This window comes from Pseudorca crassidens, chromosome 15 (genome assembly GCF_039906515.1).
Source record: "Pseudorca crassidens isolate mPseCra1 chromosome 15, mPseCra1.hap1, whole genome shotgun sequence".
Classification (NCBI taxonomy): Eukaryota; Metazoa; Chordata; class Mammalia; order Artiodactyla; family Delphinidae; genus Pseudorca; species Pseudorca crassidens.
In genome coordinates, this window is record NC_090310.1 from 20,164,063 (window position 1) to 20,292,109 (window position 128,047).

Here is a 128,047-nt window from a genome sequence, read left to right on the forward strand (position 1 = left end):
TAAGAATCCGCCTGCCAATGCAGGGGACACGAGTTTGAGCCCTGGTCCGGGAAGATCCCACATGCCACAGGGCAACTAAGCCCATGCGCCACAACTACTGAGCCTGCACTCTAGAACCTGCAAGCCACAACTACTGAGCCCACATGCAACAATGACTGAAGCCTGGGCACATACAGCCCATGCTCTGCAACAAGAGAAGCCACCACAATGAGAAGCCCGTGCACCGCAACGAAGAGTAGTCCCCTCTCGTGGCAACTAGAGAAAGCCCACTCACAGCAACAAAGATCCAATGCAGCCAAAAATAAATAAATAAGAAATCAACTCCAAAAAAAAAAAAAAAAGATGGAGAATCACTCTGGCTGTTATGAGTAGACTTAACTAGGGCAAAGTGGAAGCTGGGAGACTACTGCAAAAATTCAGGCAGAAGACAATGGTGAATCAGTGTGCCACAAGTGGAAGTGGTGAGAAGGGGTCAAATTTGGGTCCTATTTCGAAAGAAGAGTCCACAATATTTGCTTATGTATTGGATGTAAAGTGTGAGAGAAAGAGAGGAGTCAAGGATAATTCCAAGGATTTGGTAGTAAACAACAGGAGGCCACCATTAGCCGAGATTGTGAATGGAGGGAAAAGAGTACAGATCAACGGGAGAAAATTTTAAAGTCCTTGAGCTGCTGGTTATACATCCTAGTAAAGATGTTAAGTAGTTAACTGGGTATGGGAGTTTGGATTTCAAAATAGAAGTTGGGACAAGTGTTATATACTTGCTATCCTGTGTTTTTATTTTCATTCATCTCAAAGTATTTTCTAATTTCCTCTGCGATTTATTTGACCTATTGATTGTTTTGAGTGTGTTGTTTAACTTCCACATATTTGTTAATTTTCCAGTTTTCTTCTCTTATTGATTTCTAGTTTCATTCCATGGCAGTCAGAAAGGATACTTTGCACAATTTCAATATTTTTAAATTTACTGAGACTTCTTTTGTGGACTAAGGTTCCCTGTGCATTTGAGAAGAAGGTGTATTCTGCTGTTGTTGGGTAGAGCGTTCTATATATGCCTGTTTGATCTAGTTGGTTTACAGTGTCTTTCAAGTCGTCTATTTCCTTATTCATCTTCTGTCTAGATGTTCTATCCAATATTGAAAGTGAGATATTGAAGTCTCAAATTATTATAGAACTGTCTATTTCTTCCTTCAAGTCTGTCAACGTTTGCTTCATATATTTGGGAGCTCTGTTGTTTGGTGCATATGCATTTATCATTCTTATATTTCCTTGAGGAATTGACAGGACTATACATGTGGGAATTATCAGTGTATAGATGGTATTAAAACTATGAAACTGGATAAGATCATCTGTGATGTGAATGAAGGAAGGAGAGGAGAAGGCCCAGGGCTAATCACTGGGGATCCTCCAACATTTAGAACTTGGGAAGAGAAAAAGAATTGGTAAAGGAGATTGAGAAGGAGTGGCGAGTGAAGTAGAAGGAAAATCAGGAGTGTGGTTTTCCAGCTAAGTGAAGAGCATGAGTCTGGTAATAAGGGTCAGTATAATATGCATAAACTGGAGTTCCTGGTTCAAATGTGGATAGTCATAGGTAAACTTGGGGATTGCGTGTATGGAGTGCTTTTCAAAATGAGGACTGAAAACACCCATCTCCCCTTTTGCTTACTAATGCCAGGCTGGGTGCTACAGGGCAGTGTAGGGTCTTGGCTGCATCAAGGGTTGGCACACTTCTTCTGTAAAGGGCTTGATAGTAAATATTTTAGGCTTTGTGTATCCTTCAGTCTCTGTCACAACTACACAATTCTGCTGGTGTAGTGCAAAAGCAGCCGTAGACAATGCTTAAACAAATGGACATGTTTGTGTTCCAATAAAACTACCTATGGACACTAAAATTTGAAATTCATTTCATTTCCTTGCATCAAAAAATATTATTCCTTTTTTTTCAATGATCTCAAAATGTATAATCTACTCTTAGCTGTGGCTCATACCAAAAGAGGCAACAGGCTGGGTTTAGCCCACAGGCCATTGTTTGCTAATCTGCTCTAGATTTTAACTTCTGCGTTCTTTACAGACTGTGCTCAGTAAAAGACTGATATGCTCCCTCTTCAGAGTTCTCCAGGAAAACTAGAATTTTGCATGAAGACTGAAACAAACCAGAACTGAGTGGGGGCATACTGTCTGGAGTGCCTCAAAACCTAATGGATGCTAATGGAAACATTGGCTTCAACCCAAGAGTACAAAGCCATTGTTCTCAGAGACCTTCAGGACAATTTTGTTCCTTTGGGGAGGAACTCTCAGAATGAAAGCCAAACTCATTTGCGGGGAAGAAGGCTGAAGAATCAAGTTTGGGACACTTCCCTGGTGGTGCAGTGGTTGAGAATCCGCCTGCCAATGCAGGGGACATGGGTTCGAGCCCTGGTCCGGGAAGATCCCACATGCTGCAGAACAACTAAGCCCATGCACCACAACTACTGAGCCTGCGTGCCACAGCTACTGAAGCCCGCGTGCCTAGAGCCCGTGCTCTGCAATAAGAGAAGCCACCGCAATGAGAAGCACGTGCACTGCAACAAATAGTAGCCCCTGCTCGCCACAAGTAGAGAAAGCCCGCACGCAGCAACAAAGACCCAACGCAGCCAAAAATAATTAATGAAATTTAAAAAAAAAAGGAATCAGGTTTGCAAAAAGTCATGAAGTAGTCCAGTTCTGGACAGCTGTCCAGAACTTAGCAGAAGCCGTCACAAGAACAGTGCAAAAATGACTGGTTGACCCAGGAATCCCTCTCCTAGGTACATAGAAGAGAAATGAAAATATATGTTCACCCCACACCTAAAGGTGGAAACAACTGATGAATAAATAAAATATGGTATATCCACACAATGGAATATTATTCAGCAATAAAAAGAAATGAAGTACCCAATACATGCTACAGCACGGATGAACCTTGCAAACATTATGCTAAGTGAAAGACGCCAGACACAAAAGACCACGTGTTATATGATTCCATTTGTATGAAATGTTCAAAACAGGCAAATCCATAGAGACAGAAGCAGATTTGTTGTTGTCTGGGGATGGGGTGTGGGTGTCCAGGGGACCTGGAGAGTGACTGATAAAGGGCACAGGGCTTCTTGTTGGGATGGCGAAAAGTTCTAAAACTGATTGTGGTGGTGGTTGCACCACTCTGTGGATACACTAGAAACCATTGAATGGTACGCTCCACATGGATGAATTAAATGATATGTGAATTACACCTCAACAAAGCTGTCTTTTTATGAGAATGTCCTTTCCCTCTGCCTCTTAGGCTGAGAAAGGACTCAAGGGGCAGGCTAAGTCCTTTGCAAGTGATAATATAAAAGAATCTTTGTCTAGCGTGTGACAGTGTATCTCTCTCTCTCTGTCTCCCTCTCTCATACACACACCGCCTATCTTCCTCTCTGTCTTTCCGCATCCACGAAGGGAGAACCACAGCGTCTCCTCTGGATCCCCTGTGCAGGTCCCCTTCCCCTGCCAGTGTACCCAACCCCCAGCTGCCAGGAGTATTGGCTGGTAACTCATCATGAAGCGCCCCCTTTCTGGAAACTGCCCTCGGTCAAAAATGAGCCGCCCTTGATGAGAGATTACACACACATACACACACACACTCCAGGACCGAGCTCGGCCAGTGGCACACAGAGCAGCCCCTTTGCCCCCAGGTGGGATTTGCTCTGTGGTGAATTTGTGCTCCAGAGCTTCTCTGTGGGATCAGAAAGAAGCTGGCCTTCAGCTGAGATCACATTCTTGCCTCCACTTGTATTCTCTGCCCTACCCCACTTCCCTCACGCTCAATAAATCAGTTGAACAAGAGTCCCCGTCTCTGGTTCTGCTTCTAGGAACCTGGCCTAACGCAGAGCCTTACAGAACAGAGAAGTGAGATTGAGCAGGGAGGGGGGACCAGGAGGGAATGGAAGACGAAGGAGAGGGTGGGTGATGTCTTGTCCTCACTGGATCCCGTGGTTGTAGGCAGACTCAGGAAGCAGTGTCCCCGGTGGCTGGGGAGTTTCGTGCACCTCTGAGCTCAGGTTGTGTCGGGCCCAGCAGTGAAGTGTGGCCCAGAGTCCAGGCTGAGGCCATTCGCCCCATCTCTCCACTGAACCCCACACTCTTCGGGCACCCCGAGAGCTGGAGGCATCTTGGGACAATACCCAAGGCTTGGTCGCTGGTATTCCTGCATGACAGTGAGGCTTCTCCTGAAAGCTCCCATCTCCCATTCCTCAACCCCAGAGGTAACTACTGTGGCCCCTCTTTCATGTGACTCTTCCCGAGATGTTTACGCACACACAGGGAAAGATACATGGAAAACAGGCGTTCCTCCTAACAGAAAGGGCTCTGTTCCAGAAGCCTCCCTCAACAGACTTCACCATACATCTCATTGGCCAAGGTTTCATCACATGCGCCTACAAAACAACAACAAAAAATAAAAACACCAGCAAAGCAAATGGGCAAGTCTGGCTGCACATTAGAACAACGTGGTATGTTTTTTTTTTAATTATTTTTTTAATTTACTTTTGGCTGTGTTGGGTCTTCGTTTCTGTGTGAGGACTTTCTCTAGTTGCGGCGAGCGGGGGCCTCTCTTCATCACGGTGCGCGGGCCTCTCACTGTCGCGGCCTCTCTTGTTGCGGAGCACAGGCTCCAGACGCGCAGGCTCAGTAGTTGTGGCTCACGGGCCCAGTTGCTCCACGGCATGTGGGGTCCTCCCAGACCAGGGCTCGAACCCGTGTCCCCTGCATTGGCAGGCAGATTCTCAACCACTGCGCCACCAGGGAAGCCCCACGTGGTATTTTTTTAAATGCCAGATGCTGGGGACCCAACCTCAGGCCATTAAATCAGAAGCTGAGTCAAAGGACCCACAGCCAGTGACAAATGTCAACAAAACTAAAAACTGGGACTGGGTCATCTCCTGCCCAAAAAGAAGAAAAGGTGAGGGAAAGAGACAGAGCAGAAGAAAGGGACAAAATGGGTGAGAAAAGTGAGGAATGAGAGGCTGGGAGAGAAGTCGCAGCAAATGTGTCCCCATGGTCTGGTGGACTTAAACGACAGTTCTCCCCAGGAAACTGCTCCACCAATTTATTCAGTTGAGAAATATCTACTGAGCAGGCATGTGCTGGATGAGGGGGTTAGAGCTGGGAACAAAATAGACACAGTCCCGGCCGTGCGCTTTTTTCACTTAATATTATACGGCTTATGTTCAGCCACATTGTTTAGTCCCTGTAAGTTATTGTTTTGACCGCTAACATTCATAGCCTGACTTTGCCAAAGTTTATCTATCCGCTCTCCCATTGACGGGCCTCCAGATTTCAGTTCTTATAAACAATGCTGGTGCAAACATCCTTGTGCATGTTTCCAGTTTATACTTGCAGGAGTTTTTCTTGGTGAAGAAGTTTTTCTTGGTGAAATTGCTGTGTCACAGAATATGTGAATATCCAACTTGAGGAGATAAAATCAAACTCTTTTCCAAAGTGTTGGAGATGATTCTACACTTCCGCCAGCATTGTCTAAGCATCTTAGACATTTATAATTCAAATGCTCAGGACTTGTTGAAAGGAAATGAAATGCTTAAAGAAAGGGAGTTTTAGTGTCAGGATTCGAGGAATCTCATGGGAACCTAGAGTGGGAAGTTCAGCTCCCCAACAACCTGTTTTTTTTTCTCTCTGGGGCAAATCACCTCCCGTCTCTGCTTTTCTCCTACTGTGTATCCTCACTTCCCTCTGCAGGTCAGCATCCTCTGAAAGGCTCCTAGTGTCTGTCTCCTTCATAATTTAGACCTGTCCTTGACTTTGGGTTCCATGGCATCAGCTCTGGCCCAAATCCTACAGTAGATCACAGTTCCAATGCTCCCAAACATTCCCGTCATTAATTCAGATTTTAAGCCTTAACTGGGGTCAGGTATCCATACCTGGTCCACTCAGCTGTGGCCTAAGAGTCTTGGTCACGTCGAGGCAAACATGACTCCCTAGGTCCACTCCTTTTGCAGATACTGTGAGGCAATTCCAAGGAAAGAATGACACGTGAGACCTGTGCCCCAAAAGCATTTTCCACATTTACCTTTGCTCTCCCTAAACCACAAGGTGTGATGCCAAATACACATTGCCAGTTAGTCTCACACAAATACACTAGTAATTCCTCTCTCAGCAGCAGAAGCCATGAGACAAAGAATTTAGCATACTGTCTCATCAGACCATGTAATATTTACATGCTGAGAATTAAGGGAAACAGACTCTCTTAACCAGGACAATAGACCACGCTTAGGCAGCAAATCCAGTTCCTAGGTCAACACGTAATTCAAAAAGCAAGAACAGGCAAAATTACCATGAACCTTAGTATACATGGGTTTTTTGCCTATGACCTTGTATGATACAACTAGTTGAATGCTATATGTCCTATGATGGGATAAGGAATAAAGAGTGCTATACACCCTCTGATGGATAATCTTCCTCATCTCATGACAACACCACTTAAATTATTCTTTTCCCTCTTCTCTGGGTATATAATTGGATTCAAATAAGTTAAGTAAACACACATTTGATGCAACTCCAGTGAATCAGAATCTCAACACTTACAAGCATCTCCATGCTCATGGAAAGCTCAGGAAAACCACAAATCTAGGCACTTGGCATGTTTCATGCCTTGCGATGTTAGGTAATAATGTTATGAAACCATCACAATCAGCAAGACAATTAAAAACTAAGCATCCAGTTCAACTAGAGTCTCATGAAGATACATGCAAATTAAAACTAACCTGAGATACCATTTTTCATTTTTGAGATTGGAAAAAAATCCAAAAGTTGGATAAACACTGTTGGTGAAACTATAGGGAAATAGGCACAGTCCTCCACCGCAGGTGGGTGTGTTGATTGGCATAACCTCTGTGAAGGTCATGCAGGCGCTATCTATCAAAGTTATAAATTGTACGCTCCTGGCCCAGCAATCCAACATCTAAAAATTCACCCTACAAATACATTTGCACACTTGTAAAATGGGGTGTACACAAGGTTATTTGATGTAGCATTGTTTTTCCCAGCAAAAACAAACAAACAAACAAACCTGTAAACCACCCAAGTATCCATCAGGTAATAAATCACAGAATCATGAAACACAATGAAACTGTGGGAAAAAAAAAAAAAAAAACAACTTCCAACAAGCAGATAGAGAGAGATTGCCAAGATAGATCAAGTTAAAAAAGCGAGCTGCAGAACAGTGTGTATCACTGTGAATAAACATGCTATCTTTTCTGTAAAAAGCTGGGAGAATACAAATATATATATGCACATATTTATTCATATTTGCATAAGTAAATCTTGAAGACACCTAAGAAACTAATCAAAGTGATGACTTGGAAGGTGGGAGGACACAGTGCAATTTAGGTTGAAGGGTGCTAGCAGTTGAAGGGGGACTTTTAACTTTACCTTTTTATGTGGTTAGAATGTATTCCCTGTTCAAAAATTTAATTTAAAAAATTGTTTTAATTCAATGTAAAAGGGGGAAAAAATCTAGCATCCAGAACATGAAGACAAACCTCTACAATCTGAGAACAAAATATTTCATACCAGGAAATAAACAAAATTTTTTTTTTAAGAAGATGTTGGGGGTAGGAGTTTATTAATTAATTTATTTATTTCTGCTGTGTTGGGTCTTCGTTTCTGTGTGAGGGCTTTCTCTAGCGGTGGCAAGCGGGGGGCCACTCTTCATCGCGGTGCGCGGGCCTCTCACTATCGCGGCCTCTCTTGCTGCGGAGCACAGGCTCCAGACGCACAGGCTCAGTAGTTGTGGCTCACGGGCCTAGTTGTTCCGCGGCATGTGGGATCCTCCCAGACCAGGGCTCGAACCCGTGTCCCCTGCATTAGCAGACAGATTCTCAACCACTGCGCCACCAGGGAAGCCCCAAAATATTATTTTAAAAGTGTATTTCATCCTTAATTATCTTGAAACAAAATAATTATGCTGTGTGAAAGAGGCCAGACTCCCCCCAAAAAAGTAAATGCTGTTTAATGCCATTTATACTAAACTCCACAAACTGCAAACTAATCTATAGTGACAGAAAGCAGATCAGGGGGTCAGGGAGCAGGGAGGATGGGAAGGAGGATGGGACGCGAGGTAATTCTGGGGTATGATAGCTCTGTTTGCTATCTTGATTGGTGACGATTTCATGGGTGTATACAGAGGTCAAAACTTATAAAATTGTGTGCTTTTAATATGTGCAGTTTATAATCAATTACACCTTAACAAAGCGTTTTTAAAAGTTGTTTTCACCAGTTTTCTCCATTTCTAATTTCAACTTTGTTATATTTTATAGTACATACTTCTATAAGGACAGGAATTACGACTATAATTTATCAGTTATTTTACCCTTATTTGAGGGCTCATATTCAAAAACTTTCTCATTGACATGCACACACTGTATTTAAAATGGATAACCAACAAGGACCTGCTGTATATCACAGGGAACTCTGCTCAATATTTTGTAACAACTTAAATAAGAGAAGAATTTGAAAAAGAATAGATACATGTATATGTATAACTGAATCACTTTGCTGTACACCTGAAACTAACACAACATTGTTAATCAGCTATACTGCAATATAAAATAAAAAGTTAAAAAATGTTTTCTCATTTAGAGAGGTGTATGATCACAGATGCATGGGAACGACTGGCTGAAGCCAAAGTCAAACCCAACTACCGCAGCAAAGCCCACACTTTTAATCACTACACTCTACTGCCCCCTGCTGTACGTAGGTTTTGTAGCCACCCTTAACCTCCTCTAGACTAGTTCCCACGATTTTAACGATGAGGAAGGATGAATCCAGGGGCAAAAGATTTTTATCAAAGAGCTACCTAGTATAAAATAGATAACTAATGAGAACCTACTGTTTAGTACAGGGACCCCTACTCAATGATCTATGGTGACCTAAATGGGAAGGAAATCTAAAAAACAGTGGCTATATGTATACGTATGGCTGATTCACTTTGCTGTACAGCAGAAACAACACTGTAAAGTAACTATACTCCAATAAAAATTTAAAACAAAATGTATCTAGAGCCAAAATTTTCTAAACCACACACACACACACACTTACACATATACATACACATACACACCACACACATATCCATGCATACACACACACACACACACACACACACATGCACGCACACACACACACAGCAGGAAGCAGCCCCAGGTCTCTCTACCACACCAGCCTCAAGGGAGATGAAAGAGGAACCGTACAAAGCCATGAATGAGAAGAAACAAAAGTGAAATAATCTGGTCAAAGTCCGAACTTCAAAACCCTTCCACCGGGAGGACAGGGGTGGAGAGGGTTCTTGGGCTCCACTCGAGGCCAGCCACCTTCCTCCTTTCTCAGGGTAACTCAAAGACTTAAAACCAAGCCTCTTGTCAGGCAAGGGGGCAAGAAAAGGTAACTATAAAAATCATTCTTGGGCTTCCCTAGTGGCGCAGTGGTTGAGAGTCTGCCTGCTGATGCAGGGGACACGGGTTCGTGCCCCAGTCAAGGAAGATCCCACCTGCCGCGGAGCGGCTGGGCCCGTGAGCCATGGCCGCTGAGCCTGCGCATCCGGGGCCTGTGCTCCGCAACGGGAGAGGCCACACAGTGAGATGCCCGCGTACCGCAAAAAAAAAAAATCATTCTTACAGGTGGATGCAAGAGAGGACCGGGGTGAGGGGGGAAGAAATAGGTGAGGGAGATTAAGAGATACAAAATTCCAGTTGCAAAATAAATGAGTCCTGGGTATGGAATGTACAGTGTGGGGAATATAGTCAATAACTATGTAATACCCTTGTATGGTGGCCTGGCACACCTCAGACTCTCAGTATCTTTACCATTGTCGTTGTTGTTCTCTATCTTTCCCTTCTCATTCCTCCCAGTCCCTGTCTTGATGGGCTGGAAGGATTCATTCAGGTCGGTTGTTTTCCTTTTCAGGAGCTGGCTTGGATCATGATGGTCCATCAGCACCTCCACAATCAGGTTATTTATTTCAACGAGCATCTCACCCGTCTCACTTTTCCAAAATTCTAGAAGTCAATAGGATCCAGAAGGATATCTCAGGACCAGCATTACACCCCAAAATTTAGAAAATACAAGCAAATATTAGAACCAGAAGTGACTACAGCAGCAGCTTAAAATCAAATCATTGACTCTTTCTTAAAGTAGCATTTGCCAACCCCACAGCAAGATCCCTGATCCGAACATCTCAACTCATGTTGCTATGACCAACCAAAGGGAAAGTGTGCAGGCAAAGAAGATAGAAGGAAGAAGAGAGAGGAAAAGCTTTCTTGTTTTCTTAGCTTTGCCAAGATGCCAATTGTCCTAATTTCCCCACCCCTGATCTTCAAATTCCTGGGAGAAATCCCTCATCAAGTGGTTAATCCCCTCTTATTCTGGAGGTGAGGTGGAGAGATAAATCTACTATCTGTGGGGTGTATCTCCTCTCTGAGCAAGTGACATCTTACACACTTAGACCAGTGGTTCTCGAACCCTAGTGTGCCTCAAAATCATCTGGAGGGTTTGCTAGAACACAAGTTGCTGGGCCTCACCCACAGAATTTCTGACACAATAGGTCTGGGGCCAAGGCCAAGAATTTGTCATTCTAACACGTTTCCAGATTCTGCACTATAAACGAGTCCCAGGAGAGAAATCGAAACTCCACTCATTCTTCAGTGATGTGAGCGATTTCTTGGCTGAATCAGATAATACATTCCAAATAGGAAGAAGACTATTTCCTTGATTTCTTTTATGCCATTCACAGACACAGAACGCTTTCAAACAATATGCACTATGTACCTTTTCTTTCTCACTTTCTTAAGTCTAGGCAATCAACAGAACAATAAATCAAGTCTGGTTTGTAGCGTCGGCTTATTTCCATGGTGTAAATACTCCTGCTGTGGCTGATTACAAGTTGCTAAAGTGATGTCGCTGAGCATGGAGTTGGGATGCTTCGAGGCTGGTAGCAACCATGTGTGGTAGTTCCACCATACAGATACCGTAGATGTAGATGATCTCAAGGGCAGAGAGAACAGGAAGACAATTAAGAAGTGATGAGTCTTGAGTATTTATTACGTTTGTCTTAAATAAAATATAGTTCATTGTAAATTTATATCACTTAATTTTTTTTTACAATGGTTGTGATTAACTGACAGCTCTCAAAATTCCAGAAAATGTAACAGTCGGCTCTCATGAACTGACTCCAGCACATCAATGAAATACACACAAAGAAGTATGCAACCAGCACCCGTAAGAAGCAAAAACACAACATGACCAGATCCCGAGACGACTCCCTCGTGCGTCCTCCCTGGCCTCCTTCCCTCAGAACCCTCGGTGGATAACCTACACCCCGACTTCCAACAGCTGAACCGGTTTGCCTGCATAGTAGATTACACCTATGGAATAGTAAGCCTGCAGTTTGAAGTATTACCACTAGAGGCCTCTCGTGAGGCACAGACAGAACGCTCCTCCTACAGGACTTGGAATGCTGCTCCCATACCCAGTCTAGGGCGCTTACCCACCTCTCTCCGTCTAGGGGGCGGTTGGTTACTCACAACCCAGGGTGGGAGGAAATAGAGAAATAACTGAGCGCTAAATCTGAGCGTGGGTGAGTCCCCGGAGGAGTTGTGGAGCCACAAGTTTCCCGGGGGAGATGTAGGGACCAAGCTCTGGCACGGGAGTCCCAACTGGGGCTTTAGCCTGAAACCCTAATGGAGTCTGCCAGGGAGCCAGCGGGCAAATGAACAACGAGGATTGCTTCTGCCTGGGTCATCACAGGCCCATATGCCTTGGTGGCTCCTTTATCTAGACCAGGTGAATCCACAGAAAAACACGTCGAGAGAAGGACAAGGGAAAGGAAGTATAAGAGAGTTAAGTTCGGAGACTCAGGGACAAAGCTGGGTTTGAATCACTGCCTCTTCACTCACTAGCTTTGTGAACTTGGGCAAATTTTACTTAACCTCTCTGAAACTTAGTTTGCTCACCTGTAGAATGAGAACAAAACCTTCCTTGCTAGTTAGTTGATAGAGTAGGTAAGATCCTATATGTGAAGCAAGGAGAGGGTCATATATTTTTTCAAAAGTAGTATTTTCATCATCAAGATGAAAAGGAGACTCCTATTTTGTTTGTGAAGGCATTCTAGTGCTGAGTTATGTACAGAACTGACAAAGTGTGGAAACATGGGGATTAAAATGGCTCTGCGTAATATATAAACAGCTATTTCATTTGGGCAAGGACTTACATGCACATTAATGCATACACACACCGCACATATATACATCTGCTTTTATGTAAATGGGGTAGATACATAGTGATATTCTTCAAGCAGCTTTAATTTTTTTATTTTTTGCTGGTTTTACCCCTTTCTTAGCATAACATACCATCTCTAGCATACCACAAATCCTTGTTAACAAACTAATATATTGCATTCTGTATTTTTATCCATATTCATATAAAATAACTTACATATATACATACACATGGTTTTACAAAAATAATCGGTTCCTATAATGATCTTTCTGCATCTTGCTATTCTTAAAAAGCTTTCTGAGTTAATAAATACACTCTATTGTTTTTAGTGGCTGCATAATACTCCAGAGTACAAATGTTCTGTAACTAGGTCAGCTGTACTTCAGTTGAAGGCTACTTGCTTTGTTTCTACTGGTTTGTACTAAGAACAATGTTCCAATAAGCACTCTTATATCTCTACCATTATAAACTTTTAAAAATATATTCAAAAAATAATTTTATATAAAGATCTTTTATTTTTACGGGAAAGATCCTGAGAATGGGTTTTTCAGGTCAAAGGGATTATGCAATTTTTATTTTAAACAAATGTTTCCAGATTGCATCCAAAAAAGTCTGTAACAATTTACATTTCTGCCAACCCCATATGAGAGTATGCTCTTCCCCAAATCCCTGGCAGCAGTGGGCTTTGCCTTCTTATTTTTGTTTGTTTGAGGATTTTCTTTTTATCATGGACATTTTCAAACATCTTGAAACCAAACACAATAGTATAATGAGCCCCCAAATACTCACAGCTCAGCTTCAGCAATTACCAACATTCTGTCATTACCGTGGACTTCTTTTTAATTTTTGCAAATTTATGGACATAAAGCAATATACTTGTTACTTTTTAAAAATCTTGTTTTTGCATTTCTCTGACTGCTAGTGTTTTTGAGCACATTTTCACACATTTGGAGTTCATCTTATGTAAGAGCCTATTCATAGCCTTTGTATATTTTTTGGTTGTTTGTCTTTTTCTTGTCAATTTATAGGAGCAGTTTGTTATTATACATGTTAGTCTTTATATTCTGTGTTGCCAATACTTCTGATGTTTGTTTATGGTATATTTTGCCCTTCTAAGTTTTTAAAATTTTTTATATATTTTAAGTATACATTTTTTTTCTTTTTTCTTTTACAGCTTCTATATTTTCTGTATCACAAAAGAAACTACCCACCACCACCACCAAATGTAAGCTGGTACAACCACTCTGGAAAGTTGTTTGGCAAAATCTACAGAAGATGAACATATATATATCCTATGACCTAGAAGTTCTGCTCCTAAGTATGCACGCAGCAGAAATGCATAGATATGTTCACCAAAAGACATGTGCAAGAATATTCATAGCACTCCATCATATCCAAAAACTGGTAGGGGAAAAAAATCCTAATTCCCATCAACACTAGGATGGATAAATTGTGGTATATTCATACAATGTAATACAGCAATGAGAGTGAACTACAACTACACTTGATGACATGGACAATCTCACAAAAATATTATTGAAAAAGAAACCAGACACAGAAGAGAATATATGGTCTGATTCTATTTATATAAATATCAAAAATAAGCAAAATTAGTTTATGGTGTTAGAAGTCAGGGTAGAGGTTGCTCTTAGAATGGGGTATAAGGGACCTTGTGGGGTTGCTGGTCATATTCTGTTTCTTGATCTATGTACAGGTTAAACAAATGTGTTCACTCTATGACCTATGATTAGTTCACTTTTCTGTATGATATATTTCAATAGAAAGTTGACAAGATCCACTTGAAAATCTGCAAACAGATGTTTATAGCAGCTTTATTCATAATTGCCAAGACTTGGAAGCAACTTGTCCTTCACCGGGTGAATGGACAAATAAACTGTGGTACATGTAGACAAAGGAATGTTATCCAGCACTAAAAAGAAATAACCTATCAAACCATGAGAAGACTTAAGGAGACTTAAACGCATATTACTAAGTGAAAAAGGTCATTATGAAAAGGCTACATACTGTATGATTCCAACTACATGACATTCTGGAAAAGGCAAAACTACGGCGACAGTAAAAAGATCAGTGGTTACCAGAGATTGAAGGGGAGAGAGGGATGAACAGGCAGAGCACAGAGCCTTTTTAGGGCAATGAGAATACAGTGGTGTATTACACTATAACGATGTATACCTGTCACTGTACATTTGTCCAAGAGAATGTACAACCCAAGCGTGAACCCTAAACTGTGGACTTTGGGTGATAGTGATGTGTCAACGTAGGTTCATCACTTGTAACAAAGTCACCATTCTAGTGGGGGATGTAAATAATGGAGCCAGCTCTGCAATTTTAAGGGCAAGAAGTATATGGGAGATCTCTGGACCTTCCATTCAATTTTGCTATGAACCTAAAACTGCTCTAAAAAATAAAATCTATTTTTAAAAAAAGAGTGAGAAAGATTTACTTTCTTCCTGATGGATAATTATGCCATGGCATTTATTGAATTTTCCAATGAATTAAAATACTATCTTTATTATTTATTAAATTCTCAAATGTGTGGATATACATTTCTGGATTCTCTATTTGATCCCACTGACATATTTTTCTATTTGTCAACTCCTGTGCTGAAATTATATTGATATTGTAGTTTTTACAGTATGTGCTTATACCCTGAAAGACAAACCCCCTTCTCATTATTCTTAATTTTCACACTTTTCTTGGCTATTCTCAGGCATTATTCTTATATATGATCTTTATTTTAGCCAAATATTTTTTCCATACATTTATTTATTTATGGCTGCGTTGGGTCTTCGTTGCTGCGCGTGGGCTTTCTCTAGTTGCAACGATCGGGGGCTACTCTTCGTTGCGGTGCACGGGCTTCTCATTATGGTGGCTTCTCTTGCTGCGCAGCACGGGCTCTAGGCACGTGGACTTCAGTAATTGTAGCACGCAGGCTTCACTAGTTGTAGCTCACAGGATCTAGGCACATGGGCTTCAGTAGTAGTGGCACGTGGTCTCTAGAGTGTAGGCTCAGTAGTTGCAACGCACGGGCTTATTTGCTCCATGGCATGTGGGATCTTCCTGGACCAGGGCTCGAACCAGTGTCCCCTGCATTGGCAGGCAGATTCTTAACAGCTGCACCACCAGGGAAGTCCCAATTTTAACCAAGTTTTAAAGACCGAGGAGTAGATTTAGTATTACAGCAATAATAGAATTTCATTATACTTACAATTTAATGTAGAGAGAATTAATATTTCAATCACATTAAGTGTTCCCACATAGTCATATATTTTTATTTGTTCACATTTTGTTTTACAGCCTTCATAAGACTTTATAGTTTTCATATAGGTCCTGTGCCTTTCTAGTTAAATTTATTCCTAAGGACTTTCTTTTTATTGCTATCTATCATGATTGGAATATTTTTCCCATTACCATTTCTGTTTTTCACATTCTTTTGCTAGAATGGAGAAACGTTATTGGTTTATGTATGTGTCCAGAAGCAGAGCACAAACCGAGGTGTGGCGAATAAATGTAACTTTTTATCTTTATAACTCAATTTAACTTTTTATTTTAAGCTCCCTTGTGCCAGGTGGAAGAAATTCATTCCCATCTGGCTTCTCCCAGCTTTTCTCCAGGGTGGGTTTAAATTCCATAGAGTTTACATAGTGCCAGGAAGCAAGACGGCACTGAGTCCTTGTCATGATCTGTCCCAGCCGCCATCCCCTGAGATGCCCATGGTCTCATTGTGTCCTATCTCTTGTCCTTACTGGTCTCTACTGCATTGTCCCTTTTTCTTTTTGTAGAGCCTTTCCCTCTCTCTCTCTCTCTCTCTCCCTCTCCCTCTCCCTCTCTCCCTCTCCCTCTCCCTCTCTTTCTGCTTCCTCATCCCTTCTCTGAGGCAATAAATTCAGAGCAGCCTCACTCAAATAGGAGAAGGGCTGTCAGGGGAAAAAGAAGCTCTGGAAGGGAAAACATTGTTAATATTTCAACATAGTACCCACCAGACGTATAGGCGCAGGAAAAAAACAACACTGGGGGAAATACGACAGAATGTTAACAGAGATGCTGTGTTTCCAAGAGGTGGAACAATGAATGAGTGTTCCTTTCTTATTTATATATATTTTTTGAATTTTGCAAAGTTTCTAAAATGGGTATTACTTATATCATCACACACACACAAATTATCTAAACCAGTTCACTTGTAGTTTGTAGTCTATGCAAATCAAATTTATCGCATGAGAAATTCCTGTGAATCCAAGCATAATTAACAAACACAATGCACATTCTGAAACAAGTGTACAGTGCACAAAATATAAAGCCTAAAGAAGGGCTCATCCACATGTTCAGTAGCTTGGGTTGGTCTCTAGAGTGGCAAGCAACCACTTTGGTTTGAAGTTAGGTTTGACGGTATTGGATGAGCTAAGCATGAAGGAGTAACCAAGTGAACCAAAGACTTCATGATGTACATATTTCTAAAAGAGGTTTCTGCGCCATGAGGGAGTCGGGCTTTCCAAGGCTATAGCTGATGACAATGTGGTTAGAGGATGCCTTAGGTTTGGCAGGTTCTTGTAAACAGAGCCTGAGACAGGGATTCTTGCTCAAGTGACATGTTGGGAAGAACTCTTTAAGAGAAGGGGGGTGAGGGAAGCAGGATGGGGCAGGGGGAAGAGCCAAGGAAGGAGGGGTCTCAGCTGGAGACCGGCTTCAGCCTCATCTCACGGGGACCTCTCGAGCACAAACTGCACCACAGAGTTCGTCCCACCTTGAGGCAAAAGGGCCCGTGTCCGTCAGTCATGGGCAGGGGGCACTGGGCTGCTCCAGTGGCCAAGGGCAATTCTGTAGAGAAGTAGGCACCCGTGAGCCCCTAGCACTCCCCCCTGCCCAGCAGCTGGGGAATGCAGATGCCAGTCACGCAAGATTGACTTGGGGTTACTTGGGCAAGCCTGGGTGACCATGAGCTGATTACAGTGTGGGTCAGGGTCAGCGTGCAGGAGCAGGTGACACTGAAGACACCAGAGATGACAGCAGAATTGGGGGTGGGGATGAAAGCTATGGGCCAGCCAGCAAAGTCTTCATTGACTGTGGGCGGTGTGACCAGAGGGCCAAAGATGACAGAGAGAAGGAGGGGGAGATGGTGGCAGAGCCAGGCTGCACGACCCTCAAATCAGCAGGGGTTTTTACACAAAGAAGGAGAAATGAATGAGTCAAACCTTGAAAACCAGCTGGACCCCTGCAGGCCCTCCCTGAACCAAGTCTGCCTGCAGCTAGGACTGTAACGGCCATAGCCAGGCAGCCTTTCATGTGTGCGTTTGATATCTAATGCTTAGGAATCTGCAAGTTCTATGAAAACAGAGACTTTATCTCTCCTGCTTCCCAGCCTGGGGTAATAGATAAATACCTACTGAATGAATAACTGAACCAACCAATTAATCTGTCGTTTATCATTTCTCAATGGAGGCCACTGGCATAGTAACAAAGAGCGCAAGCTCTGAGGTCAGACATCTGAATCTTAATCCCAGTTCTGAGCCCCAGCTGTTACATGGGAAATGCTGTGAAGATTAAATGAGTTAATGATGGATGTAAAGCACTTGGTACAATACTTGGCAGGTGGTACATTCTCCATAAGGGCCGCCGTTGGTAAAATCCCTTTTCCAGGAAACCTCAGAGCCATCCCTTGCGGGGTGACCGAGGGATGCAGGTGTGAGTGCGATGGGAAGGGCGGGGGAAAGAGCAGAATTACGGGCTGTGGTTGCACCCCGGCCCCTGCGCGCCCAACTGGCCCAGCCCGGGGCGGAGTCTCTTCCTGCCGGGCGGGAGCCGTGCGGTCCCCTGGTGGCCCCGGGGACCAGGACAGCTGTGTGGACGCCGTCTATGCGGGCTATGGCGAGCGCGGCCCGGGGATCCGGCCCTTGGTCCCCGTTCCTGCTGCAGCTCGCGGCGCTGCTCGGGACGCTCGAGCCACAGGTGAGAAGCGGGCGGACACGGAGCCTCCAAGGTCGGGGCTGGGGGCGCAGACGGCTGGGGCGCGGCGGGAGCACAGGGGGCTCCTCTCCCTCCCCCTGGTCCGGGTCGCCTCAAGTCGGCCCCTGGCCTGAGAAAAATTCCTAGCTTTGGGGAGTTGCCGGTTGCCCCACGAGCTGGAGAGACTTGCCCGCGCGGAAGAGCGCAGGTAGACCCAACACCCCGCGCGTCCTGCAGCATGGGGGTGGGGGTGGAGGGAGGGGACCCTCGCTTTCCTGCCAGGCGTCCTAAAACTTCTGGAACCCCGGCTTCCTTGGAACTCAGGATCCACTTGAAGGTCCTCTGTCGAGAAATGCGCCCATACACCCAGCTTTACAGACAAATTCAGGCGGATCACAACGCTCCCGCCTTACCCGTGACTGGACCCCTGATTCACAACCTCTGGGATAAATAAGCCGAGGTATGGGTATCTGGTGCAGCCCTGCCAAGAGCGGAAAAATCCAGTCTTACAGAAATGCAGTGAGAAGGCAAAGCCAGGGCTAGAACCCACGTGTCCAGCCTGGAGCCCCCAGAGCAGTTACTGGGATCATAGAGGCAACTGCTCATGCCACCCCGTGCCCACTTCCAGCTCAGGACCCAGCTGATGGTTGCCAAGTAAGAATGTGAGCACAGTGTGGCCAGATCGGGTGTTTCCAGAAAAAATGAGAAAAAAAAACTAGAAATGAGAAAAATGAGAAATCTTGATTTTTTTTAAGTGAAATCTTTCCAATTTTTAAAAACTTGGTAGCTAATTATAAATGAAATTTTAAAAACGATGATGGTCAAACGAAACTCAACAGTGGGCAATCAGTCCGCAGCTTCTTCTCCAGATCACTCTCCCTCCTGCCACGCTGCAGATGACAAAACAGGCCCGGAGAAGAGAGGACCCGAAGGTAGTTTCCTGACTCTACTCCGAAACCATTGGCTTGGCCCCAAGCCTGAGGGTCCTGGAGCAGGATGTGGCCTTTGCAGGGGTGCGGCTAGGCCACCCGGATGTTAGGGTTCCTGCTAGGAGCTCAGCCCCACCCTGTTTGCTCAAGGAAGGGCTGGAGCAGGTGAGTTAGCCCAGCAGGGGCCAGACGCAGGGCAGCACCAGCCCTCCCTCCCTTGGCCACCCCCCCACTTGGTCCAGGGGGCCTGCTGGAGCCTGGCACCAAAAGCAGCTGGGCCGGTTTGGGGAGACGGAATGGGTTGGGGGAGGCAAAGGAGAAAGGGACCGGGCACTGGAACCAGAGAGATGGTGGTTCAAGTCCCAGTTCTGCCATTTATCTGTGTGGCTGGAGGCTAATTACCTAACCTTCCTGAGCCTTAGTCTCCTTCACCTGTGCAATGGTGAGAATAATAGCACCAATCTCTTAGGGAGGCTGTGAGGGTCACTGAAGTCCTTTTGTAAAGGAGCCAGGCCCCCCGGCTCCCACCATAACCCCTCTCTAGGGTCGTGGAGGTCAGTGGGAGGAGCCAGCAGCTTCCCCAGTCCTCCTTCCTTCTTTCTCTGTTTCCCTCTAGGGGAAGGGGAGTCACAGCCAGCCCTGCCTGGAGCAAGCACTAGGGCGGTCCCAGGCCTCTCAGAAGAGGTGACTTTGTTTCCACTGCAGGTTCAGACCTTCACGCCAGAGAACCTCCTGTTCGTGTCCACCCTGGATGGAAGTCTCCACGCACTGATCAAGCAGACAGGGGACTTGAAGTGGACGCTGAAAGACGGTAAGCAAGGGCAGTCACTCCTCCCTCCTTGGATCTCGCGTTGGGGGGAGGTCACCTTGGCGTGGACGATGAGAACATGAGGTCTAGAATCCAAGAAGCAGGTGTCCGCAGGCAGCTTTACTACTTACCAGCTGTGTGACTTTGGGAAAGTCATTTCACCTCTCTGAGCCTCAATGTCCTCACCTGTAAAAGGGGGCCAAGGGTAACAACCCTACCTCACAGAGTTCTTGGGAGGATTACATTACACTCGTGACAAATGCTTGGCTTGGTGTCTGGCACCCAGTAAGCACCAATGTGAGGTATGCCTTTCAACAGGGAGTCTACTCATGCCCCTGTCCCTGTCCCTACAGATCCCATCATCCAGGGGCCCATGTACGTCACAGAGTAAGTGGACCCCAAGGAGTGGGCAACTGAGAGATGGGGAAGCCATAGTTGCCTGGAGGGGCGGGTGGGCTGGAAGTAAGGGAGAAGATTTGGGTCTGGAGCTCTGTGGTGCCTCCTTTGAGGGTGGGCCCCTACTGGCAGGGAAGTTGGAGGGGAGGAGCCCTCTTGGAACCAGGGGGCGTGCACCCAACCTTCTCCCGTTCCTCTCTGCCCCACAGGACAGCCTTTCTCTCAGACCCAGCTGATGGCAGCCTGTACATCTTGGGGACGCAAAAACAACAGGGATTAATGGTGTGTTTCCTACAGTGCTTGGGATGGGTGAGGGTCAGGGCTTCTGTTAGCCAGAGCACTGAAAGGGTGCAGGGCTGTATGGTCAGAATCCAAGTGTCCTGCAGAGGGTGAAGTCTGAGAGCACTGGGGGAAGGCTGTCTGGAGGGGTCTGTTGAAAGGGGGTGGTAGTGTGACTCTGGCTGTGTCTGCAGAGCAGGCTGACCGGATGACTGTCAGGCCTCTGAGGGCGTCACGGGGCATTCTCCAGGGGACTCTGAGGGTTTTAAGGGGAAACCTATGTATCAGTTAGCTTGTGCTAAATAACAAATTGCCCCCAAACTCAAACTTAAAATACAAACCATTTATTTAACTCATCATTTTGTGAGATGACAGTTTAGGCTGGACTCAGCTGGGTGGCCTTGACTGAGTTTGCCCAAGCATCTGTGGTCCGCTTCCGGTCAGCTGGCTCTCTTTCTGAAAACTCGTTGGTAGTTGGCTGGCTTTTGATGGGGGCAACTGGGCCAGGGGTCTCTCATCTTTTAACAGGCAAGCCTGGGCTTGTTCACATGGTATCAACAAGGGAGCCAGAAGCAGCAAGAGAGGGCGAGGCCAGTGCATGAGCATTTTTCAAGCTTTGCTTATACAGTCGTCCCTTGGTATCCACAGGTCAATCGTCCCCCACCACCAAAATCCAAGGATGCTCAAGTCCCTTATTTAGAATGGCACAGTATTTGCATATAACCTACACGCATCCTCCCATATACTTTATTTTTTTTCACATTTATTTATTTATTTTGGCTGTGCCTGGTCTTAGTTGTGGCATGCGGGATCTTTATTTAGTTGCAGCATGTGGGATCTTTTAGCTGCGGCATGCATGCGGGATCTAGTTCCCCGACCAGGGATCGAACCTGGGCCCCCTGTACTGGCAACGCGGAGTCTCACCCACTGGACCACCAGGGAAGTCCCCCTCCCATATACGTTAAATCATCTCTAGATTACTTATAATATCTAATACAATGTAAATGGTATGTAAATAGTTGGCAGGTGTGCGGCAAATACAAGTTTTGCTCTTTGAAACTTTCTGGAACTTTTTTTCCCAAATATTTTCTATCTGCATTTGACTGAATCTGTGGGTTCGGAGCCAGCGGATAGGGAGGGCCGACGGTACCGCATTCGCTAAAGTCTCATCAGCCAAAGCTGGTCATGTGGCCAAGCGCAGAGTCAGGCAGTGTCAGAATTCTGACTGTGCCATGGGATGCCTACCGGGATGGTCTTACGCATGTGATTTAGGAAACCGAATTGGTAAGAAATGTTAGCACGTGAGCAGGCAAGGTCCCAGCAAGCAGGTGGCACACTACAACAGGAGAGTTTGAGGCGGTTTTATTAACGGGATTCCTTACAAAGGTGTGGGCCGAGGTAGGAAACCGCAGGGCAGGGTGCTGTGTCCTATGGCCCATACCGTGGGGTGCCACTTATCAGCCCTAAGCTCAGAGGAGGGGAAGGATCCAGAGGGGGCTTGAGGAGAGGGCCACCGGGAAGGAGATGAGGCCTTTGAGGGAGGGACACAGCCAGCCCTCGATGACCCTGTGGAGAGGAGACCCAGGAACACTCGCCCTGATTCTGCCCCCTCCCCGTATCCCAGCCCCCGACTGGAAGCCAGAGCACAGGGCGCCCACTGATGGAATCTAAACAAGTATGTCTCCCATGGGGAGGGCCGGGTGGAGAGTGGACCTCCAGTCCCATCCAGCTCTGGGGGTCATCACTGGGTCTTATGGGCAGGTGTGGTTGTGAGTCTCATCACTCTCCGGGCATCTGGGATAAAGTCCAGTCGCCCTGACAAAGCACACCAGGGCCAGCTCACTCGTGCAGTCTCTTCACTCACCTACAGGCACCCATGCGTGCACACACCTGCACACACACCGATCAACTTATTGAATGTGCCAGCTCTGGGGCTTCACCCAGCTTGTCCCCAAGAGTCTGGAACCCTCTTCCATTCTGCCTCTGTTTCCCCAACTCAGTCAGGATGAGCCGCAGCACGCTGCGACAACAGCACACAAAGCTCCGTGGCTCCAGAGAGCTTGCTTCCTGCTTACAGCGTGTGCCCAGCGTTGGTCCCCCGGGGGCTCTGTACACTGTGGTCTACTGGAGACCCAAGCTGTCAGACACTCCGTCGCAACCGAGGCTTCTCAGTCACCAAAGCAGAAAAGGAGAACGAGGTGAAGCACACCCTGGCTCTTGTAGTATCCATGTGGACCTGGTCTCTTCTGCTCCCTCCCTCTGGCTAAAGCAAGTCTCATGGCTGTGCCCACTTTAAGCAGGAAAAGAAATATAATCCACCGGGAGCCCAGAAGAAGAAGCAGAATACTTGTGAGAAGTGCTCCCCTTCCCCTGGCTGTTTCCTACTCATCCCTCAAGTCCCAATGTAACAGCCAAACTCCTTCCCAGTCCGTGATCTTGCCTCCAGCTGACCTCACTTTCGGCCACTCTGCCCCTCTCCATCCCCACTCCTGGTGCACTGGCCTCCTTGCTGTTCCTTAAACATGCCAGTTGGTAGGTGGCCCTGCCGTTGGCCTCAGCATTCTGTCCCTCTGCCCACAGCACTCTCCCTCCACATGACCCTGTGGCTCACTCCTCCCTTGGCTTGGGTACTTACTCCCTAGCTGGGCTATGTGATATAACATCTCAAATCAGTGTCTATCCTAGTTCTCTGAGTTTGTTTTAATAATATTTACCACTACCTGGCATTATGGTTTATGTGTTTTTGTTTGTTTATTATCACACACACACACACACACACACCAGAAATGTAACTCTGTGCAGAAGGGCACTTGGTCAGTCTTGGTTACAACAGAGTCCTAGCACCTGGCTAGTAATAGGTGCTCATTAAACGGTTGTTGAATGAATGAATAAACAACTGAACTTCTTCCATCAGTCCATCTTCAGTCCCCCACATCTGCATCAGGTACTCTCAACTTCATGTGCTCCCCTGTCATGCACTAACCGTACCAACCATAGGTTGTATGGACTTCTTTTGTTGTCCATCCTGACTGAGCCCGCGGGAAGCCCCGACTATCTTTCCCTCAGTACTTGCTTGTGCCTGGGGTGCTGTCTGGCAAGAGCTCTGTATGTGGAGTTTGGGGATCTTTTTCACTTTGATATAATTTCAAATGTAAGGAAAAAATGCAAAGATAGTTCAGAGCAATTGTTTATTCCCTTTACCCAGATGCGTCAATTTTTAACATCTTATCACTTTCACTTTATCATTCTCTCTTAACAGATGGATAATATTACACATGTGTGTATAAAATTTCTTTTTCTGAACTATCTGAGAATGAGTTGCAGACGTTATGCTCCTTTACTCCTAAAGCGTCATTGTGCATTCCTAAAACAAGGATTTTCTCCTACATAGCCTGAGAGTAAATTATCAAAATCAGCAGATTTAACGTTGATACAATAGTGTTATCTAATCCACAATCCATATTAATTTTGTCAAGTTCCTAATGGTGTGCTTTATTGTTTCCAGTCCAGAACCCAAACCAAGATCACCCCTTGCATTTGGTCCTCATGTCTCTTGGGTGGAACAGTTCCCCAGCCTCTCCAAGGTTGTCATGGCCACTGAAGTTTTCAAGTCTCAGCAAGTGTTTTTGAGGTGGTCAGGCCAGCATCATGTGATCAGGTGGCATCTTGGCACTGGGAGTGGGATTTTCTGCAGCTCCTCAAGAGGTTGTGTAGCAGAGTGGTTAAGTGTGAGGGGTCTGGAAACTAACTGGCTATGCTCAAGGCCTGGCTCTGCTACTTAGCAGCTGTGTGATATTAGCCACATTACTTAGCCCCTCTGGGAATGGATATGATAATAATTGTACCTAATGAATAGGTTGTATGTGCTTCTCTGCTATTTCCACTCCCCAGAGACTGCCGTTCACCATCCCTGAGCTGGTTCATGCCTCCCCCTGTCGCAGCTCTGACGGCGTCTTCTATACAGGTAAGCATCTCTCCAGCCTGGAGTCCTGGTCCAGCAGGGACTGGACCTAGGTCAGGACAGGCCAGCTAGGCACAGCACGGAGAGGCTGCACACCCTCTCCAGGCCATCTTGAGAGCGAGCACATTTCCCACCTCCACAGGCCGGAAGCAGGATGCCTGGTTTGTGGTGGACCCTGAATCAGGGAAGACGCAGATGACCCTGACCACAGAGCGACCCTCTACCCCCCGCCTCTACATCGGCCGGACGCGTGAGTCAGGCCCCAGCTGCTCCTCGAGCTCTGGGAAGCCCCCCTTTTGCTCTGCCCAGGCCTGGCAATTGCTATCCACGCTGGGTCCAGGCCAGTCAATCACTCTGTCAGTCAACAAACACTTCCCTGAGCACTGAACAAGGAGCGGGGGACACAGCAGTGAGCAAAACAGACCTAGTTTCTGCTATCCTGATGCTGTTTGAAGACTCTGGCCTCCAGGCTGGGTGCTCGGGAAGCCCCCGCCCCCATGAGATGATGTCCCCTGGATGGGAATAGAGGAGCACCACGTGGGCGCTCCTGGTAACCCTGCTTCTGGGTGTCCCCAGAGTACACGGTCACCATGCATGACCCCAGGGCCCCAGCCCTGCGCTGGAACACCACCTACCGCCGCTACGCAGCAGCCCCCGTGGACGGCTCACCTGGGAAATGTGAGTGCCTCCCTTCTCTGGCTCCACCTTGGAGCAAGGTCCCCAACTCAGGGAACTCTGAGTGGTATCCACGACCAACCCCACCACATTCTGACCCACCTGAACTCCGGAGGGACCCCACGTACTGAATGACACACCCTTGACAGACAGCCCTAAGTGACCCCTCTCGACACCCAGCCTGACCCTCCTGTACCCTGAGCAGCTCTTAACATCCTAATTCCTCTGCACTCCCAATAAGCCCAGCCAGGTCACCCTGGGTGCTCCCCACCTCCTGAGTGACCCCAAACAACCCCTGCACACCCTGAGCAGTCCCCCAAATGTTGAACGACCCCTGACAGATGACCCTAAGTGACCTCCCCCAGACTCACCACCCCCTTGATATTATAACTGTCCTTCCCTATGTTTCCTAAAACTACAAATGTTAGATTTTTAACCTTTGGTAATATGATATTACAAAGAAATTGCTTTTCTTCTGTTATTGTTCAGCTCAGTCATCTTCATATATGCTTAATCCTTCTAGTTACTTGGGTTATTTCATCTTCTTTTTTTGTTTGTTTGTTTCATTTCCCTTGGTATATCAGTGTCTTTGTTACTGGTTCCTAAGAACTCATTTATGACTAAGGATGCTAACCATTTGTCAGGCAATGCAAATGAAACGCCATATTTTATTGCCATCAATTTACTATGGTGTTTTGTATTTTAGTTGTGTATTAAAATATAATCATGTGTTTTTAAAAAAATAATAACTCTCCTTGCCAAATGCCTGAGTGACCCCAAAGGTGCCCCAAGCCACCTCTCAGACCCTGACTCCACCATTCCACGTGAGAACTCATGCAGGCGACCTTGACACATCACAGGTGACACCCAGAGGGCCCCTGGCTGACACCCTTCACCTTCTAAATGACTTCCACGCTACCCACATGTCTCCAGACCTCCCTGACTGACCAGCAGCCAGACCATGACTGACTACCCCACATCCTAAGCGACAAGGACTGGTTCACACACCTGAGTCGCCTTTGGATGACCATGACTGACCCCCTACGTCTTACACAGCTGCCAGCTGACCCTGATCAAAGTGACCCAGTGAACTTCCTATGTCCTGATTACCCTCCAGGTGATCTCACCTGACCTCCACGTACCTGAGTGGCCCTCCTGATGGCCCACCCTCAGAGCAGCTTCCCCACCTCAAGGTGCTCCGAGGTGCCTCAGGTCAGGGCTCCCTGACCACATCTCCTAGCCACCTTTCTTGGCAGACACGAGCTACCTGGCATCCTGTGGGATGGGCCTGCTGCTAACGGTGGACCCAGGAAGCGGGGCGGTGCTGTGGACCCAGGACTTAGGCGTACCTGTGGTGGGCGTCTACACATGGCACCAGGACAGCCTGCGCCAGCTGCCCCATCTCACACTGGCTCGGGACACCCTGCACTTCCTTGCCCTCCGCTGGGGCCACATCCAACTGCCCGCCTCAGGCCCCCAGGACACCGCCACTCACTTCTCTGCCTTAGACACCCAGCTGCTGTAAGTGCCCACGCCTGGGGACTGGGGAGGAGCTTCTGCAAGTGTTGTAGCCCAGGTCCAATGGGCAGGTGTGATGTCCGAGCATGACACGCCGGTGCAGCTGAACCAGGGGTCAAAATATTTCAAGCAGTTTGGTAAATAACCAGTGCCCTGCACCACCCCCCATGTGCTCCCAGGACCCCCTGGTTGGCCCCACTGTTCAGCAACTGATAGGGTAAAGTCTGGCCTAGGAGGGGCCTCCATGTCTCCACCCCAGTGCTACAGCGGGCACCTGTTATGCTTGGTAGGTACTATGTGTTTACTGATTGTTGAAAACTTTAAATATGACCCTTCCTTGCAACACCAAATACATTAGTGTCCCCATCTTGGGGAGCCGGGAGACAGACTGGGAAAATTGCGGATTACCCGTTCTTTCAGTTCATCCCACAAATATTAATTGAGCACTTGCTATGTAGCAATTGCTTGCTAGGCTCTGGGAGTACAGTAATACAGCCAGTGTTCCTACCTACAAAAATCTCAGAGTCTAGTAGGGGAGACAGGTACGTAAAGACGTAATCATAATATGGTATGATAAAGGATGAGATAAGAGAAGTATAGGGTGTCATGGGAATGTATAGGAAGGGCACTGAAATCAAGACTGGGGGCAGAAGGTAATCATAGAAAGCTTCCTAGAGGAAGGGACCTATAAGTTGAAACCTAAAGGATGAAGAGGAAACAAGAGAGAGAGAGAGAGAGAGAGAGATCATGGCAACCAGGGAACAGATTAAGTTAACAAAATAAATAAGGCTGGAGCACGGCTCTGAGCAGAGAATAAGGTCTGAGGCTGTTAAACAGGGATCTTGTAGGATCATTTAAAGGGTTTGGGACAAGGCTAAGGAGAAGCCACTAGAGGGTTTTAGGCAAAGAAGTGATTTGATCGTATTTTCATTTCAGAAAGATAACTGGCTGCAGTGTGAAGAGTATCTTAGAATTGTGGGGAGGAAGTGTTCACAGAATATTGCATTAGTTCAGGCAGGAGATGAAGACACTTTGGACCAGGGCAGAAACGCTAGAGTTGGAAATAAGTGGAGGGTAACAGATATTAAGAGGAAAAACCAGTACGAATTTGGTGATTAGAGCAAGGAGTCAACCATTTTGCTCAGGTTTCTAGAGGCGCATGAGTGCGGTCGTTTTCAAAGGTAGGGAGCACTGGAGGAGGAAGTGGTGGGGGTGAGGAGGAAGTGGGGGAAGAAGGGGGGAGGAAGTGGGGGAAGAAGGGGGAGCTAAGGAATGAGGAGATGAGTTCAGATTTAGAAGATTGAGCTCATGGAAGAGGTCTGGGCTAGAAATAGATTTAGAAACAATGACTACAGAGCTTGTATCAGTTAGCTTTTGCTATATAACAAATCAGCCCCAAAATTTAGAGCTTCAAAACAAACAAACATTCATTATTTTTCAAGATTCTGTGGGTCAGCTGGGTGATTTTCTGGTTTGAGCAGCCAGATGGTGGCTTGGCTGGGCCTGGACAATCTAGAATAGCTTCACTCAGCTCTCTCGTAGTTGGTGGACTATTTAGCCTATGGGATGTCAAATGAGGTCTCTCATGCCCCTGCAGACTAGCCTGGGTTTCCTTCTTTGGTGGTCCCGGGGTTCCAAAGAACCCCATGAGAGGGCAAACGCCAGTGCACAAGCATTTCTCAAGACTGTTTGTGTCACATCTGCTATTGTCTCACTGGCCAAAGCAAGTCACTTGGCCCAGCCCAGAGTCAGTGTGGGCGGGGATAATACAAGGAAACGGGTACTACGGTGACTGAAACTACCCACCACGATCACTCATTCTCCTCCCCCTTCTCCTCTCCCCCACTAGGATGACGCTGTATGTGGGGAAGGATGAAGCTGGCTTCTATGCGTCTAAAGCACTGGTTCACACAGGGGTGGCCCTAGTGGTGAGAAGGTTCTCTGAGGGGCTGGAAGGAGGGGATAGAGGAGAGAAGTCTCCGCCCACCACTCCTGACTCTCCACCTTCTTCCATAGCCTCGTGGACTGACCCTGGCCCCCACGGATGGCCCTACCACAGATGAGGTGACACTCCAAGCCTCAGGAGAGCGAGAGGGCTCACCTAGCACTGCTGTCAGATACCCCTCAGGCAGTACGGCCCTCCCTAGCCAGTGGCTTCTCATTGGTGAGACCCCCTCTACCCAAATTTAGAGTGGATAAAGGACCTGTGAGCTCAGTTTATGAGCTGGAAGGCTGAGATCACCTCCAACCCATTGACATTTTCCCTGCCCCTTAGGACACCATGAGCCACCCCCAGTCCTGCACACGACCATGCTGAGATTCCATCCCACCCCAGGGAGTGGGACTTCTGGGACCAGACCCTCAGGGGGCACCCAGGCCCCAGCTCTCTTCTTGGAGGTCAGTGCTAGAGGGGTAGAGGGCATGGGGGGAGGTGCGGCAGCGGGGGTGCAGCCCTTGGACCTTTTCCTCAGGCTTCTAGGAATAACATTCGGGGTGGGTCAACTGACCTCACAATTTCTCGGAAGGAAAACTTTCATTTGTTGTTATTGCCAGAAGAGTGTTAGAAGTGTTAAAAAGATATTGGCTATCTAAATTGTGAAACATGGGTCACAGTTTTCTTTATTCTTCTTCAGTTTAAAGTTTACAAAATATTTATCAAGTGAGAAAATGAAAATGGAAAAACTATAAAAGCATGTCCTCCTGGGAGAGGACTGGACAAGAGTTGCCAATAGTTCAAGTTTAGAAGGAACAGGCATGACCTGGAGACGTAATTCTCAAATCTGGTTGCTTATCAGAATCACCTAGGAGCCCACTCCACCCGCCCCCCCTGAATTCAGAATCTCTGGAGGTGGATATCTGAATTTTTTGGTGATGCCCCAGGAGATTGCTTGTCCTCAGCTAGATCTGAAAGACCAGTCCACTGGGGCACCATGGTGTTTCAGCAGCATGGAGAGTGCCAGGTTTCCCACCACTCACTCATCACCCCTTCAGCTAAGCCCAGCCCTATACTGGGTCATGAAGAAGGGTTAGGGGTTCCACAGTGGGAGGGGCTGCTAAGAGTGAAAGGTTCTTTGTCCCCAGCTCCTGAGCCTGAGCCGGGAGGAACCTTCGAACCTGGAGCTGCATCCTGAAGAGAAAACCCCAGACCTGCATCCAGGACTGGGACCCCAAGACCTGCTGGCAGCCAGCCTCACTGCTCTCCTCCTGGGAGGATGGATCCTCTTCCTGATGAGGCAGGTAAGCCCATCATCCCTGGCCTCAGGCCCCTCTCATGGTCTTCCTAGGGGGAACTCTGGTTCTCTTCTCCAAGACCACTTGGCAACTTTCTCCCTCACCCAGATCCAATTCTGCCCCCTGCTGTCCTCTTGGCAGCTCCCAGAGCCCTTGATACTGTGCTCTTTATGCCAGTGCTCCAGGGACAGGCCATCTCAGGCACAGCTTCTGGGCCCATCATGGGTCAGGGGCTGGCCAAGGCTGGGCCCTCTTAGGCCCCCATGTTTCAGCAGCAGCAACAGCAGCTGGCAGAGAAGCAGTGGCAGCAGGCCTCCCTGGCACCTGCAGGCCCGTTTCACATCTCACAGGATGCTCAGTCTCAGCCCTCCGGGGCCACCCCACAGAGCCGCAAGAGGTTTCAAAACCCCCCAGAGCAAGACCAGCCACTCGAAGACCCTGAAGGTGAGCTTACATGAACAGGAAAGGACAAAGTCAGGGACAGAAAAGAGAGGGGAAGGTTTAGCTTCAAAGTCGGTGTATTAGAAGCCACTATAGTGGGGTAGCCAGGCCTAAATGAGTTAACAGGAGAGAACGTCAAATAGTGCCTGCTATGTAGTTCAGCCCTCTGAAAATGTTTTCCATCATTTTTACTGTTGTCGTTATGTTCAAGGACCCTGGATGCAGATAGAACTGGGTATAGATCTAACTCTACTAACTGTTAACTTTGATGAATTGCTTAACTCCTCTGAGCTTCAGTTCTCTCATCTGTCAAATGGGAATAATAACACCCACCCCATGACATCACTTCATGATGAGAGGTTACATCACCATTACTATTAAATCAGACTATGTGATGTTATTAATATTTGTGTTAAAATAACATCATATTTGGTAACAATAATAGTAAATCACCTAGGTACCATTTGGTTCCTTTTCTCTTTAGGGCTTTTTATTTTTTAAACGTTTCTCTTCTCTTTTCTCAATTTCATCCTATAAACAAGCCCTTTCAAGCTTCCTCTGGAATCTGTGGGATGCCCCAGGGGAACTTCCACATGCTTTTAGTGGTCAGTCCAGGCTACTTCTCTCCTGTTTCTTTGGCTCCGGGCTGGGCTGGCCTCGGTCCTTTGTGTGAACTGCTGCTGGACCCTCCTGTCACTGCTCAAACCACTGCCTTGGAGCCTTGGAGCCACTCTGCTGTGCCCTTAACTCAGCGTGAAGTCCGCCCCATGCTTGGCGTGCGGCTCCCGTGCTGCTCCCAAAGTTCCCCCTTGCGTTCGCCTCCCTGTGCTGATAGGGAAGCAGCTCTCCTCCTCAGGGCTCAGCTCTTGTAGAAAACCCCCCACTGCCGAGTTGCCTGAGCCCTGAGAGTTGCAGTTCCGATCACTTTACTGGCTCTGGGTGGGTCCAAGTAATACTCACCCCACTGCACCCTGAAACACTCATCTCCTTGGACCTTCTGACTCGAGCCAAGTCTTTCCCCAGATGACCCAGACTCCACTTGTCCCAGGTGGTTCTCGTCAAATGACCTTGCTGTTCCTCCTGCCATCATCGTTCAGGTGTCCCTCACGACCCCGGTCCACGGTCCCAGTCATTGACAGGATGGAATTCCTTCCCCAGACGTCTCAGTCCCCTTGTGAGTCCGCAGATACCGATAATCCTCAGAGGAGGAGAAAAAAAGATGTTGAATCCCAGCCCTGGCTCATCCTTGATATATAAAACACTTAAACTTCTTTACTCACTATAAGAAAATAATCAAAGTGATATCAGTGCTTCAGGACAAGAATCCCAGCTAGAGCTTGGTACCTTTGTTACAAAACTCAGTGGTAACAATCTCTTTATAATACTGGATTCCCTCTGGAATTGAAAAGAAACCTTTCTATTTCTTTCACTTTCTTCGTTTAAAGTTTTCATAAACTTTACTTTGGTGTTTTCATGACCTCTAGGCAAAGCCAGGAAAGGACAGGCTGTTACTAGGCTCTGTGATAAATGCTGTGATGGGGTTGGGGAGGCTACAGGGAGCTATAGGAACACAAAGGAGGGGCATGTAGCTCAGACATGGGGACATGGGAATTGTCCTGAAAGGCAAGTCTAAGCTGTGATCCCAAGGATAAGAAGGAATTACCCAGGTGAACAGGGAGGCGGGGGACAGCAGCAGTCCAGGTGGCACCAGTAGCACAGGCGAAGGTTCAGAGATGAGAGGAAGCAGGGTACACATTCCGGAAGCTGAAAGGAAGGTGGCAATCTCATGCTCATGGGTAGGTCAGGTGGATAAAGTAAACAAGTGAAGCAGCCACATAGGAGAGAGAATAGGGCATGATGGGACTGTGGTAAACTGGAGAACAGGTGCTTGGGCTCAGCCTGCCTTGCTTACTGCTGCAATCTCGACCCAGAGCATGGCTCAGGGAATATCTGTTGAGGCAGTGGCTGACTGGCCACTGCAGGTTCTTAAACAGCCCTTCTCAACTCAATAAATATATATGGAGTGAATATGTGCCGAGCAGGTGTGAGGAACAGGCAGAGTTAATAGGCTGGGACTTGCCCATCCAATAGGCAACAATATGGAGTCCAGTGTATCAAAAATCTTTAGTGCAGGGAGAGTCAAATAAACGAATGTGGCAGATGGCAGAAAAGCTTCAAGAACCACTCTCCAAAAAAGCCCCTGCCACACTGGCACCGTGTGGCAACCTATTCTTATTCTTAGGACCTCTATGTCAGGAACTCTGACTTTGGAAATCTTGCTTCTCCTTTTGGTGCGGGGAGAACAACGTTCCTCGGGACCTTTTTATGGTTCACAAAATCTACAGCGGGGTCCTGTCCCACTCTCATTTAACCTCCACAAATCCATCTACACGTGCCTGGTTGGGTGTCCTCCAGGACCACCGGCTACATGGTACATTCAGCGGCAAGTGGGCGCACTCAAGCCTGAACCAGAGTTAACACTGAGAGCTCACATTTATATGGCGCTTACTGTGTACCGGACACTTTCCTAAATGCTGTGCGTGCATGAACTCGTATGATAGTCACAACATTTCTGTGAGGCGGATACTATCATAACGCTGATTTTATGGAAGAGAAAATGAAAGGTTCACGGCACCCCACCCCAGACTCACAAAGCCAGTAAGGAGCAGCTCAGGAACTCAAAAGCAGGTCAACTCTGGGATGTTGCCTCTGTTTGCATTTTGGCAATACCCATGAAGACAGGTGACCACTTTAATGGTTTCCCAACCCGTGTACAAGAAGCAACACAATACATCACATGTTCTTGAGGTTTTCAGAGGGAATTCTGACTGTACACTGCTTCCCCATCGTGTGACAACTTTTGATTACTTTAGAACTTCTCTCCTGCCTTTGCTGCTTCTCCATTACCATGATATGGAAGGCTGAGCAAATGGTGAATATGTTTGTGCAGACTGAGCCTCCCGGCTCATTATTATTATTGTTTTTTTTTTTTTTTTAAAAACATCTTTATTGGGGTATAATTGCTTTACAAGGGTGTGTTAGTTTCTGCTTTATAACAAAGTGAATCAGTTATACATATACATATGTTCCCATATCTCTTCCCTCTTGCGTCTCCCTCCCTCCCACCCTCCCTATCCCACCCCTCCAGGCTGTCAGAAAGCACCAACCCAATCTCCCTGTGCCATGCGGCTGCTTCCAACTAGCTATCTACCTTACCACGTTTGTTAGTGTGTATATGTCCATGACTCTCTCTCGTCCTGTCACAGCTCACCCTTCCCCCTCCCCATAACCTCAAGTCCGTTCTCTAGGAGGTCTGCGTCTTTATTCCTGCCTTACCCCTAGGTTCTTCATGACATTTTTTTTTTCTTAAATTCCATATATATGTGTTAGCATACGGTATTTGTCTTTTTCTTTCTGACTTACTTCACTCTGTATGACAGACTCTAGGTCTATCCACCTCATTACAAATAGCTCAATTTCGTTTCTTTTTATGGCTGAGTAATATTCCATTGTATATATGTGCCACATCTTCTTTATCCATTCATCCGATGATGGGCATTTAGATGGTTTCCATCTCCGGGCTATTGTAAATAGAGCTGCAATGAACATTTTGGTACATGACTCTTTTTGAATTTCGGTTTTCTCAGGGTATATGCCCAGTAGTGGGATTGCTGGGTCATATGGTAGTTCTATTTGTAGCTTTTTAAGGAACCTCCATACTGTTCTCCATAGTGGCTGAACCAATTCACATTCCCACCAGCAGTGCAAGAGTGTTCCCTTTTCTCCACACCCTCTCCAGCATTTATTGTTTCTAGATTTTTTGATGATGGCCATTCTGACTGGTGTGAGATGATATCTCATTGTAGTTTTGATTTGCATTTCTCTAATGATTAATGATGTTGAGCATTCTTTCATGTGTTTGTTGGCACTCTGTATATCTTCTTTGGAGAAATGTCTATTTAGGTCTTCTGCCCATTTTTGGATTGGGTTGTTTGTTTTCTTGTTATTGAGCTGCATGAGCTGCTTGTAAATTTTAGAGATTAATCCTTTGTCGGTTGCTTCATTTGCAAATATTTTCTCCCATTCTGAGGGTTGTCTTTTGGTCTTGTTTATGGTTTCCTTTGCTGTGCAAAAGCTTTTTAAAAACTTATTTATTTTTAGCTGCATTGGGTCTTCGCTGCTGCGCCCATACTTTCTCTAGTTGCGGCGAGTGGGGGCTACTCTTCGTTGCGGTGCACAGGCTTCGCGGGCTTCTCATTGTGGTGGCCTCCCTTGTTGTGGAGCACGGGCTCTAGGTGCGTGGGCTTCAGTAGTTGTGGCGCACGGCCTTAGTTGCTCCGTGGCATGTGGGATCTTCCCGGACCAGGGCTCGAACCTGTGTCCGCTGCATTGGCAGGCAGATTCTTAATCACTGCGCCACCAGGGAAGCCCTGGCTCATTATTTCTGCATTCAAGGCCAGAAGTCTGGCCTTCATCCCAGCATTGAGGGTGCTCCTGAAACTAGAGTTAGTTTTGAATCTAACCCAGAAAGCACATAGCAAGTCTTCACCTCATGCCAAGGGCATCCAGAGTAGGGAAGGCAGACACATAAGAGACAGGAAACGCAGCAGAACGAAGCAAGTAGGTACAGAAGAGGGGTCGGAAGTGCTCAGGGACCCTCACCTGGAGCCAGCTGATCATGGCTGGTTCAAACAGGCTTTCCCGCAGCTCTGTCCCTGCTTCCTGAGCTGCCGGAGAGACAGGCCCATCTTACTTGTGGGCGATGTGCTTCCAGCAAGGCCCTGGGCCCACACGCCTGAGTGTCCATGGTATACAAATTTCGGTTACTGCTTGCATCTCGTCAGGAGATGAGAGTGACTGTTTAAGCCAATAATCCAGAGCAGTGCTGAGGGACAGCTTAATACTTTTCTCACTGATCCCTGATGCTGATTTTCATTTGCTTTTCCAAGAGCTGATTAGAGAGACTGAAGCTGGCAGCTCTTCCTAAGGAGAGTGTTCTCAGGGCCACGGAGGGGCACACAGCTCTAGGGGCGCCAGATACACTTAGCTGCGAGCATGGGGCCCCTTGGATCTGAGCAAGGTGCAGCCTGGTGCATTGTGAGGGGTCTCTTGCAAGCAACCCAAAAGGAAGAGCAGTAACAGTCCAACCTCATCCTTCTTAACAGGAAACCAAGGCCTTCTGGGGAATCCCTGCTGCCCTAGAACTAACTCTGGGACAGCTCAGCATCCAAACGCCCACTGACCCCGCCCCGCCCTCTTCCAGGACAGTCTTTTCTGCAACAGCATTCACCCTCTTCACGCTTACAGCTGCCAAAACTCACCTTCCTGTTGGAAGCGAATTCCTTAGTTAAAAGGGTTTATAACTGGTGGAGGTGGGCAAAGGAAAGAAACCTGCGCAGAAGATGCCAAAACAGGGAGAAGGATAAAAGAGGACAGTAGAGTGAACCTCTCCCCCACCGTTTCTTCCATTAATCCTCACGATAATATTGTGTAGGATCCTTGACATAGGTCCCACTTTACAGATGAGAGGACCAGGGCACAGCGGTTAAGTCACTCGCCCAAGTTCACACGGATTGAGTGGCAGCACGAGACACTGGACCCAAGCAGTCTGGCACCAGGCGGGGCGTGGAAGGGGGAGGCCGGAGAAGGGCCGAGGTGGGGGAGCTGGGACTGGGCAGGTCTCCCTGAGACCCCCCCCTCTCCCCTCCCCCCAGCCGAGCAGCTCACCGTGGTGGGGAAGATTTCCTTCAATCCCAAGGACGTGCTGGGCCGCGGGGCAGGCGGGACTTTCGTTTTCCGGTGAGCGGCAGCCAGGAGCCAGGCTGGGGATGGCCACTGTCCCTTGGAGAGCCATTCTCTCCGAGAACCCCCGAGGTGGGCACAGTTCCTAACCTTTGCCTTCTTCTGCCCTCTGGACCTCCGCTCGCCACCTACCAGGGGACAGTTCGAGGGGCGGGCCGTGGCGGTCAAGCGGCTCCTCCGTGAGTGCTTCGGCCTGGTCCGGCGGGAGGTGCAGATGCTGCAGGAGTCTGACAGGCACCCCAACGTGCTCCGCTACTTCTGCACCGAGCGGGGACCGCAGTTCCACTACATCGCCCTGGAGCTCTGCCGGGCCTCGCTGCGGGAGGTGAAACCTGTGCTCAGGGATGGGCGGGGGGGGGGGCAGGGTCCTGGGCCGCGGGGTGACCTCTGCCCCTCGCCGCTCCCCAGTACGTGGAACACCCGGAGACGGACCGCTGGGGCCTGGAGCCCGGGATGGCGCTGCAGCAGCTGATGGCGGGCCTGGCCCACCTGCATTCCTTACACATAGGTACCAGCCCCTTCCGCCCTCCATCCAAGCTCCCGACTCCCCCCTCAGCTCTCAACTCTGCTCCGCTCTCACAGTGCACCGGGACCTGAAGCCCGGCAACGTCCTCATTACGGGGCCCGACAGCCAGGGCCGAGGCAGAGTGGTCCTCTCAGACTTTGGCCTCTGCAAGAAGCTGCCCGCTGGCCGCTGCAGCTTCAGCCTCCATTCAGGCGTCCCCGGTACAGAAGGCTGGATGGCGCCCGAGCTCCTGCAGCTCCTGCCCCCAGACAGCCCCGTGAGTCCTCCCGCCGCCCCAGGCCGCAGTAATCATTCCCTGCCCAGTGCCTCTCCTGTCCGGGCCCGCTGTGTGACCTTCAGTCACTCCTCCAAGCCTGTTTCTTCATCTGTAAAGTGGGGATAATTCCTCTCTTCTTACCCAGGGTATGGTTCTTAACCAGGGATGATTTTTGCCACCTTTGGGCAATGTCTGGAGACATTTTTGGATGTCACACTTGGCAGGGGAAGGGAGGCTTGTTACTGCCATCTAATGGGCAGAGGCCAGGGATGCTTGCGAAACATCCTACAACGCACAGGACAGTCCCCCAGGACGAAGAATTATCTGGTCCAAAATGTCAGTAGTACTGAGGTTGAGAAACTCTGAACTAGAAAATAGTTTTCATCTCTACTGTGATGCACAATCACTGGGGAACTTGAAAAAAATTCAGGTGCCCGGGTCCCACACCCAGTAACTGACCCCCAGTGACTGTAATGTGTAGCCAGCGTGGAGAGCCACCCAGATGCGGAGGGTTCGGGGGAGCATCACATGAGCTGATATAACTGGAGCACAGAGCAGTGTCTGACCTCCAGAGACACTTGAGTTGGAGACCCCAGGATTACAGATTTTTGAGTTGGTGTGTAGGGGAAAGTCACAGGCATGGATGAGAGTAACACGCAAGGACAGTCACCAGGCAAAGCCACCCCACCCCTGAAGTTTAGAGAAAGCTAGGATTGGCAACCTGGAGGCCCAAGGACCAAAGCACTGATGTTAGGAGCCTGTGCAGGTTTTGATTTTTTAAATTAGCAGCCAATATTTTAACTTCTGGGAAATTGCACATAAAAGTCTAGATTTCTGGATTCACTTGGAAAATCAAAAGCTCTGCCACCGAGAAAGTCCCCTGGAGGCAACCAGCTGGAGCTAAGTGCCAGTGGCCATGTGTGGACAGGGCCAGCAACAGATCATACAGTCCTCACCGCTGCCTGATCGCCTCATGCGTGCCCAGCTTCACTTGGTTGTGTTGCCCACCAGACTTGGAGGAATGACACTTGGAAACCTAAACTAGAGGCTCAGTAGGGGCAAAGGTTTTGGATGAAAACCGTGGGTCCCTTTCAACAGTGCAGAGGGGAGGGGATCTAGGGCCAAGAGGATGCCTCTTGGGAAGTGTCCTTGTGTCCTAGTCCGAGCCAGATCCCCAGCTGCCATATCAGCCCTGGGGAGAATGTAGCCCGGCAGACCTCCTGGAGCAGAGACTTCCTCCTTATGCTTGTCCCTCTGGCCCCCAGACCAGCGCAGTGGACATATTCTCTGCAGGCTGCGTGTTCTACTATGTGCTTTCCAGTGGCAGCCACCCCTTCGGAGAGAGTCTTTATCGCCAGGCAAACATCCTTGCAGGCTCTCCCTGCCTGGCTCACCTGGAGGAAGAGGCCCACGGTGAGGGGGACCTGGGCTGGCAGAGGAGGGAGGAAGCAGGGCAGAGCCTGCGCGGGCCTGAAGCCGTCCCTCCCTCTTGCCCCTACAGACAAGGTCGTTGCCTGGAACCTGGTGGAGGCCATGCTGAGCCCCCTGCCACAGGCTCGTCCCTCTGCTCACCAGGTGCTGGCCCACCCCTTCTTTTGGAGCAGAGCCAAGCAGCTCCAGTTCTTCCAGGTCAGGAGGAAATCTGGGGAGCGGCCCCAGAAAGTCCCAAGTTTGGGTCCTGAGCAACAAGAGAGGGGAAGCCAGATTGGTTGGGGGAAGAGAGACTCGTCTACCTGTTCCAGGCAGCCCAGATCCTTATCTCAATCAAGGCAGAGCCCAGACTCCCGAACGCTGCCATCTTGGCACTGCACGGTCTCCTCAGCACCGCTTCCCCAGCCCAGCTGCCCCTCATGTGAGGCTAGACCCCGTTCCTTTCAGCCCTAGTCGTCCCTCCTGCTATACTCGTGCCCAGACAGCCCATTCCACTTGTGTGACCTTGAGCTTCTTGAGCCTGTTTGCTCATCTGTAAAACGGGGACGACAGCACCTCTGTCACCGGTTGGATTAGACCCCGCACAGCACAGAGAAGCCACACTCCATAGGAGGCAATAATACTTACCCTAACCCGAGCAGCTTCGGCGGCTGCACTGCCCCAGCCATAGGACACTCCTGGCCTGTGGCCTCCGAGCCCGCTCAGGAGGCTCAGGAGCTGTGGGTCCTAGGACGCCAGCGACTGGCTGGAGAAGGAGCCTGAGCAGGGGCCGCTGGTGACAACGCTGGAGGCGGGTGGCGCCGAGGTGGTCCGGAGTGACTGGCACAAGCACATCTCGGTGCCGCTGCACACAGGTAGAGGCCAGACTCGGGTGGCCCAGGAGGCCGAGGGGAGCCCAGTGGGGACGGCTGTGCCAACGACCTCCCCGTCCACAGATCTGAAGAGGTTCCGGTCGTATAAGGGGACGTCGGTGCGAGACCTGCTCCGTGCTGTGAGAAACAAGGTGTGTTCCAGGGCTTGGGAGGGGCCTGGAAGGTGGGGAGGCCTGGTCCAGCTAAGCCCGGGCTCTCTGCTCTGACCCCTCCAGAAGCATCACTACAGGGAGCTCCCGGCCGAGGTACGGCAGGCGCTGGGCCCTGTCCCTGACAGCTTCGTCCAGTACTTCACAAACCGCTTCCCACGGCTGCTGCTCCACACGTACCATGCCCTGAGGAGCTGCGCCTCTGAGAGCCTCTTCCTGCCCTACTATCCGCCGGCCTCAGGGGCCCAGGCGCTGAGCCTGGGAGCTGCTGGGAGTTGAGATGGCCTGGCGTCGAAAAGACCAGCAGAGGCTGGGCCGCCAGGGACACCAGAGCAACAGTGTGGCCGGAACCCGGGTGCCAGGCACCCCTCGGGGAACACAAGAAGAAAAAGGAAGATTCATATATGTTTAATGTAATATAAAGGCAAGGAAAAGACAGTCCCGAATTCAATAGCAATATTCTGTACAATTCATATGGTGAGGTTGAGAGGGAAGGGGAAGCGGCCTCAGAACCCACACCGGGACATGTACAAAAATAACTTACACAGCAGCCCCACCTGCAGGGATGATGGAGCTTCCACCCCAGCCCCCAGGGCTGGGGGACACCCCATAAAATAGGGATCTAACCAGCGTGGGCCGAGGTGCTGGTGGGGGGGAGGAGGGTGCCAGTCCAGGGGGGTGGGGGGGCTACGAGGAGGCCTTGAGGCGGTTGGTGGCCGAGCGTGAACTCAGCAGCTTGTCCACCATGGTGCGAGCGTAGCGCAGCCGGCTGGCCAGCTCCTTGGAGCAGCCGTACTCCTCCAGGAGGCTCAGGCGGTACGTGCGGAAGTCCCGCTTCTCGTCGATGTAGGTCACGGCAGCCATCAGCGGGCACAGGATGAGTTTGGTGTGGTCCTGTGAGGGCAGGAGGGGAGCAGGTGGACGGACAGGGGGTTACTGGTGATTGAAGCTCCCAGCTGCCTGTGTGCCTTGGCGGGAGTAGAGGGAAGATATCCCAGTCGATGGTGGGGGGGTGGGGGGCATTTCACTCCCTTCTGCTGATGCTGCCAAGGACAGGTCCTGTGCCTCCCACTCCCCACCCAATGCCGTGGGCCACTAAGAGGCACAGATACCCGGCCCCAACCCTCCAGGGCTGCAGCTCACCTGGAAGAAGTTGATCTGCACGCAGCCGTTACTGAGGTGCAGAATGATGGCGCTGCGGGTGCGAAACCAGGTACGCAGGTAGGGTAGCCGGGCTAGCTCGTCACCTTCCCGGGGCGTGATGTTGGCACCCGCCTTCAGCAAGTGTTCGCTCATGTAGTTTCGGAAATACTTGAGGAGGGTGATCTGGGTGGAAAGTGAGGGAGGGCGTCCGGAGTTAAGAGCCTGTCCCCTGGCAAAGCCCTCACTCCCGGCCAACAGCAGCCCACGCGGGCCAGCCAGCACTCACCTTCTTTATCAGGGAGTTGGGATGGGAACTCACGGTGAGGTAGGACTCCGTGCCATCACGTTCGATGTACTGCAGGCTGTCGCCGTCGTTGTAGAGGATGAGGCGTGTTGAGTCGTTGAAGAGCACTCCCACGCTGTTGTCACACAGCTGGTACCCTAGCGGTAGGTGGAGGGAGGCCTCAGAAAGGGGCCATGGGGGGCAGGGGGCCGTTAGGGGCTGGGACTAGTGAGCCTGGGATGGAGATAGGAGAGTGTCGAGAGAAGAGGACGTGGGAGCCAAGAAAGGCAAGAGCCTGTAACAACTCGAAGGGTAGCTAGGTGGCACCTGAGCCACCGCCACAGCTGGGAGAAACGTACCAAGGCCATACTTGTCCGAATAGTCCACCCACTTGCTGACCCAGAAGATGGGGATGCAGGCGGGATCCTCAGCCTCCTCTGGGACAGAAACAGACAAGAAGATCGATCAGCACCAGCCTCTTCCCCTCTGGTCCACTCAGGCGGCCCACACCAGGGAGCTCGGTCAAGAGGCCTGGAGGCCTCTGCCAGCAACAAGCTTAGACAGGCAGCACCGAAGCAGAAAGTTACAGTGCAGAGCGCCGAGTCCACTCATGCATTCAGCTGACCCATTTAACAAAGGCCCGCTGTGTGCCAGACACCGTTACAGGCAGCGAGCAATGACAAAACCCAGCCGTCCCTGAGCTTGCATTCTGGCTCTAGGGATAGAGACCAATCAAAATAAATGTTCACAGAATATGTAAGTTACTTCTATCATGGTGCAAATCAGTGAGTTTTAAATGATTAAAAAATTGTGAGAAGATAGACAATCCCAGATACGTGAAAATGTTATGTTCTGTGCATGTGACGATCCCTTCTTTTAAATACAATAAACAAATACGGAAACTTTAGAATGTGTTAGATGAGAAGTGTTGTGGAGAAACGAGGCAAGTAAGAGGAGTGGGGGCAGGGAGATGATCATGGAGGTGACTCTGGCGCAGACACGTGAAGGCAGGGAGTGTGAGCCTTGCAGTGATCTGGAGGAAGTGCTTGCCGGGAGAGCAAAGGCCCCGAGGCTGGAGCACATCTGGGTCTGTTATTTCCACTGTCTTGAAGGCTACAGAGGGATTCTCTGAGCAGAGGAGACAGTGCGTGCCAATGTATACAGGCAGCACATGGGGGTGTTGGAAGGTGGGGCGCTTGTGGAGACAGAACAGATGAGTCAGAAAAAGAAGGAAGGGGCCTGACCATGGAGGGCCTGGGCCAGTAAGCTAACTTGTTTGCACTGTAACGTACAGGAAATGGGGGAAGTAAAGGTATTACGGAGCCAGGGGCCTGGACAAGCCACCGGCACTCCGGGGCTGACTTCCCTGCCCTCTCCAGACGCCCTGGCCCGCAGTGCCCACCTTGCCTCACCAGCCCCCGCTCTGAGGGCTTGGAGGCGTTGACGCTGTGCAGCTGCTGCAGCATGTCGCCGAGGTGGCAGTCGACCGCCTCGCTGGCCTCCCGCACCACTGGCTCCTCTTTTTCCCGGGGACGCTCCGGCATGGGGTTCTCTATGCCTGGAAGGAGATGAAACAGTCATTAGCTGGGCAAAAAGGCCGCAGGTTGGGAGGGCCCAGGATCCCCGGCCACAGCTGGTACTGCCCCCAGAGAAAAGCTCTTTGCGCTGCCACTGTTTTAGGTAGGTGCCAGGTTATTAGAGCAGCAGCTGCCCTGCTCATGTGACAGCACCTGGTACCCACTCATTGGTACCTCCAGGGCCAGGCCAAGCCCTGTAGGAAGGCTCATGGCCACACAGAGCCATAGAGCTTCGGACACTCAGACCTCTAACCCAATGCTGGGCCCTGCAGGGCACCTCTGGTCACTCAGGCAGACAGCTAGAAGGCACGAGCAGCTTGGAGCTGCCTGGCTTCAAGCCAAGAATTAAAAGCATCTTTTGCATCCAGGAAAATGGAAGGGCTCAGTAAATCACAACCCATCAGCAAGATGGATTTAGCAGGCATTTAATGAAAACGTAAGAGATTTTTTCCACCCTAAAATTTGCTTTATGTACTTACATGTGACTGAAATCTGAAAAGACAGATACACACTGAAATTTTAACATCAGTTATATTTGGGTGGTAGAAGCATGGATGATTTTTATTGTCTTTAGGCTTAAATGTTTCTTTCCCCACCAACATGTGCTAGTTTTCCTTGTGTAATATGAAATTCTTAAGATATTTAAAGATATGAATTTTCAATTGAAAAACTCTATGCTGTGATAAGGACTTAAGTGTGGAATAATAACATATTTGGGACTTGCTTTAAAAACTCTAGCAAGGGAGCTCCCTGGAGGTCCAGTGGTTAGGACTCAGTGCTTTCACTGCCGGGGCCCGGGTTCAATCCCTGGTTGGGGAAGTAAGATCCCGCAAGCCATACAGCACCGCCAAAAAAAAAAACACAAAAAACAAACAAACAAAGAAACCTCTAGCCAAAAAAAGGGGAAGGTGGAAAAGATAAAAACAAGTATGGGCAAATGTTGGTAATTATTGAAAACAGATGATGAATAAATGGGGATTTATGTATTCCAAAAAAATTTCACCCTTATTTTGGCTACGTTTTGAAGAACGCTTTATGTTCAAAAATTAAAACCAAAAGAAAAGAAAAGCAATCCTTAAAATAACAATATTACATTATAGCTCCAAGATTAAATATCCATGAGTCCATACTGACACAAATAACCAAATAAATAAATGGGAGAGAAGTGACAGCTCTTCCTTACAGGAGAACTCCAATTAATGGATGTAGAAGGAACAAGAAAAGGAGAAAAGTCACCATTAGAATACCACAGTAATAACTGCTGCAGGCAAGATCCACCATGGATGCTAAAATCAGTAGGCTAAAGTCTGAGAAGAGATAGAATCCTTTCAAATTAACTCCTCACAAGGTATTAATTAATCACAAAAGGAAAAACAGTAACTCTGCACTGGAGGTACCACCTTAACCAAGTGATCACCAATCAAAGGGAATAGTAATATAACCAGTGAAAATATCAAAAATTAAAGCCTAAAGAAAAAAGTAATCCTTAAAATAGCAGTATTATAACTGAAACAATGAACTCATATATTAAATTGGTGCTATATCCACACAGAGAAATAAAGTTTTTCAAGTGGCACTTTTTTTTTCAAGTGAAATATATTCCAAAGACAAATAGAACTGCAAGAAAATAAACATCATTTCATAACATACTTTATAGATGTTGAAAATTCACGTATATAATGTAAGGGAAAAAAATACAAGTATAGGGGCTTCCCTGGTGGCACAGTGGTTGAGAGTCCGCCTGCCGATGCAGGGGACACGGGTTCATGCCCCGGTCTGGGAAGATCCCACATGCCGCGGAGTGGCTGGGCCCGTGAGCCATGGCTGCTGAGCCTGCGGAGCCTGTGCTCCGCAATGGGGGAGGCCACAACAGTGAGAGGCCCGCGTACCACAAAAAAAAAACAAGTATAAAATTAAAGAAGTAAAAATCCTATAATATTATATTTAAATCAGAGACTTATAAATTACCAAAAGAAAATTAAAGTAGTAACTTCACAGTGAAGAAAAAGATTGCTGTAAGAGAAGTTTCATCAATGTTAAATTTCCTGAACTTGATAACTGTGTCCTGTGCTGTGGTTATGTAAAAGAATTGTTTTTAGAAAATATACACTGAAGTATTAAGTAGTAAAGGCCAGAATGTGTACAACTTACTATCAGATGGTTTGGGAAAAGAAATTTAGATATATATATGAGAGAGATAAAGTAAATGTAGAAAAATGTTAATTGGTGGAGAAAAGGGGGAACAAGATACAGGAAGTTTTTATCTATTCTCACTTTTCATAATTTGAAACAATATCAAAATAAAATGTTCAAAAAGTGTGAATCAGAAATAGCAGCGTAAATTCAAGGTCCCCGCCCCCTTCCCAATTATGTATTTCCTAATTCTGTTCTCTGAAGAGATCTAGAAACAATGACAACCCAAACAATGGGATGTGGTTTTGTAAGAAAATGTCCATCCTTTTAAAGAGATGCATACTGAAGTTTATGGGGTAAAATGACAAGATGTCTGGGATTAACTTCAAAAATACTTCAAAGGAACAAAAAAGGAGTGATGGAGCAAACATGACAAATCTTGATAAGTGTTGAGTCTGGTGGGGATGTGGGGTCTACTGCATTGTGCTCTATGTGTACACCTGAAAAATTTCAACATTTTTTCCCAAAGAACCATGCAAGGTGATATTAGCAATTTTTTTTTAAATACAAATTTTTCAGGCATGGCGTTCAGCCACTCTCTTCTTTTGGGGCATGACGGGTCTGATTCCACCATGGTAAGGTCTGTCTTTCCTGACAGGGCTGTGGGGAAGGGCATTTTGCCACATGAGGATGGGGACCACGTATTCAAGGACTGGGGCCTGTCTTACCACACACCTGAGCTATGGGGACCATCCATTCACACAGCTGAGGCCTAGGCTCTCTTGGGGTCTACCCAGACCCCGGTTTACCTTTATTGAGAACAGTGAGAGGCTTCCGGCTGTTGGGGTCCAGGCTACTGGGAGCAATTGAAAACCTGGGCGGAATGGTGAGGCAGGTGATGGGGAGGCGGGCAGGGATATAGCCAGAAGTGAAAAACTCGTCATCGAGCAGCTCCTGAATGGTTGGACGGGCAGTGGGATCTGTCTGAAGCATCTTCTGGATGAGGGAGGCGGCCACGGGGTTGATGTGCTGGAGCAGAGAGGGAGAGACGTAAGTAGGATGTGGTGGGGGACCCGAATGCAGCACTGCCACAAAGAAGCTGCAGCCCCAGCCCCGGCCTCAAATATGCCATGTTCAGCAGTTGAGTCTGGTGGGGATGTGGGGTGCCAAATTTCCACTAGCAGCTTTACTGAGTTCACAAGTGTCAACCTAAGTTGTGAGAATGACAATTTCTCCTTCCTCTTGAGGTCACTTTTTCCCAAAATTTGCTCTTGCATAATTCAAGTTGCTCACCACTAGAGCAGCACTTGAGAACACAGGCTTCGAAGTCATAATGACCTGTTTTAAGTCCCACTTCTGTCCCTTAATACTGGCTGTGACAACTAACCCAACTTTCTGGGCCTTTGTAAATTCATCTATAAAATGGGGACACAGCACCAAGCTTGCTGCCCTGGTGAGGAGATCAAACCCAGTGCAGGTCAAATGCACACTAATATTCTAGCATCAACTATGCACTTACTATGTGCCAGCAAAATATTCTAAGCACTTCATATCTATTAGCTCATTTAACCCTCACAGAAACACCCAGGGGGTGAAGATCTCTATCACCATCCCTCTTTTGCAGATGGGGAAACTGAGGCACAGAGAGGTTAAGTGCCTGAGAACACACCCCTATGAATGGTAGAGCCAGCACCCACACGGGGGCATAGTCAGCTGCCAACACCCACACTCAGAACCACTCTGCTCTGTCCAATAAGTGACCCTTTATGACAGATTCAGTCCATCTGTCCTTATGGAGACAGGGCTCTTGGCTTCACACAAGGCAAAGACACCAAACTGGAAAGCAGCCGTACGCCAGGTTGCTGCAGGCTATCCCTCTCAATGCACTCATGCTGGTGGTCACGAAGCACAGCAGTTTGCAATTCTGTGAGCGCTTATTGTGTGCAAGGTGCTCTGGGGTAAGGACTCCATTTTATAGATGGGAAACTGCAGCTCAGAAGATTCAGGCCATCTGTCTACTGCGATCTGGGTGCTAAGTGGCAGGGCCCATCTGAATCAAGACAGTCCACTTCCAAGGCTTAAGCAGCATGTCTCTGTCTGCCTTCTACTTCCTTTATGCTCTCTGTTTTACACACCTTTTGGTTTATCTGCCCAACCTTTTGAGAACCTACAAACTCTCTTCCCCAAGAAAAAATGCTTTTGTGCACATACGTCAGGTTTTGTATGCAATTTCAGACAAGGACCCTCTAAAGCTCTTATGGCTACCCTAGGGGTAGGACTGACGCACCTCTGTCCCCAGGATATGGCTGGGCTCAGTAAATAGCTTTGCGGGGGGAAAATTAAATAAAATAAATGTAAACTTAAAGTGTTTTTAGTCACCTTGGGAATACTGTACTCATTCTTCTTGATCCGGAGGTAGGTCTCTTTTAGGCAAGAGGTCTCGAAAGGTGGTTTGCCCACTAACAAGGTATACCTGTAAGCACAAGGAGGGATTTGGCTCAAGGCTCCTAACCAAAACCCAGATGCTGGAGGAATCCTCTCAGGGCCAGAAAGGAAGTCAGACACCTTCTGGACATTCACTATGACTCTCGGGTCCCGGAGGACAGTCCGCAAGTCCACTGAACAGCCCCAGGAGCCAAGACACTGGCAGGGAGGAGTCCTCAGTAGAATACAGGTGATGAGACTCGGTTCTCATGGGCCAGTGACTTTTCTGCTATAGCCTACACTACAGCACGGCTCCAGAGACTGCCAGCCAACACAAAACAGGTCAAAGCAAGTGGGCTACCTGCTCCTACAGAGGCAGCTCCACGGTTAATAGCTCTGTACTTAAGGCTGCAAGTTTTCATTTGAAAAAGTTCCACTGCAGTGAAGTAGGAAAGCCACTGCGACAACTCATTTCTAACTCTCCAGTACCCAGGGCGACCATGAAAGGGGTGACACCTGAACAGGCCCAACTCTCTGCCTACCACCCACCCACCTCTGATGGCCTTGATCCAGACAGACCACAGGACCTCCTCCTGCCAGCTATAACTCCTGGCCTAACTCCTCCCACCCACTGCTGCTTCCTAGATCAGTGGTGCTACTACTTTATTGTGCATGGAAAAGCTCAAGGGTCTTAAAATCCAGATTCTGACCCAGTCAGCCTGGGTCCTGAGATTCTGTGTTTCTAACGAGTTCCTAGGTGATGATGATGCTGGTCTGCCATATTTTGAATAGCAAGGGACTAGAGCAAGTTTGTGGAGACCTTCCCTCCCCCATTCCCCAGACCCATGGCCCAGGCTGCAGGAATCCTAAAGGATACACCAGTGAGAAGAAAAGATATGGAAATGAGGCTTCCTTTTGGATCAGTCTGTCCTCTGGAGCAGCCTTCCCAAAGGCAGAAAGGTCTACAGGATAAGGTCTGCCAGGTGAGACATCCAAAAAGGCCTCTGCTGAGGCTGGGTGGGTCCTGAGACAACTCCCAACTTACATGATACACCCAATGGACCACACGTCCACCTCGAAACTGTGCCCTTTCTTGCTCAGCACCTCAGGAGCTATGTAATTAGGAGTCCCGCACAGGGTCTTCTTCCGTTCCCCGTCATACTCGACTTTGGTTGCCAGTCCAAAATCCCCTGGGACAGAGGGAGGAAGAGGGGGGGACTCAGATGCTAGCCTCTGTCATCTGTCAATGCGGACAGCTGGTTCAGGTGTAACCATCAAGAACCAGGGAAGTTTGATCCCTCAAGCCTCTAGTTCTTGTGTGCAGCAAGGCGTGCTCAGGAATCCTCCCACCATGCTAGCCCCAGGGAGGGGCCTCCCAGAGACCCTCCTCACCCCCTCCCTTAGAAAGGAGGGCTTTGCTTCTAAAAGGGAACTGGTAGGGATAGCAAAAGTCACATGCCTTCAGGGATTAAGCAGGTAAATGTCAAGATGGCTACTTGGCAAGTTTGTGAGGAAGTGATAGGGAGGGGTGGGGATTGTGACAAAGCAGAGGTCACCTAAAGGGAACAGCTGCTTTTCAGTCCGACAAAGAGCTGCCCCTGTACTGCTGGAGCACCCAACTGTTTAAAAGGAGCCCCAAATTCAAAATCATGTCTCCCGATTTAAAAAAATGAAAACAAATTCAAATCCTTTTTTTTTTTTTAAAATAATACTGTATAGGAGAGCACACACACCAAAACTGCATCTGCAGGCAAGCCACTGGCTTTTGGCTCTTTGTTCTGAATTTCTGTACTAAAGAGAGGCTTCTAGAGGAAATCAACAGCCCAGACTTCCTACCATCCTCTTCCTCCCTCCCTTGTCTCCTTCCGACTTCTTCTCTCCCTCCCTCTCTCCCAGCTCCTCCTCATTCCCATAGAGCGTAGTGTCAAGTGTCTCTGCAGGCCCAGCTCCTCACCTATTTTCACCTCCAGATCCTCGTTCAGGAAGAGGTTGCCCAACTTGAGATCTCTGTGAATAACGCGGTTTCGATGCAGGTACTGGCAGCCAAGGACAATCTGACGCAGATAATAGCGGGCCTCGGGCTCGGTGAGTGCTTTCCTCCGCTTGTGCAGCTCCAGGAGAGACTGGGCGGGGGAGGGAAGGAGGAGTGGGGAGTGGGTACTCAGGCCCAAGGCAGGGAGGGGGTGTCATTAGGTGAAGGCAGCCCAGGACCCTACCGCCCATTCCTTCTCCAGGACAACTACGATGTAGACTCTCCCCTAAGCCAGGCCACAACCGTTCATAGCACCCCCTCTCCCACCAGCTCACTCCCAAGTCCCTTACCTGGGACCCCTCTCTCAGCCCACTCCGGAAGCTCAGAGTCCCCTGTATCCCTGCCCCGGGCCTCTTCGCAGCAGCAGATCCCTTTCCTGACCCCTCTCCTCCCCGAATCTACTAAGTCTGGCTCCAACTACTTTCTGCCTGACCCAACCCCACTCCGGAGGTTCGGGTCCACAGCACCCCTTACCTAGCAACTCCGGAAGCCCTGGCGTCCATTAGCAGGGTTCTCCCGCGACCCGCACCTCCCCCACTCAGCCCAACTCCCAGCGTCCGGGAGCCGCCTTCCCTAGAGCCAACCTGACCCGGGCTCCACTTAACCGGCACCCCCTCTCCTAGAGGCCCCAAATGCTAAGCACCTCTTTCCCCGAGACCTTCTCCATCCCCAGCTCGAGGTTCCCAGCACCTCCTCCCCAGCAGCTCCGGGTGCGGGCGCCCCAACCCCGGTCCCCAGGCAGCTCCAGTCCCCCAGCAGCGACACTCACCCTCCGGCGGCAGAGCTCCAACACCACGAACACAAAGTCGTTGTCCTCGAAAAAGCCGTGGAAGCCGACGACGTGCTGGTGAGCGAGGCTACGGTGAATGGATATCTCCATGGACATCTTCTCCTTCTGGTGCGGTTTGAGCAACAGCGACTTAGGCACGATCTTGCCCGCAAACACCTCCTTAGTGTCCGCGTCCGAGATCTCGAAGCACTTGGCAAAGCCACCCTTTCCCAGAAAGCGGCCCCGCAGATAGCGCCGCCGGCTGCGCGGGTCTACTAGGACCTCCGGGATCTCTTTCGCCGGCGGGGCAGCCGCCGGGGCTCCGGGAGCTGCAACTCCAGGGACCCCGACTTTCCCTGGATCGGCTGGTGCCCGCGCCAGCTTCCCTGCAGTTGCCGCCGCACTCATGTTCCCGGAATTGCTCAGCGGACCTAGCAAGGTCTGGGCAGAGGCTTGGCAGGGCTCTGCTCCTCCTCGAATTCAAACGCGGCGCCGGGAACGTTACAAAAGCCTACGCGCTACTGATTGGCCGCGGGGATTTAAAATCCAAACCCGCCCGCCGCGCGGCATTCTGGGAGCTCTCTGCACTGCAGCCGCCTTTAAACCCGTACCCAGCCCCTGGGGGAGAAGCTTGATTGACAGGGACTCGCGGACCGAAGACACGTGGGATGCCTGGGAAACCAAACCCGGTGCGGGGACGCCGAGACCCAGCCCCAGGAGGGGGAGAGTTAAAGGTTTTTCCCTTTCTTGGCGGCCGGGGAGCTCCTGCAGTTCACAAGCACCTCCTCCAGGAAGCTTTTCCTAGCACCTTCCTCCACCCCTCACGCCACCTTCTAGATTATAAACTCTGAGAACAGAGACCTGGCAGCGCCAAGAGATAGCTGGCAGAGCCCGAGTACCCACCTCCGAGGTCATCAACTCTCTTCCAAGTCACCCCAATAAACTAAAATCTAAGTAAAAAGAGGATGCTTGCCAGGCAAATGCACCTTCAAGACAAATTCCCTACTCCCCTCCTTCAAATAACAGCAGGGAAGACTAGCATCACCATCACCTGGGAGCTTGTTGTTAGAAAAGCCAAGATTCAGGCCTCAACGCAGACCTCCCAATTCAGAATCTACCCAGTGATTCCCACACATACTGAAGTTTGAAGGGCACAGTACCAGACACCACCCTCCCCCACCCCTGCCCCCAGGCCATTCTGCAAGACAGTTGTCTGGCTGGCTCACTGCTCTATTTCCCAGTGCCTAAAACAGTGGACCCTCAATTGTTCGGTAAGAGGGGAAGGATGGTTGGTTGGCAGAATCCCTGGCAAACTGGTAGGCCAAGGCCAAATTTGGCCTGCAGAGGTGTTTTGTTTGGCCTCCCACTTTTTAAAATTTGGATTCATTTACAGGACTTAAAAATCAAGAGAGCTGGGCTCCCCTGGTGGCGCAGTGGTTGAGAGTCCGCCTGCCGATGCAGGGGACACAGGTTCGTGCCCCGGTCTGGGAAGATCCCACGTGCCACGGAGGGGCTGGGCCCGTGAGCCATGGCCGCTGAGCCTGCGCGTCCGGAGCCTGTGCTCTGCAACGGGAGAGGCCACAACACTGAGAGGCCCAAGTACCGCAAAAAAAAAAAAAAAATCAAGAGAGCTCACATAAAAATTAAGATTTGTGGTTTTTCCTTAAGAAAAACCATTAGCTGTGGCAACTCTATGCCTACTTACCTTCCCAATTTGTCACAGTTCCCTGTTACCCCTCTTTGCCCATTTGTCTGTCTGGCTTCCGTAGATACTGGAATGGTAACCCTGAGAATTACCCAGGTTAGCAGCTCTGTAGCGTCCAATGGTGTCTTTGCTAGGACTCAGCAAAAGTCAACCATATTACAAGTATCTCTTTATCTGACTCCCAATAAACTGAGAGGCAATGAAGACCTCTTTCCTACCCCATGTCCTAAGCTCTCAGGACAATGCCTGGTAAAAAGGGGTGATTAAAATGTTTTCTAAATAAAAGCAAGTTGTTTTTTAAAACTAAGTTATTGGACTTCCCCTGTGGTCCAGTGGTTAAGGCTCCACACTTCCACTACAGGGAGCATATGTGTTTGATCCCTGGTTGGGGAAGTTCCACATGCTCTGCAGTGCTGCCAAAAAAATAAATAAATAAAATTATGATTTTTTTATCCCTGTAGTGTGTAATATTCTCTTTTATCTTTTTATAAAGTTGAATCTATGTACAAAAAAAGTACACTAGGGCTTCCCTGGTGGCGCAGTGGTTGAGTGTCCACCTGCCTATGCAGGGGACGTGGGTTTGTGCTCCGGTCCGGGAGGATCCCACATGCCGCGGAGCAGCTGGGCCCGTGAGCCATGGCCGCTGAGCCTGCGCGTCTGGAGCCTGTGCTCTGCAACGGGAGAGGCCACAACAGTGAGAGGCCCGCGTACCGCAAAAAAAAAAAAAATTTATTTATTTGGCTGCACCACGTCTTAGTTGCAGCACGAGGGATCTTCGCTGCGGCATGCAGGATCTCTTTAGTTGCGGCAAGAGGGATCTTTAGTCGCGGCATGGGGGGACTTTAGTTGCGGCATGTCAGCTCAGTTGGGCATGCGGGATCTAGTTCCCTGGCCAGGGGTCGAACCCGGGCCCCCTGCATTGGAAGCGTGCAGTCTTAACCACTGGACCACCAGGGAAGTCCCTATACATATCTTAATGGAACAGCTCAGTGAATTTTCATAAACTGAACACACCCCATGTAAACAGCACCCAGACTGAGAAAGAGAACACGACCAACACGCCAGAAGTCCCCCTTGTGCCCTGTGTTGGGGTACCCCAAGATTACCTACCCCCAGTTCAATGATTCACTAGAAGACCCACAGGACTCAGCATATAGTCCTACTCACAGATGGCTATGATTTATTACAGCAAAAGGCTATGAAGCAAAATCAGCAAAGGGAAAATGTGTATAGGGCAAGATCCAGGGGAAACCAGGCACAAGTTTCCCAAAGTCTTTTTTTAGTGGAGTCACACAGGACACAATTAATTCCTCCAGCAATGACTGTGACAACATGTGTGAAATGTTATCTACCAGCTCATTAGAGACTCAACGCCCAGGACTTTTCTAGGGGCTGGTCACGTAGGCACCCTCTGCCTAGCACACACCAAAATTCCACATTCCTGGAAGGAAAGCAGGTATGCAGCATCAACCACATTGTTTGCACAGTTTAGGCCCCGTGAGCAACTCTTATCATTTAGGGAATGGTGAGAACCCTCCTGAAATCCAAGAACCCAGATGCCAGCCAGGGCCAACATTGTGAGCAGGTCTTTCTAAGGAGAGCAGTCTCAGGCCTGCTTGATTAGCTCTCTTCTGCACAGTCCACCTCCTTGGCCCTTAAGGGCCAAATCCACTTTAGAGCAAAATTATTATCAGTAGGACCCCATACAAAAGGGTGAGACCAACCTGCAATATGGATCTCAGTTATGCCTTTCGTTCATGGAAAGGCAGCACTGGGAGCTTTCCTTTTCCTTTGTTTCTGAGAAACAAAGATCATAAATGCCCCCCCCCCCCCCCGCCGCCACCCACTCCCCCACCACCCTGCCACTTCCCCAAAGCTCCCTAGCTGCCAGGTTCTGTTTTTTCTCATTGTTTCAAAATCAGCATGCCCCGCAGATCAGCAATCCTAACTTTACATTTTTTCAATCATCTCTTATTCTCATCCAGGCCTTTCATCCAGAGACCTGTATGCAAGAGGTACAGAATATTTTTGCAGATAAATATTTTAATACAGTTTAACCAGAAAGATATTCAGGAATTGATCAGGATATGTTATGGACTGAATTGTGTTTTCCCCAAATTTATATGTTGAAACCCTAACGTCCAGTATAGAATGTGACTGTATTTGGAGATATGGCCTTTCAAGAGGTGATTAAAGTAAAATGAGGTCATCTGGGTGGGCCCTAATCCAATATGACTGGTGTTCTTATAAGAAGAGATTAAGACACAGACACTCACAGAGGGGCAACCATGTGAAGACACAGTGAAAAGGCTGCCAGCTGCAAGCCAAGGAGAGGGGCCTTAGGAGAAACGTGCCACCTCCTGCTCTTGGATGTCTAGCCTCTAGAACTCAGAGAAAATACATTTCTATTGTTTAAGCCATCCAGTCTGTGCTACTTTGTTATGGCAGCCCTAGCAAACTAACAGAGGGTGAAATCCTGAATTTAAAACATTTCAAAGTGGGTTTATATAACCTCCCACCCCTTTTATCCAGAGAAAGCCTAGAAAAGATCAATCCCTTTCCAGAGACGGATACATCTGAATAATCCATCTACCTTACTAAGGTGTGTGTAGAGAGGGAAACGTGAGGAGGTAGAGTAAGGCTATCAGCCCATCGCAGGAAGTTGCAGCTAATCCAGAATGCCAAACACACAAATCAACAGCAGTGAGCTGCCCCCCAGAGAAGGCCCAGAGTCTGATCTGTCAAAAGCAGGCAGAGGGGTGGAAGTCCCTGTGACGTGCCGTCCTCCAACTTACAGACTGTGGTAGGGATCACAAGTTAGGATGCAATTAGCCTCTGCATTAGATGTAAAGAGCTGATCAGCAGCTTGATTTTAGATGGTCCCATCAGAGAACAGGCCCCTTCCTACGGGTATTGTATGTGACCCAGCTGGTGCAGCCAGCATCCACGATGTATATTTTCATCGTTTAGAGCTCCACAGAAGGGGTCGTAATCTCCAGTGGTCCCAGGGTCTGAGTCCTGTTCACGGAGCCTGGGTCTGCTTTCAGCGCAGCACACCTCCTGCTGCGGCTGAAACTGCATGACAGCCAGGGTCAGGTTTCAGCTTAGAGTCAGGTCCAAGCAATTAGGATCAGTGAATTTGGGATTCCAATCAAGCCAGGTGCTTTCAGGACCAGCAAAGGCGTGCTTCAGTGCCGAACAGCCACGGTCCAAGTCCAAGTGACAAGCAAGGCTTCCTTTTTATCTTGTCAGTCTCAGAGTCCAAACTGACCCACTCAAAAACATGCACATCAAACTGGACAGCCATCAGGCTCTAAGGGTCAGATATTTGATTTCAACACGGCTTATTATCAATTTAACTGCTTTTTCAAAATCCAAATGTGTATTTCCATCCAGAGACTGCCTCTCTTTTCATGTTGTCACCCTCTTTCCAGAGGCTCGAACAGACACAAATCATAGGAAAAATCATCAGTTACAGAGACTTGTCCTAGTTCTAATACCCAAAGAATTTAAATTCCAACCCACCCCTTGATGGTAAAAGCAAGGAAGCTGTACCCCACCAATACCTTCTTCATTTTTGCATGTTTGAGATGGTTCCTCTAGCATTTATGAAATTATAAGCATGTAACATTTTAAATCAATTTTATCATATATCCAGATACAAGAACCACAAAATACAAAGCCATTTTTTAAAAACTTCCCTTTTTCTCTCATTGCAAATTTACACAAACCCCTAGTAGGAAATTCAGCATTTATAGGGCTATCATTACAGGCCTGCAGTGTTAACTCTTTTCTGCACAGGCCCCCTTTCAATTACAACGCCTCAAGGGTATCCACTATCATAAGGTATGATTTATAAGGAATGGATTCAACCAATTAAAAAAAAGTCAGGGAACTCCCTGGTGGTCCAGTGGTTGGGACTGTACTTTCACTGCTGAGGATGTGGGTTCGCTCCCTGGTCGGGGAACTAGGGTCCCGCAAGCCATGCAGCGCAGCCGAACAAAACTTAAAAATTTTTTAAAGTTAGACTGTTTTTCATGCATACATTCAAAGGCCTGTTGAGTACCTACTGCATGTATGTTTTATTTATTCCATTTAGGAACATTTACTAAAAAAATGATGAAGCATTGAAGAAACTTTAATTCCCTTTCATCCTTTAACAGCTGTTTTCATATTCCCTTCTAGTCCTTGTCAACATGGACTTTCAATTTTATATAGCTGCAAGTGTGCCATGTTAATACAATCTATTTGCATGGTACCAGTAATACTACTACTAACAGTGAGCCCTATGGACTTACTATACGTCAGGCACGGGGCTAAGAGCTTTACAGAGATGATCTAATTTAAGCCATACAAAGACCCTAGAAGAAAAGGATTACTACTCCCATTTGAAGATGAGGAAATGAGCACTTGTACATTAGGTTACTTGCCCAAGGTCATGTAGCCAGGAGATAGCAGAGCTTGAATTACAACCCAACTCTGCTGACTCCAAAGCACACCTGTCTGTACACTGCCTCTCAGGGCCTTGTTGTTCTGGCAAGAACCAAATCCCAGACTCATTTGGTTCACTCGCTCACTTGCTCATTCACTCCTACCAAAAAGCAAATACGATGTGTTGGTTAAGCTCATGAACTTAAGAAACCCTGGGTTCAAACGCTGTGTGACTTCAGGCAAGTGACTTAACCTCTCTGTGCCTCAATTTCCAGGTCTATAAAATGGGGATAATTACTGTGCCCATCTCCTAGGATTCCAACTAGGAGATGACATGCCTATCTCCTAGGGTTTTTGTGAAGAGATTCTATGAGGACAGTACTTCAAACAATACCAAGCACATGGCTGTTGTTGTTGTTGTTATTATTATTATTACTACTGAAATAAAAAGAACCTGTACCTATTCCCAGGGAGCTCAAGAGTCTTCAACAGAAAAAAAAAAAAAAAAGAGTCTTCAACAGGACTTTTCAGTTCCTGGGTCTCTCATATTTTCTTGTTCTCCCCTCTCCTCTGGCCATACTGCTACCTCAGGCTCTTGCTACTTCCATCAAAAATCAGAAAGTGCACCCAGCAGACACCAAAGGCTGAGATGAATGCAGCTGAAGAGACAAGTTGGCAGGGCCAAGAAAACCCACGGGCTTCAGACCTAAGGTTTGAAAGTCAGAGGTGTGGACTCCATTCCTGTGTCTCTCTTTCTTGAATGATTTTCATATGCATGAACCATGTGCCTGATGCCCAATGGCCTTGGAGATACAGAACTAGCTATTTAGTCTCCTCGGGGAAGCAGGATGTCCTGTGCTACCTCTTCTTACTTCAGGGTCCAAGTCAGAGTGCATAATGAAAGCAGGTGTGGCCAACCCGCCAGCAAAAACTTCAGGAAAGCAAAGGACTAACACCGACAGAGCAGAAAGTGCAGTCCTCAGGGCCAAGTGCTTTGCTGCATAAAACATGGACTTTGCAGTCAGATAAGACTTGGCTTTGGGGCTTCCCTGGTGGCGCAGTGGTTGAGAGTCCGCCTGCCGATGCAGGGGACACGGGTTCATGCCCCGGTCCGGGAAGACCCCACATGCCGCGGAGCGCCTAGGCCCGTGAGCCATGGCCGCTGAGCCTGCGCGTCTGGAGCCTGTGCTCCGCAATGGAAGAGGCCACAACAGTGAGAGGATCGCATGCCGCAAAAAAAAAAAAAAAAAAAAAAAGACTTGGCTTTGATTCCAGCTCAGCCATTTATTAGCTGTGTGACATTGGGCAAATTTACTTAACCTCTCTGAAGATCGGCTCCCTTGTCTGTATAATGGGCTGTAAAAATCCCTACTTTTTTGACAGTTGGGAGGAGTAAATGTTTTCTAATAAGTGCCTGGCACCCCATAGATGCAAAGCAAGGAAGGGTCAATTCTTTTTCCCAACTCCTCTTTCTGGTGAACTGATTATAAAGGGAAAGATGGTCTTAATTTCACTTTTAATTAAAAAAATATATATATAGGAATGCTGCACCTTATACAATAGTTTCACTTTCTAATAATATCAATAGTATAAGGTATACCTAATAGTATAGTACACCCAGTATACTATAAGGTGTATCATTCCTAATAATAGTAGTCGTAACTACCATTTACTGAGTGCTTACCCGGAGCCCGTACTCATGCGTCTCATGTACGAATGCATTTAAGCATCATAATGACCCCTACACATCTTCCCCATTTTAAGGATGAGAAATCTGAGGTTCCACAAGGTGAGATAACTTGCCCAAAGTCACAAGGCTAGAAAACAGCAGGGTGGGATTTGATCTGCTGCCCCCAGCATCCACACTCTTCACCACTATGGTGACCCTCAAGAAGGGCCCCTCAGGCCTCCATCAGAGAACTCTGTTTTGTTTTCTGGGCTAAGCTGTAAGATCCCTATGGGCAGGGACTGGCTCCGTCTCATTCTCCACTAGGGCAGTGCCTGACACTCAGTATTTGTTAAATGAATAAATGAGTGATGTAGCCTGTGGTCAGGGCGCCCCCCTCCTAGCCCCAAGGGGCAGCAAGTATACATTCTACAAAAACACAGTCCCATCACTGGGGCTCTAGAAGTGTTTCAGTGATCATGCACTTATGGGAACTGGTCCAAGCTGGCAGGACATTTTGCTGACACCTGTTCTGAAATAACCAGGCCTCTGAACACATTGCTCCAATATCGCCAATGCCATTTCAAGGGTCTTGCAGCTCCACAGCAGCTACCTATAGGATATCAGCCAGCTAGATATGACCCCCTAGTTTTGTTAGATGCAATCTCTCCTGGCAAATGGCTTAGGGTGAGTCAGAACATGGCTGGAGCTCCACGTTCTGGACACACTGTGGGCTCACACCAGCCAGACCAAGACACCAAGGGAGGCTTCCCTAGCCATCAGGATCGCTGCTTTATAGCTGAGAAACTTCCAAGGATGTGTTAATAGGAGCAATGTTTGTCTGATTCATTTCAAGTCTGTCATCACCCAGATGGGCCAGAGTCACTAAGAAAGGCACTGTGGCCTCGGCTCTAAGTGAACTGGCTCATGCAGAAGTGACTAATTCAGAAGCCACCACAGATCCCAACCAACCACAAGGGCCCTGTGCAGCCACGTGAAACAGAATCGGTCAACAGGAGGTTCACAAGTCAATTGTTCAACCTGTTCCCTGCACCCAGGATCCTGCAATGTGAGACTTATCTGGGGTAGGGTGGGGACCAGGGGTAGGGGGACTCACATCCAGGTAATCAACCATGAAGTATGTGCCGGATACACACAGGCTCACGCCTGCCTCCTCAGGAGCTCACAGATAGCATGCACTCAGACAAGAGCACAGGTACGTAACTAGAATTCTACCGAGACCTTGACAAGGGCCCTTCCATAAGGTGCTATGGGGCCCATGAGGAAGCAGCTCCAGGCAGAGGAGCATCCTCCAAATGGCTCTTTATTGAACACTCCACTTTGGCTAAGCAACATCCTCTCTGTACCCCCAATCCAGGCCCAGGTACCCCTCAGGAGGTACTCCCTAAGACCAAGAGTAGTGAGAGATTGGGCAGGGGATAAGGCTGGGCAAAGAAGACATCTGGAGAAGGGGAAAAGGTCTGAACTAGACACCTGATGATTTTTACTGCCTGGCACCCATTCATCTCCTCTTCTGGTAAAATCACCCCCACCACAGCCACCAGGCACCAACTCTCAGTCCATGTGGGTATGTGCCCCAGGCCCAGCCGATCAGTGTATTCCATCTTCCTCGCCACAGTGGCTACTTGAGGCTGGATACCTCCAATCTGGACCAGTGAGAGCCAGGTCCAGGGGTTCTGTCAGAGAAGGGGAGCTCTTTCTACCAATAACTGGAGCTGCAGCATCACACTGTGAAGGCTTGAGAATGAAGCCAACTCAGAGAAAAGCAAAGTCAAGAGCTGAAGAGAGACAGGTCCCTGATGACGCTTTTGTGAGTGCTGGGATCCAGCACAAGGGCAGCTCTAGACTTGGCCTTATCAGCTACATGAGCCAATAATCCCTTCTCTGCCCTAAGCCAACTGGAAAGAGTCCCAACCAAGGTCTCTTCCATCTCCACTTTTCTAGGAGTATTCTGAGGACAAAGCGACTCTCTTCTCTGGGGTTATAAAGTAATTGTCTGGTGAGAGATTGTCCCTGGGGTGAGAGCCACCATGGAGACAGAGTCCAGCTGGCTTTTCCTAGGATACACACAGCTGTCAACACACTTTCAAACAGTATCAGTCCATAATTATAGACTCCTTGGCTATTCGTAGTAGCCATTGTTTTTGTCTTCCCAGCACCTTGTTTTGGAAATGGGCTCTGCTGTTTCTCTACAATGCAGGGATGGAAGAAAGGTCATGACCCAGATCAGGTTAATCATAGGGCCACACACTCTTGGCCACAGTGGGCTCACGACAAACCAGTAAGAACCTTTCTCTGGAATTTTCCAAATTAGAACTGGAGGGAAGAAACCTTTCTTTCAGGGTCACCAAGCTGGAAGGATGCAAATCTGGAGCTGTAAGTTGCCACGTGCCCTGATGCATGGAGAAAGCCCACTTGCAGCAGCAGAAAAGGAAGCCAACACACAGGCCTGGGGGGGCCGGCTTGCTGTCTCCCCACGTCCACTCTCTCCCTCTCCTTCTACTACCAGAACCTCCCTCCTCAGAGTTTTGGCTGCTCAGCTAGACACTAAATTTACAGCCTCTCTGGCAGCTAAATGTGGCCACATGACAAGACAGTAGAAACTTGGGTGCCTGATGACATTTCCCTGGACCACCTGCCTATTGCTGCACTGTTAGGTGAGTGAAAAATAACCTTCTCTTTCATATTCAAATAATCTTCTGTATTTTGACGGTTCGCAGCCCAATCTATACCACTACTAATGTGAAGGTGAAAAAGATATAAAAGCAAAGAGCCCTGCTGGGGTTTAAATCCTTGGATATAGTTGTCCCTGCAATGATAAGTTATCACTTATGGGGTGCTTCTAAGTGCCAGGAACTGCCCACAATGTTTACATGCAGTACCTCATTTAATCCATTCCAATTCTATGGGGTGCTACTGTCATTCCTACTGTACAGCTTACAATGGGAGGGCATAGACAGATTAATTAACTTGCCCAGGGTTCACATTACATTGCTTCTCAAGCTAGTCTTTTCCGTGATTTGTTGTGTAAGCCAATAAAGCCCCTTATTTTGCTTAAATTGGTTCAAGCTGGATTTCTGCCACTTGCAACAAGCGTTCTAATTGGATTTTTGTCTAATCTAGTTTCTGTGTTCCTTTATAGAGTGCAACCATGTGGTACAGAACTGTATGATGCAATTTAATGGCTGCAAGCAGGATAATTCTCCCAAGAAACTAGCTCCCATTTAACTAGTCAGATCACAATTGTAGCTGCAAGACAACAGGGCCCATAGCAAGAAGACAGTCTTCTCAGAGGGAGCATTAGGTTTCCTGCCTGTGGCAGACATTGCCGGATGGGTCAACAATACCCATTCCCAACCCCCTTTTCCTTGCCTGCCTGAAAATGCTTTCTGTACAGCAAGGGCTGGTCAAATGATCCAATTTGGGCAATGAAAAGTATTAGAACATGGAGGGATTCCTGCATAATGATTAAAAGTATGGGCTCTAGGGCCAGAATGCCTGGATTCACCATCACCTTAGCTGTAGAAGTGTGGGCAGTTTACTTTACCTCTGTTCCTTGGGGAGGAAAACTGGACCTACCTCACGGTTATTGTGAGGATTAAAGGAACTAACAAAGGTAAGAACTCAGAAGAGTACCTGGTACATGGTAAACACCATAAACGTTAACAGTTGTTATTTTTATCACCTGTCTGTGTCAAAATGGAACAATCTCTAAGGTACTGTTAAGTAAAAGCAGCAAGGTGCAGGACAGCACATCTAGCATGTGCTCGCATCTGTATGAATACAGAGGTTGGTGTGTATGTGTGTATCTGCTTGTGCCAAGCATAGACTAACCACTGGTAGGACAGATCAAAAACTGTTCTGAAAAAAAAAAAAAAAAAGAAAAGAAAAAAACTGTTCTGAGGGCTTCCCTGGTAGTGCAGTGGTTGGGGGTCCACCTGCCGATGCAGGGAACGCGGGTTTGTGCCCCGGTCCAGGAGGATCCCACATGCCGCGGAGCGGCTGGGCCCGTGAGCCATGGCTGCTGAGCCTGTGCATCTGGAGCCTGTGCTCCGCAACGGGAGAGGCCACAACAATGAGAGGCCCGCGTACAGCAAAAAAACCCACAAAACTGTTCTGAGTAGTTGTCCCTGGGAAGTAGAACATGGGACTGGATTCTGGGTTGGGAAAATCTACTTCATTGTAGGTCCCTTCTTTACTAACTGGACTGGATTTTTGGAATCATGTACTCAAATTACTTAAAGATTTTTAAAATACTCAGAAAAAAACACCCCATTTTCTCTTAATTTTGGTTGTTCACCAACAAAATGGACAGTCAAAAGCTTATATGTCAGTTATATCTCAATAAATAAATAAATTTAAAAAAAAAACGAACAGTTAGTCGTATAAAGTGGCAAGCTTCCTTTTGCAGGTATTCAAACACAGGCTGGAAGGGAATCTGTCAGACACGCCCTGGAAGATTTCTCTAGGAAGCAAGAGGTTAGCCTAGGGCACATCTAAACTCTGCCAACTACAAGATCCACCTTTTTGGTGGCACAAAAGGGGAAGGGAGCTGGCGGATATGGCTCCCCAAAAACCTGCAACCATCACAGACTGCTGGTATCAGGACACAGCAGACTGTCCCATCGTACCAGGGCAGACCTGAAGAGTGTGGGCTGCAGAGCCAGGCAGACATGCACACATGTATGTGACTTCTGGGTCAGCCACTTCTTCACCACGAAGACTGGAACAAGTTATCTAATATCTTTGAATTTTTTCCTCATCAGTAAAGTGGGGATAACGTCCAGCTTACAGGGTTGGTGTGAGCCCTAGGTAGGCAAGTGAATATAAAGCCCGCAGAAGGGCACCAGGCACACAGTGAAGTGCCCACGAGAGGCTGCCATCGCTGGAGGTGGACAGTGATCACCTTCAAGTGACTTGTTTCATGTGCCAATCTTCTAATGTACAAACATAAAAAGTGACAAACCAGAAAGCAGTTTTACATTGAACTAGCAGAGATGACTACATACAGCTCTTTTTGCAAACCCCATAACCAGATATTAAGTCAAGACAGCTGCTGCTAGATACTAACCTTCAAGGCTAAACTGTCCTACCCCATTCACAGCAGCATCAGGGCTTCAAGCAAGGCCAGCCTTCTCAGGTCTTCACTCCTATATCTTCCTACTAAGCCAAGAGGCCAGAGCAGAACAGGAAGGGTTGTGCTATTATCCAGAAGATAAGAACGGCCCTGCCAACTTCGTTTACTCCTTGGGGCTCTGTGCCCCCAGAATGATTTTAAGAGGCCCCCATGTACATATGAGATTGGGCCCAAGTACAGATATTTTGGTCTGAACTGTGAGGTTATGGCAAAGAAAGGGTGGGTTGAATGGTTTTAGGCCAGGGAGCAAGTGTCACAAATGCTACATCTCCAGTGAAATAAGGCATATACTGCTGTCCCCAAACACCATGAGGCAAGGAGTGGCTGCCAGACTAGTCCACCCACGTGGGAGACTCAAACCTGGGACCTTGCAAAAATAAAATCTGGACACTAAGGGCCCCCCTTTTAGTGAAAGCCAAGGCCCTAGAATAGATGCTAGAAAGTCTTTTATTAGTCACCCTGAATTAAAATGACAGTTCAGGTCACTCTGGAAAGAAGAGAAATACTAACTACCCTCCCTTCAAGTTTTAGTAGCCAACAGGAATCTGGGCTCTGAAAAGTCGCAAAACACTTTTCCAGATTATCAGCAGCTGTGGCAACTGGTCAAATGTGTGAGCAGCAGGGAAGCTGAGTGATCCCTGTGAGCAGAGCTCACTGTGGTAGCTCATGGCCATGGGCAGCTCAAGAGCATCACAACCTCCCCACTGGGACAGAATGCACTGCTCCATCCAGCCACCCACAGGACCAACGGGTGGCAGTGCTGGAAACAGATGAGTCCATGTTCCACACATAACGGTACGGAGTGACTGTTAATAGATACGGTTTAAGCACAGCATTTGGAGACAATTCCTCTAGACGTTCTGTTATTAAGTCTTAAGAGCTTAGAGCCTGGGAGGACTGAGAAACTCTAAAGAATTAAACCAAAAAAAAAAAGAAAGAAAGAGGGCGGCAGGTGTCAAAGACACAAGAGCTCTTTGTAGATGCTGACTGGCTCACTTTGTCCCCAAGTTCATCTTAGAGCTCAAGCGAATTTGAGACACAAGGCAGAGACATTAGACCTGTGTCAAGGGCAAAAACTTCTGGTAGTAGCTCTTCGTGACGTCAATCATCAGCTCCTGGGTACATTCTGGGAGCTCCCCTGAGAAGAGTCCTGAGGAAAGAAAGACCTGGTCAACCACGAGGAGCCGGAGGAGGCCCACATGCAGCTCTGACTCCTGTTTCTAGAAGTCTCCTTTCTTTAGTCATGAATGTCTAAATACTACGTTTTCCATCTTTGGTGCTAACAGAATATTTCCACTGACCATATCTTCAAGATGATGTGAATTTGTGTGTGTGTGAGAGAAACAACTAATACTTTCCCAAAATGCAGAAATAAATCCCAGGGACTTCCCTGGTGGCACAGTGGTTAAGAATCCTCCTGCCAATGCAGGGACACGGGTTCAAGCCCTGGTCCGGGAAGATCCCACATGCCACGAAGCAACTAAGCCTGTGCGCCACAACTGCTGAGTCTGTGCTCTAGAGCCCGCGAACCACAACTACTGAACCCACGAGCCACAACTGCTGAAGCCCACATGCCTAGAGCCTGTGCTCCACAAGAGAAACCACCGCAATGAGAAGCCTGCGCACCGCAACAAAGAGTGGCCACCACTCGCTGCAGCTAGAGAAAGCCCGCGCACAGCCACGAAGACCCAATGCAGCCAAAAATGAAAAAGTAAAAAAAAATTAAAAAAAAGAGAGAAATATATTCCAGGTAAAAGAGGTTAGTACATCATGGCATAACCTGAAAAGTTAAGGCAAATCTGACTACATCAGACGTTGTTCCAGGCAAGGATTCGTCCATCCCCTGGATTCTGGGGTGACGCCTGCTGGGCAAGCCAAGGTGAGAGCTCTTGAGGGAAGAAACTGCCCTGCTATTCATACAATGAAACTGAATCCAAGGCCCGAACATGCTAGATATATTCAAATCACAAATGGAGGTAGAACAGAAACACCTTATAGAAAGACAAAAGATGCAGGAATCCTATGTAAGAATTTCTAGGAAAGAGGCACTCTCACACACTCTGGGTGGACGCGTAAACTCATACAACCGTTTGAAGAGCAATTTAGGAGTATTTAGCAAAACTTTTAAAAGTTCATACCCTGTGACCTGATAATCCAACTTTTAAGAATTTATTCTACAGATAATCTTGCCCAATTGCACAATATATGTACGAAAGCATCAATGCAGCAAAGTTTCTAATCATGAAAAACCAGGTGCAACTTCTTTTGATCCATTATGCCAGAGGATGATTAGTTATACTGTGGGACATTTATGCAATGAAAACCATGAAACTATTAAAAGGCATGAGGTGAATCTCATCATACTGACAAGAAAAGATGCCCAAGATATACTGTTAAGGAAGCAAGTTTCCTAACAGAACAGAGTATGATTCTGTTTATACATGTAAAAACAGTTTCATATTATATACACAAATATATATATAAACACACATACCTATACACTCATACGCATATAAAAACACACACATATGCTCTTGTATATATACAAAGAGAAAGGAGGATAGAAAAAATGGTCTTAAAAGATACACAATTCTCACAGGCACCTTTTACAAACTAGCAGCCCATGTCAGATTTCCAAATATATGTTTAGTCTGTACAGTATTTAATCTCCTAAAAAAAATTAGTACTCAACAATTAAAAATTCAGAAATACCATACAAAAATTCAGATTTTGAGCTCCTCATGAAACACCAGAAGTTCTCATGATATCATGCCTGTATTCTTAAACAGCTATGATAGCCTATTACTTCAATCATTTACATGATCTGCCGGGCTCCTGTGGACATCTGAGTTTTTGGTCCCTAACCCAGATCCTTTCTGTACGGTTTGCCTTTCATTTTGACTCAGTTTCATGCTGTGGAGCCTTCCAAAAATATACTAGTTTTCCTGCAACCCTATGCCTCTTCATTAAAGGGGGAGATTGCCAACAGCAGTATCTAGATGGTTAGCATTTGTTTGTGAAGTCACATAAAATAAACATGGGAAGTACCCTATCAGTGCAAAAAGTACCGAACTCTAAATAAGGAGCTCTGGGAGTTCCCTGGTGGTCTAGTGGTTAGGATTCAGTGCTCTCACTGTCGTGGCCCGGTTTCAATCCCTGGCTGGGGAACTGAGATCCCAAAAGCCGAGGGGCCAAAAAAAAAATTTTTTTTTTTAAATAAATAAATAAGAAGTCTTTAGTGCTTGTCAAAGCTTTCCCCCCAGCTAGCTCCGATACGTCGTACAACTCAACCTCCCTAGGCCTCAGTTTCCTCACCTATACAATGATCTCTAAGGTCCCAGGCAGAACCTCCACACACAGTGTTTATCTGGATTTCAAATATCTAGCAGTGCTTCCCTGCCATACGCCATCAGTGCTCAAAGACCATAAATTGGTTCTAAGGGCTTTGAATAAGTTAAAAGAGATTAAGATATTTCGTCAGCAATACACTTCTCATCTCAGCTCAGATGCTTGTCTCACAACTCCTAAAACAATTGCCAAGACCGTGCTGATATAGCACTTGCTAAGAACTATTAAACTTTCTCACAGTGGGAACTCATTATGGGGAGAATTACTAAATAAAAGTCTCTTCCTCCTTTGCAAACAGAGGTGCATGAAAGAACAGAATGGCCCATTTCCTCCCCAAAGAATCCTAGTGGATGATTCTGTACATCTTTGAAATTTGCATTCAGTGATCTGAGTAATGAGATTTTTAAAAATTGGAATAACAAATAAACCACCCAGTGGTTAGAGATCATATATTGTCAAATCTCTCTCTTCATATCATCTTCCATCTGTGAATCTGTGATGTGCCTTTACATGAGCTACGTGATTTCCACTGCATAAAACAACATGTAGAAGAAAAGAGACTGTCTTGAGGTGGGGGTTGGGAAATGTGAGGTTTTCTTCTTCTTGCTTTTTGGTGTTTTCCAAGCTCTCTAGCATGAGCATGGATTGCTTTTGTCTCGTCACATGTTTGTAATTTGGAACTCTGAGCTCATGAGGGCTTTGCCTACGGGCAAAGGTCAAAAGATAATGTATTTGCTTCTCTCAGGTGTCCTAGAGCTCTCACTGGTCTTAGAGCATGTTTTATGGTAACTTTTCAGTTAGGGCATTCCTGGGCAGGGCGGGAAGTACAAGTTCAAACCCCACCCAATGTGAAGGTAAGGCCATAGAATTCTCTGGACACACTTTTTATTTTTCCACCCAGAGCCCAAGGCAGGAGAGACATGCTTCCTCATACTTTTCCTGTGCTGGTGACAGATTTATCTAGTTATATTTTAGATAGTATTTCTGAGTACTCTGTACCAGGAGAATGTTTAAGTTAGCTAGATCAACATACTGTTAGAGATAGAAATCGCATGCATTACTTTTGTGAAAGAAAATAAACTTGAGTTTTAATAATCAACACCCAAGGTTACCTGGGCAGCCTGAGAAGACGGTGAATGGTGGGACCACAGTTTCTGGGGGTAATACTGTGTTGTCAAGAATTTTGCAACAGTCTTTCAACACACACCGGCGCCCCTGAAATTAAAATTTTGTTAATAGGAGATAGACCAGGAAATGGGAGTAAAAGTTGTCTTGTCTGCTGTGTGGAATATATTTATATTTTCTCTATTCATGATATCATACAATAGTCATGGACAGTGACAAGAGGCTTGGCTACTATTCCCTATTGCAGGTGGTACATGACAAGCAGGAGGTAAAAATGTGAGTGTGTACAAATTTGAGGTGGGGGTCATACACTAGGGACAGTTCAAGTTACCTTAGGCATTTCATACTACATGAAATTCAATCTTCAAGAATTCTGTTTACTTTTCTTTCTTCCTTTTTTTAATAATTTAGTGGATATCTGTTGTTTTGCTTGTCCAACATCCACTTCCCTTTCTTCTGGTAACAGAAGCTATATTTTCCTTGGATACCGCCCCATCCCCATCTCAGTCCATGTGCTTCACCTCCCATCCCAAACTATGAACCCCAAGCCTGGCCACAGTCACTGGTTTAGGCAATCGGCGTATGAGCTGATGATGAATCTCAATGTCAGGGCTTCTGCTGGGACTACAGGGAAACACTCTTTCCAATGGGGATTTTAGAGGACAGGACAGAATCCTGGACCAGCCACTGGTTTCCATGAGGAAAGGACCTGCCTGAGAGACTCCCAGAGGAAAACAAAAAAGGGAAGGGGATTAATTCTCGTGACATCAACTGAACCCCCAGAGTCACTTATGTATGAAATTAGGATCTACTTCTGTACCCTTGCTTCATATTAGCCAGTACATTCGCTTTGAACCTACCAATTTAAGGTCTGTTTGTTCTTTTGCCAATTCCAACTGGAAAAGTCTTGGCAAATTCTTCTGGATATGAAGTTACTAGTTCATTTGTTCCCCCATGGGTAAGTGGTAGTTATTAGAAGGTTTAGGCTGCACATAATGCTTGACTTTATCCACTGTCATCACTTTTCAATTCTGCCATCACCCACGGCATTTTGGGGGCAAGAAATAAGGTCTGGGAACTTCATCTCTTTCATGGCTTAAGGGAAAGGAGAGGCTTCTGTATACAGTTAAAGTTATGTCTCAGACAACTTGCTGAGTAAATGAAAGATTGCATTTACATCATCCGGGTCTATAAGTTTACTTGTGTTCTGGTCAGATGATCTGATAAAACATCCCCAGGTGGCTGAAGATGCGGAACACCTAACAAATACCAGGATAATGCTAACCCATCTAGATCTTAGATTTTACCAAAGAATATGAAAGATACTTTGATTTGGTTGTGTTCAAATTTTTCCCCAGTATTAAATACCTAACTCTTATGTAAGTCCAGGAACTCCTGGGTAGATTGCCAAATGAATTTTTTAAAAAGCTTATACCTCTAAGGTCTGAATTTCTTTAGTGGCTAACTAAGTTGTCTCCAGTTGGGTGGTAACAGCCAAGCTGGGCAACATCTTTAGGTCAGAAGCAAGTTATGACTGCAGCTCATTTCTCCTTGGAAAGTTTTCTTCCACGAATTACCTATTATATTGGCAACATCAAAAATCGGGCAGATGGCCAGCTCCCCTGGTGACTCCCAAATTAACTCAAAGATGTCCTATGACGCCTAAGCTCCTAATAACTCAGACTAAGCACATGGGGCACTGAGTAAAAGGAGTGTGCTGCGTATGGCAGGACACATTCACAGACAGGGACCTGCAGACACAGGGCCCTGGAAGAGAGGGACAGTGGAAATGAACCTTCTCACTGTATACTACCAGCCACCACACAGCCTGAGGGCACCTGCTTTCTAGAGTTGGCCATTCTGCCCACTCAGAGAAATGTGCTCAACTGGGTTTCAGAGAATTCTGGGTAAACTGATCAATTACATGGCAGCAGAATAAAAAATGCAGGTACTTCTTAGGCATGAATGGCTTGGCAATAGCTGAGGAGATAAAAAGCTGAAACTACTTCTTTATTCTTTCCTGGAGAACTTTCCAAGAAGGAGTTAAGAACTATATGTTGCTAGTATTATAGCTACCCATATCTCCTTATGCAAGTTATTTAGCAAGTTACTTAAATCCTGTGAAATAGGATATAAAACCAAGCCCGTAGGGATGCTGTCAAGACTAGAGACAAAAGTAAAACTCATGGCATGGTTAACAGTGCCTATTAATATTGCCTGTTAGGCTTTTCCTGCAGACATTGGGCAATTCTGATTAACACCCACACCTTCACATATCCAAGCATAAGTTAGACTACCACATGAGATGCTACAGGAAGGATCCGTGTGTCATGAAGACAGTTGGACTCTAAATGAGTTCTTGCTAGCTCTGAGATTCTCAAAGGATCATTCTCCTGAGATTACTTGGGAATTTTTAAAGGCTCAGCAAATAAGCCCTGTCAATACTGAACAATGACAATACCATGAATTGATGTATTGAAAAGTGATACAAAAAGCAGAGCACCTAACAATAGGACTAGAATTCCCTAAGCTGTGGGAATAGCATTTGGATTTTAACCGTTCAGACATTTGGCTCTGGGGCTAAAGGACTAGGCTACTATGGTGATGTCTTCACATTGCTGAGGAAAATATCAGGAAAACCCAGCTGTGGCTTGGAAAGCCAGCTTTGGTCAAACAGTCAGAGTGAGGGGAGAGGATGGATTTCTTCTCCCTTTTCTCAACGTCAGCCCGAACCACAGACATTCTGTCTCTAATACATACTAAGGGACTCCCCTGGAGAAGAATATTTGGCAAAACAACTACTCCCCTTAATTCTGAGTAACAAGTCAGACTGGAATGTTTTTCTCATCAGTGGGGTTCTCCATTGCACTGTCTACCTTTGCTGTGCCCTCATGGCTCCTGGAATGTGACTGCATGGCTTCTGCAGGTTTTCTGATACTTTAGGGTCCTAGTCTTATCCAGAGCAGAGAACTGACTCTAAATTAAGAGGAGTGGCCATTTAAATGTATGAAAGGGGTCTTGGTTTTTCCCAGAATCTGAGGGACAAACCTAAAATGTAGGAGACATTTTCCCTGAAAATTTAGGCAGTTTGGCTCTGATCATTAACATTCTTACTCAGGATGGTCTCAGAAATCCTAACTGAAATCAACCTCTTCATCTATGAAATACCAAGAAATTCAGCCTTGGAAAGCCTTGGTTGGGTTAAACAAATTGATATCGAGGCACCTGTGGACCAGGGTCCTACAGGTTCTGCTGAGGGAGGGGCCCCCTCGTACCTGGCAAACCCAGCACCCTGAACTACGTGCAGCTCCCTTAACGTCATGCCCATTGGTGACTTTGACCCTTACACATGCCAATGTCTTCCCTGAAACACTCATTCTCCTCTGGTCTAGGAGCCAATTTTGATGCACCCTTCAAGATCCCCTCACCCCCACCAGACTGTAAGATTCTTGAGGTGAAGCAACAGGTAGGTCACATAGCGGCATGGCTATTCATACCACTAGGGTTCAAATCCCAGCACTACCATTTACTAGCCTTGTCAAATCCCCTAATATCGAAGGTCTTCAGTCTCCTCACCTGAAAACAGGGATAATAACAGTACCTAGTATCCTTGGATGGTTGTGAGAATAAAATGAAATAATCAAAGGTAAGAGTTTAACGTCATATGGAAGAGGTTCCATAAAGGTTAGCCATGATTATTAATGCCTAGGAAAAACTCCAAATTCAGTAATAATTCTGATAGACCAGTAGACCAGAAAGGACTTCTACCCTGCTTGATGACAGAAGCAGAAGCCCACTGATGTGAGGGACGCGAGCTAGAGAGAGAGTGAGGCTGCTCAGCCAGCCAAGTCACCATACTCACAATCACACAGTTCTTGCCAACATGAACATAAGAGCCAATCTGAGCTGCGTTGACCACACAATCTTCCTCAATAAAGACGTGGTCCCCAATATGTAGAGGAAAAAATGCAACGCTATAGAAGAAAAAGAAGATGAACAAAGAAAGGTCAAGGTGATGTACTTTTGGTCAAGGTTTATAGAACTAAAGATCGTAATCTCAACTCCATCGTCTTTTCTTAATAAGACTGTTCCTAGCAAGGAAAGAATCCTCAGGCTTAACGAATTCTATAATGTTGAAGAAGATGCATGTGACTACTAAATCAAAATCAGAAATATTAGACCAAGGAAATTTGAAAGGAAACAGCAGAACAGTGAGAGCAAAACCTTCAAAGCTAAAAAATCTGGCACCAAATAAAAACAAATGAATGTTTTGCTCATTCTTGCCTCCTTTGAAAATGCCCACAGATCACATTTTCATTAATCTGCTCTATAATCCTTCAGGGGACTGATGTGAGGTTCATGGGATATAATTCTCAACATGCTAAAAATTTATATACTGACTGGTTTTATTGAGAGTCTACTATATGCCAGACTCTGTGCTAGGAACTGGGGAATACAATGGTGAGCAAAAGGGATGCAATCATGCCCATGGAGCTTACAAACAAGAAAAGAAAAGAGAGACTAAATAAATGATTAAATAAGTAATTAGTTACAACTGTGATAAGTGCTACAGAGGAAAAATAACACATTATGAGAGCATATAACAGAGACTTTACTCAGACTGGAGGTTAAGTAATTGAAAGTGACATTTAAGCCAGGACTTAAGGAGTCAGTCGGCTTTCTCCAGACTTGTGACATCATTCCCATTCTCCAGGACTCCTCAAATGTCATTGACTGTGGTCTGTGATCATATTTACAAGAAATTTCGGTACCTTGGGATGTAAAATATTTGGACTGGAACTAATATAAAGCAGCTGGATGCTCATTGGCTCTTTCCAGTCCTGTGTTCTATTTTATCAGGAATATTTTGTCAGAGATGATACCTGTCCTCCACAGACCTATACTTTATTTAAATCTTCCTTAATTCATTTGCATTTTTGGTCTGGACCCCTTGTGTGGCAATGGATTCCTTGATCTTATCATAGTCTACAACAGTACTATCAACTCCTTAATTTTAAATTAAAAACTCCAAACTTTATACTATCAGCTGGTCCTGGTATTGAGATATACAGGGGAGGAAATCGACATTCACCTTCTATTCACGTGTTGCTATTTACACTTTCATATTTCTATATTTCTCATGTGGACTATTCTAATTTACACTTCCCTCCATTCACCAATAAGCTTCTTATTCATTCTCAGTCCTCTTCCTGGACCATATCCAGCCCAATAATGCCTTTATCAGGAGGTGGAGTCAACAACTCTAGCAGAGCATCAGTCACTGTATGAAACCATGAAAAGGTGTCACAGGGTTTTCTGATTTCCACTCAATAGTCCTTTTTTTTAATTTTAAAAAATATTTATTAATATTTTGGCTGCACTGGGTCTTAGTTGTGGCACATGGGATCTTTAGTTGCAGCATGTGGACTTCTTAGTTGCAGCATGCATGCAGGATCTAGTTCCCTGACCAGGGATCGAACCCGGGGCCCCTGCATTGGGAGCACAGAATCTTAACCCACTGGACCACCAAGGAAGTCCCCTCCCCTCAACAGTCTTCTGAGGGACTTCCCTGGTGGTCCAGTGGTTAAGACTCTCCGCTTCCACTGAAGGGGGCCCGGGTTCGATCTCTGGTCAGGGAATTAAGATCCCACATGCCGCACAGCACGGCCAAAAAAAAAAAAAAAAAAAATAGCCTTCTGAGCTAATGAGCAAATGCTTTCATCTAAATTTCATATGATTTACAATGACTCCCTGCTCCAATTCCTGTACATAATAAAAGCCTGGAGCCCAACATCACTATGGGAAATGCAGGACGATTCCTGCATGATATACACCCAGGTATGGTAGTCTGAGTTAGCTGCCCTCTTCTCTGTTCCTCCCTAACCATGTTCATGCCCCATTGACAGGAGTATCCCATTCTATAGTGGCTATCACGTTACAGCATCACATTCTATAGTAGCTTTCTGTTTATGTAATTCTTTCTATCACTAGGTTATTGTTGTTGTTTTTTTATTTTTATTTTATTTTTTTGCGGTACGCAGGCCTCTCACTATTGTGGCCTCTCCCATTGCAGAGCACAGGTTCCGGATGCGCAGGCTCAGTGGCTATGGCTCACGGGCCCAGCTGCTCCACGGCATGTGGGATCTTCCCAGACCGGGGCACGAACCCGTGTCCCCTCCATCGGCAGGCGGACTCCCAACCACTGCGCCACCAGGGAAGCCCTGTTGTTGTATTTTTAATTGAGGTATAGTTTATTTCCAATATATAAGTTTCAGGTGTACAACACAGTGATCCACAATTTTTAAAGGTTATACTCCACTTATAGTTATTATAAAATATTAGCTATTATTCCCTGTGCTGTAAAACATATCCTTGTAGCTTATTTATTTTATATGTAGTAATTTGTACTTCTTAATCCCCTACCCCTGTCTTGCCCCTCCTCCTTCCCACTGGTAACCACTAGTTCGGTATATCTGTGAGTCTCTTTTTTTTACATTCACTAGTTTGTTTTACTTCTAACACTGGGTTATGAGACCCTATTTGATCCATCTGTATATGCCCAGCTTATAACCTAGTGACTGGCATAAGGAAAGCACTCAATCAATGCTTGCTGAATTCTTGGATGAAAAGCAGATGGTGCCACAGGTAGGAACGAGGAGGGCAAAGCGAGAGAGAGGCAAAGAGAATACCATCATATCAAGCATAGCGGTCGGTTTTCCTGCCCTGTCCATGCCTTTTCTTAGACAATCCTTATGCCCACTGAGAGATCAGGGGGCCTGACTTGACCCTGCTCTCTGGGTCAAAGCTGTTTTTAGACTGGGTGTTTTTAGACTGGGGGTGGGCTGTTTTTAGACTGGGGGTGTTCTCTCTCCCAACATTTTGTTGATAGGACCTAAAATCTCTGGTTGGTATCCATTGGAAGCCTAAATGGAGAAGTGATGTAAAAAAACGGGCTGAGGCAGCAAGGTTGGCTCCATTAGAAAAGCCGGAAGATATAGCTGAAAGAAAAAAGAGGGAAGCAGAAGTGCAGAGAGAAGAACAGTTAAGAAACAGTATAACCTTGGTAACTGAGCAGCAGTCAGACAGAATAGTGGTCTTGACTCTGGCTAGCTGTCCAGTTCCAGGTTCTAGTCCCTTGTGAAGCCTGACCCCTTTTTCTACCCTTAAATTCCATCAAATATGCCTGTGGCTGTTTAATCAGAACCCCCTTTGCTTTTGCCAGCTTAAGTGGATTGTTTCTGGCAACTAACCACCAACTAGACTAAGACAACCAACACCAGAGTTGTGTTCATTATGGTGAATTCTTACTTAGTGTCCCAAACAATAGCGTAGACCTGCTCCTTCCCCCACAACTCAACGCATGGATAGTACCACCAGTAGCAGCATCTTGCCCAAGACTGAATCAGGTCATTAAATTACATACCCTTTGCTGAATTTCTTGAATGGTGGCCTTATGACACTCCGACTTTTCACAACACAATGACGTCCAACTCTTACATTTGCCAGATCCCCTCGAATAATACAGTCATTCATCACAATGGTCTATAAAACAAAGCATATTTTAAAAAGCTACTAACATAGCCTAAAACATAATGAAAAAGAGTAGGAAACCAGACAGTTTGAGAGTTATGCTATATTCTACTGAATCACCTGTTCTGTCAAAAGGGATAACTTTTAAGGTAAAGAGAATTGCCCTCATAATACTGATTGCAGTTCAAGATGTTCCCAGTACATCACAGGGTTTGCCCTTATTATCCCATGAATAGGACTCAATGGATGGACAAACATTTATTGAGAATACCTGTGGCAGACCTGGTCTGTGTATCTCCTCAGATGCACTTGGTTCCACCTGCCCCCAAGCCTTGGCTGCTTGCTCAGTGAGAGTCCTGGCTGTTCCCACCTTTGTCTAATCTCCTAACAGTACTATCTCCAACTTCATGCTCCAGAGGTGGACCCACTGAGGTTCTGCTTCCTCTCCCAATTTCTGGACCTAGATTATGTGCTACACTGCAAGGTGTGATATCTGGCTTCCCCAGAGGTTGCCAGGAGGGGCTGAATAACACAACCCAGAAACTGGGGGGAACTAATGCCCCATACTTGGTAAAGAGTAGGCATTCTTGAAATGTCTGCTGAATAAATGAGGTTTTAAAAAAAAAAGTGCACGTGGCTGAGGTTGCGGCTGGGAAAGTAAGCAAGGGACCAGATCATGAAGAATTACCTGTGCTGAGTACAGAAGTTCAGATGTTTTTCCCTAGCGGGTATAAGGAATCAATGAAAGATTCTAAGCAGAGGATTAACACAAGCGAAGCTTCATTTTAGAAATATTACTCTGGAAGCAGTCTGGAGCCTGAATGGAGGCAGGCAAGACTGGAGGGGATGTGACCCTTCAGATGGATCAAGGTGAAACGAGATGGTGGGCCTTATCTAAGGCAAAAGCTGTGCATCAGGGAAAGAGAAATAAATCAGAGGTAGAGGAATCTGAGCAATCCTTTAGATCCAGCTACCAATTTAGAGGAAGGAGAGGGGGACAGAGATCACATTAAGCAACACTGTGTAAAAAGAATCAGCCAAATTCAGAAATTTGAAAATACTGCAGGACAGTGAGCCAGTTTCCTCAACATATAAATGGCATGCGGAGAAAAACGAGGCAGGGAACGAGAACTGTTACAGATTCAAAGAGACTTAAGAAACACATCAACCAAACAGTAATGTGTACCTAACCTTGTCTGGATCCTGATTTGAACAAGCCAAGTGTAAAAAGACATCTTAAGATAATGGAGGGACTTCCCTTGTGACGCAGTGGTTAAGAATCCACCTGCCAATGCAGAGGACATGGTTCAATCCCTGGTGCGGGAACATTCCACATGCCGCGGAGCAACTAAGCCCATGCATCACAACTATTGAGCCTGCGCTCTAGAGCCTGTGTGCCACAACTACTGAGCCCATGTGCCACAACTACTGAAGCCCGCAAGCCCTAGAGCCTGCACGCTGCAACTACTGAAGCCCACGTGCTCTAGGGCTCGTGTGCTGCAACTGCTGAGCCTGCGTGCTGCAACCACTGAAGCCCACATGCCTAGAGACTGTGCTCCGCAACAAGAGAAGCCACCGCAAAGAGAAGCCTGCACCCCGCAATGAAGAGTAGCCCCCACTCGCCGCAACTAGAGAAATTCCGGGCACAGCAACGAACACCCAACGCAGCCAAAAAAAAAAGATAATGGAAAGACTGAACATGGACTGAGGATTAGATTAGATGATATTAGGGAATGACTGGCTTTTTAAAAAATATAATAACGGTCCTCTATACATTTTTTAAAGCCTTTAAATATCAGTGATATACATTGAAATATTTATGGGTAAAATAATATTATGCTTGCAATTTGCTTTAAAATATTCCACTCCAAAATTGGTTTGAACTTGGCAGGTGAGTATAGAGATGAAGCAAGAATGCCAGAATATTGCTAATTGTAGAAGCTGGTGAATGAGTATATAGAGACTCATTATATGTTCTCTCTACTCTATTTTTTTTTGCGGTACGCGGGCCTCTCACTGTTGTGGCCTCTCCCATTGCGGAGCACAGGCTCCGGACTCGCAGGCTCAGCGGCCATGGCTCACGGGCCCAGCCGCTCTGCGGCATGTGGGATCTTCCCGGACCGGGACACAAACCCATGTCCCCTGCATCGGCAGGCGGACTCTCAACCACTGCGCCGCCAGGGAAGCCCTGTTCTCTCTACTCTTAAATGTGTCCTAAAAGTTCCATAACAATACTGCTCATCTATAAAAAGTAATGAACTACTAATCCATGAATATATCCAACAACATGGATAAATCTCAAAAACATTATGCTGAAGGAAAGAAGCTGACCCCCCCCCCCCAAAAAAAAGTACATGATTCCAATTACAGGAAACTTGAGAAAATGCAAAACTAACCTCTATTCGTTTTACATAGGTTACCTGGGCAAAGCTAGAAGAAGGCTTGACTGCAGAGGGACACAAGGAAACTAGGGTGATGTAAATATTTTATATCTTGACTGTGGTACTAGTTGCATAGATGTCCCCATCAGCCAAACCTTTTCAAACTGCATATTTAAAATGGGTATACTTGGGCTTCCCTGGTGGCACAGTGGTTGAGAGTCCACCTGCCAATGCAGGGGACATGGGTTCGTGCCTCGGTCTGGGAAGATCCCACATGCCGCGGAGCGGCTGGGCCCGTGAGCCACGGCCACTGAGCCTGCCTGTCTGGAGCCTGTGCTCCGCAACAGGAGAGGCCACAACAGTGAGAGGCCCGCGTACCACAAAAAAAAAAAAAATAATAAAATAAAATGGGTACACTTTATTGTATGTAATATACCTAAATAAAAATGATTTTTTAAAAAATAAATTTATTTATTTTATTTTTGGCTGCGTTGGGTCTTTGTTGCTGTGTGTGGGCTTTTCTCTAGTTGCGGTGAGCGGGGCCTACTCTTCGTTGCAGTGTGCGGGCTTCTCATTGCGGTGGCTTCTCCCGTTGCGGAGCACGGGCTCGGCTCTAGGCACGTGGGCTTCAGTAGTTGTGGCTCGTGGGCTCTAGAAGCACAGGCTCAGTAGTTGCGGCGCACGGGCTTAGTTGCTCCACGGCCTGTGGGATCTTCCTGGACCAGGGCTCGAACCCATGTCCCCTGCACTGGCAGGCAGATTCTTAACCACCGCGCCACCAGGGAAGTCCTAAAAATGATTTTTTTTAATGTTCCATTATAAAATATTTAAAAAGAAAAAAAAAGAAGAGATTTTATATGACTCGGTCATTGTTTAGATGTTGGGTAAGAGAAAAAGAATCTAGGACAGGGTGAGCAATTCTGGGGATTAGATGATAAATTCAATTTTGAAATTCTGAGTTTGTGGAATCTGTGGGATGATCAACAGGCAGTTGTAAATAAAGGTCTGGGGCCCAAGATAGAAGGTCAGGCTAGAGAAGTAGATGGGAACACCTCAAATATAGGTGAATTTAGATAAATCACTAGCCAGAACATGAGGCTCTGAGAAGATACTGAAAAAGAAATGGGCTCACACCTGGAAGAGTTTACCAATCTGACCCACATATGTTCAGTCTATAAAACCTCTATGGGTAAAAAGAAATTTTCACATCTGCTGCTGATTGTAAAGTATTACAGGTCCTCTTGGTTTTTTTGGTTTTGTTTTGTTTTTGTTTTTTTGGCTGTGCCATGCAGCTTGCAGGATCTTAGCTCCCTGACCAGAGATCGAACCCAGGCCCCAGCAGTGAAAGTGCCGAGTCCTAACTACTGGACTGCCAGGGAATTCCTCTCTTGGTTTTTAAAAGCTATCTTCTTCAAGCTTAGAGAGATGTCTATTTCTAGTACATAATTCTTTCATCTGAGATCCTTAATTTACTTCAATCATTGTTTTTCAGCTTGTGTTTCCATCTACAATCAGAGAAAATGACTTATTTTTCTTTTGGAAGAAAACAGAATACCAAGAGTTCTGAGTATTTGGTAATGGCTGTTATTGTTTTATTGTGTTTTAAGTAAAGATAACAATCTTAATCTAGAAATAAAGAAAATCCATATAAGTCCCTCAGTCAGCCTAAATTACATTCCCACTGAGGAAGCAAACACACAAAAAACATAAGAAAGAAACGATATCACAGATGGTCAAAGAAATTTAGCAAGTGGTATTCAAACCCTGGTTTCCTATCTCATAAAGAATGGAGCTAAAGAAGAGAAGTCAGATTAAAAATAGAGGCAACATGGGCTTCCCTGGTGGCGCAGTGGTTGAGAGTCCGCCTGCTGATGCAGGGGACACGGGTTCGTGCCCCGGTCCGGGAAGATCTCACATGCTGCAGAGCGGCTGGGCCCGTGAGCCATGGCCGCTGAGCCTGCGCGTCCAGAGCCTGTGCTCCGCAACGGGAGAGGCCACAACAGGGAGAGGCCGTGTACTGTATTTAAAACAAAACAAAAGAGGCAACAGGGTGTTAAAATGAAAGGAGGTGCCTAAAAAGACCTCTCAGGGAGAAAAACAGTATTAAAGCATACTTCACCGAACTCAACAAGGACAAGGCAGAGGTGGCAAGTTGGGGGTCTGAGGGCTGTACCTAGAAATGGTTTTCTCTGGCCTCTGCAGCCATTTTTATCATTTAAATTAGATGCTATTATGTGAAAAGTAGGACATTTTACATTTAAAAAAAAATCTAGATTTCCAGTTTCTTTTGAGAAAATCAGAAGCTCTGCAAGTACAGGTCTGCACTCCCAATGGCAACAATCAGCCCAAGCTTAGCTAGGTCCTGTATTCTCCAATTCACTAGGCCCCACCATTCTGGTTTACACCCAGTCCTCTTTGCTCATCTGATCCCTGTCTCTTCCTGCAGGCACTGTGACACCCGATGGAAAACAGAAATGTCAAAGTTCTGAAAGGGGCAGGGGCTGGAAACAAAAATGGATTGTTCATAATAACAAAAAGCTGGAAACAAAATAACTATCCACCCATAAAAGACGGGATAAACCGAATTGTACACAGCAGTGGAAATGCATAAACCACAATGAATCTTAGAAACTAAGCTGAGAATGATGTTACTTACTAAATGTAATATATGTTTTCTATTGTCATTATTACAATAACTGAGAGTAAAAATAGTAAGTCACAGAAAACCAAGTAAAGCTAAACAATATAAATTATTTAGAAATACACACATATGTGGTAAAAATTTTGTTTTGAAAAATAAAGAATTTATAAGAAAAAGTTCAGAATAGTGGTATCCTCTTGGAAGGAGGTAGAAGAAAGAAATGGGAGAGGAACTTCAGGCTGTACTGTATTATTATGCATTGATTATGTTCCAATTCTTCAGTTGGGTGGTGGGTTCATGGTGTTGATTTAATTTTTATGCTTCATAACATATATATCACATACCAGTCTTCTGTGTGCACCAAATATTGCCAAATAAAACACCTTTCAAAAAAGAAAGAGGGCCCCGAATAACCAAAACAATCTTGAAAAAGAAGAAGTTGGAAGACTCATATTTCCTGATTATAAAATTTACTAGAAGTCTACAGTAACCAAAATAGTGTAGAACTAGCATAAGGACAGATATATCAACTATGGAATAGAATTGAGAGTGCAGAAAGTAACCCATACATCTGTGGCCAGATGATTTTCTATAAGGATGACAAGACCATTCAATGGGGAAAGGACAATCTCTTCAACAAGTGGTGCTGGGACAAGTAGAATTTCACCCCCCCCAAAATTAATTAATTAGGACCCCAACCTCACATCATATGCAAAAATTAACTCAAAATGGATCAACAACCATTTAAATACAAGTGCTAAAACCATAAAACTCTTAGAAGAAAACATAGGAGTACATCTTCACGATCTTGGGTTTGGCAAGGATTCTTAGATATACAACATCAAAAACTTAAGCAACAAAAGAAGAAATAGATAAACTGGACTTCATCAAAATTAAAAACTCTTGTGCATCAAAGAACATTATCAAGAAAGTAAAAAGAACATTATCAAGAAAGTAAAAAGACAACCTACAGAATGGTAGAAAATATTTGCAATCATAAATCTGATAAGGATTTAACACCCAGAATATAAAGAACTCCTACAATTCAACAACAAATAGACAAGATTTTAAAATGGTCAAAGGACTGAATAGATATTTCTCCAAAGATATGCAAATGGCCAATAAGATAAAAGATGTTCATCATCATTAGACATTAGGGAAATGCAAATAACACTACTATATATATAAAAGATAACTAATAAGAACCTATTGTATAGCACAGGAAACTCTATTCAGTGCTCTGTAATGACCTATATGGGAATGGAATCTAGCAGAGAGTAGATATATGTATATGGATGGCTGATTCACTTTGCTGTACAGCAGAAACTAACACAACATTGTAAATCAATGATACTCCAATAAAACATTAATTAAAAAAAAAAAACACAATGAGGGGCTTCCTTGGTGGTGCAGTGGTTAAGAATCCGCCTGCCAATGCAGGGGACACAGGTTTGAGCCCTGGTCTGGGAAGATCCCACATGCCGCGGAGCAACTAAGCCAGTGTGCCACAACTACCGAACGTGAGCTCTAGAGCCCATGAGCCACAACTACTGAGCCCACGTGCCACAACTACTGAAGCCCACACACCTACAGCCCATGCTCCACAATGAGAGGCCACCACAACGAGAAGCCCGCGCACCGCAATGAAGAGTAGCCCCCGCTCGCCGCAACCAGAGAAAGCCCGCGCACAGCAACAAAGACCCAACGCAGCCAAAAATAAAATAAATAAAGTAACTAATTAAGAAAAAAACACACAATGGAATATTGAATATCTTTCATATACACATCCAAAAAAAAAAGAACCCAGAAAATTACAAGTGTTCATGAGAAATTGGTACTCTCTTGCATTGCGGTGGGAACGTAAAATGGTGCAATTTGGCAGTTCTTCGCAAAGCTGAAAAATAGAACTGCCATATGACCCAGACACCCCCACCCCTAGGTATGTAATAAATAACTGAAAACAGAGCTCAAATACATCCTTGTATGCCAATGTTCATTGCAGCAATACTCACGATAGTGGGAAGGTAGAAACAATCCAAGTGTCCATCAACAGATGAATAAATAAACAAAATATACATATATACAATGGAATATTAGTCATGAAAAGGAATAAAATTCTGATACGTGTGGATGAGCCTTGAAAACATTATGCTAAGTGCAATAAGCCAGCCCAAAGGACAAATCTTGCATGACTATGCTTAAATGACATATATCTAGAATAGGCACATTCATAGAGACAGAAAGTAGATTGAGGTTACCAGGGTCTGGGAGGAAAGGGGATGAGAGTTATTCCTTAATGGGTTCAGAGCTTCCGTCTGAGTGGTGAAAATGTTTTAGAAATAGATATAGTGGTGATGATTGCACAACACTGTGAATATAATTAATGTCAATGAACTGTATACTTAAGTGCTTAAAGTGGCGTATTTTGTCATAAATACACACACACACACAAATCTTCCCTACAAAATCACAGAAAATGGTTTGGAATTAGATGAAGGATTTCAAAAAAAAGTCCACATATTTGCTAACGAGTCAGATGGAGTTAACTGAATTTTCTAATTTTGTACTAAAACAGTGTATCTATAATTACTAATTATATCTAACTACCAAACTCTATTTCTTTTCTATTAAATCTCATGGTATGATGGGGTAACAGACACAGTAATTGTGTCTCTACTGAAAATATCTGTGATCTTTTGATTACAATGAGATTATTTTACCTCTAGAAGTTACAGATTTAATATTTCAAGGAAAATTGAGTGCTCCTAATGGCAGGAAGAAACTATGGACTTCAGTGTTTGTCAAGCTCAAATATATCTTGATATTTTCTCTGGTTCTAAAGTGTTCTAATATTAACCCAGGTTTATGCTCATCTCTGTGCTATTTCAGTTTATTCAGACTACAAGATTCTGAGCCTTTCACATTCCATTTTTCAAATGCATTTCAGATTTTAGTTATCTTTCCCTATTCTCAAATTAAGTTTCAGTTAATAATGAATCATTAATTAGTAAACAGATAATTATATCAGTATCACTTTAGTTTCTACACTAAAATACTGTGCTGTCTATTTATGTTTTGTGTCCAGTAATACAGGACACACTACAATACTGTCCAGTAATTTCAGTGCTAGGTGTCATTGTATTTTGTGCCTGGAATAACAGGAAAAAGGCTTTCTGTTGCCTCTTTTTACTGCATATTTTTTGTATTCAATAAATCCAATTTGGAGCATTAAAAGAGAGAGAGAGAATTTTAGCATATATAGCAATAAATTGGGGACAACATTTCATCTGCCCTGCTAATGTGATAATCAGTGGAAAGAAAGCAGAAATATGCATCCCGGAGCTGGCTCCGTCCCTTACCTTGCCATTGAGAACGATGTTCTGACTTCCACACAGTACAGACTGGCGACTAACTTTGTTCCCAGATGCCTGAAAGGAAAGAGCAGAAAAACGAGGTGAGCAAACTGAGTGGGTTCTGGGCTACAGGTTTCCATCAAGAAAGCTCATACTGGAGAGAAAAGGACTTGCAATGGGGTGTCGTCTGCAATGGAATGAGTCAGGATATCAAAAAAGCAAGGATGAATTAGGAACTTAGGGATTCAAGGAACAGACCCAGAAATTGAATGTGATACGTCTATAGCCTAGCAGCAGCAGATTCGACTCTCATTTCTACACTTCGGTTTTACAGCCCTAAAAACAGGATAATGACTTTACCAATAGCATAGAGTTGTGAGAATTCAATGAAAAAATAAAGGGTAATGCTGACTGAGCACTAACCCGGTTTCGAGCAATTAACACACATCTACATATAGTTTGTATTGACTATAAAGAACCTAACAAACAAACAAAAAAAGAACCTAACAGTCTTTAGCACGTAGTAATAAATTATGACACGTTAGTTTAAAAAAAATTTTTTTTTTTAAAGGCCTGAAGCCCAGAGCTGTAATTATCAGGATGGATGAGACTTGTCCTGCTTTCTGGAAGGCGTTTTATCTCTACGAGGAAATCAGGAATAAATTTTAAAAAGCCTAAACTGGCCATGCAAGGAATGCATAACGAAGCCAGACCATACATGAACTCTCACTGCGTAATCTCGGACTAAACGCCAAAGGGACCTGGGGTGGGGCAGGGACAGGATGGAGACGGCGGCCTCAGGGGATGCAGGCTTGGAGAGGGGAGGGCAGATGTCTGGACACGCGCACCGTCTCGATGTACTCGGACTTGTTGTAGAGAAGCTCGCCCAACTCCATGGCCACCAACCCCCCTGCGCAGCTCCGGCTCCTGTCAAAGTCTGTCCGCCTGTCTCTCCGCCTCAGACTCCGGCTACTTCCGGCTGCTCCTCCACTTCCGCTCTGGGCGGTCTGCGGTCTCATCCATAGCTCGGCTCTCCGCTAGCTGGCCTCGCTCCATTGCTCTGCGGTCTCTGGCTGCGCGTGCGCAGGCCGAGTGGCGGATGTAATCGGAAGGGGTGATTGGTGCACCCAGCCCGCGTGGGCCGGCTGACCGTGGGCTGACTGGATCCCGGGCACCTCGTACCTTCCCCGGGAGCCTCGGGGCCTAGGGCCAGCCGGGCTCCTCGTATCCGCAGGCCCGGGGCCAGCGACAGATGCTCTTTTTGTTGGCCGCCGGCCAGATGGAAGAGCCTCCTGGGAAGCCCCTCAGCTGTGAGGAGAAGGAAAAGGTGCCGGGGATGCGGGAAGGGTTGACTCAGAACTTTGACCCCCTTTCCCAGGATTTGAGGCCTGTCTTTGTTTCCTCCACTATCAGAGGGCGGCAGTGACCTCTCACCCACTTCCCTGGACTGAGGGGGCACAGGAAGTGAAAGTGTAGGAGAGCCCTGTGTTCCCGTGGTGGCGTTTGAAGAACGAAGTTTCTTTACAGCAGAAATGCAAAAGTACAAAATGTAAAACTGTAGATAAAGCTAAAGTTCGCTTTGACACCCTCCGCAGCCCACCTTGCATACTCTCAATCTTGGCTTCTCCCACCCCACCCCCTTAAGTAAATCTCTTAAGAATCTGGATTTCAGACCTTTTTGTGCACCTGTGTGTGTGTGTGCGTGCGCGCGTGTGCGCGTGTTGAACGGGCGGTGGGGGTGTGGAGGGGTGCAGTTGTGTTCTTTAACCACCAAAAAGTAATACGTTTTTTTGGAAAGGTGAATGTTCGTAAATGGTATGATCCGGATGGTTCTGCAACTTCCGTTTTCCTTCTCCGTGTTTAACATCCACATTAGTCCATGTTTACCTACCTTATTATTTATTTATTTTTTTTGCGGTACGCGGGCCTCTCACTGCTGTGGCCTCTCCCGTTGCGGAGCACAGGCTCCGGACGCGCAGGCCCAGAGGCCATGGCTCCCGGGTCCAGCCGCTCCGCGGCATGTGGGATCTTCCCGGGGCACGAACCCGTGTCCGCTGCATCGGCAGGCGGACTCTTAACCACTGCGCCACCAGGGAAGCCCACCTACCTTATTTTTAAAAGTTTTTTATAGTATCCTGCAGCGTGGAAGTGCCGCCTTTTCTTTACATATTAATCTGTCGAGAGCCTTTAGGTTGTTTGCAGCTTTTCTTTCTATGACAGTGCTGCTGTGAATATCCTTATACATGACACCTTGTACGTGGGCCGGCGAATGTTAACTCGAATGCATCTTGGGCTGGCTCTTCCAAGCATCGTGCTGAAACTCTTCATTCACAATAACTCATCAGTCCTCTTATCCCATTCTGCCTTGCAGTGGGGGTGACAGAGGTCATTTACAAGTCAACAAGCTAATTCCCAGACGTTGATAAGAATGGTGATAAGTAGGAAGCTGTGAGAAGCAGTCTAGGTGTGAATCATACCTATGAATTGTGTCGTCTTGGACGAATTGCTTTCCCTATGATCTTCCCAAAGCTAGCTCTTTCCTCCTTCAGGTCTGGGCTCAAATGGTAGTCCTCAGAAATGCCTTCCTCACCACTGTCTCTAAAGTAGTCCATTCTTCTGTAGCCCAGACACTCTCACATCACCCTGTTTGTCTAGGTATTGATGACCATGTGAAATCATCTCACCTGTTTATTTGTTTCCTTGTTTATTATCTGTACCCCTCACTATGTGTAAGCTGCCTGGGAGCAGGGGTCTTGACCACTCTGTATACCTAGCCCCTGGAACTGGAACTGACACACGGTAGGTATCAGTTATTGTTCTAGGTGCTGGAGATACCTGGACCAATGACTGATTCATTAGTCGAATGACTGTCTGAGGATGACAACCCCTGCTACCTTCAAGGATCTCACAGTGAGATGGGAGGAAACAGAAGCAAACAGACAATATGTGTAATAAGTACTGTGATAAAGCAAGCACAGAGGAGAGATGGAATGCCTAACTTGGATTTGGAGAAGGACCTAGACGTTTACCCCAGGGAAATAAAAATCTAAGCTGAGTCTTGAGAAATCAGTAGGAATTAGCAAAGTGAGTTGGGGAGGAAATGCTCCAGGTGATAGGAACAACTTATGCAGAGATGCTGAGATGTTATAGAGCTTGATGTTCTGTGAGAACTGAAAGTAGAATGAGTCAGTGCCGCTTCCTCCACTGCCTCTAGATGAAGGGCCAGCTGGGCGCCGCATGCTTGTGTCTGATAGGCACTGCATCCCTTCTCTCTGATGCCTCCTTTCCACCTGCTCAGTTTTGTTTGGTGTTTTTCTTCTTCCAGTTGAAGGAAAAATTAGCATTCTTGAAAAGGGAATACAGCAAGACACTGGCCCGCCTTCAGGTAAGTGAATCTTATTCTCTCAAATTGGTATTGTGGTACAAAGAATATAAAAACAGCTCTTCGTTTAATAAAGCTTTTAACCAAAATTTATTTCTTTTTTGTAAAATTGTTTTGTGAGCTGCTTTTGTTTTCTCTAGCGTGCCCAGAGAGCTGAGAAGTTTAAGAATTCCATTAAGAGAACAGTAGAAGGACAAGATTCCTCGCTCCAGCAGGAAGTTTCAACGCAGCTAACCGACACAGGTAAAGCGAGCCCATTCACTTATACTTGCTTTATTATTTATTTCCCAGGTAAACTTGGCTGTGGTTCTTTTTCTCACAGTCAGAAGATAAGCAGTAGCAGTAGAGTCTTTAAAGTATACAATTCAGTGGTTCTTTGTATATTCAAAAAATTGTATAATCTAGTCACTATCTAATTACAGAACATTTTCACCACCCCTAAAAGAAACCCTGTGCCCATCCTACCGTTAACCCCTGGGCAACTATTAACCTACTTTTTGTCCCTGTGGGTTTTCCTATCCTGGACATTGCATATAAATGGAACCATACAATATGTGGGCTTTTGTGACTATCTTTCACTTAGCATAAAGTTTTCAACTGTCATCCATCCATCTATACGTTCATCTAAGCATGCATCAGTACTTCATTCCTTTTTGCAACTGAATAATATTCCATTATATAGATGTACCATAATTTGTATATCCATTTGTCAGTTAATAGACATTTGAGTTGTTGCTACTTTTTGGCTATTATGAATTTTGGCCATTATGCTGCTATGAACATTCATGTACAAGTGTTTATGTGGACATATATTTTCAGTTCCTTCAGGTATGTACCTAGGCGTGGAATTTCTAGGTCATACGATAATTCTATGTTTAACTTTTTTGAGGAGCTGCCAAACTTTTCTACAGTGGCTGTACCATTTTACATTCCCACTGCAATGCACAAGGGTTCCAGTCTCTCCACATCCTTGCTAATACTTGTAATTTTCTATTTTTAAGATTATAACCATTCTGGTAGATATGAAGTGGTATCTAATTGTGGTTTTGATTTGCATTTCCTAGTGACTAATGATGTTGAACATCTTTTTGTGTGCTTGTTGACCATTTGTATATCTTCTTCAGAGAAATATCTCTTCAAGTCCTTGCCGATATTTTAATTAGGCATTTGTCTTATTCACCATTTTATTGGTGAGTTGTAAGGGTTCTTCATATATTCTAGCTATTAGACCCTTATCAGATACATGATTTGTAAATATTTTCTCCCATTCTGTGAGCAGTAAACTGTATTTCAGTTGGATTGCATATTTAGTTGCTCTTTTCCTCTCTTAACTTTTAGCAATTATATTTATTGCTTAAATATTGGAAAGATGACTTTTTTTTTTTTTTTTTGCAGTACGCGGGCCTCTCACTGCTGTGGCCTCTCCCTTTGTGGAGCACAGGCTCTGGACACACAGGCTCAGCGGCCATGGCCCACGGGCCCAGCTGCTCCACAGCACGAACCCATGTCCCCTGCATCGGCAGGTGGACTCTCAACCACTACACCACCAGGGAAGCCCGGAAAGATGATTTTTTTAAATTATATATGCACAAAGAAAAAAGTCTGGCTGGGAACATTTTAATAAAAGCAATAATCATTTCTTATGTTAGAAGTCAGGTAATTTATAATCATAAATTGGAAGCTAATGAAGTAGAAAAGTGGTATGAGGGGCTTCTCTGGTGGTCTAGTGGTTAAGACTCCTCGCTTCCAATGCAGGGAGCATGGGTTCAATCCCCGGTCAGGAAACTGAGATAGCAGATGCCGTGCAGTGCGGCAAAAAAAAAGAAAAGAAAAGTGATATGAAAATTACTTTAGCCAAAAAAAGACATGGGGCTTCCCTGGTGGTCCCTTGTAGGGACTCCCCTGGCGGTCCAGTGGTTAAGACACCACGCTTCCACTGCAGCAGGTACAGGTTTGATCACTGGTCAGGGAACTAGGGTCCTGCGTGCTGCACGGCCCCAAAAAAAGAAAAAAGGAATAATACTGTATTGTATACTTGAAATTTGCTAAGAGAGCTGACCTTAAGTGTTCTCATGACACACAAAAAATTGTAACTATATGAAATGATGGATATGTTAGCTTGATTGTAGCAACATTTCACAATATATACATATATCAAAACATCACATTAAATATGTACAATATTTATTTGTCAGTTGTACTTCAATGAAGCTGGAAGACAAAACTAAGAGAAAAGATGATTGCAATAAATCTTTTCGGGCTTCCCTGGTGGCGCAGTGGTTGAGAGTCTGCCTGCCGATGCAGGGGACATGGGTTCGTGCCCCGGTCCGGGAAGATCCCACATGCTGCGGAGCAGCTGGGCCCGTGAGCCATGGCCGCTGAGCCTGCGCGTCCGGAGCCTGTGCTCCTCAATGGGAGAGGCCACAACAGTGAGAGGCCCGCGTACCGCAGAAAGAAAAACAAAAAACAAACAAAAAACCCTTGAACTTTGATCTGTCTGAACGAAATAGCATTGACTCTTTTTTAAGTAAATGTTTTGTAGTATTTATATGTAATATTTAAAAATAAATATGGGGTAGTTTTTGTGTCATTTTAAAAGGAAAATATTAACTATATAATTTTTTCTCCTCAGAACCTAAAAATAAAGTATCTCCTTGTGACACGTTGCAAATCAACACCCACGTCGATAAAGAAACTGGAGAAAAGACACCTATCACACTTGACCTTGAGCCTGAGTCCTTTAGCCCTGGACGAATCCCAGCAGAAGGATCACGCATACAAAGATCAGATGATATCCAAGAACATTTTCCGTACGGGGTCAGTGGCCCTGATGGTAAGAAAAGGCAGAGTAAGCTGCTAGGGAGAAGAAAGAAACAGGAGAGAACATTTATTTCACAGGAGAGAGAGTCTTTCTTTGATATTGATTCGCTCATACTCTCTGGAAAAAGACTAAAGGAACAGGAAGAAATCAATAGAGAAAATCCTAAGAAACCTGTAACTGAGATAAGAACTTACCCGTCAAGTCCTAAGACTGACATTCCCGATTCTCCAGTACCAGTTACAGGAACTAATGTAGGGAGTGTATTAATTCTGCCAAACGCCAAACCGCAGAGAGATGTTGATGCACTCTTAAGAGGAAATAATTTCCCCAGCGTGACTACTCTTCCTTTGCGTGTTCCATCAGTCAGCAGTAGTGGTCAGCACCTCGAGCATGAGCCTCCTAAAAGTAACTGTGAACTTACTACTCACAGTTTAGAAAACATTAGCCCTGCTTCGCCTGTAAACTTAGAGACACAAAACAAAAAAATGACTGTCTTTACAGATAACCCAGAGGTAAACAAAAGTATAAGTGCAAGTGACCAGCCGCCTAGAAGTCCTAACTTGGAGGCAGATAATTCATATTCTATAAATGAACTCACCTACGATAACTTAGTGGCAAATGAAAACCAAAACTTAAAAGAACAAAATCACACAGAGATGTCTTTTAAATCTCCCAATAATGCTCTTGGTGGTAGAAATGAAAGTCGTCTGGAAAAAGAAGTTCTAAGTCAGTCTAAGAGTCTTAGCCTAGAAGTAATTTCTCCCGTTTCTACAGAAAATCAAACACATTCTTGCACAGTGCTTGAAGGCCTTCTATTTCCTGCAGAGTATTATGTTAGAACAACACGACGCATGTCAGATTGCCAGAGGAAAGTAGCCCTGGAGGCTGTAATACAAAGTCATTTGGATGTCAGAAAAAAGGGCTTTAAAAATAAAAATAAGGAATCTGCTAAAAAGTTAAACGTTTCCAATGAAGAAACTAACCAAAGTGAAATTAAGATGTCGGACACGTACGCAGAACAACTAAGTTCAAAAAGTCCTCAGAAACTTCTCTCGTTAACTGAAGTCAACTCTCCCGCTGGCCCCACTAAAAATGACTTTTCTGGGAAGGCGGTTACCCAGCCATCTGGTAGAAAACGCAAAGGAAGAAGAAAGTCAGTCTGCACCCCTCTGTTAGATCACCATGAACTACTTTTGCCAACTTCTGGCACATCAGGTGTTAATAGGTCCAAGGAAGAAGTTGGCTTGCACAGAGATCAGAATGAAAAAGCAATTATTCATGGTAAGAAGAGAGGTAAAGGTAAATTGAGTTGTGGTTGATGGTGGTGGTAGCTAGCACTATGTACCTGGCACTTTCTAAATGTTGTACATACACTCACTGAATCATCACACCAGCTGTACATGAGGTAGAATCTATTTTTATCTTCACTTTACAGATGAGGAAACTAAGGCAAGGAGATCAAAGTACTCTGTCTTTAAAATGACAGAGTCAGAATTCAACCCTAGCTGGATGGTGCCAGAGTTCACAAATACGGGTGAAAAAGTTGACACTTAGGAGGAAAATATATTGGATATTTACCTAAAATTAGTGTTTATTCAGGTACCATACAATCTTTTATCCATGGGGAGAAGTAACTAATATAGGAAATGTTTTTGGAATAAAATTAAATCTGTGTCAGAGTAAGAGTCCCCTGACAAACTCTTGGGGATGATTGTCTAGCAAAATGAAGTTGTTCTGAGCCACTTTTGGGGGTAAAATATCTAATACAGTCTCTCTGAGGTTTGTAGGACACAGATTTTGAAGGATATCAAGTGACATGTTATAATTTAAACTTCTTTATTCATTTACTCAGGAGTTATATCTGATAAGCTGAGCACAAAATCTAGATCATTCACTCCAGTTCTGTGTGAGAGCTCAGCAACTTTCTGTAAAGGGCCAGATACGAAGTATAGTCTTTGTGCTCCATCACAGCTACATGAATATAGTGTGCAAGTAACAATAGACAATATGTAAATGTGGTCGTCTCAATAAAATTTTATTTACACAGCAGGCAGCCAGCTGCTCTATACCACTGGACACAGGCTTTGGTCTATGAGCTGCGATTCATTAATTAATTTAAAAATAATAATCATGACTTTCTTATCATATTTTAGGCCAACAAGAAAACAAAGGAATGGGAATATAGGGCAATCTAATAATAAATTTGAAATGTTCTTTTGTATACTTTGAAATAATCTGCTGTGATTTCAGTAACCTGCAGGTACATTAAAAAATTTTTTTTTCTTGTGGTGACCTTCACATAACATAAAGTTAATAACCTTTTTAAATTAAGTGAACAGTTAAGTGATGTTTAGTACATTCTCAGTGTTGTGTCACCATGACCGCTATCTAGTTCCAAAACACTTTCATCACCCCAAAGAGAAACCCCATACCCATTAAGCAGTGTCTTCCCATTTCCTCTCGTCAGTCCCTGGCAACCACCAATCTGTATTCTATCTCTGTGGACTTACTTATTTGGGGGTATCTCATATTAATGAAATTATACAATATGTGACGTTTTGTGTTTGGCCGCTTTTACTTAGCTAGTTTTTGAGATATACCCACATTGTAGCTTGTATCAGTTTATGGCTGGATAATATTCAATTGTATACATGAACCACAGCTTTCTTATCTGTTTTTTAGGTGTTGGATGCAGCTACACTTTGAGTGATACAGAATTCCTGTCGCTTTAAGTCTAGTAAATTACTCTTTGCTTGAAAAGGGGACTAAGTTTTCCTCAGTGAGAAGGGCCAGCATTTTGTAGACTGTACTCTGGTAGCCTGTTGGAATCATAGTTCTGGATCAGAAAGGACTTTAGAGATTCTTAGTCCAGTTCCCCTAGGAGGGACAAAGAAAATGAAGTGAATTGACTTGCCCACGGTAACACAGGGAATCAGTGGCAGAGCTGGGACTCCACCCCCATCTCCCTTCTAGCTAGTGCTGTCAGCACCACATTGATTTTGCTCCTACAGGAGGAGCTGCTAGTTAACCACTAACCTATGGCTGATTTTTGAACTGTTCACTGAGATTTCAGAGTCATGGGTGGGAAAAGTGATGAACTCTGCACTATATTGGAGTTTAGAATCTCACTCTTCGTTGGGAATTAATGTCTCTTGTTGGGTATTCTGTTGCTTTCTGTTTTAGAGAAGGAAGGTCATTGTCAAAAAGAGGACTCCCTTTCTTACAGTAATTACGTGTATTTATCTTTGGATGATGATGCTTTCAGTTCTCCAGTTCATAAGAGTGAAACGCTAAATTTAAAGCATCTGTCGCCTTTTCTCAAAATCACAGACTTCCAGTTACCTGATGAAGACTTCGGGCCTCTTAAGCTTGAAAAACTGAAGTCTTGCTCAGAAAAGCTGATGGAGCCTTTTGGATCAAAAATATATGGAGAGGGACATCTTAAAGGGGGAAATTGTGTTGCTGTGGAGCAACTGACCGCTAAACAAATCACTATAGAGAAGGAGGATGGGAAAGAGGAACTGATCATCCTGCCAGGAAAGGCACATCCTAAAATGCCACACCAAAAAAGCCAGCCGCAGGAGAAGGGCCTTTCTTCATCCATTTTACTTTTCACTCCTGTAAATACTGTTGCATCTGATGATAATGACAGACCGACAGCAGACCTATGCTCACCTGCTTTCCCCGTCTTAGGCTCTACTCCAGCTTTTGGCTCCCAAGCCCATGGAGAAAAGGTGTCTGCAGAGGTTGTTGGACAAGCTTGCTCTACACCCCAGCTTTCTCACTTAAAAGCCGCAGTCAGCCTTGCTAGTGACCATAAACAATTTTGGAGCAGCCCACCAAAATTAGATAGCAGCCTGCGTGTGGCAGGAAGGGAAGGACAGCCTTCCCGTGACTGTGACTCTGGTCCGCAAGCAACAGCTCTACCCATCGAGTCATCAACCTACAAAGAAAATCAGCTCCGTGGAAACATGTGCCAGGAATTATGGAAACATTCCACTGAACAGGTACAGACTGCTTCCTTTGTGAAATTTTCTCCGAAGAAATGAAGTATCTTAGTGAATATGGACAGCGTGACCACCTTACACATCAGTTCCTCAGTGTTTGAGAATGTTTTAACATGTTTCTGTGATATGGCTTCACTATAAACATTAAGTTCATTCTGGGGAAATTAGGATTAATTAAAAAATATATATTTTTAAATATAAGGGATCCTGTTCTCTTTGTTATCAACGAAGCTGTTGCATTTGGAACTTTGCCGCTGTTACCATAGAAAATAAAACATAGGAAATAGTTTGATGAGTGAGTGATGCAGGCTGATATCATACATAAAGTATAAATTAATTATGTGACTTTTGTTTCCACAGACTGAAATAGCAGACGTTCCTGCTTGTGATAGCTTAAACCCAGGCACCCTACAATTGGTTTCAAAGTTAAAGGTCGGAAGACTGTTAACTTATAATATGTCTTGTGTCTTACATGTGAAAAATGTGATGAATTGATAGGAAAATGCAGAAGAATTTGATCATTAGAAAAACTTGATAGAATAGATTCAGAAAAACAGATTTAAATTCTTTGTTTTCCACAATATTTACCTGTGAATATATTTTGAGATCTTCTGAAGAAGTTTATATGTCAAGCTATTGCCAAGAACAACTTAACTCTCTGTATCTAAATTTTAAATCAGGTATTTTGACAGAGAGAGAGGGGGGTCATCCATGACTCTCCTACCCAAATGATATAGTATTTCTAGAAGAATCACTTGTGGTGATTTGTAAGAAAATGGGTAGCAGTTCTAGGTTATGACATAATGAATGGTTAATTTTCATATGCTATGTGTTATATATGGTTCTGAGAAATATAAATTATAGTATTCTGTTAATGATATTTTGGTAAATCCAGAGAAGTGGATTAGACCCCTGTCCTGGTTAACTTTTTATACTTGAAGTAGGATGGTGTAGAGCAACGTTTTTCAATCTCAGTACTGTTGACATTTGGGGCTGGATAATTCTTTCCTGTAGGAGACTGGCCTGTGCATTGTATGGTATTTAGCAACAGCCCTGGTATCTACCAGTAACACCCCCTTCCCAGTACTGATGACCAACAGTGTCTCCAGATATTGCTAACTGTCCCCCAGGGGAGGGTTGCAAAATTGCCTCTAGTTGAGAACAACTGGTGTAGAAGAAAGAGCTTTAAATCCACATAAACTATTTCTCCGGATCACTGGCTGTGTGACGTGGGACAAATCATTTAGCCTCTGAGCCCCAGATTCCTTTTCTATAAAAAACACATAATGATACCTATGTTGTTTCAAAGCTATTCATGAATCAGTTTTAATAACTTAGTTTCTTAAAGGAATCAACCATTTCATTCGTATTTTCAAATTTGTAGGTAAAAAGTTATTTATTATTCTTACAGCTTTTTGGTCTGTGTATATGCAGTTAAGCCTCTCTCTTCTCACTCCCCATTTCTATATAAAAGTATTTTTTTCCTATATCAGACTTAAGAGGTTTGTCCATCCTATAGGTCTTCCAAAAAAACTGGGTTTTGGTTGTGTTGATTGTTAATTGAGTTTTTTGATTTCCTATTTCATTTTTTTTTCTGTTTTTATCCTTAGTAAGTCCTTCCTTCTGTTTATCATTGTGCTTATTTCATTGTTCTTTTACTAACTTCTTGAGTTGCTTGCTTACTTTGTAAATACCTTTATAATTATAGGTTTTTGTGTTTTTTTCTGTTTCGGGGGGTTGGGGCATACTGCTTTGGCCACCAGATTCTGCATGTTCGTTTAGAAATAATATGTTCTTTCAGTTTTGTTCCCTCTTCAACCCATGGGTGCTTCATCAGAATGTTTCATTTCCAGTGGTTCTTATGGAGCTAATTAATGTTCCAGTTAGTTCTTATGGTCTGTTTTTTTGTGGTTAAATCTGAATCTTTTCCAGTCTGGAGCTACATGTTTTTAAATCTATCATTGTAAGTGTGTATGGACAACTGTTGTAGTTCCGTAAGACCCACAAAGCTCTTTCTTTTGACCTGCATAAAATTTTAATTACATTTAGTTGGTATTTCATCTAATCCTTGTAATCCATTACTTTTCATACTTATTCTTTTTATTAAGCAGCCCCCAAGGATCCCTTTAACATAACTGTTGTTGCCATTCTGTGTTAGAATCCTTCAGGTTCCTGTTCTGTGGATGTGAGTGCCATGTGGTGGGAAATAGCTGGTTTCAAAGAACGGTGTATCATAACTGCTTGTGAATACGTAGTTTCTCTTTGGAAACCTCTGGATACTTGGCAGTGGGAAAAAATTTATTCCTGGCACTTCGCAGAGGTAAGTCAGAATATTATAGCTGAAAGAGATCTTTCCAATCATTTGCATGGTAATATAGATGTGCAGCTTACCAAAAATTTGGGATCTATGACTATGCAAGACAGAGCAGAGAGATGCGGTTTTCCCCCAACATTTTATTATGAAAATATTCAAGCATACAGAAAAGTGGTGCAGGGGGCACCCATATACCCAGCATCTAGTCTCAACAATTAACACTGTGCTTTATTTGCTTTATCATATATTTATCCAGAGATGCATTTTTATGCTAGATCTGCTGGAGGAGCTTGGAATTTCATATCTATTCTGACTTCTAAACTTGCTGATACCTCTGTTCCTTACCTCTCACCAAAATGTTATTTCTGCTTTTTTTTCTGTATATACTTTCTTCTGTCCTTGTCTACCTTTGTACGTATCTTACATGGTTGCAATCTTAGTGTGCCTAAAATTTTTAAGCCTGCCTTTTCTTACCATGTAAACATGTTTCCTGGTTTCTACATATTCTTCATACTTAATTATTTGTTTATTTTGAATTTTATTTTTCCAGCTTTATTGAGGTATAGTTGACAAATAAAATTGTAATATATTTAAAGTGTATATTTGCGATGTACACATGTGATGATTTGATATACATACACACTGTGAAAGGATTCCTATAATCAAGTTAATCGACACATCTATCACCTCACAGTTTCCTTTTTTTTTCCTTGGTGAGAATGCTTAAGATTTACTACTGTCTTGGCAGATTTCATTCTTGTTCTCCAGTATACCCCGGCTTCTAGCACTGTGCTTTGCAGAGTGTTGCTCAATAAATATTCATTCAGTGAATAAACTTACTTTAAATGGCTACAGATTGTTCCATTCATCCACATGCCAGAATTTATTTAATTATTCTCCCATTGCTAGAGCATAGATTGTGTTAAATAAATGCCACAGTAAACACTATTATGCACATAGCTTATTTGGATTTAAGCTTATAAAAAGAGGGTGTTTGCTGAACGTTTTCACATTTGTTCAGATGTTGGAAACTATCCTGGTATAATGACACTAGAAAGGAATGTGACAAATTTTGGAAAATTTAGATTAATTAAAGATGAAACAACCAAATATAATTTTTGGCTGTTTTGTTTTATTTAGGTCCCAGTATTACAGATAGTTCTAGTGCCTGATGTTTGTAATCTTGTGTGTGTGGCTTTGGGAAACTTGGAAATCAGAGAAATCAGGTATGTAATTCTCAAGGAGTATTCTTTTCTTTCCCTTGATCTTTCTCAGCTTGTTTTTTTTTTTTTTTTTTTTTGCGGGACGCGGGCCTCTCACTGTTGTGGCCTCTCCTGTTGCGGAGCACAGGCTCCAGACGCGCAGGCCCAGCGGCCATGGCTCACGGGCTCAGCCACTCTGTGGCATGTGGGATCTTCCCAGACCGGGGCACGAACCCGTGTCCCCTGCATCGGCAGGCGGACTCTCAACCACTGCGCCACCAGGGAAGCCCCTCAGCTTGTTTTGAGCACAAGTTATAACCTAGTCTTGAGTCTTGAAAGAATCTAAATTTAGTCTAAAGAGAGATGTGTTAAAAAACAAACAAACAAAACTATCAATGACATCCCTAACTGAAGTTTCCTTTTAAGGTTTGAACCTAGTTCTTTAATATTAAAGACTTACTCCTGACTTCTCTGCATTTTTCCTTATATTTGGTTTAGGGCACTACTTTGTTCTCCTGATGGTAAAAGTGAAAAGCAAGTGCTCCTGAGTTCTGGAAATATAAAAGCTGTGCTTGGCCTGACAAAGAGGAGGCTAGTCAGTAGCAGTGGGACCCTTTGTGATCAACAAGTAGAAATCATGACGTTTGCAGAAGATGGAGGGTAAGAAAAGCATTGGTTGATTTTAACTATTAGATCAAGAATGATTTTATCACAGGGTTTCAGAGAAAGTTGAATCAGTAGCATCTTGTTTTCTCTGCTATATGTGTAGTATAGCAGGTTCTGCCTCAATACTGGGCTATAACATAGAAGCAGTTCAGAGGAATGGAGCCAGACATGGCAGGGAAGAAGGCAGTGGAGCAGAGAGGCTCAGCAAGTGTAGTTTGTTCTTCAGTCTCCCTTGACATCTCTGTGTATCCTTTAAGTATTACAAATACCTCAAGATCCTATACCCTTTTCTGGTTTCACAAACTCAGTTTCCATTGCTTCAGGTACCATCTGGATGCTGGCTACCTGCAAACATATATTTCTAACTCTGAGCTCTTTCTCAACCTCTAGACCTGCATGCCTATTTATTAGACATCTCATGGTTACCTCAAATTCAACATGCTAAAAATGGAACTCATAGCATCCTCTATGTCTCTTATACACTCGTTACACTTTATTGTGATTTTTTAAAAATTTATTTTATTTATTTATTTTTAGCTGTGTTGGGTCTTTGTTGCTGTGCGTGGGCTTTCTCTAGTGGCGGCGAGTGGGGGCTACCCTTTGTTGCGGTGCACGGGCTTCTCATTGCGGTGGCTTCTCTTGTTGCAGAGCATGGGTTCTAGGCACACGGGCTTCAGTAGTTGTGGCTCACAGGCTCAGTAGTTGTGGCTCGCGGGCTCTAGAGCGCAGGCTCAGTAGTTGTGGCACACGGGTTTAGTTGCTCCGAGGCATGTGGGATCTTCCGGACCAGGGCTCAAACCCGTGTCCCCTTCATTGGCAGGCAGATTCTTAACCACTGCACCACCAGGGAAGCCCTATTGTAATTATTTATTTGTCTTTCCTAATAACGGAGGGCATGGACCTTGTTTGTCTTATTTAATCCATGACCTGTTGCAGTAAAATAAGCAAGAGATAAATAATTGTTTGCTTAAATTAGGAAAGCATTAGTGGAGATGGGGAGAAACAGATGGATTTGAGAGAGATGAGATGATAAAGTCATTAGGACTTGGTGATTGAGTAAATAGAGAGGAAGGACACAAGGATAAAGTCCATGTTTCTGGGTTGCTCACTTGGGTGGGTGGTGGAACGGTTAGTTGAGATAGCAATGCAGAAAGAAACACAAGGTTTAAAGAGAGAGCTGGTGAGTTTAATTTTGGATATGATGAATTTGAGGTGCTTGCAATATATCCAGGTAGGTAATATGAAAGTAATAAATGTTCATTGTAGAAAGTTTAGAATACATGTGTTTTTTGGCTGAAATTTTTTTTCTGGCGTTAGGTTAGTGTTTATTATGCATAGTTCAATAATAATGTAGAAGGGCTGCTTAGAAACTGCTTTGGTAGAAAGTGCTGATTTTTAATACTGTTTTTAATGCAGAAGCAAAGAAAAACAGTTTTTGATGCACCCTGAAGAGACTATACTAACTTTTGCTGAGGTTCAAGGGATGCAGGAAGCTCTGCTTGGTACCACTGTAATGAACAACATTGTTATTTGGTAAGCTTTCCCTCGAGGGCCTCAGTTTCCTCATCTGTAATATAAGGATTTACCTCTAATTTCACAGGGTTATTAAGATTAAATAAGAGACTCTGTAAATATGATTGTGTTTTTGTTTGTTTACTATCAAATGCTATATACTTGTCTTAACAAGATTAATTCAGACAGTCCAAGCAGACAATTTTAAAATAAATGAAATTTTTTTTTGTTGACAAAAATCTACTGCTGGGAGTTCCCTGGTGGCCTAGTGATTAGGATTTGGCGCTTTCACTGCAGAGACCCGGGTTTGATCCCTGGTCAGGGAACTATCCCATGTGCCTCGCCGCACGGCCAAAATACAAAAAAAAAAAAAAAAAAAAAAAATTGCTTCCAGTTAATGGCTGAGTAGCTTTCTCAGACTAATTCTCCTACTTAAAATACCTATGAACTCTGCACAAAATATAAAAATCAACTATCTGAAAGCACTAGAGAGCAAGAAAAAAAGAAATATGCTGGAGGAAGTTCAATACTTAGAAGAAGGAAATGTCACTGGGCGAATCTCCTGTTCAGCGGGCAGGCCCCAGTCTGCACACTCAGTTATTAAGAGCCTGATAGAAAATGTTCTGTCCTGCTGGCTTAAAGGACTGAAGGATAGAGATCAAGGTAACTACAGCAGCTAGAAAGCGAGGAAGAAAAATCCCAAAAAGTAGAGAACCAGAGAAGGAGCCCTAAACTCTGGCTATATTCTCTACCTAAATATCTGGCTGACCTTTAAACTGCATGTATGCAGGACGGACTTGAAGCAGCCCAGGTAAAGCAAAAAGAACTGAACCGGGTTTTCGGCATTTGGAATTTGAGTTTAGCCAATTTCACTGTTTACTAGGGGGAGAAAAAATCAATATTTTTCAGAGGAACCTAACAGAATGTAGAGTTTATGTGATGTGTCATTCATAATGTCTAGAATACTATCCAGAATTACTAGATGTATAAAACATGATTTCAAGATTCAAATTAACACATTTGTGGTAGGGTAACTGAAGTCGAAGAGTCCCCAGCCACCTCTCTTTCCTGACCGTGGAAGAGAACCACACCCGGCCACAGGCATTTGTAAGGTTAATTTGTAGTAGGAGAAGAAGTTGATTTTTTTTTTTTTCTCAGAAGGCTTCTCCATTAACTATTCCCTTGGGGCCAGAATGGGTCTTGGTGAAAGAAAGTTAAGATATTAGTGTCACTGCTACCTGCCTGTTCTGCATTTTCCAGTCCTAACCCTCTAGGAATAAACGAGGAAAGCATGACCCCTGAGAGAAACTTTGTCCCCTCCCCACCAGGGAGCCTCTGGAATTTGACCATGACCTAATCTGCCAGAAGACTTTGTTTTCAGATGTCCTGCTGTCTTCAAGGAGCAGGTTTCCACTTTAGGCACTTTCCTCAGGGTTTCCACACATAGGTCTTGTTTGAGAACAGTGTTCTTAATAAAACTTGTTTTTTCTATTCTTTTTGCTCTTTCTGTAGTCTGGACTTTCATTGTTTGGCTCCTATACTATTTATATAATCTAGTAATTGGTCTCCTTGCCATCAATCAATATTCAACCTCCACATCATTTTTCTTGTTGTTGTTTTTTTGTGGTACGTGGGCCTCTCACTGTGTGGCCTCTCCCGTTGCGGAGCACAGGCTCCGGACGCGCAGGCTCAGCGGCCATGGCTCACGGGCCCAGCCGCTCCGCGGCATGTGGGATCTTCCCGGACCGGGGCACAAACCCGCGTCCCCTGCATCGGCAGGCAGACTCTCAACCACTGCGCCACCAGGGAAGCCCCCAGATCATCTTTTATACTATTACTTTATAAATACTCATCCTCGCAGTCCTCCTAGCTCCCGCCGCCAAAAATAAAACCTTCAATGGGGGCCCATTTTACTTTTTGCAGCTTTCATTTCCCTTATGCTTCACAAAAATTCCTCTCCACCTGTTCCCTATTCCTTCACTCCCTTTTTTCATTCCATCCTTCAGTTCCCCCCTTCTAATAATAATAGCCTTTGGCATTTCATAGATAAGGGATCACAGTGGAATTTGAGGCTAGGAAGGGACCTCTCTACTTAACCTGTAAGTATCAGTTTAAATTCTAAGTTTAAGGTTGCCTTAAGTTGCCTTAAGTTCTGTTGTAGCACCTCAACCCTCATTGATGTTTTCCTCTCTGAGTTCATATTGCCCTTATTTTTAACTTAGCATATACTACCTTGTATTATGAAAGTCCTTGAAGATAGGTACTGTATCTTATATCTATTCTCAGTGTCTGTCTTAGCTCCTTGCTTAGAGTAGTTACTCATAGATGTCTATCAAAATCTATCATTTACCTTTTGGGCTCTGTATAACTTTACATTTACATATAGTAGTTGTTCACCTTCCCTATTGACCTGATATGTTAGATGTCTAAAGTGATTCATGTTATAATCAAGGTTCAGTGGTCCTTTTTGAAACTATTGCTGAAGGTCTAAATATTTAATCTCGATCAAGCTATATTAACAGAGCACCCATCTTTCAATTATTTACTAGGTATTTGAATCTCTACTTATGTACCATTCTCTGTGAGAGATGCAGATATGAATCAGATATGAATTTTGGTCCCAAGCCCCCTAAAATCTAGTAGGGAAATAAGATTGCTTTGCAATTCAAAGTATATAATTCCTTTACAATTTACATAAGGTCAAAGTGATAGAGATTTAAACAAAGTGCTTTGGGATTTGGGGAAAACGCAGTTACTAAATACGGAACTTGTACTAACCTTTGTAAGGAATAAACCATTCTGGTGTTCTTTATATGAGGAAAACCTTGCATAAGTACATGAGAATTTAGTTTTCTTTCTTCAGTTTTTACACATAGTACCTGGTGCATAGAAACTTCAGAAGTATTTGTTGAATGAATATATTATACCCTATTACAGTATATATTAAATAAAAAATGAGGCCTATGGATAGTACTATAGGGAATTGGAGGAGAGGAGATTTCTGTGGACTGGTGCAGACTGGGAGGAGTGATGGAATCTAAATTGAGCTCATACAGCTGGGAGGGGATGGGACATAATCTAGGCCTTAAGGAATAGATGGGCATTGTCAATAACAGGGATGAGAATTAGTCAGTAATGGGGAGCGCGTTGGGAGGGATAGCTTGAACAAGGATATAGAGCCAGGAATATGCACAATATTTTGTCCAGACAATGAGAAGCTTTCAAGTAAGGGAGCAGTGAGTAATATAGTGTTGCAGCGCTGGATTCACGAGGGTTATAAGTACCATGAAAAAGAATTCGGACTTTATCTTGTGGCTAATGGGGAGCCAATTGAAAGTTTCTCACCAGTAGAGGCACATGGTAGAACAGTTAATCAGTGTCACAAATCCTCAATAAAGCTAAGGAGTGGTTCCAACAAACTTTATTTTTTTCTTCTTTGTATTCACCCTCTCCTGTCTTCCTTTTTCCATTTTTTATCCCATCTCAGTCCATTTTCTCTCCATTGTCTTGGACTAGCCACGTTATCTTTTCTCTCCATTATCTTGGTCTAGCTCTAGTATAAACATATATTATAGAGACATAATTCTAAGTCTATTTTAGGTGTAGTCTCTCCCCTAACCAAATTTGGTTTCCTGACCATTGTCTTCCATGGAAAATATAGGCATAACAAGAAGAGTGATAAAATCCTAATAATAGAGCTATGCCATGTGCCTAATTTCAATACAAGTAAAATGAGATAATGGAAAACTTTTCTCATGGAATGTGAAAAGATTTATCCCTCGTGGCATAGCAGATTCGATCTGAAGCTAAACTATTAAATTACACTGTTGGCAAAGTTAAACTATAGTTTTATTTTTAGCTAAATTGGTGGCTAAACAAAACTAAGGTGCCGTGTCTCTTAGTTTTTCCCTTGGTCACCTCCTAAAGGATTCTGTGATAAATAAGAGAACATTATGTCAAAACCAATTTGCTGGAAGAATATTACAACTTATTTATTTTTTTGTGTCCAAGGAATTTAAAAACTGGTCAACTCCTGAAAAAGATGCACATTGGTGATTCCTACCAAGCTTCAGTCTGTCACAAAGCTTATTCTGAAATGGTAAGTAATGATCTGCTGGGACCACTTTGTGTGTTACTGTTGGCCTCACTGAGTGAGAGCAATAACTTAGTAAGTAGGAATTACCTGGCCCTTCCTGGTGCCTATTTTTTTTTCAAAATTGGATAGCAGTGTTTGTTCTTTCTTAAAATTTATCAGTGAGAATAAGTGATGGCACAATATGACTGGGTAAAATTTCTGGCTGTATGACTTAAGGGCAAACCTTGATTTCCAGCTGTGAATTTGTACCTGGAGATAGTAGGCCTATTATCAGACCTGGCTCCCAACCACATTGCCATAAATGATTTATGATGTGAATGAATGCCTTTAGGAAGGATGATTAAGTGGTCCTAGACATGTTTTTCTCTGAGGCTTTAGGATTCTCATATAGAACTCAACACAGCTTCTTAGCCATTGCATTAATAGACTTGGCTTACAGTCCAGTGTTAACATCTGAACAGGGTGAAGGTATTTGTCCAGGAGTCAGGGATAACTGCCTGAGTATCCACTGTTGATCCATGAGCAGAGGCAGAAGCAGCCAGCTCAGAGCTGTGTGGAGACTGACCGGCCCAGCCGCAGTGGCAGCTCTGTGAGCATCAGCACCCAGAAGCTCTGAACACAAAGGATGCATCTTTCCCTAGTCTAGCAGCATCTGTGGAAATGAACTCAAAAGTTGTGTGATCTTAGGGACTTCCCTAGAGGCCCATTGGTTGAAACTCCACGCTTCCACTGCAGGGGGCATGAGTTCAATCCCTGGTCAGGGAACTAAGATCCCGTATGCCACAAAGAAAATGTTGTGTGATCTTAGATAATCTATCACATTATCTTGGGGCTAACTTTTTTTTTTTTTTTGGGGGGTACGCGGGCCTCTCACTGCTGTGGCCTCTCCCGTTGCGGAGCACAGGCTCTGGACACGCAGGCTCAGCGGCCATGGCTCACGGGCCCAGCCGCTCCGCGGCATGTGGGATCTTCCCAGACCGGGGCACGAACCTGTGTCCCCTGCATCGGCAGGTGGACTCTCAACCACTGCGCCACCAGGGAAGCCCAGGGGCTAACTTTTTTCATCTTAAAGTAAGAGGGTTGAATTTATTTCTGGAATGCTTAAATATACCTACTAGGTATTTAAATAATTTTACATTTTTGTTATTACAACATTAATACCTATTTGATATTAAAACATTTAACACAGAAATGTATAAGATAGGAAGTAAAATTTCTCCATGAAGCCAACCTCCAGAAATAATAGTTAATAGTTCAGTACAGAAATCAGCAAACGTTTTCTGTAAAGTGCCCAGGTGGTAACTATTTTCAGCTTTGCAGGCCACGTGGTCTCTGTTGCAGCTACTCTGCTCTGTCACTACAGCCCCAAGTCAGCAGAGGTAATACGTAAACAAATCATGTGGCTTTGTTCCAATAAAACGTTTTGGACAATAAAACTTTGAGACTTGGATTTCATATAATTTTCATGTGGCACAAAACGTTCTTCCTCTTTTTTCCAACCATTTCAAAATGCAGAAATCATTCTTAGCTCATGAGCCATGCAAAGATAGGCATTGAGCCAGATTTGACCTGTAGGCCACGGTTTGCCAACCCCTAGTTAAGTGTATAGCATGTAACATTTTTTGACTCTTGGTTGTTTTTTAATTATAAAGGTAATTCATTCTCATTATAAGAATTTAGTCATTCTATTGATAGAAATGGATGAATTAGAAATGAATGTTATTAATCTTAAGATGGCCCTATAATTAATTTTCCCTATTTTACCCCCCAAAATAACTACTTTCAACGTACAACGTACATATATGTGTATATACATGTATGTGTGACATATATTTTCACACACAATAATGTTATTATTAGAACATGTAATTTTAAAGCCAGGAGAGGTCTGTACCACATTCTCCCACAGAAACAACTATAGGTGATGGTGTCTTTTCTTGGTCGTTTTTACTCTATAAATAAACAGGCTATTGCAGACTGGCCTGAAAATGCAGCCACCACTTAAAAGGTGGTTTTTATGAGAAAATGTCTTCTGAAGTTTCAAAAACCAACTTACAGATGAACATTTCTAGTCTGAGGACTCCCTCCATGTGTTTATATGCCCTTTTTTCTTATGCCAGCATTTTCCCAAAGAGATGGCATGAGATGTTAGTAGGCTGTAAAGTGGAGGAAGCTGGTAAGTCAGCTAGTCATGCCTGCAAAGACTGGCTGTAAAGTCATGGGGAGCCCTCTGCTGGAGAAGCCAGAAGTCCAGCTCAGGGATACCCTCACAGTTCTGCCTGGGAAAGAGTGAGCCAGGGATTAAATTCTGGAAATTTAAGAGCCTGTTGACCTGTAATTCTTTAGTTTTGTCTCTGCCAGTGCTTTTTTCCCCACATACTCTTGATGATTTACTTGGTTATTAATTTTTCTCCTAAATCAGGGGCTCCTGTTTGTTGTTCTGAGTCACCCTTGTGCCAAAGAGAGCAAGTTGTTGGGAAGCCCTGTGTTTCAGCTGATTGTGATTAACCCAAAGACGACCCTGAGTGTGGGCGTGATGCTCTACTGCCTTCCTCAAGGGCAGGCTGGAAGGCAAGTGTGTTATTGCCATTTAATGAGTATGACATTTTAAGAAGCATTTGTGCAAATACAGAAACCAGATATTTTTGTGTCACTAACATGAATGGAAACATGACATACTACAGATCATAGTAAAGAACGTTAACAAGTGGGATGGGGGGCTTCCCTGGTGGCGCGGTGGTTGAGAGTCCGCCTGCCGATGCAGGGGACATGGGTTCGTGCCCCAGTCCGGGAAGATCCCACATGCCGTGGAGCGGTTGGGCCCGTGAGCCATGGCCGCTGAGCCTGTGCATCCGGAGCCTGTGCTCCACAACGGGAGAGGCCACAACAGTGAGAGGCCCACGTACCACCAAAAAAAAAAAAAAAAAAGAAGTGGGATGAAGTATGAAGTTTAGTAGATCTGAGTCAAACCTCACATTCCCTACATCCTATGATCCCCACTTGTATGGCACTGGATAGGTATTTTATGTGTTTTCAAGCCCTGTTTTTTCCCATACCAAAAACATTTCAAATACAAAGTAATTAATATTCTCTACAAAAAACTTACTATAATTTATGTTCTTTTCATGAAACCTAAATTAAGGAAGTTTTAAATGTACAAAGACACCTTTACTTTGAAATCTTGACTGAATCTCTGTCATGGAGGCAGTTGATATTTATCTTTTGATAAATATTTGTCTGTTGACTGATGAGAAGATCTATTTCCCAATGCCACAGTTACTGTCATCCCAACAGTTTTCTGAGCTATGTAAAGCTCTGAAGTAGTGCTGATATTAGGCGAACCGAGCAACATCTGAAGGTATCATTTATAAAGACTGCCTTTATTAATGTTTGAAAATAGACCTGGTAAATCAGGATCACAAAGTTTAGCTTTAGTAACTCACAAGGGTAAGGAACCTTGATAGTTACAATGTATATTTCTATGTTTCTTTGGATCTTGTGCAAAGCTTGCAAGAGCATGGCATGTTCTAAAAGTCTCTCTCCCTATGTACTTAGCCAGCTGTGGCATTTCTGCAAATGCTCTTAGGTCAACAAGAACCTCAGAACTCTCATCTGCAATATATGCTTGCATAATACTTGTTTTCTTGGATATGAAGAGAGAACCATAGTCATTGGCCTAGAAATTGAGGATACAGATAACTACCTGGTCAAACATTTCCTTTGTCACTTTTCAAACCCATTTGTTTAGTAAATCTTGAAAGCCTATTTGGTGCCAATCCTGTAGGAAGCACTACTATTTCTAATCTCATGGAAGTTAGAAGAGAAACCTAGTGAGCTCGAGTTTTTGACCACAAGCCACTTGTTCTCCTTGCTTGGCCTTTGCAATAAACCTTTTTCTGAAACAACTAGTGACTGCTCTTCAGGGCACACAATGCCATGAGGCTTGCACTTTTGGGGAGCACAAAGGATGGAAAGGCACCTTAATTGGCAGTGGAGGGTTGGGGAGAGACTGTCAAGGAAAACTTGATGGATTTTCAAAAGAAGGGCTAGGAATCAGCTATACAAAGTTGGGTGCGAGCCAGAGATAAAATATATCATTCAGTTCACTCACAATATTCACTGAGGGCTGACTGTGTACCAGGCTCTGTGCAAGGTGCTGGTGATATGGCAGTAAGGAATAATCATTAATTTTTATTAAGCACTTCCTGTGTGTTAGGTACTGTGCTAAGCTTTTTATATCAACTGTTTCATTAAACTTCACAACAATCCTATGAAGTAGGTACTCATATCATCATATCCCTGTTTTACTGATGAAGTGGAATGACTTGCCAGGGTTGCACATCTCTTACTTTGTTAGAATTCAAACCCCGGTAGCTGACTGCAGAGCCCTGTCTTAAAAAGACAACCAGATTTGTTTTATGATGTTTACATTTTTGTGGGACCAAACACGGAAATAGGAGAATCTCCCATAGTGAGGAGTGCTGTGAAGATAAACAGAGGTGCTGCGATAGAGAGGGAGCAGAGTGTATGTGGGTGTGCGCTCTCAGATCTCTGAGTAGGTATGACCTTTCTACGGAGGTGACAGGCCTGAATGATGACCAAAGCCCAGCCAGGCTAAGCTCTCGGGTTAGAGCTGCCAAGGAGAGGGAAGAGCAAAAGCGAAGACAATTAGGTGAGACGGAGCTCAGCTGGTTTGAGGAGTGGGAGGCAGGCCCCTGTGAGCTGGTGTGCAGGGGATACAGAGGTGCATCAGAGAGACAGTCAGGGTCTCTAGTGATTATAGCCAGCAGTCCTGGATTGCAAACACAGGCATTCCTATTTCCAGGTAATTTTGTTCTTCCTGAGAGCATGGTTTGGGCCTGTTTTTTTCATGTTTTTTTCTGTTTGTCTGTTTTTTTGATATGTGGTCTGAATTGTCTTTTCTCTGCTTGCTGTTAGGTTCCTGGAAGGTGACGTGAAAGATCATTTTGCAGCAGCAGTATTAACTTCTGGAACCATTGCCATTTGGGATTTACTCCTAGGTCATTGCACTGCTCTCCTTCCACCTGTCTCTGACCAGAACTGGTCTTTTGTTAAATGGTCAGGTGCAGATTCTTATTTGCTGGCTGGACAAAAAGATGGAAATATATTTGTATACCGCTACTACTGAGTTAGGGTAAGGTTGAAACACCGTGTTCTGGATATTTTCGGCCTCTTAGTACTTTTTGGAGTTGTTACTATAAAGGAGACTATTTGGAAGTCATTTAAAGTAATTACCTGTATTCATTCAGACAGACTTTTTACTCCGTTGGTAGGGGCCCTACTAATCTTGAATGTTCATTTATGCTTATTTGGGAGAAACGGATTTTAGGTTGATTTTTGTAATTCCTCACATTTGCACATTTGCTTTTAAAGGTGTATCTACATAAAGCTTCAAATGTTAATAAATATTTATTTTGATACATCCTGTTTGGCATATTTTTTCCTATCCTATAAAGATCATTTTCAGAAACAAGAACTAATTATTTTACAACTAGAATATTTAGTCAATGATGCTTGCATAGTAAAAGTAAATTTCAGTTAACTCAGTATACTAATACGCAAGTACTTTTTATGCTACTTACAATACTTTATTTTCACATATCTGCCTACTGAAATGCTAATTTAGAAATGCTGTTGTGCTTTTTCATTCTCACGTGCACCCTTGATACCAGTGCCTGCATTTTCACAAGTCACTTGGAGTCAACAACACAGCTTTACTGAGTACATCATCTTCACCTTTGCCTAAGTGGTTTGAGAGACGGCAGTTTTTAAAGTCCTAATCTTGTGGTATCATTGGAAACTTCATCCCAATCTACAAGTATTTATTTGCTTAACTTTCTTGAGTATATTAAGAGTATGTATTCATGATCTATATAAAGTAACTATTTGCACCATTACTTCTCTTTTAAAGATACCTTTTTATGCTATTACTGTAGTGGGTTTCGCTAACTTCATTACTACCCTTTAATACATTTGAATAAAAGATTTAATTTTCTCTCCTATACTAATTCTTTTCTCACTGTCTCTAACCTCAAATGAGTTAATACTTTGCAAGCACATCATAGATAATAGATGGACTTTCACAAAGATTTAATTTACTCAGGAACCCTGGGAAACATGTTATCTTGATTTTAAGAGGTACGAAAACTGAGTAGATCTAAGTAACAGTAGAACAAACACTGAGTACGTACTTGACCTAGTAGGTGTGAAAATGATTGCCGTGAGGCCCCCACCCCTCAGAAGTGCACAGGTTAGTGACTTAATTTAAATACTGTGTTTTAAATTGAAAGGGTGTGTTCAGAGTTCGGCTGTGGAAGCTCAAATGGGCAAGCACAACACGGGGTTCAAGAAAAGCTTCATGAAGAATGACAACTTAGCTGAGTCTTGCAAGGTGAGGAGGTCAGAGCAGAAGCAAAGGATATTCCAGGCAGCAAGGACAGTATGGTGTGAACTACAAACAACTCAGATTACCAGATGATTATGCCATGGGGAATGGACTCAGGAAGCTAGAAAGGTAGCCAGGGAGCTTGTGAGGCATGTTAACAAACCTGGACTTTATGCTGCAGGTGAAGGGGCTGTTGAAGGGTTTGAGGAGTGAGGCGATAAGGTCCCACAGTAGCCACAGTGAATAATGGATTTATGGAGTCCAAGAGTAGAGGCAGGGAGACGCCCAGAAGGGCCTGACCTGTGGCAGGGGCAGTGGGAATGAAATAGCTGAATCAGAGAGAGATTTAGGGGGGAAAAGAAGCAGGAGGACTAAGTGAATGCATGATTAGGCAGCAGGTGAAGGAGTCTTCAGTTTCTGTCTTACTGGGGTGATGGTGTCAGCAATTGAAATAAGGAACACACAAGGGGGAATGAACTGATCTGAGTGCTTATAGATCATCTGGCAATAGGCAATTGGATCTAGGACTATGAAGCTCAGAGAAGAGGCCAGGTTGGATGCAGGTAGCAATTAAAACCTCTGGAGTGAATCAATTCTGAAAACTTGTATGTTTAAAGTCAAGAATGGGTCAAGGACAGACCCCCAGAATCAATGTTTAAAGGATGAACAGAGGAAATAAAGCCATGAAGAAGGCAGGAAAGGAATGGCCAGAGAAGTTGTGTCTATTGGACTTAAATTAAGATACATTGGTGAGGTTTATGAAAAGTTTTAGTGCTGAGGGTGAGAGGTCAAGTAAATCTAGATTTCAGTGGATTAAAGGGTGAATAGGACAAATTACTTACAAAACAGACATAGAGTCATAGATGTAGAAAACAAACTTACGGTTACCAAGGGGGAAAGGAGGTGGGGAGGGATAAATTGGGAGATTAGGATTGACCTATATACACTGCTATATACTAAATAGATAACTAACGGGGACCTACTGTATAGCACAGGGAACTCTACTCAATACCTAGTAATGACCTATTTGGGAAAAGAATCTAAACTGATTCACTTTGCTGTACAGCAAAAACTAATACAACATTGTAAACCAACTATACTCCAATAAAAATTAATTTAAAAAAAGTGAATAGGAAGTGGGGAATTGAAGACTGAAAGAGCAGATTATTCCTTCAAGAAGGTTGACTATGAAAGGAAGGAGGAATGGTGATATTAAAGATACATCAAAGGCTACTGGAGGAGGTTTCTGGCCTTGTTTTTAGGCTAGGAGAAACTTTGGCATGTTTATGGGCTCAAGGGAAAGAGCCAGAAGCAAAGGAGAGGTTGAAGATGTAGGGTAGAAGAGAGGACCGGTGGTACAAGGTCCCAGGGGGAACAGGAAGGGATATGACAGTAGTGCAAATGCGCTGGGAGGAGGGAGGGATGACTGGTGGGCTGGTGGGGTGATGTGTGCAAGAAGCTGACATAGTTTATGCTTACACATCCTTTGATGGCAGTGCTACTGAAAAGCACCAGCGCTCTCCCGTAAATCTTCCCCAGCTGCTAAGGACTTGATCTCAACCTTAATAATGAACCTTTTCCCCTACAGCCCATCTAGGTTGACATTTTCTCTTTATGTGTTTGCTGAAGGGAAAAGTAGCTCTCCCAAAATATGTCATTTCAAAAGAGGTGATTTATTATGTTTGACCAAAAGAATTAAATGTTATCCAGAAATACAGAGAGGTTATGGGAAGAGAGGGTTCCAAACATGAACTTGGTAGGCTATCAAGCTCTTCCTGAGTGCTCCTTCTGAGACCATCATAGATCTGGCCCATGGGTCTGCCACAGAGCATGGCCAGGAAGGTGTAATCAGAGGCTTTTGTGTCACTGGTGACTTAAGCAGATCTTATCGGCCCTAATCCTTGGACTCCAGTCAGATTTTTGGCACCAGTTTTCTGCAGAAATGGAAGGCTGCTACTTGAGGTGGAGCTTGGCCGTTTATTCACTGACCATTCCAAAGAGGTGATACAATTGCTCTTCCAATTGCTTAATAAGCAGTGAAGTGGTGGTGATTAAATCAGCCTGCAGCAGAAGCCTGGGGTGGACTGCTAGCACGGCCATAGAGACTCTGGTTGGCATCACCAACAGCAGGGTGATTCTGGGGGGTTTCTTTTCCATCCCCCTGATTGATGAAAGTCTTGGCTCAAGTATCACCTCCAAAGAGAGGCCTTCAGAGACCACCCTGGCTATAATGACACACCTCCCATAGCTCTCATTTTCCCCTTCCCTGTTTTATTGTCCATTATTGTACTTATCATTACTTCCTGGAGGGTTTTTTTTCCGTGGGGGGGTAGGGGGTTGTATTTTGTTTGTTTGTTTATTGTACATTTTCCCACTAGCATGTAAAATCTGAAAATAGACTGCCCAGTCTGGCTTGCTCACTGCTGTAGCCTCAACAACTAGCACATAACAGATTCTGGATATTTTAATGAATACATAAATAGAAATTACAACAGTAGGATCATAGTATGCATTCTATTTTAAATTAAAGGCACTACCTTTTATTTTACTTGAATTTAACAAAAGTAAAAAGAAACTGAAGGCATTGTTGAATTGTTCATCCAGGCAATATTCAGAGTTTGGAGCCATTGTTCTATATGTTTGGATTTCACTGCCGAGAAATATGAATGAATTAGCACGCTTAAACTTTCTCCCACTTACCCATTTTTGTGAGCTATATTATTTATATTGTCAAGTTTTAAAATATGTATATTGCTTTTATTGTAATTCCCACATTTATTAGTCTTAGTTATATATTTACATCAACTCATATTTTCACATTCTTATTTTATACTGAGTTTTGACCTATTAAATAATTTAAAAAATAATTTTAATAGTTTTGACCTATTAAATAAATTTAATTATTTAATAATTTTAATTTAAATTAATTTTATTTCTTCTATGGAAGAATCGCGGCATCAAAACTTTTCTTTCTTTTGGCCGTGTCCCGCGGCTTATGGGATTTAATTTACCGACCAGGGATCGAACCCGGGCCCTCGGCAGTGAGAGCGCGGAGTCCTAAGCACTGGACCGCCAGGGAATTCCCGCCATCAAAACTTTTAAATAAATGTATTTCAGAACTTTCAGAGAATAAACAAAAATAAGTTCCTTTCTTGCGTCAGTGATTATAGTGTTTAGGGAAAGAACATCTTCGCCCTTTTAGCTCTGGCTCTAGCAGCCAGCCATTCGCCTCCGGACCTGGAGGGCAGGACAGTGCGCGCCCTGAGGGCGCAGTGCAGCCAGGAGCCGCCAGGGGCCGCTACCGCGGGCGGCTCGCGACAGTGCCTCTCTATGCGTCACCTGTGCGGAGCTCAGGAGGGCGGACCGGAGGGCGCGGCGCAGTGCCTCCTGGGTCGGCGTAGCCATGGCGGCTCGTGTCCTTTGCGTCTGTGTCCGCCGACTGCCCGCCGCCTTCGCGCCGCTGCCCCGGCTCCCCACGCTGGCGGCGGCCCGGTCACTCTGCACTACCCTGTTCCCTGCGGGGGCCAGAGCGAGGTCTTGGGCTCCGCATCCGGCCTCGGTGCTCACGCAGGTGATTCGCGGTGACTTTGGGGGGGCTTGGCTGGGGTCAGGCGTCGGGCCCGCTCGGGGTGGTGGGGACGGGCCAGGCAGCTGGGCCGCAGCTACTGTGGCTGCTGTTGGCGGGGGTGACCCGGGGACGCCTGCTCGCTCTCCGTCCCACTGCCTAAATGTGCTTGGTTGATCCCTGCTGGGACCCGGGTGACCTAGCGATTACGGGCAACAGCACAGATCTTCCAGTCAAACACCCTTGGGTTCGAAAGCTGACCCCGGAACTTTGGAAAAGCCTTGTAACCTCGCTAAGCCTCAGTCTGAACCGTAAAAATGGGATACTAGTTTCTACCTTGTGGAGTTTCAGCGAGGTTTAGAGGAGATCATACAGGTAAAGTACCGAGGGCGGTGCTTGGTAAGCTCTCACAATACTGGTTGCCGTTAATTGTAGTGATAATGATAAATACCGTGATAGCTTTCTAGGAAAAAATAATGACGGGGTGCAGAGAGGAAGACACCCTGGCCTACAGCCTTCTTCACAGCAGTTCTCTCCCTGGATTTCTCCCTGTGGCTCCTTTTGCCTGTTTCTGGGTCTCTTGGAAGGATAGGAAACAAGTAGTATCTAGTTTTGTTTTGTTTTTTTTTTAATCTGATGAAACCTTTTTGAGACTGAAACTCTCCTTAGGTCAGTGATTCTCAACCCTGGCTGCACATTCAAGTCACCTGGGTAGCATGAAAGAGAAAGAAAAATAAATCCCTCGTGGGCTCTCCCCCTCCCCATCTGATTTACTCCTCTTGGATGAGGCACTGACATGTTTTTTGTTTAAGTTCCCCAGGTGATTCTGAAGCGCCTCAAGATTAAGAACTATCGTCTTAAAGTAGGATAGACTCCCAAGGTTTAGTTGAGAATTCCCTTTTCAAACTCCAGGACTTCATGTAATTGTGGTTTCAATCTTGACTAAGATATGAGAATAAAAACTAAGGATGCCCTGGCCAAATCAGTTAGAATCTCTAGAGGTGGGGCTTGGTCATCGGTTTTCGAAAGTTGCCAGTGATTCTTTTATGCAGCCAGCGTCAAGATTTACTGACAGTGTAGTGGATTCATTCAGGGGGCATTGTCTTATCGATGAATCAAAAGGTTAAAAGTGTCACCTTGAAGTTGAGTTAAAGGAGCAGTGTGGGGCTTCCCTGGTGGCGCAGTGGTTGAGAGTCCGCCTGCCGATGCAGGAGACACGGGTTCGTGCCCCGGTCCGGGAGGATCCCACGTGCCGCGGAGCGGCTGGGCCCGTGAGCCATGGCTGCTGAGCCTGCGCGTCCGGAGCCTGTGCTCCGCAGCGGGAGAGATATTTGAGATACTACTCCATCATGGCAAAGATCAGAATGGCTCATTATTTAGTTGGTGGCAACAAGGCAAGCCCACTTGGAAGGAAAATAGATTGGAGTGTATGCCTGTCAGGCTCCATCATCCTCTTCTTTGGGTTGGTACTGGCTTCATTTGTCTTGGCCAAAGTTAGTGTAATTACTGCTGAGGCCAAATTAGATCCTTCCAGTGTATGGTTTTCAGTGTGAGCTGCCTTTCAGTTCACCCTGACAGCTCTTGGCATGAGTTATTTTGACTTGGGTATTAAAGGTGGCAGTGCCTTACAGAGGCAGTGCACTGCTTAAGATGCCATGGGAAGCCTTAGGCTCTTCTGCAGGCCCTAGATGGTTTTAGTGGCAGTGTTACTGAGTGGAACCAATGTCCAAAGCCTGATGGCTGAACAGAGGAAAGAAGGGGGCCGGTCCTGGCTCTGAGGGGAAAGGAGATCCATTTTTATGCTCTTGAACTGCTAGGGCTTCTGACACTACCCAGCATGAGGCCTCGGTGTGTCCCAGTGGCCACAGAATCAGATGAGATGGGTTTGCTAACCCCATGAAAGCTTTGTGAAAGACATCTGTAGGCCAATGCCTTTACTCAGAGGCATTTCAGGCTCAACAGCAGTGCTTCCCTCCCTTGGTCTAGGTTCCAGGTGGAGTTACACCGCTGTGCCGCCAGTATAGTGATGCACCCCCTTTGACATTAGAGGGCATCAAGGACCGTGTTCTTTACGTCTTGAAACTCTATGACAAGATTGACCCAGAAAAGGTAATTGATGTGGTTTAAATGTTTTTTCTTTAAATGAGTATTGTCACATGGTACAAAATCCAAAGGGTTTAAAGGACATTAAGTAAAAAGTCACCCCAGGCACCCAGTTCTCCTTCTGGGAGGTGCCAGTTCACCTGACTTCTTGAGTATTTTTCCAGAGATTCTCAGTGCATATGGAAGGATATATATATATATATATACACACACACACACACACACACACAAGTACATGTATGTATATTATATGTACTATGTGATCTATATCTCCCAACCTTTTAAAAAAACACAACCGGTAGTACACTGTAAATACTGTTGTGCACCTTGCTTTTTTAACTTAACTCTTCTTGGAGTTTTTCTCACAGTCCTACCTTAAAACATTCCTTCTTTAATAACAGAATCTGTGGTGTGGGTAGGGTAGTTTGTTTTTGATGTGGTTTTTGAAGAATTCTTCCTGGTGATCTTGAGGTCTAAATTAAAGACAGGGTGATAATAGACACTGTGTGCTATTCTTGAGGGAGCAGAATTCCTCCTGGTGATCTTGAGGTCTAAATTAAAGACAGGGTGATAATAGACACTGTGTGCTGTTCTTGAGGGAGCAGAATTCACTTCTAAGGTGTGGTGTCTTAGTGGTAAGGCAGCAAGAAAAACCAGACTCTCAGATGTCATTCAGAACAGTGATCAGAGATCATCATAAAATATATAAAGTGAATTCATCATTAGCTTTATATATATTGCTAACCATTTCAAAATAAGGTAGAGTAAGTTAACATATAAAGCACGCCAAGTGTGGGTTGGCACACGTTCAATGTATAATGTTAGTTGTGGCTCTTTATGTTTAAAATATGGCCTTTTTATATTAAAAAATCTTCTGTATAATGACTGATATTTCACCATTCAGTTATCTTGAGAAACAAACGCTCTCACAGACTGAATTTTGCGTTTGGTGTTTCTTTTCTTGCAGCTCTCAGTAAATTCCCATTTTATGAAAGACCTGGGCTTAGACAGTTTGGACCAAGTGGAGATTATCATGGCCATGGAAGACGAATTTGGTAACACACACGGGCTGAGTCTTGGACCTGCCTGTCGTGGCTCTTGATTTCGGTGGATTAAATGCAGAGGAATGCTGGGAGCCTGATTGGGGTTTGCAACAGTCGTGCCCACCCCTCCCCCACCCCTGCTTACTGTCGGGGGAAGTGATTATTAGGGACAGTGCACTTACTTGGAGAGCACTTACTGCAGGTTCGCAGAGTGCCCGATGTAATACCAAGGGCTAAGCGACCGGAAGAGGCCTGGGGGAGTGTGGCACGGAGATTCTTGAGGTGGGTCTCCAAGATGAGGGCATAGCCTCACCTGTGGAGAAGCTGATGACACCTCGGTGCACCATCTCCCTCCTCCCCACCTCCCCGATGAGTTAGGCCTAAATGTCTAGAGAAGTGCTGGGTGTGCCAAGGATAGGGCGTGTGCGTGCACAGACTCATACACGCTTTGGTTTCCTGCAGTGCCTCCCATGCACACTCCAACTTACCCTTGTCTGGGACGGTTAGTTGTGCAAATGAGACCTTTACAAGGTTCCACAGCCCATTTTGGGGGTGAATTGCCTGAGTGGAAGCCAAGGGACTTCTGTGCCTTCCTACAGAGCAGAACTTACCGTTCCTCAGAGAGTATGCTAACTAGAGGGATGGCATTGGTTAGGGCTACAGGGTTTCTTTTGGGGGTAATGAAAATGTTCTAGAATTAGATGATGGTGATGGTGCACAACCTTGTGTATATACTAAAAAACATTGAATTTTGCACTTTAAATGGGGGAATTTTCTAATATGTGAATTATATCTAAAATGTTGCCTGGAAACATAACAGGCTCACAACTTAACTGGGATTCAGGGTTGCTGGAAATTTTTGATGTACTTCTGGGTATTGCTGAAGTGTTAGATACTTTCAGTTCTAAAGGACTGGCATTTCCTACACTAACGCATTGTTGCACATTTTACTTTCAGGGTTTGAAATTCCTGATATAGATGCGGAGAAGTTAATGTGCCCACAAGAAATTGTAGATTACATTGCAGATAAGAAGGACGTATATGAATAAAATATCAGGTAAATAATTTGATTTATGGAATTATGTTCTCCCATAGAATTAACCCCTCTGTGGTTCTTCAATAAAGACAGACTTGGGAAGAAATGGAAAAATGGAAGTGCTTGACAGATTTTCACTGGTTATAAAATGCTGGCACCTTCTGGTTATCTGCCACTCCAAGGAGGCCAGCCCTAGTGATCATCTTTCTCCTCCAGAGGTGTTGACAGCAGTTCGCTCCTGGACAGGACTCTCTTGCTGTCAGCCCTCCTCGTAAAAGCAGCCTCGTACAAAAAACTGAGCAAGGTGACCCAGAAGCAGAGACCTCTGCCTCCCTCAGTTACCCCACCCAAGGGTAACTGTCCAGGAAGCTGAGATGGCCTGGCTCTTAATTAGGCAGGAGAGGCCTTGTGAGTAAGAGGATGGACTCTAGCGTTAGACACCCGAGTTTATTCTCAGCTCTGCAACATTCTGTAAGCCTGTGGTCTTGGGCAGGCTGCGTAGCCTCTGTAGGCCTCAGTTTCCTCATATGTAAAATGGGGATAATGATAGGACCTACCTGGGGCTTCTGTGAAGGTAAAATTGAATAGTGTGTGTAAATCACTTAATACAACCCTTGATGTAAAGAAGCCTCATGATAAATATTGGCTATTGTTCTTTAGGCTGTAGAATAATAAACTGATCAGACTTTTAAAATAAAACATTTTATTAGAGTCTATAACTTTAGTCATCCTGGATTTAGCACCTCAGAGATTATCACTTAAAGTCAGTAGCACCAGAGAGAAACACTGAACTTATCTTTTGCCAGACCCCTTTTCTTCACTGAGAGAAGACTCAGAAGATGCTGGCGAGTGTCTGGAAGTGAGAACGCATCTCTGCATCATTGCTGACTTTGACAGAGTAATTCTGTTTAGACTTGTACTTAAATTGTCTTAAGTGTTTTTGCCTGTTGAAAATAAATCTATAAAACCAACGTTTTTCTGTCTTCAGTTTTTTAATTACGTCTCTAAAGTGCTTGCTTTATATTGACGTTGCTTGGCATTTTTAGAGATTTGTCTGATTTGTCATTGGTATTCGTGCATATCGAAAATACGACTTTCCAGCAGGGTACTTGAAACAAGTTGCTCTCCGGAGACATCACCTTCAGCATGAGGAATGAATTAGTGATAAAAAACATTTTGCCTCAAATATATTTATGCCTCCATTAGTTTACTGATTATTCCATATATCAGCTGACACCAGCATGTGGGACTAATTTTTCATCCCTGACCTAAGGATCCATTTCTGAATTAATGGAATTTAGTAATTTTGGAGGATAAAAGGTTCTCTTTCCTCCTAGAAGATTACTTTGACATTGTGTCTGTTTGTCATATATCAGTATTAACTTGTGCTCCTTTTATTCCTAGCACTGCGTTAGGTCTTTGGAATTAACGTAGGCAGTTGCCTAGCTCTTGATGAGATTTAACTTGAGAGACCTATCATAAAATACTTCTCTACTTTTCCCGAAACTTCTAGTTTGTAGGAGGGAGGAGACCGAGGTCTTGTAGTTAAGTGGGAAGTAGCGTTACAGAGGTGGAGGGACTGGCTGAGTGACCCTCAGCCAGCAGAGAAGCTTCATGGCTGAGGGATGACATGGCAAGATTCTGCAGTCTGGTCTGGGGTTCAGGCCACACTCCCACCTGCTTCTCCTTCCTGGAGGTACCCAATGTTGCCAGTTCCTTCTGTGTCACTCTAGAATTACTACAGACAAGGTCAGGCAGCTGTATTTCTGGCCTTTTTCAGTAATAGGAAGCATTCATTGTTATACTGCATTTTTTTTAATATTGGTATTTAACAAGGTATTCTTGGAAAACTGCCAAATTGGAGCGTAAGGCACTGCCTTGTTCTTTTTCACAACTGCATTTATTCAGCAAATAGTTTGAGTGCTTATTAGGCACTAGAGGTCCAACAGGCAACAAAACAGGCTGCACAAGACTCCCTTGCTGGGAATGTACCATAATTTAACATCTGGGGTAAATGTCCTTCTCGCTATTTTTTTAACCTCCATGGCAGCTGCACATTTTACCAAAAATTGCATCTGTGTTTATTGCTGCCTAAGATCATGAAGTCTAGCAGTACTGCCACCGAAATGACTGCTTGCTAACCTCTTAACCATACACCTGCAGTGAAACAGCCCATTCACATCATTCTATAGCTGTTCTAAGTCCCGAGGGAGCCAGAATGAGGAAAAAAAGCTCACTGAATCACACACATCACTCATTGATGATGCTATTAAAGATCTGGGTGTTCAGACAACAGCAGAGGCCTTTCTCGTCTAAAAACTTGCTGCAAAGTTCTTTGAGAGACCTGTGTGCCACTATACATAGGCAGCAAACTGGCCAAACGTAGCATTCCAAAGTGCGTGAATTAGAATAAATGGGATTGTGTGCATAGTTTTCAATCGTCGAGGATCAGTGTGTCTGCTGTAGGCAGGGCCCTTTGAGAGAGGGTGGCTGGGAGGCCTGTCATGACCTGTGTGTGGCCCCGTCGCTCTTCTGTGTCTCCCAAACAGCCCGTGCACTCATGTACCCAGTGAAACAACGATGTGCTCACCATGTGCGGCACACTCCCCGAGGCAGGGCCTCGGTACACAAGGATAAGATTGTCTCTGCTCTCAGGTAGCTCGCCATCTAATAAGGGAGACAGTTAAAATCCACATGATGTTTCACATTCAGCATCACCAATACCTGACGTGATAAACTGAGGACATGTCACCTCTGGTGCTGATAAAACTGATGAGGAAACAAATCCAGAAGGTGGGACTTTAAAAAAAAACCCAATGATATGGGACAAAAAGGACAGGGTAACTAAATTAAAGGAGACCAAAGACATCAACTTCATGGGAAATGTGAAGCTTGAAAGGTTTGGGGAAAAAAAACTTAAAAAAACATTTTGAGGACAATTGAACTCTACATAGGTGATAAAACAAGTGTTAAATTTCTTAGATATAATCAGTATTATGTAGTAAACTAACCTTATTCTCAGGAGATGCATACTTACTACATCTTGAAGCATCAAGATGTCTGCAGCTGACTTTCAAATGGTTCAGGAAAAAGAACAGTAGCAAAACTGTTAACAAATGGTGACTAGCTGACAGGTATATGCATGTATATGGGCGTTCACTGTACCACTGTCAACTATCCTGTTTGAAATTTGTCAAAATAAAGAGAAAATTCAACATGATACATACATGTAACAAAAAGTATATTGATGGCATACAACTGAATATCCAATGATATGGGATTGGTTAAATAGAAATAATTTTACACAATGAAAGATTGGTGTTTTAAGTGAAAAGAGACTATGAACAGCATGATTCCATTTCCATAAAACACATACCAAAATGTTAAAGATTACCACCACGTGGTAGAAATAACATTGGCTTATTTTCACTAATCAGTATTTTCTAAATTATAAATACCATGTTTTGTGTAATAAACGAAAAACAAGTATTAAAAATCTGTGAAAACTGAGAGTAGTTCAGCAGAAGCTGAGGAGTGAGGCTTGGGAAAGGCGTTCCTGGGCAGTGAAGCCTGAGCAGAGTTTCTAAGGCTCTGCCAGGGTCAGCCCCATGGCAAGGGCAGGAGACATGGAAGCGCCCCGTGTGCACAGATGTCATTTGTTCAGGCAGGGATATGGCTGGAGCGTGAACTCATGGGTGGGGTGACCTGTGGTTCAAGCTGTGGCCGGGATCAGGTCACGAAGTAGGGCCCTACTGTCTGGTAAGGAACTTGTTGGCAGTGGGTGCAGGATTTTCTGCAGGGAAGACACAGCTATACTTGAGCTCAGCGGTTGGCGGCAGAGGGTGGACTGAAGGGGATGAGTCTGCTGGTTACTAGAAGAACCCAAGAGAAAGACACAGATTTGGAGGATGGGATAAAGAGAGATGGACTGCAAAAATATTCTGGGGATAAAAATAGCAGTACTTGGTCAGATGACGGAGGAAGTTAAGTCTAGGGTATCTCTCAAGCTTATGGCTTCGGCTACTGGTGCTGGGTGAGTTGCTGTCTGAAACAGGGAATAGAGGAGGGTCGGATTGAAGAGGGAGACAGGGACTTCCCTGGCGGTCCAGCGGTTAAGACTCCATGCTTTCACTGCAGGGGAGTGGGTTCGATTCCCTGGTCGGGGAACTAAGATCCTGCATGCCACGTGGCACAGCCAAAAAGTTGAAAAAAAAAAAAGAGGGGGGCTTCCCTGGTGGTGCAGTGGTTGGGAGTCCACCTGCCGATGCAGGGGACACGGGTTTGTGCCCCGGTCCAGGAGGATCCTGCATGCCGCGGAGCGGCTGGGCCTGTGAGCCATGGCTGCTGGGCCTGTGCGTCCGGAGCCTGTGCTCCGCAACGGGAGAGGCCACGGCAGTGAGGGTCCTGCGTACCGCAAAAAAAAAAAAAAAAAAAAAGAAGAGGGATATAATTTCAGTTTGGGACGATGGATTTTTGTGGGATACCCAAGCAGATGACAGATAATGAGCCAGATCTCAAGAAAAACTCTGGGCTGGAGTCAGAGTGTTTGTGAGATGCTTTGCCTGGGCCTGTTCCCCGCTACTGCGAAGTTCCCACTGCGGATGCCCTCTCCCTCTGATAAGGGATTTACGTGGGAATGACTGACCCTCCACTCGTGAGATGGCCTCTTAGTGCTTAAGCCTAAAGTGAATTCTACTTCCTTCAGAAGAGCCGGGGTGGAGAAACTAGGAGAACTGTGTGAGACTTACCCCTTGAAATCTCTCTATCAAGTGCATATATTACTTACTGTCTTAGTTTTTTAAATGGTAGCCAAGCAATAAATGTTAAGGGTTGAAGTTTAAAAATCAAGTCATAAACACAAGTTAGTGCCCTTAAGACGTTAAACTGGGGAGAGAAAAGAAGAAAAAGTATGAAAGCAAAACAAGAAGTAGCCAAGTTCTTTCGTAAGTTCTCAATACCACGAGCATCTGCAGACTCTGGCATCAGGCAAATCTGGGTTCTGAATCACAGCCCTGGTCACTGACAAGCATATGACCTTGGCTAAGTCACTTCTCTAAGCCTAAGTTTCCTCCGATGGGTAAAGTGGGGCTGACAAGAGGGACATGGTGGAGTGGTGACAACGTAACGCGTGTGCGTAATCTGACCCACTGCCTGCCAATGGACAGACTCGGTGAAGGAGCTGACGTTACGGGACTTGCAGGCAGAGTATTTAAGAGCAAGTCCCCCGTGGAGAGAGGGTCCAGAAGAGGAACCCACTCTTCACCAAGGCTGGAGCCCTAAAGAAGGTCCTTTCCAAGTGATTTACCTGGCACACAGCAAGAGGTCCAATCCCTGCTGGGTGGTCTGCCACAGCTGCCGTTTTCTACAGTCCGCAGTATTCACCCGAAAGCCCCAGACTCACAATGAATGGAAGTCAACTAACACGTCTCGGACACTAAGGTTATTATGTTTGTGTGTTTGTGGAGGGCAGAGTAACAAGCCAATAAGAGCCCTGTGTGGTATTTCTACTCTGGAATTCTTGCGGAAGAAAACAATTCTCTTTCCCCTGGGGCTGCAAGTCTGGTAGAAGCTAAGTCAGGAGAGAACGAAGCAGAGCCAGGAGGTGGAGGGTCAGGCACCTGATGAGACTGAAGCGCCTGCACAGGCCTAGGTCTGACACTGCGGATTTTCTGGTTACATGAGCCAAACCCTCTTGCGTAATTCATGTGAATTGGGTTTGTCACCAATAACCAAGAGTCCTCAGTCACGGACCCCTGGGGTCCTTAAATCTCAGACTTAGATGTGGGAGGGAAGCCAGAGTGATCAGAAGACAAGGGGACTCTACCCAGCAGGGGCGCGAGTTCCCTGACAACCTCCTCCTGAACCCCAGCTCCAGAAGCTGCAGTAACATACAGTACAAGACTCATGACGGGAAGCGAAAGAGAGTAGGGGGTCACTGTGAAATTAAGATTAAAAACATATGGGAGGAGATTACTTTAAAGTGAGAGAAAAAAGCCATTTAAAAAAAAATACAAGACTTGGGAGAAGGACTCAAAAACATAAGGATTATTGATTGGAAAGAACAGTTCTAGAAGGTATATTAGGTGATATTACTAACATCATATCATCTGTATATTAGATGACATTGCTGAATTGATGTTAGTTTTCTTAGGTGAGATAACCGTGTCATACTTAGGTATAACAATGGCCTTATTCTTCAGAGATGCTGCTTAAATATCCACAGGTGAAGTGCCATGATGTCTGCATGCCTGTCAAATGCTTCAGCAAAATAAAGTATGTGAGAGAAAGCAAATGGAGTTAATAGTTTAACAACTGATGAACCAGGTGAAAGCATGAGGTGGTCACTAGCATTTTTCAACTTTCTGTAGGTTTGAAAATTTCCAAAACAAAAAAGGGAAGACAGCAAGGGATTGAAATTAGATATGGAGGAAAGTGGTAAAAATAGAAGAAACTTGAGAGCTAGGAGTTATAAAATGCGGTGAAGAGTAGGAAAGGTTCTATCAGTAGAATAAGATAGGCTAACAAGGCTTCAGAACAAAAATAGCCTTGATGAACTGGAAAAGCCAGAGGTTAATCCCAGCTGGAAGCAGCCGGGTGGTGTTGGCACAGGCCTCCAGGGTGGAAAGCACGTCAACTTCCTACAGCTGGCATGGGCTAGACAGACCGCTCGGGCAAAAGCAGGAAGAAGTCCTTGCCTCCTGCCCTAGTGACAGTCTGTTCTGTGGGGTCCTGTTGTAGAAAGTGTTCTGTTAGCTACCCACAGTTGAGAAAATGCCAAGATATCTCCCCCCCCAAATATGGTAAGAAATTCAGACTGGAGTTTATCTCATTCTCCATCTTAGGAGGGTCAATCATCCTATTCGTTTTAAGGTGCCTGCAATAACAGTTCAGAACTGGGATAGAGTCCAGAAGTACCCTCTGTGCAGACCGAAGATTCCCTAGGTGGGCAGCAGGCAACATATAGCACAGCCCCACCCGTCCCTCCCTCCCATATAACAGTCAGAGGCTTAAGAATCTAACAGTGTTGTTTCAGGATTATGAGGTATTGGAAAAGTGGAAAAGAGCCAGGAAGGGGCAGTGAGACCAGAACCTTCAGGAACATTTACAACGCAGGGGGAAGAGAAGAGAGGGTTCCAGTGGGAGTGGTGCTGGGTCAAAACCAGTTCTGACAAACTATAGTCACTCTTTGTGCCAAGGATTCTGCTTTTGTCCCATTTTTGGTAACAGATCTCCCTCCCTCCTCCTGGGTCTTTGTAGCTTGAGGCTAGAGCTACAGCTCCATCTCAGTGTTTCACCAAACACGTCCTCGAAGAGTGAAGTCACACGAGGTGCTAGGCGGGAGGCGTAAGGGCTGGGAGGCAGCTTCCCCTCCAATGCCTGGGGGCCGGGCCAAGGAGAACAGCCCTAATAGGGACGTGGCTGACTGCCGAGGGGTAGTTTGACTAACACAGTGTAAAACAAATCAAACCCCTTTATCAACTATTTTCAGCAGGAACAAACTTGGATATACTTATACGCCAAATAAGTAAGACAGTAACATGGTACACCACAGCTGGCCAAAAATGGCTCTGGGCTCATTTCCAAATGTTGGTCAATCCCCAGTACAGATTAGGCGCGTGAAGAATTGTAAGGAAAAGAAGACGCAATTAATTATCAAACTTTAATTGATAGACTAATCTTACAGGATAAACAATAAGACAGCTAGTCAAGGTTACACTTAAAAAAACAATCCAGCAGCGCAAATCTAATAAGACTAAATACGTTCATCTCCTCCCAAACAGGCATTTGATTAAAAACAAAAACCAGAACAGAGCGTACACCACAAGGAAAACATGGTACTTATATATATTGTCAAATAATTCCGCAGAACTGGTTAAGAAACGAAGAGATTCTTAGAAATTCAGAAAGCAGTAGAACCACCCAGCCTGGCAGGTAAACTTGCCAGATGTCGCGCGCCTTGGAGGGCTCCTGACCGCCTGTAACTTCAGAAAGGCCACCAGGCCCCTCTAAGAAGGAAACAGGGGCCAGTCCTAACTGGAGATGACTTTTTCACAAAGCCTTAAGACAAAGGGACCATCTTTTCCCAAGACAACAGGCATGAGCAGAGGCAAGGAGAGAAAGAGGCGTCCCTCAGAGGATGCAGTGGAAAGCAAGCCGCCCTTGAGTGGCCCTTGGCACCCGGGGTCCAACCCACGCCCTTCCCTGCCCCCGGCAAAGAGGGCGAGCCAAGTGCGGAGCCCAGGACCGCTCCTCCAGGCACGTGGTTAGAGTGAGAGTAAGAAGAAAGGCAGCCCCTTCCGGCTGAAATACGGCAACTTTTCAGAGACGTGGCAAAGTGAGTTTCCTTGGCCCTTGTAATCTAAAGCAGCAACTCCGGAGAAAGTGCATCCTTAGTTCAGTTCGACTTCATTTAAAAAGAGCTAATGCTACTTGCCAAAGGCCCGTCATCGATTAAAATACTTAATACCAAAGAGTTCCAGTATGTGTCGGGACTGTCTTTCTACATTTTCTGACCGGACTGACCGGAACAGAGCTGAGGGGCCAGGCCGCGCAGGGACAAGCTTGTCACCATCCTGCCAAGTCGCCTCAGGGAGGGAAGGAAAGGCAGGCTGCCTGCGAGCGAGCGAGCGAGCGAGCGAGCCCTGCAGGGGGACCGCCGGCACGACCTCCAGAGAGAAAGCAGCGGCCTCGGCCACCCTGCCCTGTACGCACGCCCCGGGCCGCGGCGAGGGGATCACAGCCAGGGCTCTGCCCAGAAAGCATCCTGAGGGAAAAATGAACACCGTGAGGCTACCGAAGGGCACAGAGTCTCAGTTTGCTAACACAGGTTTAGTCAGTACGTTCTGGCCCGTAAGATGATGAAGCGACCACTCACGGGGCCGAGTGACAAGCCAGTGAACTGCTGGGACCCAGGCACGGCTGTACACCCCACACTCCTCCCAGCGGCTCCTGGTGCCGCCCCCTCGGCTCTCCGGGGCTTCCAGCAAGGTCTCCACGGAGTCGGGAGCCAGAGCCCAAGATGGTTCCAGCAGATTTAGTGAGCTCTGTCAAGCAACACTCAGACAGGTCCATATGAAAAGATGGCATTTACATTATTTATATATCTCCAAGTAAGGAAAAAAGCACCATTTTACTTAAAATAAAAAGGCTCACACAGGCTTTGGTCGTCTTGAGATGACACCAGCCTGAGCGAGAGGCGGTTTGGCCCTCGGGGAGCAGGGAGACAGACGGGACACACGCTGTCACCGGGAGGGAGGGGCGTCAGGTGGCACGGGCAGCCGCACAAGCTGGGGAAGTGAGGAGACCTGGCAGGAAGGGCCTCAGAGAGCAGCCCCACGCGGCCAGTCTGGGGACGGAGACGCGTGCTTCAAGAGACCAAAAGCAGGCGTGTGGCACTGTCAGGACAAGCCTCCAGGACAGGGACGCCGGCCAACAGCAAGGGCAGTATTCACACTGAGGTGACGCTCTTCTTGCTACGTGACCGCTTCCTCTGTAGGCCTGTCAACTGCAGAGGGAGGCTTCAACAAGAAGCAAAGAAGCACTCTTTTCTCCAGGAGCTGCGGGCCAACGAGGACAGAAAAGCTACAGTCACTGCTCCTTTTTCAAGGATGAAAACCAGGCAGTTTCCTGAACACTACACACTTCCCATACATACTTATGCCCCTCAAGAAAGCAACAGTAGGTTTTCCTGCCCAGATGCATAACTTGGCATTGACTACACCACGAAAAGCAAGAGTCTGTCTGGATGGGCTGGATTCCTGAACTACAGCTTAGAAGGGAAGGGCGCAGAATATCACCATAAACTGGCTCACAAGGAATAGTCATCTTAGGCGAACACATGCTAATACATTTCACAGAATGAGGGGTAACAGTCTAGAATCCAAAATGTGAAGTTTGGAACATCTCTCGCCAAACCTTACTATGAGGGCCTGCACCAGTGAGACGAGAATTGCAAAGACAGCAGCAGAGCAACAGCAAACAGCACAAAGGGTATCATTCACCAAGAGACCGTCCCTCATTCCAGAGTCAACCAAGCCATCGGGAGACAACAGAACTTCACGTGGACGAAGAACATAAGGGCTAAAACCAGAAGAGGGAGAGCTAATCACGAAAGCCATTTATCCCATTTTCGATGTTTAAATACATCGGCCAACCCACTAGGTCAGATGTCTTCTTCTTGAGAAAGGCAGCATCTCTGAACCTGGGATGAAGGACACTTGAACATAACACATGAGCAGAAGGACCCAATGGAGACGCGTAACTGAAAGAATCATTGGACTGCTGAAGACTTTCTCGAAACTTCTAAGGAAAGAAGGATCTGGGTCTGTGGCTGTAGGGCTGTGTAACTGGCTTCCACCTGGCTCCTCTCAAAGAGGTCTTTGTCGGCATACCCAGGCACACCTGTGCCAGGCTGGGCCTCAAAGCCGAATCAGTGAGGGCTGCAGACAACCGTCAAAGCAGCAGCGGATCTCCCCAGAGATCGGGGCCCAAAGGGCAAGACGTTCAGACAGGAGTCACTGCGACACACTATGCTGCTCAACAGTCACCACGGCCAGTGTGAGCGACCCCGACCAGACCCACAGCTCTTCCTCTCCCGCCTAGTGCTCACGAGCAGCAGCGTGGCAGGAGGGAAGCCAGGAAAGGAAGTGGTGATGAGGTACAAGAGGAGGAACTGACC

The 128,047-nt window shown here is 45.3% G+C and overlaps 5 protein-coding genes across 18 annotated transcripts; 3 read left to right on the forward strand and 2 right to left on the reverse strand.

The window, feature by feature from the left end:
- The first annotated feature begins 18,162 nt into the window (after positions 1 to 18,162).
- On the forward strand, positions 18,163 to 39,907 carry ERN2 (endoplasmic reticulum to nucleus signaling 2). 2 transcript variants are annotated; one of them, XM_067706378.1, is made up of 22 exons: positions 18,163 to 18,246; positions 19,878 to 19,983; positions 20,334 to 20,367; positions 20,586 to 20,658; positions 24,547 to 24,619; positions 24,759 to 24,866; positions 25,193 to 25,294; positions 26,548 to 26,812; positions 28,659 to 28,737; positions 28,826 to 28,973; positions 29,085 to 29,206; positions 29,891 to 30,046; positions 30,316 to 30,484; positions 36,196 to 36,280; positions 36,419 to 36,608; positions 36,692 to 36,791; positions 36,866 to 37,065; positions 38,331 to 38,478; positions 38,567 to 38,694; positions 39,227 to 39,350; positions 39,432 to 39,499; positions 39,584 to 39,907. In XM_067706378.1, the coding sequence occupies exons 1-22, from the start codon at positions 18,163 to 18,165 to the stop codon at positions 39,794 to 39,796; spliced, it is 2,775 nt and encodes a 924-aa protein (XP_067562479.1). In that variant the 3' UTR covers positions 39,797 to 39,907. The 2 variants fall into 2 exon arrangements, with proteins under 2 accessions (XP_067562479.1, XP_067562480.1); XM_067706379.1 differs by lacking the exon at positions 29,891 to 30,046.
- A 2-nt stretch (positions 39,908 to 39,909) lies between these two features.
- PLK1 (polo like kinase 1) lies at positions 39,910 to 52,590 on the reverse strand. Its single transcript, XM_067706380.1, has 10 exons — positions 49,879 to 52,590; positions 49,032 to 49,200; positions 48,123 to 48,267; positions 47,033 to 47,126; positions 45,463 to 45,682; positions 42,346 to 42,501; positions 41,303 to 41,380; positions 40,947 to 41,101; positions 40,661 to 40,843; positions 39,910 to 40,411 (listed from the first exon to the last, which is right to left on the reverse strand). The coding sequence occupies exons 1-10, from the start codon at positions 50,284 to 50,286 to the stop codon at positions 40,205 to 40,207; spliced, it is 1,815 nt and encodes a 604-aa protein (XP_067562481.1). The 5' UTR covers positions 50,287 to 52,590; the 3' UTR covers positions 39,910 to 40,204.
- A 10,677-nt stretch (positions 52,591 to 63,267) lies between these two features.
- On the reverse strand, positions 63,268 to 84,222 carry DCTN5 (dynactin subunit 5). Its single transcript, XM_067706381.1, has 6 exons — positions 84,065 to 84,222; positions 83,223 to 83,291; positions 74,735 to 74,853; positions 71,174 to 71,285; positions 67,299 to 67,401; positions 63,268 to 63,988 (listed from the first exon to the last, which is right to left on the reverse strand). The coding sequence occupies exons 1-6, from the start codon at positions 84,110 to 84,112 to the stop codon at positions 63,891 to 63,893; spliced, it is 549 nt and encodes a 182-aa protein (XP_067562482.1). The 5' UTR covers positions 84,113 to 84,222; the 3' UTR covers positions 63,268 to 63,890.
- Positions 84,223 to 84,317: 95 nt separating this feature from the next.
- Positions 84,318 to 108,657, forward strand: PALB2 (partner and localizer of BRCA2). 12 transcript variants are annotated; one of them, XM_067706368.1, is made up of 13 exons: positions 84,320 to 84,543; positions 86,542 to 86,601; positions 86,739 to 86,841; positions 89,231 to 90,700; positions 92,603 to 93,426; positions 93,787 to 93,858; positions 95,585 to 95,746; positions 96,881 to 96,966; positions 97,441 to 97,602; positions 99,025 to 99,141; positions 103,132 to 103,219; positions 105,639 to 105,787; positions 108,155 to 108,657. In XM_067706368.1, the coding sequence occupies exons 1-13, from the start codon at positions 84,469 to 84,471 to the stop codon at positions 108,363 to 108,365; spliced, it is 3,579 nt and encodes a 1,192-aa protein (XP_067562469.1). In that variant the 5' UTR covers positions 84,320 to 84,468; the 3' UTR covers positions 108,366 to 108,657. The 12 variants fall into 12 exon arrangements, with proteins under 12 accessions (XP_067562473.1, XP_067562474.1, XP_067562471.1 ...); XM_067706371.1 differs by having other exon boundaries at positions 92,750 to 93,426; XM_067706374.1 differs by having other exon boundaries at positions 84,321 to 84,543; positions 89,231 to 89,431.
- A 4,328-nt stretch (positions 108,658 to 112,985) lies between these two features.
- Positions 112,986 to 118,340, forward strand: NDUFAB1 (NADH:ubiquinone oxidoreductase subunit AB1). Of its 2 annotated transcripts, none has more exons than XR_010934919.1 (5): positions 112,986 to 113,193; positions 115,174 to 115,296; positions 116,258 to 116,436; positions 117,291 to 117,390; positions 118,176 to 118,340. XR_010934919.1 is itself a non-coding variant. In XM_067706397.1 (5 exons), the coding sequence occupies exons 1-4, from the start codon at positions 113,026 to 113,028 to the stop codon at positions 117,380 to 117,382; spliced, it is 471 nt and encodes a 156-aa protein (XP_067562498.1). In that variant the 5' UTR covers positions 112,989 to 113,025; the 3' UTR covers positions 117,383 to 117,390; positions 118,176 to 118,340. The 2 variants fall into 2 exon arrangements, 1 of the variants encoding a protein (XP_067562498.1); XM_067706397.1 differs by having other exon boundaries at positions 112,989 to 113,193; positions 116,258 to 116,345.
- Positions 118,341 to 128,047: the final 9,707 nt, after the last annotated feature.

Bases quoted from the DNA above. Each gene is read 5' to 3' on its own strand.
- ERN2 (XM_067706378.1), top strand. From the start codon at position 18,163: ATGGCGAGCGCGGCCCGGGGATCCGGCCCTTGGTCCCCGTTCCTGCTG. The intron at 28,974-29,084 runs GTGAGACCCCCT...CCTGCCCCTTAG, and splicing joins TAGCCAGTGGCTTCTCATTG to GACACCATGAGCCACCCCCA. The intron at 36,792-36,865 runs GTACCAGCCCCT...CCGCTCTCACAG, and splicing joins CCTGCATTCCTTACACATAG to TGCACCGGGACCTGAAGCCC.
- PALB2 (XM_067706366.1), top strand. From the start codon at position 86,431: ATGAAGGGCCAGCTGGGCGCCGCATGCTTGTGTCTGATAGGCACTGCA. The intron at 86,842-89,230 runs GTAAAGCGAGCC...TTTTCTCCTCAG, and splicing joins AACGCAGCTAACCGACACAG to AACCTAAAAATAAAGTATCT. The intron at 93,427-93,786 runs GTACAGACTGCT...TTGTTTCCACAG, and splicing joins GGAAACATTCCACTGAACAG to ACTGAAATAGCAGACGTTCC.
- DCTN5 (XM_067706381.1), bottom strand. From the start codon at position 84,112: ATGGAGTTGGGCGAGCTTCTCTACAACAAGTCCGAGTACATCGAGACG. The intron at 74,854-83,222 runs GTAAGGGACGGA...TTTGTTTTATAG, and splicing joins ACATCGTTCTCAATGGCAAG to ACCATTGTGATGAATGACTG. The intron at 63,989-67,298 runs GTAACCTTGGGT...TTCTTTCCTCAG, and splicing joins CGTCTTCTCAGGCTGCCCAG to GACTCTTCTCAGGGGAGCTC.
- NDUFAB1 (XM_067706397.1), top strand. From the start codon at position 113,026: ATGGCGGCTCGTGTCCTTTGCGTCTGTGTCCGCCGACTGCCCGCCGCC. The intron at 115,297-116,257 runs GTAATTGATGTG...CTTTTCTTGCAG, and splicing joins ACAAGATTGACCCAGAAAAG to CTCTCAGTAAATTCCCATTT. The intron at 116,346-117,290 runs GTAACACACACG...TTTTACTTTCAG, and splicing joins GGCCATGGAAGACGAATTTG to GGTTTGAAATTCCTGATATA.
- PLK1 (XM_067706380.1), bottom strand. From the start codon at position 50,286: ATGAGTGCGGCGGCAACTGCAGGGAAGCTGGCGCGGGCACCAGCCGAT. The intron at 48,268-49,031 runs GTGAGGAGCTGG...CCTCTGTCCCAG, and splicing joins GGATCTGGAGGTGAAAATAG to GGGATTTTGGACTGGCAACC. The intron at 40,412-40,660 runs GTGAGCTGCAGC...CTGCCCTCACAG, and splicing joins TGCAGATCAACTTCTTCCAG to GACCACACCAAACTCATCCT.